The 144,179-nt window shown below is 35.8% G+C and overlaps 4 protein-coding genes and 1 pseudogene across 9 annotated transcripts in view; 1 reads left to right on the top strand and 4 right to left on the bottom strand.

Annotated features, from left to right (window-relative positions):
- Positions 1 to 23,503, bottom strand: part of LOC123525334 (cytochrome P450 2A6-like) — a 41,506-nt gene extending 18,003 nt beyond the window's left edge. The window contains exons 1-2 of the mRNA XM_045304300.2: positions 23,051 to 23,503; positions 6,765 to 6,934 (exon numbers count right to left, since the gene is read on the bottom strand). Coding sequence (XP_045160235.2) covers positions 6,765 to 6,934; positions 23,051 to 23,444 — 564 coding nt within the window. The 5' untranslated portion in view covers positions 23,445 to 23,503. The remainder of the gene's footprint in view (positions 1 to 6,764; positions 6,935 to 23,050) is intronic.
- A 20,107-nt stretch (positions 23,504 to 43,610) lies between these two features.
- On the bottom strand, positions 43,611 to 47,488 carry LOC123525335 (uncharacterized). Of its 2 annotated transcripts, none has more exons than XM_045304303.2 (2): positions 47,303 to 47,488; positions 43,611 to 45,306 (listed from the first exon to the last, which is right to left on the bottom strand). In XM_045304303.2, the coding sequence occupies exon 2, from the start codon at positions 45,266 to 45,268 to the stop codon at positions 44,312 to 44,314; it is 957 nt and encodes a 318-aa protein (XP_045160238.2). In that variant the 5' UTR covers positions 45,269 to 45,306; positions 47,303 to 47,488; the 3' UTR covers positions 43,611 to 44,311. The 2 variants fall into 2 exon arrangements, with proteins under 2 accessions (XP_045160238.2, XP_045160237.2); XM_045304302.2 differs by lacking the exon at positions 47,303 to 47,488 and adding an exon at positions 45,744 to 45,899.
- A 773-nt stretch (positions 47,489 to 48,261) lies between these two features.
- On the bottom strand, positions 48,262 to 52,187 carry LOC123561717 (beta,beta-carotene 15,15'-dioxygenase-like; annotated as a pseudogene).
- A 10,477-nt stretch (positions 52,188 to 62,664) lies between these two features.
- On the bottom strand, positions 62,665 to 97,103 carry LOC123525337 (DEP domain-containing protein 1B-like). Of its 4 annotated transcripts, none has more exons than XM_053537946.1 (13): positions 96,955 to 97,103; positions 92,106 to 92,263; positions 84,857 to 84,967; positions 83,875 to 84,132; positions 82,291 to 82,421; positions 81,916 to 81,963; positions 81,539 to 81,679; positions 77,559 to 78,623; positions 76,151 to 76,320; positions 73,898 to 74,074; positions 72,872 to 72,910; positions 66,546 to 66,719; positions 62,665 to 64,889 (listed from the first exon to the last, which is right to left on the bottom strand). In XM_053537946.1, the coding sequence occupies exons 1-13, from the start codon at positions 96,997 to 96,999 to the stop codon at positions 64,749 to 64,751; spliced, it is 2,658 nt and encodes an 885-aa protein (XP_053393921.1). In that variant the 5' UTR covers positions 97,000 to 97,103; the 3' UTR covers positions 62,665 to 64,748. The 4 variants fall into 4 exon arrangements, with proteins under 4 accessions (XP_053393921.1, XP_053393922.1, XP_053393924.1 ...); XM_053537947.1 differs by lacking the exon at positions 72,872 to 72,910 and adding an exon at positions 70,615 to 70,647; XM_053537949.1 differs by having other exon boundaries at positions 77,559 to 78,470.
- Positions 97,104 to 97,183: 80 nt separating this feature from the next.
- LOC123525338 (oxysterol-binding protein-related protein 9-like) lies at positions 97,184 to 136,869 on the top strand. 2 transcript variants are annotated; one of them, XM_045304305.2, is made up of 18 exons: positions 97,184 to 97,311; positions 101,761 to 101,811; positions 102,209 to 102,287; positions 103,189 to 103,271; positions 104,035 to 104,256; positions 107,544 to 107,643; positions 108,103 to 108,198; positions 109,077 to 109,200; positions 110,216 to 110,367; positions 112,562 to 112,591; positions 115,448 to 115,610; positions 120,281 to 120,449; positions 122,813 to 122,897; positions 125,779 to 125,953; positions 127,901 to 128,120; positions 128,856 to 128,947; positions 130,201 to 130,336; positions 135,606 to 136,869. In XM_045304305.2, the coding sequence occupies exons 1-18, from the start codon at positions 97,204 to 97,206 to the stop codon at positions 135,699 to 135,701; spliced, it is 2,181 nt and encodes a 726-aa protein (XP_045160240.2). In that variant the 5' UTR covers positions 97,184 to 97,203; the 3' UTR covers positions 135,702 to 136,869. The 2 variants fall into 2 exon arrangements, with proteins under 2 accessions (XP_045160240.2, XP_053393920.1); XM_053537945.1 differs by lacking the exon at positions 97,184 to 97,311 and adding an exon at positions 97,359 to 97,723.
- The last annotated feature ends 7,310 nt before the right edge of the window (positions 136,870 to 144,179 follow it).

Raw genomic sequence — 144,179 nt, 5'->3', positions numbered from 1 at the left:
CCTTCAATGTTTCGTTACTTCGTGTATTCGCCTCGAATGTCGAAAGGCGAACACACGACAAATAAGTAGTTTTCGACCTTTCGTGTTTTCGACATTTCGACCCGCCGACACGAACAAATATGCATTATTTCGACCTTTCGTGTTTTCGTTACTTCGAAATTTCGCCTCGCCGGCACGAACACACGAAATGGCAGAAATCAGCCACCATAATACATCTATTGAAACGTTTGCTGTACATAACGATAATCAAGTAGAATCAAGTAAACCGCCTCGGTAGCCTAGTAGTAGAGCGTCCGCTTCGAGTGCGGGAGGTCGTGGGTTCGATCCCCGGCCGCGTCATACCAAAGACGTAAAAAAATGGTACTAGTAGCTTCCTCGCTTGGCGCTCAGCATTAAGAGGGTAGTGCTAGGACTGGTCAGCCCGGTGTCAGTATAATGTGACTGGGTGGGGTATCATGTCACGTGTCTACGGCGTGATATTCCAGTGAGGCAGCACTATAAAGTTGGGCATTGTGCTCACTGCTACAAGTAGACACCGTCGTTTATATGACTGAAAAAGACGTTTTACCCGAACACACACACACACACACAGAATCAAGTAATTGTCGCTAGCAGTGTCACATCGCCGAAATCCGATGTTAAAGAACTTGCCTCTATGTCGCTACTCAACCTACTGAAATGTCGATTTATAAACCAATATCCGGCTTAGATTCCTATCTCTAGCTTTCGCTTACCTAACATAGTAACTGTACCGACTAAAGTATTTAATGAAAACGTAGAAAATGTGTAGTATTGTTATTCAAAGCGATATCATAAATATTTACTATGGTGGCTAATTTGTCCATTTTTCGTGTTGTTGTGTCGGCGGGGCGAAAACACGACACATTTTACGCGAAAACTCGACGTTTAGAGGGCACCGACACGATAAATTTATCTGTCGAGTTTTCATGTTGGCGGGTATAAAAATGTCGTGTTGACGCCCTTTATTTGTCGTGTTTTCGTGTTTTCGCCCCGCCGACACGAAAACATGACAAATACCTTATCTGTCGAGTTTCGTGTTTTCTCCCCGCCGACACGAAAACACGACAAATACATTACTTGTCGAGTTTTCGTGTTGTCGTGTTTCGCCCCGCTAACACGAAAACACGACAAATACTTTTCAGACATCTCTTATAAAACGCAGTGATTCTGAAACCAGTGGCAAAGGGTTTAAGAAGCATTTTTCTTTCTATTCGAACGAACCGTCAACTCAGAATTTATTTATATTCACTAAAGCTGCATTAGGAGATCTGAGATTATAAAACAATACAATAATATGTCAGATGTCAGTTATCGTTTTAAGAATACAAAGTGTATGTATAACAGACCCGGTTCTAGAAATATTTGATTGGAGTTGCGGTGAGCGGCAACAGTTAAAAAATGAAGGCGGCATCGGCGAGCCGGGTGGGGTTAGGTACGGAAGGGGGTAACCCCTCATGTGAAGTAGGTCAGGGCGTGTCCGCCTCAAAATGTTTCAAATATATGAATAAAATGGTGGCCCCTGTTGCATTTTTGAGTCCAAATTTTGAGGTACGGGGGTTAACCCCCACCTGACAGTGGAATCACAGGGTCTCTCCCTTGTCATTTTTTAAATATAGGTATGAAATGTTGGTCCCTGCTGCATTTTTGTCCAAAATTTGAGGTACTTGAGGGGGTCATGCCCTCCTATTTAGGGTGTCAGCTGGTATTCTCACGGACATTTTTGAAATATAGGAATGCAATGGTGGCCTCTGGTGCATTTTTACGTCTAAATTTTGAGAAAATGTTATTTTGATATTCGACCTTCGTCTTCCGATATTTTTTTATGTAAAAAAATGGTGTTCGGTCGAAATATACATGGAACATAAGTCAATTTTTATTATTCCTTCTCTTGAGAAGGAATATTATAGTTCAATAAGTCACACTTGACTGAGCTACTGATACCGAAAGCTGTTGTCATTACAAGCTGGCCAATAAAACTCCGTGACCTTAGAAATAACCTCTGACGTTAGACTATTCTTTCCTAATTGAGACGACTCTCTGACTGAACGCGTTCCGTGGATTACATATTACTAAACCCGAGGATGTTATTTCCTCCATTCTTGAGGAACATAACATACATTCAGTCGACCAGATAGACATATATCAGCAAATTTAAATGTAAACAACTAAATATTATCGTTACCTTGAAATGCATAGTTAATATATAATGAAAACAAACCCCATTGCGACCCTCTAATTATGCGCAACAAATTCACGCATCGAATCGTAATTGATTAACCGGGTCAATGTCTTATTGCCGTATTTACTCTACTGAAAGTGTTAACAGATTTAATTTGTTGTTGAATTTAACAATTTATGTTAAATAACTAGCATAAATACTTACTTGAAATTTTTTGGCAGTATAAAACAGACATTGCAACCAAAATTTTACAAGATGATCATTTTATATTTATATAGATATGCCCTAGAAGGAACTTTTGCTATGCTTTAACTTGTTCTTAAACCTATATTTTCTAGCACGCAGTTATGTTGTGTTCAGTTCAATAACTGTTGTGCGCATGTCTAACGGAAGATGCCAAAGCGAAAACACGAAAACCCGACAAATAAGATATTTGTCGTGTTTCCAGTTTTCGTGTTTTCGTGCCGGCGGGGCGAAAACACGAAAACACAAAACCTCGACATATAATGTATTTGTCGTGTTTTCGTGTCGTGTTTGACTTCTAACTTTTGCACTTTTCACTTCCAACTTATTGACTTCTTACGTCATACTTCTAACTTCCGCACTTCTCACTTCGAACTTCCGCACATCTCACTTCCAATTTCCTGACTTTCGACTTCTGATTTCCAACTTCCACACTTCTTATTTCCGACTTCTTGACTTCTTAATTCCTTCTTCCAACTTTCGCACTTCTGAGTTCTAACTTCCGCACTTCTGACTTCCAGCTTCCTGACTTTAGACTTCTTATTTCCAATTTCCACACTTCATACTTCCAGCTTCCAAAGAGGGAAAGTTGGAAGTCAGAAGTTTTGAAGTTGGAAGCAGGAAGTCAGAAGTGCAGAAGTTGGAAGTCAGAAGTGCGGAAGTCGAAAGTTAGAAGTTGGAAGTCAGAAGTGCAGAGGTTGGAAGCCCTGGAGGGACACTTGACTTCCGTTCTTCCCATTTTTGACTTCTAACTTTTGCACTTTTTACTTCATACTTCTAACTTCCGCACTTCTCACTTCTAACTTCCGCACTTCTCACTTCCAATTTCCTGACTTTCGACTTCTAATTTCCAACTTCCACACTTCTTACTCCCGACTTCTTGACTTCTTACTTCCTTCTTCTAACTTTCGCACTTCTGACTTCCAACTTCCGCACTTCAGACTTCCAGCTTCCTGACTTTAGACTTAATTCCAATTTCCACACTTCTTACCTCCAACTTCCAAAGAGGGAAAGTTGGAAGTCAGAAGTTTTGAAGTTGGAAGCAGGAAGTCAGAAGTGCAGAAGTTGGAAGTCAGAAGTGCGGAAGTCGAAAGTCAGACGTTGGAAGTCAGAAATAAGAAGTTTGAAAGTTAAAAGTTAGGAATCAGAAATCAGGAAATTAGAACTGAGAAGCTGGAAGTTTAAAGAGTGGAAGAGTGGAAGTCAGAACTGGGAAAGTTGAAGTAGGAAGTGTGGAAGATGGAAATCAGAAGTCAATAAGTTAGAAGTTTGGAAACTGTAAGTAAAAAATGAGAAGTTCGCAAATTATAAGTTAGAAGTTATGAAATTGGAAGTCTGTAGTCGGAAGCGAGGTAGAAGTGAGAAAGTTGGAAGTCAGAAGTTTGAAAGGTGGAAGTCGGAAATCAGAAGTCAGGAAGTTAGAAGTCAAATGTGCGAAAGTTAGAAGTTGGAAGTAAGAAGTCGAGAACTTGCAAGCAAGTAAGAAGTGTAGAAGTCAGAAATAAAAAATAGGAAGTACGGAAGTCAAATGTCCCTCCAGGGCTTCCATAATATACGCGTTATATGCTTCATAATGTACTCATTGGTAAGTTAGTTCTTGTTAAGTCATAAAAGTGATTGTATACCATTTTACTTTATTAAGAGCCTGGAAAAGCCATCAGAATGGTATATATTTAATTTGTTATATTCAACTGCTTTTAACAACAGTTTGTAATGCTTTGATTGTTTATCCTAGTGATTTCTCTATAGTTTGCGGACCGCAAAATGATCATTCTACTCTTGACAAGAATTAATGCTGGTAATAGAAAATTTAAGGAAAGCTTATTGTCAAATGGTATAAGGATAACTAACAGCTTATGTCTTTTGAAACAATAATGAAAATGAAAAATGGTAAAAATTGCTCACTATATAAACATGGTACAGATAACATATATATAAAATAACACTTTGTTTGATTTACTTCCAGCGCGTTCCTCAATCAAACAAATCACTATATAAGTAAATTTTGTGGCGGGCGTGTAATTTCGGTCTCACGTGCTCTCTGATGGAAAATTACTGGCGTGGTGTGTAAGTTTCCAGAGAAAACTCGAACAATATATAGCCAACGAAGTGCCGGGTTTCCAAAGATCACGTGCGTGATTGACATATCGCATTCTGTGTACTGAAGGCGGCGTTTCTTCGAAGTTTTAGGTTCCTGCAGTATATCGGACAACCAGTATAATACATTTATTTATGTTAGTCTACGGAATAGTTTAACTAGTGATGATGCTTACGATCATACAATCAGACGTCACCAAAATTAGATGCTTTTGCTCCCGAAGTAGATTTAAGTTTGAACGTTTTTTGTTCGTGTTGAGTTTCTATATACCGGCCTTCGTGAACCCATGTGTTGTTGTTCATAATATAGAATTATTTGTCTTGCAAAGAAACCGTGCATTATAATGTTTATTTTAACGATGAAAATGATGAAAACATATACTGGCCTTAATAGTATCTGTTCGTGAATAATGAATAAATGAAAGTCAAATCGTTTCAAAAGGTATTGACAATTGACAACATCATGTTAATAAATGATTTCATTAAAACAGGTCTGACCTAGCACAATAAAAATAGATTTATCTTCACTCCCATATAAGCATATAAATAAAATTATACATCAAACCTGGATAGCATTTAGGAGGTGTAGGTGTTTGGATATATTGGCCAAAAGTTCTTACAGTCACTTATTTCAGTTGTCTTATTTAGCTTATTTCGGTTGTCTTATTTAGACCGATGTAATATTTTAAAATAACAAATACATGTATATTAACTTTTTCAAGCATTGAAAAAAAATCATATTCAAAGCTTATTTTTATTGTAATTACATTTGTACAACTGAATAGCGACAACTGCGAGAGTGTATATATTAGAATTATGAATACACCTTCCAATTGTTATGCGATATATCCTTTCCATTCGATAATCGACTATGTTTGGAGTCCGATTTTGCAACCATGCCAGAAACAATTTTCCTGATGGGCTATTAGACTTTACTATTTACCTGCAAGCCAATTTACTACATTAGAGCAGACAAATTTTCCGAAGTTCTGACTTAAGCCAAGCACGCCTGTTTTAACTATAGACGACTCTGTACATGACTTATACATGTATATGGATATAATATAATTTATCACATGTTTGACGTCGTGGGAGTGGAATAAAGCCATTACATAAATTTGATAATACACTATTATTACATAGGGGATATTTGTTTGTATTGAGTGAATATGGAATATTATCTCACCGAGAAGTGAGAAAATTTCAAATATTTTCACGAGCGCGAGTGAAAATGTGAACATTTTCTCACTTCGAGGTGAGATATATTCCATATTCACGGAAAACAAGCAAATTTTCTTTTTATTGTATGCTCAATTACGTTGAGATTTGCATTTTGCAACTATTTTTAATTTCAGCGCGGGAAACAGACGGGCGTAAACAGACATGACGTCAGACGTGCTGTGACGTTATAAAGACGTATACAACATAAAGTTTCATGTTATTTTATTTTTTGCTGCATAACGTTATGAAATTCTCTTTAAGTAAAATGATTTGAGTCGAGAACTAAACTATAAAGAACAACGTGCGACTACAATTTTCATCATGTTTTAAGCCAATAATTTAAAATTCACACACACTGTAATGAGGGGGTGGAGCTATATCTCTGACAGTGTGAAAATATAGATTTCATATTTTCACAGTGTGAGTGATGAAATATGAAAATGTTTAACTGATAGAATACAGTATTTCATTAGTTAGCATAAAATAAATGACTGTATTCTATTGTTTCTCTGATTGGCCGAAAACTGAGTACATATCATATCAACTTATCTTGGCTTATAAATAGTACGATATAAAAATAGATTGAAGTAGGTGCTTGGAAAGCCAATATCAACCTAATTTGGTCTAAAAATAGGCGGTAATCTTTCCAATTTCAATCATCCAATATAATGAGAATACAATTGTAAATATGACTTTTTTTGGGCTGATAAATCTTGATATCAGCCTATGAAAAAGTCGATAATTGTATAGTAGTGTAATAAAGCTTTGACGTCGACGTCGTTTAACTCGTTTAATAAATTCAATATGAAAAGACACTCCTGTAATATCCACTATATATACACTGAATGGCTTGCCTGTAAAAAATTCAAACCTATTGCGCGAGGTCCGAGGTCCATTTAAATGTGCCATAGCTAAAAAAAAGATTGTTGGAAGAAGACGAATTAAAGTTTAAAATTAAACAACCACTATGTTAAAAGATAAAAAGCAAACAAAGTTGTTTTACCACCAGAGAAACGACATTAGTTAGCGACCGTTTCAAAAGTGCGACAGCATCAAAGTCGTGGTCACCAAATGACGCAATCTTTCTGCTGAGACGATCAAGCTCCTGTTTGATTTTCTCCTCAAATTCATTGAAGCCTTCTTGTCCGTAAACGTGCAGAGCTTTGATTACACCTAAAATATAACGAGAGAGTGGTCTAATATAGATGTGAACATTGTAAGAATGATATCTCAGAATTTATGCTTGTAAGCTGAAAGACAAGTTACATGATAAATCATAATAATAAATCGACACAAAGATGAAAAGGTAATCAAATCGAAGAACCTATATAGAACCTTGTATACCTATTATTATCGCGTTACATTAAAGCGACTAACCCACACATTGTGATTTTTAATTTTTAAAATAAGTTATCACCGAAAGGCAAAATGCCGCCACTGTTTCATATATTTACATGAAACATAATGATTGACCAGTTTATAGTTTCCAGAATTACGGCCAAATTCGACTTTTTGCAGTTTTTCTCATGAACTTTTATAAACCGTTACAACGCTTTATTTTGTAAACATTGATACGAATGTCATATCACATTGTCGCGCGTCGTATCGCATTGTCGTGTGTCGTATCGCATTGTCGCGCGTCGTATCGCATTGTCGCGATGTCGTATCGCAATGTCGTGCGTCGCCTTTGAGGGGCGGCGGACGACATTTCACATCGCACTAACAGGATTCCGTAACCTATAGTTCGGTTTTGAGGTGAGCGATGTTTGTGTACTTTTAATAATGGAACGGTCCGTTATTTCGGTAGTATTATTCAGTAGTACTAAATAAGGCAAGATAAATCATGCTGACTTCCCTAATCGGTAGACGAGTATATAAACTGAACCATCAAACTACATGCGAACTTTTAGTTTGCTGCCCACGTGATGATAGCGTCTAAAAATACTGGCGTCTCGTTCTATATTTATCAATGTCGCGATGTCGCTTTGCAATGTCGTGAGTCGAGTTGGCAATTATGCGGTAGGGTGCTGGCCAAGACTAAGCTGGTCCGACCCGGAGAGCCGTGAGAATTGCTGCAATGGTGTCCTTGAACTCAGTGAAGGTAGTGCTTGGGTTTTCAGGACTGTCTTGACTCCTCTGACAAGTTCATATTTTGAGAATTTTACCGGAATTTGACCTATGTCCTTGACCCCTAGCCGACCGGGTTCGAACCTGACGTGGCCTCTTTTCTCTAGGTTCTGGCTTGCCCTTTGCAACAAGGTATCATTTATTAAAATCGGACATCAGGTCAAGGACCATCCCTCTATTTAATATATGAAGAAGTATGCATATTTTCACGAAATATGATACATTTTGAGACGGTAAACCGTCGGCGGTAAAAGTATACAAGTTACATATACGTTTAGACGATGTTTAAATTTAATTTATAAAAGTTATTTCATTAAAATATCTTGTGTTTCGAACATTCTACAATTATTTGAAGTTAATGAAAAATACGGACATTTTCTGTACGGAAAAGTACGGAAATACAGCTTTTATCCTAAATTACGTACCGACGGACGAACAGATGTTGTCTTTTTGTCACAAACATTCAGATTTTGTCATTTTCTTTCAAAACAAGTTTTTATTTGCAGTTATTTACCCAAAATAAATATTTTATAAGCACTTTTTCCTTATTTTACTGCTAATATTTTAAGCCAAAAATGGCAAAGTTCAGCAAATGTTCCCAACGGCGTGCCCGTCGGGGAAGAACATTGTTTTCAATATTCGATTAGGCAATACTACTTATTAAAAGAAATTTCAGTTTGATACCTTACTTTTAACGCTTTTAATAATAAAATGAAATTGATGAATTGTTCGAAAAAATACGACCAAGATTAGCCGGTATTTATTTTTAAAAGTGAACACCGGTATTTATTCAAGTGAACACCGGTCGACGCACGACAATGCGATACGACATCGCGACAATGTCGTTTGAGAATGTTGTTTGTCGTATCGCATTGTCGCGCGTCGCATCGCATTATCGCGATGTCGTATTGCATTGTCGTGTGTCGTGTCGTTGGTGCATAGGCGACACGCGACACACGACAATGCGGCACGACATCACGATAATGTCGTTTGAGAATGTCGTGTGTCGTATCGCATTGTCGCGCGTCGCTAAAATGCAAAACACGACGCGCAACAATGCGATACGACATTGCGATACGACATCGCGACAATGCGACATGACGCACGACAATGCGATACGACGGACGACAATGCGACGCGACATAGCGACATATCGTGCCAAAATTGCCAACTCGATGCACGACACTGCGAAGCGACATCGCGACATTTTGACGAATGTCATATCGCATGTCGCACGTCATATCGTATTGTCGCGGTGTCGTATCGCAATTTCGTGCGTCGCCTTTGAGGGGCAACGGATGACATTTCACATGGCACTAACAGGATTCCGTAATAGGTAGCGCACAGTATTATGGCGTTTAGAAGTGAAAACAAAACAATACCATAAAATCAAGTCAATACACTAAGTTTACGATTTAGTCAGTGATTCTTCGTTGGCCGAGCGGTCACGGTACTCGTATTATACCTTTTCGTCGGGAGTTCGGTCCCCATTTTTTCTCAGTTTGCATTACATGCTTTGTGTAAGTTTGTTTTTCTCTGGTTTCTAATTTATTGTTTTGTTTCTTATTTTCGTATAAAATTGGTAGTATCTATAAAGAAATCAATCAATCCTAAAATTATGGCCAGGCAATGTGAGATTGTTATAAAACTTATAAAACTAACTCGTACAGGTTTAAAAATATCACAGGAAAGCTTAAAAAACATTAGCTCATATTAAAGGTGGAGTGTATTTAGACATAATTACGTCTCAATTGTGATATATAGAGAATATTAGGTTACTGTCGGATAAATTTAAATTTATTAGGCGAGTTGAAGAAAATATATTAGGCGAGGCTGCTGCCGAGCCTCATAGAGAATAATAGGTTAGTGCCGTAGATGAGAAAGTTTATCTGGCGAGGTGGAGGATAACGGCCGGAGCCGAGCCAGATAAACTTTCTCAATCTTAGGCACTAACCTATTATTCTATTTATCTTGTCATTACTTCATTTTCCGATATTTGGCAATTTATTTTACAAAAATAAGTGTGCGACAACCGTTTTAATGACGTCATATTTGTAATGACGTCACTTATATAATGACGTAATCACCGACACAGTAATGTGGTTACAATTAAAAATCGCAATAACTTCTTCGTTTTTGAATAAAAACTCATTATTTGACCACTCATTTTCTTAGTTCGGACATTTCCAACACAACGGTGATGGTTTCAATGCAAAATTTCTTATGACAACAATATCGATCATAAGGTCACATGATCAACTGACCAACAAGTAAATCACTGGTCACGTGTCAACTGACGGTATATCAAAAAAGATATACGGCACCCTGATATCGGGTCGAAAATACTGCAAGTGACAGGATAAATATATTTTCGTAGCCTAATAAATTAAAAATTTTCAGACAGTAGTCTAATATTCTATTTATCCTACGTGCTCAGAATATTGTGTGTGTGTGTGGGGGGGGGGGGGTCGTTGGAAAGAGCAACAGCGTGCAGACTTGACGTCATATATAACGTTTGCAAGTGTAATAAAATTTGCGGATAAAATTGAAAAATTGCAATAACTTTTTTGTTTCTTGATAAAAACTTTCGATATTACCACTTATTTTCTTAGTTAGAGCATTTCCAATACAATGATAACGGTTTCTATGAAAAATTCGGAAAAACTATGTTTTCAAGATTTCCGGCTGATTAGTGCCGTAAAAGTGAAAAATAGCAATAACTTTTTTGTTTCTGGATAAAAACTTATAATTTGACCACTCATTTTCTAAATTCAAACATTTCCAATACATTGGTATCGGTTTCAATTTAAACTTTTGATAAAATATGTGATTTCAAAATTTCCCGCAAAAGTGATAGATATCTATTTTGACATTGACTGAATAAAGCAAAGTTTATTAGGCAGGCCGATTTTGTGCTATATCTTGTATAAGGGTAGGATAAATAATTTTAGTGAACATGTTAGAACTAGATTTACTAACTTCTTTTGTCTTCATTGAATTGTATTGAAGAAAAATAAGTAATAGTTATAGTATGAGTGAGAGTGTGTTACGAGGATATATCAGAGCTAGGCGTACATCGTGGGTATTTTTCCCTGCACATATCTGTCTCGTCCGGTACAGATATGTGCAGAGAAATATACCCTCGATGTACCCCTAGCTCTGATATATCCTCGTAACACGCGAGCATTACATATTATAAGTGTTTTATCGCACAGTTTTATCATTAAAATTTATATATTATTTTCATTTAAATTTGTTTATTATTATTTTTACTCTTTTGATTCCCTTTTTGCGCTTCGCTGACTGAAACACTAAAACTTCTGTTTTAGAAAATGTGTTCCCCAGATAAAAGTATCCAACAGATTTCTGCACTGGTTTTAAATCTTTGCATTTCATTGGCCAAACATATTGTAAAACTTGTTGTTTTGTTTGTAAAAAAAATTCAAAGAAAAAGAAACATTTGAGAAATCTCAGAATTTCATATATTTCATGTATTTCTGAATTTGGCAATAACTATCGAGTTTTTGAAATATTCTAGTTTATTTATTCGTTTACTTTATAAATGTAAGTGTTTGTGATAATTCTTTCTTTGTGAACTGTAAATTGGAGCTAAAATCTTCTTTTCTTTGAAAGGAAAAAATTATACTCCCTCGATAGGACCTCAATAGAGAAAATGTGTTGCGATATATATCGGAACAGTTTTACTGTGCTGATATATATCGCAACAGTTTTTCTTTTTTCTAATGAAACTCTATAGAGATTTCTGTGTTGATATATATCGTAACAGTTTTGTAAAATATCAACACAGATTTTGTAGTATTAATGCGTGTTACCATGTTTAACATACTGCAAAGATCAAAGGAAAACTGCCGCACTATGCGATAAGACAAAATTTAACGGGTCTGGGAATCGAACTCACGACGAAAAAGTATAATACGAATACCGTAACCGCTCTAGGCCAACGAGAAATCACTGACTGCATCGTAAGCGTACTAAGTGTACAAGTTCGTTTTCGTAAACATCATGTTTGTAAACATTAAATATTGCGTTTTGTAACCTAAACTCAGGGTTCTATACTTTAGTGTGTCTTGTATAAGAAAAACGTAAGCTCAAGCTAAAACAAAACATAATCAAAAAGTAGAAAGGTCATTTTGTACGTAGAGACATTTTGGGTTGAAAACATGTAAACACGTATGACTCATAGGGATCCGTCACGTGCTATGATAGAGGGGAAAAAATTATGATAGAGGGGATTTTTTTTGTTTAAAATGTTTTTTAGATGAAAATTCAAGAACTTATATGTGAAAAAAAAAATCATCCATAAATAACATAAATATAAACAAGGGGTGGAACATGGCCAATTTCGATCTTGTCAACTATCTTCTTGTACCCCATTCTATCGCGCCACATATTTGTAATATCCGACTCATAACCACTGAATTACATGAGCAAAGGCTCACTCTAACTGAAAATGTATACTTTTCCCACCTTAAAATGTTCAACAAAGCCGTAATTTATAATTTTATATATGCCGACACAGCCGTGTTTTCATCTTGGACACACAGTCGTAAAATATAAACACGATCATGTCCAGGTGTAAAATGCAATAAATAGCCGTTGAACGTGGTGAAACAAGTTATGGTTCTTAAGAATGATAATAAATACACTAACTGCAAATATTTACACACCTCGGAAAGCTCTATCGGTGAAGAATTCGTGTATTTTTATCATTTCTAACAAACATTTCTTCTTTTCCGTCCATGACACTAGAAATGTCACATGATCATTTTTTGTATCAGTCATCCAATCAGAACACAGGTTTCATGAACTGTGTTTGACGATTGTCACGTGATATCAACATGCCGAGAAATGATAGAAAATAGAGCGAGAAAGACAAAATACACGAATTCTTCCACCCCTTGTTTATATTTATGTTATTTATGGATGACTTTTTTTTCACATATAAGTTCTTGAATTTTCATCTAAGAAACATTTTAAACAAAAAAAAATCCCCTCTATCATAATTTTTCCCCTCTATCATAGCACGTGACGGATCCCTATGGTATGACCTAGTAATCGAACTGTACTGACTTCATTTTATGTTATTGTTTTGCTTGTTTTTATTTCAAAACGTCACAATATTGTGCGATACCTATACGTCGGCGCTCTATTGATAATCACGTGATGTTTGCTGATGATTTTTTTTATAAACCGGGAGACCTTATTAGGAAAACAACGATTTTCAACAGAAATTGATGAAAAATACAGTGCTAGAACATCGAATACGAAGCATATAGGTGAATATAATGGTGGCTGATTTCTGCCATTTCGTGTTGGCGTGTTGGCGGGGCGAAACACGACCTAATTTGTCGAGTTTTTCTGTTTTCGTGTTGTTGCGTCGGCGGGGCGAAAACACGAAAAATGACACATTTTACGCGAAAACACAACGTTTAGAGGGTGCCGACACGACAAATTTATCTGTCGAGTTTTCGTATTGGCGGGTATAAATATGTCGTGTTGGTGCCCTTTATGTGTCGTGTTTTCGCCCCGCCGAAACGAAAACACGACAAATTAGGTATTTGTCAAGTTTTCGGGTTTTTTTTCGTGTTGTCGTGTTTTCGCCCCGCCGACACGACAACACGAAAACACGACAACTACTTTTCAGACACCTTAAAAACGTAGTTATTCAGTGGCAAAGGGTTTTATATTTTAGAAGCATTTTTCTTTCTATTCGAACGAACCGTCAATTCAGAATTTATTTATATTCACTAAAGCTGCATTAGGAGATCTGAGATTATAAAATAATAAATAATATGTCAGATGTCATGTCAGTTATCGTTTTAAGAATACAAAGTGTATGTATAACAGACCAGGTTCCAGAAATATTTGATTGGGGTGCGGTGAGCGGCAACGGCGAGTCGAGTGGGGTTAGATGTGGAAGGGGGTAACCACTCATGTAAGGTAGGTCAGGGCGTGTCCGCCTGGAAATGTTTGAAATATGTGAATACAATCGTGGCCCCTGCTGCATTTTTTAGCCAAAATTTTGAGGTACGGGGGTTAACCCCCTCCTGACAGTGGAATCACAGGGTCTCTCCCTTGTCATTTTTTAAATATAGGTATGAAATGGTGGTTCCTGCTGCATTTTTGTCAAAAATTTGAGGTGCGTGAGGGTGTCATGCCCTCCTATTTAGGGGTTCAGATGGTATTTCCACGGACATTTTTGAAATATAGGAATGCAATGGTAGTCCCTGGTGCATTTTTAGGTCTAAACTGTGAGAAAATATTATTTTGATATTCGACCTTCGTCTTTCGGTATCTTTTTATGTAACAAAATGGTATTCGGTCGAAATATACATGGAACATAAGTCAATTTTCATTCTTAAACTTATATTGTCTAGCATGCAGTCATGTTGTATTCAGTTCAGTAATTGTTGTGTGCATGTCTAACGATAGATGCCAAAGAAAAACATGAAAACTCGACAAATAGATATTTGTCGTGTTTTCGAGTTTTCGTGTTTTCGTGCCGGCGGGTTGAAAACACGAAAACTCGACAAATAAGGTAATTGTCGTGTTTTCGTGTCGGCGGGGCGAAAACACGAAAACTCGACAAATAAGGTATTTGTCGTGTTGGCGGGCTAAAACACAACCTAATTTGTTGAGTTTTCGTGTTTTCGTGTCGGCGGGGCAAAGACACGAAAACACGACAGCACGACAAATAAAGGGCGCCAATACGACATATTCATACCCGCCAACACGAAAACTCGACAAATAAATACGTCGTGTCGGCGCCCTCTAAACATCGTGTTTTCGTGCAAAATTTGTCGTGTTTTCGTGTTGTCGCCAACACGAAAACACGAAATGGCAGAAATCAGCCACCATAGAATATAGCAAAAGTTTAATTTTTTAAAATCTGACACCACGATGTGTGGTTAGTCGCTTTAAAATGTCAGTCGGTACCCGCGCCGGGCGAGTGCTTTACTGACCTGACCAATCAACTGCCCTGATATGATATTTCTCAAAAAATCCCTTTTCTTTGTAAAGTCTTTAGTTTTTACCAAGCGACGAGACACTTTTAGTCATGAAAAATCTGATCAGGTAATATTCTTTGAACTGTAATATGCAATTTGATTATTCAATGAGAAGTCATTAGTTCAATAATTCTTTTTGTGTCAAAGTGTCCATCAAATGTTAAACAGACATCTGTAGTACAAATCGCGACTGCTTTTGTTTGTTTGATTGTTTGTTTGTTGTCTTTTGAAAGCGGGCCTGCGGATTTAGCAGAAATAAATTTCGAAGTATCAAGTACAGCTATAGAAGAGACTACCCATCCGTCCCTTCCACTCAAGATCTGCTGTAGTCTTGGTAAATCAGTATGACATTTATGACTGAAGGTAGTCTGATGGAGCATTTCTGTGAAATTATTCAGAACTTGAGGCAGCAGATTCGGACTAAATTTCCACTATATACGACATGTCGAGAAAAGTGACCATGCCCTCTGGTAGCCATTTTTAGAATATTTAACTGAAATCAGATCGATTTTTTGTCGGTAGTTTCTGATTTTTTTCACACGTAACAGTGGTCACGCCACCTTGTCGCAACTTTAATGACGAATCTTAATGAATTCAGCAACACTAATTGCATGGCCGATCACGGCCGGGCATACTGATATGGGTTAAGAAATGTGCCACTGGCGGATATGATTTTCAATTTGCTGACCGTTGTAAATATATGCAAAACTTGAAAGAAGTGCTTCAGCAAACATTTCTAATACACAACAGCAAATATTTCCAAATCAAAAGGTAATCAAAACGTAAAATGCCAACTCAAAATAACGACGTTGCGCCACTTTAAAATACAATGTTTTATGAAGTTGCGCCACTTTGAAATACAATGTTTCGAATACAATATTCCTTTTGGAAAACATTCATATGTATGTGTTGCGTATATGACTCGTCCTCACTCCTTTTGATATGCTGTCGCAATATGGGTATAAAAAATAAATCATCTGCCGATAAAGAAAATCAGATTTGCCTTATTTAGCTTAATTGTAACTTCTCAAACATGTCTAGTGGTTGCGTGTTGTGCTGGGGTTCGATATTTCTTTATCAGTGAAATAATTTCGGAGGTTTAATTATATTCATTTCATTACTTTCAATGTAAATTGCAATTTTACATTTTCAATTTTATTTCATGCAGAAGAGTAGTTCATTTTATCCGTAATGATTTGTCAATGGTAATTTCCGCCAGTTGTATCAGTGGACACCTGGTGTCAGAGTCCAAAATACACATTTTCCTAGCCAAGCATTAGTTATTCAATTTGCACATTTACACAACACAGTGATTTCTATTCTATAATAATGTTATACCTGTTTGAAAAAGACTACAATAAGCACCAGACTTGCATACTATATCTCTCTCACGAAAATATATACACATGTACATGTTTCTACTCTTACGATCTTAACTTCACTATCTTGGTTTTTTAAAATAATGAAGCAAAACGTGTGTGCATCATATCTCTTATGTCGTTTTTTGATTTAAATTTCATGTAAATAAAAAAGTATGTATTAAACATGCAATATAAATCCATGAGCTTAAATTTGCTATTATTGTCAAATGTTACTGTTTTCATATCGCTTATGTTTGATTTGAATTTTATATAAAGTATATGTATTATACATGCAATATAAATCTATGAGCTTAAATTTGATATATTTGTCAAATGTTACTGATGTTACGAGTGAGTAAGAATCAATCGCCAGATATAACGTGATATTATCTAGACACTATCTATCACGAAACGAGTTGTCTATTGCCATAGACGACTATTGTCACAATGATGTTCTATTTTTTGACACCAGAATTTCTTTTTCCTGAGTAAGAATCAATCGCCAGCTAGCTATATATAGTGACTAACGTGATATTATCTAGACACTATGTATCATGAAACGAGTTGTTTATTTCCATAGACGACTATTGTTACAATGATGTTCTTTTTTTTTGACACTAGAATTTCTTGTGTGCGTTTCTTTTTCCTTAGCCTAGATTTAATTTGCAAATTATGAAAAAACATACCAAAAAAAAAAAAAAAAAATGCTGCTTTTGCCATATCTAATATTAGCTGAAACTATTTACATTGAAAATGTACTGACTCAATATTGATGAAACACGTGTGTAATACTGTTGCATTATCGTAAATTGAATTGATGTAAGCACCTTTTTTTGTTTGATATGCAGATCACGTGATATTGTTGTAACGTTATCATACAACTTGTTATACTCTTGTTTATATCACATGAAATTTATACATGTTCTTTGTAACATATCATACAGCACTTGCTGTTGGAATTCGTGCCTAAATTGCTGGTATAATATCACAAACTAAACTGCCAAAAACATTTTCTTTATGCTACATGCAAAATTGATGTTACATAATTATGATTGATAAGTAATATGCTTTTCCTATTTGTCATATTATATCTATGATCAGTGTTTGTGAAATTATCAAAGCTACGCAATTTCTTGTTAAATATAATTATGTTTAGTTATATGCTCATATCTTACAGCCCTTGCTGTTGAAATTTATGCCGAAATTGCAGGTATAACATAATATATTTAATTGCCAACAACAATTTCTTTACGCACAGTTTTTTGACATTATCATACAGTTTTTGCTTAATGCTACAGACACTCCATGCACTATTGAACATCAATCTGATGTATGTTTTACATGACATACAATTCTTGCATAACTAATTAGTACAATATTATACAGTAATTTGATATATGCTATTGTTTGTCCCGTGATATGTAAGTCATACAAGGAATTAATGCATAGTTCGCGTGATATTATTATAAAACTCTTGCATATGTGTCAGGCACTTAATGCATTATAGCACAGTAATTTGATATGTGTTTGTGTGTCATGTAATAATTATTTGTGTATAATTAGTGTTAAACTGTTGCAGTTCATGTTTCACTGCTGTTAAGTTCGCATACATTCATTTTGCATGTTTTTTGTTGTTACCTGGTATTACTGCTTACATAGTAAAGGTCCAAGATGCAAAACAAATTAACAGAAATTTATCTCAAATCAACATCATCAGAGTTAAATTGGACTTCCTACATCTTATGAACTTCTTAATAGCCATATATTAGATCATTCTAAGTTCGTATAGTTATTTTATGGATAATTTGTGTCTCTTTCAAGACTTGCACTTGTTTTCTCTTAACAATTTAATCACCAAGCTAAGTCCAGAAATTTATCTCAAATCAACACCTTAGAGTTATACTAGATTTCCTTCATCTTATGGATTTCTATATAGCCATATACCAGATCATTTTAAGTTCGTATATTTTTTTATAGATATTATTTGTTCACTTGTGTCTCTTTTGCTTCTGTATTTTGATCATACGTCCTGTCTTACAATTTTCACTTAATTTTCAAACAGACCAGCTATGTCTGGCTTTCAGTATTTCTTCATTACAACCTCCTTTCTTTATCTACTTTCTTCCATTGATGCGACTCTTGGGGAGCCTTGTCTCTCAATTCACTTGTCAACGTCATTGCTTGTATTGGAACTGTATCTCATGTTGGCCGTTGTTTCTCTTGCATTGTATGAACGAGGTATAACATGATGTATTTTGAGAGAAACAATTCGGCCATCATGAGATGCTTTCGTCTGCGGTGTTCACGGAATCTCACTGTATACGTAAATGTCGTATTTATCTTTCATTTTCATGTTTTATCAGCATTTTCTTTACTAAGGCTTTCACTTTCACATGCTCACGCAGTTCCTGTGCCTTACAAACATAAACATCATCCATTATCCGAAAGGCATACAGCTAATATCGTTTTCACACTCTTGCTTCAATTCGCTTTCTCTATTTGCTGCACACTCTTGGCATTTCTGATCCTACTTATTATTCTCTCTGGTGACGTGCATCCAAATTCTGGTCCTGAAACTTCTCGTTCAAATTCTTTTTCCTCTAATATTTCATCAGAATCTATCGATTTGTCTGATGCATTATAACGTTTAGCGTATAAAACGCAAGCTTGATACCCTTTATGCAGAATTCCGCGACTTTGATATTCTCACTTTTTCTGAAACTTGGCTGAGTGCTCAAACTCCAACATCTGATCTAATCTTTGTGCAGTTCCATGATCCAGAAAGGAACGATAGGGTTGGTGATAGGCATGGTGGCGTCCTCTTATATGTTAGAAATACTTTGCGATATAACAGAAGACATGACTTAGAAATTCCCGGAGTTGAATGCATTTGGATTGAGCTCAAAACTAAACGCATTCTCTTTGGTGTATTCTACAGGCCTCCAAATACAACAGCTAACCAATACTCATTGATTGAAGACTCAATACACCTGGCTGTAGACACTGGAATAAATGATATCATCATAACCGGAGACTTTAACATCAATATGCAAGACCCGACTTCAGCTAGAAAGATCAACACCACATGTCAACAGTTTTCTCTCTTTCAATACATTTCTGATCCAACACATTTCACAGAAAATTCTTCTTCTGTCATAGACCTCATCCTCTCATCAAACAAGAATCTCGTCTATATGATTGGAACTGGCGACCCATGCCTTGAACAAACAATACGCTACCACTGTCCAATCTTTGGTCTCCTCAATTAAAAAAAAATCAAACAACCTTCTTTCAAACGACACATCTGGCTCTTCGATAAAGGTAATTATCAGCTTTTACGTGACCAAATATCACACACTAATTGGGAACAAATTAAGGACAATGACATCATTACATACACAACCAATGTCACTAATCAGATACTCAGCATTTCAAAATCATGCATACCAAATAAAGAAGTCACCATTCGACCCTATAAACCCCCATGGATAACAACGAATATAAAAAAATCTATTAAACGACGCAAAAGGGCATACAGAAAAGCTAAACTATCAAAGATTGGTCAAGGTTTAGAAATCTTCGTAACCATACTATTACCCAAATTAGAGCTGCCAAGGAAAACCACATTCTTAAATTAGCCAGTAATCTAAAAACAACATCCACAAATTCGAAATCATGGTGGGCATGCCTCAAGTCATTCATAAAACCTTCTTCCAATTCTTCAACTATTCCTCCCCTAGAAGATAGGGCCGACATTTATGAGGATGAAATTTCTAAAGCAAATATCCTGAACAACTTCTTTAGTGACCAAACAATTTTGAACGAAAGAAATGCACCACAACTTGATGAAGCAGAAATAAACTCTGAACTTATCATGGAACCTTTTACTGTTACACCTGACGAAGTTGAAATGGTTTTGAAGTCTTTACCCCTTGGAAAGGCCTCTGGGCCTGACTCTGTCAACAACAAAATTCTCAAAGAACTTTCTACCGAATTATCTCTTCCTCTTGCCGATCTCTTTAACTACTCTTTGACTACATCCACATTTCCTGATGCTTGGAAAGAAGCTTATGTGTCACCCGTCTTTAAAAATGGTGATCGGTCTTAACCTGGAAACTATCGCCCAATTTCACTCCTAAGTACAATAGGTAAGGTATTTGAAAGAATAGTTTTCAAACATACATTTAACTATCTCAATAGAAATAACATTATCACATCGCTTCAGTCTGGCTTTGTCCCAGGTGATTCAACAGTTAATCAGCTCACTTACTTATATAACTTTTTCACAGAGGCAATAGACTCAGGCAAAGAGGTTCGAGCTGTATTCCGCGATATAAATAAAGCGTTTGATCGCGTGTGGCACAAAGGTCTTGTCCACAAACTGAGATGTATTGGTATAAGTGGTAGCCTTTTGCGTTGGTTTTCATCTTATCTCTCTCATAGAAAACAAAAGGTAGTTATACCGGGCGCACAATCCAACTGGAACTACATTCGAGATGGTGTGCCCCAAGGAGCGATCCTCGGTCCTCTTCTCTTCTTAATATTCATAAATGACATTGTCATCGATATAAATGCCAACATTCGCCTTTTTGCCGACGACACAAGTCTGTATTTGATTATTGACGATCCAGCGACAGCTGCAGAAATTATAAACTCTAACCTCATTAAAATATCAAATTGGGCAGCACGCTGGCTCGTTAATTTCAATCCAAGGAAACCCGAATCACTTATTTTTTTCTCGAAAAGTCAATTCAGGTCTTCATCCCAGTCTATATATGGCCAATGAAGAAATCAAAGAAGTGACTAACCACAAACACTTAGGGCTGACCTTCACGAAAGACCTAAAGTGGCATGCACATATAGACTATACCTTAACAAAGGCTTATAAACGTATTAATATCATGAGAAAACTTAAATTTATTCTCGACCGCAAATCGCTTGAAACTATAAACATCTCATTCATTCGTCCAATTCTAGAGTATGGTGACATTATTTTTGACAATTGTACGGTCCAAGAGAAGGACTTGCTTAAAAAGGTCCAATACGAGGCTGCGAGGATAGTAACAGGTGCTACCAAACTTGTTTCTTTGCATAAACTTATGAACGAGGTTTGATGGGAATCACTTGAAAGTAGGAGGCAGAAGCATAAGTTATTTTATATTTCAAGATGTTGCATGGCCTCACTCCATCCTACCTTACGGCACTGTGTCCACCCACCGTTTCGAATGATACGTATAATCTTCGTAACCAAGCTGACTCCCAGGTACCAAGAGCTAGAACGTCTCTCTATTTTGATTCTTTCCTTCCGTTAACTGTAAGAGCGTTTAACGCTCTGTCTCTGTCTATTAGAAATTCTCCTTCAGTTTCATCTTTCAAAAAACAACCTTTTCTAGCAAATAATCAAATTCCTGTTTATTTCTATAGCGGACGGCTAAAAAATCAGGTTCTTCACACTCGCCTTCGAACCAACTGCAGCTCACTCGCGGATGATCTGTTCTCCAAAAATATTACTGCATCACCCCTCTGCTCATGCGGACGGCCTGAAACAACTTACCATTATTTCTTCCAATGTACACATTACGACAACATACGTACAATACTTACAAATGAAATTAGCAGATATTGTCCTTTTACTCTAAAGACTATTCTCTTTGGAAATATGGCATTAAAGGATGAAGACAATGAAAGAATATTTCTTTCTGTTCATCACTACATTGAAAAATCCAAACGGTTTGATTGAGGCGAAAGAAAAGCGATCACGCATCCATCTCCAAGTCGCTCCCTACCGCTTTCCTCTACATGTCTGAACTATACCTTTATCTTCCGAACAATGAAAAATATTTCTTGGTTCACCATTACCTCTACATTGTAAAAATGAAACGGTTTGACTGAGGCGAAAGTAAGTATCCAAAAGTAACGATTAGACATCCATCCCCAAGTCACTCCCTACCGCTTTCTTCTACATGTACTAAACCTACATCTCCTGAACATTATTACTACATCAGTTCTTTAATCTCCATTTCCATTACTTTAAATTTAAAGTTATATAAAAGCAAACTAACTTCATCATACACTTCATCATACAGTCTTATTTTGTCCAGTTATCCTTCTAGATCGCCATATCTTGTACCAATACTAAGTATGCAGTGGAGAGAATTTCTATAAGCTTAAGCTTTCAATTCAATCCACTTGTCTATACTATGTGCAAAACTGTATAATTGTAATTACTATGAGATACAAAATAGATGAATAAATATGTTTAAACCAAAATACAAAATGTATATGGATTCTATAGAAAAAAATACTAAAAACATATTTTGCGCCTCTGACGGACATCGAAACCATATCAACAGAATACAAAGACTGTAATACTTATGCCTATCTGTACTATCACGGTTAACAAGGTGATATAGTTTAGTGTTGCTTCGATTCATCATTTTTCCACATGTATCGTGCTGAATCATATTGATTTGTAAACATTACCTAGATATCGTACAGTTCTATTATTAAAAGTACAAAAACACACGGCTTACCTCGAAACCGAACCATTGATTAATTTAGGAAAAATTTTGCTCTTGCGGCACCTATGGACAGAGGAGCATAATCTTTAGTACTAAAGGACTGATCATGGAGCATTCATTTACATGTACTTTCACTAGCTTCAAAACAAATGCATAGCGAGGAGGTGTCGCTAGAAAAAAAATGAATAGTCGCCGGACAGAAAGTGACCATGAGCATGTTATGCTTCGGCGAGAAAGTAAAAGACAATGTACCTTTTCGCATTCCATTGTAAACTTTGCTGTGTGCGTCTCCATAAAACACTACGCTCTGGCTTCCATTATACATTGCTTCAGCAAAGAAAAATTTTGACCTATCGTTCATGTACCGTTTATAAGGCTCGCCTGCTAACGCTTTGCGAATTATCCCTTCAGAATTCAGACAGATCAAAGTTTCATGCAGAAGTTTTATTTCAAATATATCCCCATATTCTTCCGCATACTCGAATAATTTGTCTAAGATGTTTTCTTCGTTAATTTCCAACGCATTTCCGAACACAGGAACACCTTTCGGACCCGGAGGTTTCTTTCCATTTTGTTTTTGCTTTCTTTTTAACTTAAAAAGAATAAAGATTGTTAACAAAACCAGAAAACAATATATAAGAAACATTTCAGCTTTGTAACGTAGTATGTAATATCGTTATCAAGTAGGATAATTCATATCATTGAAAACTAGAATACTTGTCACAGTTACTGGTGACCTAAGCATGTGATAAGAAGAATAAGGTAAAAAGGCCAAGGACTAGCTATGTTATTACTAAGTCGGTTAGTTAAAATGATAAACCGTTTGCAGTAAATCATAACACAACATGAACAGATAGCAAAACTTGTGTATTTGCAACCTCAAAAATCTTTTGGGAAGCACTATCCTCGACCTGGCACAACTCACATAACATATGGGGTATCCTTAACTTTGTTGTATGATTGATTATTGTTTGTTTGGGTTTAGCGCTTTTTTCAACCGTATTTCTTCTTATTGAACGGAGGGCATTTAACGTACATAACGACAGTTTAGTGTCCCATCCCCGCGTCGAAAATGATTAAACTCCTTTCTGATACTTATGTATTCAATAATAATTACAAATTTACTTGAACATCTGAGGGATAGACAGACAACCACTCTTTAGGAGGTCATGTTTTTTATCAAATCGGCAGCTACCACATTCAAGCGGAGTTCTGTCGTAGTATGTGCCCTAAATGAATTATATACTTCCTGCGTGCAATAGATTCGTTCACGAGGAATTTTTGGGGACATTCAGTACATCAAAACTGTCTTCTTACAGCTGTAAAGGGCTGATTTTGAATATTCTACTTGGGGACTCGGCGTATGACATACTTAGCTATTTTCAACTCCAACTCATAATGCAGCGACTATCTATATCTGTATCTCCTGCGGTATGATAATTGCGCGCGCTTTTAAATATTATGGAGTCTGTCACCTGTATTATAAAGGCAATATTTCATCTGTAATACGCAGGATAATACAGGCCGTTATTCTATTGTAAATTTAAAACTTTGCCGCTGAATATGAACTGAGATGGAAGAGGATAGTAAAATGACGGTATGCTTTAAATACGTTATCTTCAACATAAACTACCATCAGCAGCTGACGATGATGCGGACTTTTTCCACTAGATTCAAAGTATTAAGCTTTCCACATTTTTGACAATGAAAAATTAGTTCTAAAACTCACGAAATTATAATGAAATGAGCCGCGCCATGGGAAAATCAACACAGTGGCTTTGCGACCAGCTGCAGATGCATCCGCGCAGTCTGGTCAGGATCCATGTTGTTCGCTAACAGTTTCTCTAATTGCAATAGGCTTTGAAAGCGAACAGCATGGATCCTACCCAGACTGTGCGGATGCGCAGGCTGGTCTGGATCCATGCCGGTCGCAAGGTCACTCTGTTGGTTTTCTCATGGCGTGACTCAATTATTATTTTTACATATTAATCTTATGCCTCATTAGCTATTTCGAAATTTTCGCCGTTTGCTAACTTATATTTAAATAATTGATCACCTTCCTGGTGTACTAATAACACTGAACATTGTATTTAGTAAATAAAAACCTCGACACCGTCCAATTCTGGTGACGTTTAGTGACCCTGCTGACACTGACCGAATACTTGATAATGCCACACTGCTAAAGGGCTCCGATTTCTGTGTCTCTCGTGACTGTCCGAGGGAGATTCGTGAGGCACGCCAGGAACTATGGCCTGAATATAAGGCGGCCAGAAATAAGTATGGTGCTAGGAATGTCAAGTTGAAGTTCCCTGCAGCTCTGGAAATTAATGGTGATACCGTGCGCAACTTATTTCCTGGATGGTTTGATGTTCTCCGTGGATCGAGAAACTCGGACGTTAAAAGTCGAATCCAGGAGAAATTTCAGCGTGCTGCTGAGGCCTCTATTAAAGCCTCTGCTAACAAGTCCACCACCGTTGAGGACATCACCGACGATGACCCGGTGCACGGCGGAGACGACACACAACAGGTAGAGGAGCATCTCAGTGCCAAGGACCTAAGCGAGAGGAACGACAATGCTCCCTCACGTGATATTCCTCGCACTTCCACGGGCTATCTGCTAGAGGTTCATCGACCACTGCAACAGCCTGAGCTTGAGCCACCTATGCCAGATAGTGCTGATAGCAACACCGGTTGCGTGAACACTGGACAGTAGGAATTCATGGGGTCTGTGGCGTTCTGTGAACAGTGTCTGAATTTGCCTTGTTCCTCTAAGCAGAGGGTTTGTGTACATTTACAAAGTTCATATGTTGTATATGGGGATATATTGTTTGAAAAAGATAAACTTTATAAGTCTGAACCAGGCGATCATAGTTGTCCTGAACCTAACATTGTATCAAATGAAAATGTGTGTAACTCAACTGAACGAAACTTTTGTGAACAAAATTTGAAAATAGGTAGCCTAAATGTCTGTGGTTTAAAGACAAGGCTTAATTACACAGAATTTATAAAAATGATCGAACAGCTTTCCATATTTTGTGTAACTGAAACGAAACTCGACGAATTTGATATTATTGATATTCCGAACTATACATTTTTCTCAAAGCCGCGTTCAGAAAGATTTAAACGCAAATCAGGAGGAATTGGTTATTTTATTCACAATTCTATTCTTGATAAAGTCCATATTTTAGAATCTAATTGCGAGTACGTTTACTGGCTCAAAATTGATACTTTTTTTAAAGGTAAAAAGCAAGAATTTGTCATTGGTGCTATGTATGTTCCACCTGAGCAGTCACGATTTTTTAATGAGGATGAGTTTTTTGAATTTCAGACTGATATTGCATCGAAATGTAGTAACTATGATTTTCTTATGTTGACGGGAGATGCAAATGGTCATACATCTAATCTCCCAGATTATATTGAATTAGATGATTTTTTATCGAATTTCCTTGATTTTGATGAGGAAACAATATACTCTTTTAACCAAATTCATAAGCTAATGGATTTAAATATTTCTCGCGACAGGATATCACAGTGTAGTAAAGTTAACAATACTGGACGCAAGTTACTTGAAATATGTAAAAATAATAACCTTTTTATTTTGAATGGAAGGGTAGGTAAAGATAAATCTCGTGGCGTGTTAACATTTCGAGATCATTCTGTAATAGATTATTCTATCTCTTCAGCAAATTGTTTACAGTACATCAGTGATTTTGATGTAGTTGAGCTTGATACTTTATTCTCTGACGGCCACCGAATTTTAACCATGGACCTGACCATTACCACCCCGCCCAGAAAACCGCAAGTGTCTCAGGACCCCCCGTCACAGTCCCATACCCCTAAGAGACACCCAAAATGGATTGACAGTAAGCAAAGCGACTTTGTTCAAAACCTAAACCCCGCGTGTCTACAAGAGTTAAGTTGTTTACTTAACTCACCCGTAGAAAATTTCAATATTAAACAGCATGTTAACAAGGTTACCGAAAAAATGTCACAAATCTTTGCCCAATCTGCCGAATTGACATTTACACGCGGTAAATACTTTACCCCAACACAAAACAATGAGATAAACAACCTTTCCTCTAAACCCTGGTTTGGGCCTCAATGTCGGCGGGCAAGAAATAATTACAATAAAGCACGCAAAACTTACCAACTGCATAAAAACGACCTCAATAAATCCAAGTTAAAATCCGCCAGTAAGCACTATAAACAGACCATGAATGTTTTTATAAATAAACACAGGTATAATAATGAACGAAAATTGCGTGCAATGAGTTCGCATAAACCTAAGGATTATTGGAGATATTTAAATAGCCTGTCTCATAGGGAAGCGGAAAAAATGCCGAGCGTTTCTGAATTTTATGATTATTTTAAAGATGTTAATTCCTTCCAACCTGATGACGGTTGTAATTTAAATGAGCCACCATCGTTTATTGAAAACGATAATGCCTTAAATAGGAAAATTTCAGAGACGGAAATTTTAAAAGTTATTTCTAAGCTAAATAATGGTAAAGCTGCATCCCAAATTGATAATATAAATAATGAGTACTTGAAAAGTACACGAACGGTCATGGTCCCTTTTTATGTTTCTCTTTTTAATACTATTCTGGATTCGGGTGTCCTACCAGACTCTTGGTTAATTGGATGTATTAAGCCCATTTTTAAAAATAAAGGGTCCCCGCTAAACCCCACGAATTATAGGCCTATCACAATACTTAGTTGTCTCGGAAAAGTTTTTACAGCGGTCCTTAACAACCGTATAAATGAATTTCTTAATGATAACCATCTTTTAAATGAAAACCAGGCCGGATTTAGATCCGGGTACTCTACTAGTGACCATATATTCACCCTTTATTTCCTTATTGAAAAATTAAGGTCAGAGAAGAAAAAGTTGATGTGCTCCTTTATAGATTTTTCAGTTGCCTTCGATTCATTGTGGCGAGTTGGACTTTGGAATAAATTGTATGAAACTGGCATATCAGGCAAAATCCTTAACGCCATCCGTAATATGTATTCTGACATTAAATCATGCGTCAATATTAATGGTCAAACACCTGCCTTCTTCTCTAGCTTCACCGGGGTGAGACAGGGTGAGAATCTCTCGCCTGTTCTCTTTTCTCTATACCTTAATGACCTAGAATCTGTCCTCATTCGAGATGACAACGGCATCATAATTGATTTTCACGGGAATAACGCCCTTCACTTTTTGAAAATATTAGTACTACTCTATGCAGACGATACAATTATTATAGGTGAAAATGAGACTAATTTCCAGTCATGCCTAGATAACTTCTACAACTATTGTCATATGTGGAGGTTAAAAATTAATTTCTCTAAAACAAAAGTTGTCGTCTTTGGTACTAATAAACCCAGCAAGTACATTTTCAATATTAATGGTCAATCTATTGAAACTGTTAAAGAATATAAATATTTAGGTGTAATTTTCTCAAGCTCTGGATCTTTTCTATCTTGTAGAAAACACGTAGTTTCACAGGCAAATAAAGCCATGAACTTGTTATATATGAGGATCAATAACCTTGACCTTCCTATCGATTTACAATTGAAGTTATTCGACCACACAGTCCTCCCTATTCTAACGTACGGGAGTGATATATGGGGTTTTGAAAATTTGGATATGGTAGAGCAAGTCCACACCAATTTTCTACGTAAAATTACTAAGACCAGAAAAAGTACCCCTAGATATATGTTGTATGCTGAACTTGGACGCTACCCTATCGAAATAATCATTAAATCCCGAATGGTCAACTTCTGGAACAAGTTAATTCTGTCCCAAAACACTAAATACTTCTATAATTGTTATCTAGAAATGATACAGCCAACTCATACCTTTAAATGGGCTGCTTTCATTAAACAAATTCTTGACTCAACTGGAAATTCTCACTTATGGTTGAACCAGCACTCACTAAGTTGTAAAACTATACATAAACAGGTTAAACGTACTTTAACTGATCAATATATACAGGCCTGGTCTTCGAAACTTGAAACTTCAAATAAGGGAAAAATGTATAGTTGTTTTAAAGATAGCATATCCTTTGAGGAATATTTTACTTTACTTCCGAATTCCCTTAGACGCCCAATTATGCATTTCCGTACAGGCAACCATAGATTCCCAATAGAAACAGGCCGGTGGAGCCAGTCATTTATTCCACACGAGGAGCGTAAATGTGTTCTGTGCCCTTTAAATGACTTGGGAGACGAATTTCATTACTTACTTGTATGCCCATTCTTTAAAGAAAAGAGAACTAAACTTATCCCTAGAAAATTCTATACAAGACCTAATATCCCGAAATTCAAGGAACTACTTGCCACTAGAAATCCGAAACAGCTGACGAATCTTGCTAAATACGTTCGGTTTATCATGAATGCCTTTAGCCGTCCACAAGTTTGAATTTATCATGACAGTATTCATTTAATATGCCCGTTCACTAATTTACTTTATATATATATATTTTTTTTTCAAGCTGAAGTATTAACCTATGCCCGTTTTATAGTTACAGTATTTATCTATGTCTGTTCATACGTTTGCATTTATAATTACAGTATTCAACTATGTCCGTTCACATCTTTTTTCTTTGTTTCAGTATTTATCTTTGTCCTTCTTATTACAGTATTCATCTAGGTCTGTTCATAAGTCTAAATATATAGTTACAGTATTGATCTATGTCCGTTCACAGCTTTCTTTTCGTTTCTTTGTTTCAGTATTCATCTATGTTCGTTTTATACTTACAGTATTCATCTAGGTCCGTTCACAAGTATAAATTTACAGTTATAGTATTAATCTATGCCCTTTCACAATTTTAAACTTAGAGTTACAGTACAACTTTAATGTTTTTAATTTTAGAATTCATCTTTGTTCGGTTTATAGATACAGTACTCATCTATGTCCGTTCACGTGTTTTAATTTATAGCTCCAGTATTCAAGTATGCCCGTTTACAAGTTTAATTCTATATTTACAGACTATTCATCTACGCCTTCTCACAACTTTAATATTTTAGTTTTAGTATTCATCTATGGCCGTTTTATAGTTACAGTATTCATCAATGTCCGTTCACAAATTTAAAATTTAAAGTTACAGTATTCACCTAAGTCCATTTTAAAGGTACTGTAACAGTATATACTCGTCTATGTCCGTCCATAAGTTTAAACTTATAGTTACAGTATCTATCTATGTAAAATCCATTGTTATATCTTTTTGTAGTTGTTAATGTTGTTTTTATTAAGAAAAACAAACAAACATAAATGGCTGTGACAATCGGCGATTACTGCACCTGCCCGTATATACAAACTACAAGCACTCTTGTCGTCCGTTTTATGTATTTCTGCAATATATTAAATTTAGACAAAACAAAAGAAAAAGATTAACCACTTTCCCCACAAACATAAAATGTATATATCATCAATACCAATACCCGCTTGTGAATTTCTTGTATATATGTTTTGCGCACATGTTATTGCAAAATGTTAATTTGTAATCTGTGCTTCTTCAATAAAGTTCTGTTCTGTTCTGTTCTGTTCTGTTCAATAGCATACTTATTAATCTCTTTGCACTTTTATTTATTTTTATTTTTTTCACTTATTTTGTTCAATATATATTTAATTTCTCTTTATAATTGAATATCACTTCTGTTTCACATATACATTGTGTACATTTATATAGCCTTTATACGTATACATGCCTTAAGGACATTTCATAGATTTTTATATGGACAGATGTTTATCTACGGACAGATATTTTCTTTTTTTAAATACTCATATCTATTTCAATATTTATGCTCTGTCAATTTCAGCAACCATTATTGTGGGTCATCATCCTCGATTTCAAGGCGTAGACAGGATAAATGAATGACATATTAGAAATTGGTACTCAAATAAGAGAACAAAGAACAGATGGAAACTTTGTATTAAATTTCATGAAATTTTTAATTTACTGACAATTTTTCTTAAATTATTAATGTTTTACTTCATGATATTACATCATTGTTACAAATAATTCTATTTATTCCAGATTCATTTAAATCTTTTATTTCTCTTGCCATAGGCCTATACTAAAATGTAACAAAAATTGCATGGCTGTTTTTTGTTTTTTGTTTGTTTTTTTTTTTTTTTTGATAACTTCTTTTCCTACGGACAACTTCTTTTTAGAGTTAAATGAAACCCTGCAAGTTTAATACCATGCATTTAAATCCCTGAAAAATATTGTATTGAATTATTACCAATATCATAAGACGCATGCCGCATCTATATCTATACGATTACGGTTGTATCATTAAGTTCGTATAGCCTATTAACTCCTCCACCCCACATCACAATATTGCATTTTTTGATATTTGCTTTTTTTCTGGAAAAGTGTAGTCACGGGCCTGTGGTGCCTACAGGGCGCTACACCGATGGAATGTATCACTGTACTGATGACTCTTTTATTAATATATATATATATATATATATTATATATAATATATATAATGAAAAATATATAATTAAAGCTTATAAAATAAAAATATATATATATATACTATTTCTAAATAATATATATATATATATATATATATATATATCTATTTCTAAAGCTATATCAGTCGAAATGGACTATTCTACACAAAAGGGCTAAAAAACTCGTTTTAAATCTGTGAATGGAAAGTCGAAACGCCCTTACTAATTCATTTCAGCCGAGAGGAACTGAATACAGGCTTTTGTATTCAATACAGAAATACAGGCTGTATTTCAGACATACATTACGTAGGTATATTATAAAATAGATATTGTTATTAGGAAGTTAAGAATGGCCGAAATGTCTCTTTTGGTATAACAAGAAAAAATAATTAATGTTCTTCTAGAGCAGTTGAACTGAACTAGTTGTTTCTCCTATAACGGTAAAATAATTATATAGATATAGTGTTATTCATGTCAGCAACGAGGTCGTCAGTGAACATTGCAAAAAGCTTTGGCTATAATGTATGTCCCTGGACGAAGCCCGTTTCATAATCGAACTATTGTGTTAATCTTTTTTATCCTGTCACTTGCAGTATTTTCGACCCGATATCAGGGTGCCGTATATTTTTCTTGATATACCGTCAGTTGACACGTGACCATTTATAGTCGGACTACTTTTTAGCGCTCGTCGCCGCTACGGCTTATCCGGTTATTTTCATCATTTCATTGTAATCAATAAACCAATAAGAATGTGAATAATCTCAATTGTTTGTTTGTTAAATTTTTTTAACATGGCTTTGATCAAAAGTAATAAAATACACGCTCAAACGTGATAAAATACACTTTTGATCTGGGGCATCTAAACATACATGCACATGTATGTGGACAACATACATGTACATGTTTGTAAACAAGCGTCTACGCAACTTGTTTGTAAACAGTGTCGGCTGAATACTGTAAAGCACGAAAAATGAGCGAGGATTTAAGTCAAGGGACGTTCGACCTTATTTGGGAAGACTTACTTGTCCCACAAGAAGAAAATACTCAGTCCCAGGACACTGTTACAGCTGTAACTGAACTAACAAATACTGATTTCCTACAGGAGCAGGGTTTTGACATTGAAATATTGTTTGCTGAGATGCATGAGCCACCATATCCATCCCCACCGGAAAACCCGGCTACATGTCCTACTAACATGCAAGTAGAACCTGCACCTGTTATGGTTGATTCTCCATCCAACAATGACACCATTAAAGCATATGAACAGCCAGTCCTACCAAATACTGACACTTTCTGAACAAATGGAAATTTCAACCTTGACCACTACTGACCCAGAATTCATAGCAATAACAAATGAAGATGTGCATAAAATGACTGAAAATGAAGAAAATAAGAACACCCTTAAGAAAACACTATCTGATATAGCTAAATTCCAGCGTTTCCTTACCAACAAGCAAGAAACTAGAGCCATCCATGAGATAGAGCATGAACTGCTGGATGAATATATTGCCAACTTTATTCTTTCTGTAAGAAAGACCAATGGTGATGAGTATGAGCCCAGTAGTATTAAGAACATGATCTGCAGTATTGATAGAAAGCTTAGAAGACAGAAGTACCCACACAAGATATTTTCTGACCAATCTAATGTATTCCAGCTCAGTAGGTACGGTTATTACTGTAGATATTAGGCTCTTTTAAAACCGAATGTTTTATAGACAGTTTCAATGTTTTTGAAACTTAAACCCGAGATGTAAAATCATCATGACCATTGGAAAATCTTCATCAATATCGCATCTTTTCACAATTACTCTTACCTTGAATTATTTCTAGAAATTTCATTTTATTTTAAAGTCATATAAGTAAATTTGTGCAATTAAATCAGTTTCATGTGATCATTGGGCACTGAAAATATTCATTTATACTATTATCCTGAAAAAATGATGATTGATCTATTTTTCAATCAAACTAAACCACTGCGAATATTTATGATTTTACATTATTTGGTACGTTTCAGAGTTCAGGAATGGGAGTGTTGTAATATTAAATTTCCTTTCTTATTTAATCTTAGAGATGCTCTCACTGCAAAACAGAAGTCGCTTAGGAGACTGGGAAAAGGTAACAGGCCCAACAAATCTAGTCCAATTTCGGACCATGAGATAAATATGCTGTATGAAAAGGTGTCCTTGGTAGAGGAGATGCTAAATCGTTATTGAACACGATTTGGTTCAACAACTGCGTATTGTTTGGTCTACGAGGAACAAAAGAAAACTATGACTTGAGGTAAACAAATGAGAGATTAAACTTTAACAATAAAATTACTTGGGTTTTAAAATAATAAAAAATCCTTAAAATAATCAGTTATTCAGTGATTTTGATATAGTACAGAGTACACTTTTTTACTAAATATAAAACATAGTTAGTATTTCTACATTCCTTAAAAACATTCTACTTTCCTTAATTTTTTTTTTCAAATCATGGCTCAACAGGCTATTTGCCTCCCACTGATATCTGAACTCAGAACTCCCCTTTTACAAGAGGCATTTTTCCTTAAACTATAGGAGATCAGCATATAGCAAGAAGGCCATGATAATAGAAATTGTTAAAAAAAAATCAGAAAAAAATATTACAGTACAGTTATTTTAGACACAAATTTTCAGCTAAATTAATTTTTAAAAATCTTTGGCCATCTATGATTTTATGACTGTAATAAGGTAGTTCTGTATGTTTGATAAACCGAAAGTGATGGCGTTACGCCATTTATCTGGAAAATGTAGAATAAAGCCTTGATTCGGCGTACGGAAATGAAAATCATTTTATAATTTAATCACAACCTGTGGGTGAATTAATCAAAATGGCACTGTAACTATATTTCTAGAGTCAAACTGATATTGAAACATATCTCGCGTTAAATAATTCAAAATGTTGTGTTAAAATTAGCGTTAAATATTCGGTTCACTTTTATCATGGTCAAATTTCTCAAAAATAAGCACACAGATCTATACATTGATAGGTCCTATATTTTTATTTACAACTGTGAGGAGTTTCATCAAAATCGACAGAGTAGATAAATTTCTATTCGCGAAAATGTTTTGAAAGTTATAATTTTCCCATAGACTCCCAGTATGAAAAATTGCATGAGGTCTATATTTTTCATGACACTATTCTTTTTATTTGCTGAATTTACTAAATATAATCTGAAGTTTTGAAAAATCAGAGTTTAATCGAATTATACATTGTAGAATGTTTTTAGATCCAAACATGCAGAAGTACCTTAAGTGAATGCGACACACCAATTGATTTCTTGTTATATGGAATTCTGGAGAGAAAGCGAAAAAAAGTAGTATTTTATAAATTTTTGCATAGTTTGATACGGTCTGTTGAAATAAATCAAAATATCTTTTTAGACAAAATTTCACGGTACGATTGATGAAATTTCTTTTTATTTTGTAAAAAAAAACAAAAAAAAAAACCACAAAAAAACGATGAAACGACTTTGTTGAACAAGAAATAAATTGGAGTGGCCTCATCTAAACACTGCATTCTTTCGAAATTTAGTTGATATTTTTATGTTTTTCGAACTTTAGATGGGGCGATGTTCAACTTAAAACTGGATCTGATGGTATTCAGTATCTTGAATTACAAGAGCGACAGACCAAAACTAGGACCGGAACCAACATAAGTGATGTCCGAGAGGTCATGCCAAAGATGTATGCAACACCTGATGACCCAGAGAGATGTCCTGTGGAGATGTTTAAGCTATATGCGAGCAAAAGACCCAGTGACTTTTGTCAACCTGAACATCCATTTTATATTTCGCCTCGTACTAGTTCACAAAAATTTGATAGCAAAACATGGTTCATGAAAATAGAATTGGCGAAAAGAAATTAGGTGGTCTTCTTAAAGTAATGGCTAAGGAAGGTGGTTTAGATATGAACAAGCGATTGACAAACCATTCTACGCGCAAACATTTGGTACAGAAGCTTCGCGACTCGTGTTCAGTCCGTACTTAATTATTCGGCTATGTCTGAAGAAAAGCACAAGCAATGCTCCAAAATTCTATCGTCTGTCAGATCTAATAATTCTAATCTTCCACAGCCATCTGTCCTGCAGTGTCAAAATCAAACCATGTGCAATCAAATAGCACATGTACACAAGCAGCACCATATTCTAACAATACGGCGGCAGGCCGAGAGTGTGTGCCAGAGCCTCAAATCCCTGCAAATGGTGAACTGGTATGCCCCACCCACGCAATCTGATGCAGTGTAGTGCCTGTCCGGTCTGGTCCGGCATACGTGAGGACAGCCCTACCGGAAGCCGAAAGGGGGGATTTCCTGTGAAGCGTCCCAGCCGGTTAGACGTACGTCCATTTCAACCACTACAAACCAGAATCTGTCAGTATCACATCTTGATACAACGGTATCCATCATCTAAGGTTATTGGTAAGTGGTATTGGGCTACTTTGATTTATCACCAATTACAATATTGGTGGCAACGGTGATTTAGAGCCCAATTTCGTCGACCAATAAATCGCTACCTAGCAGATTTTGATTTTTAGACTTGGCCATTTTGCCAGTTTAAAAACTTTGTAATTTGAGTGAGACGATTACGTTCTTGGTCAGATACATTTAAAATTTTATTTTAAGTGTATTCAGTCGAATATTTGAAATAGCGGATAGCTGTCTGCGCATGCGCCATCGGAAATCCACAGAGTTGGCATAACAGTTTCCTTTGGTGAACTTTTTAGGATCCATAAAAGGTATATGTTTTGGATTATTGATGAATTGAAATAATAAAAACTATTATTGTTGTTATTCTTTTGATTTTTATCGAAGATGGCACAGAAAGAAGATTCAGAAGGTAAGCCTTTTGCTACAGAATTCAGTGCACAGGTGGTCCCAATTAATTTTGCGTCACTTGAGCAATTAAAAACGATACCGGGCATAAATGAAAAAATTGCCAAGACACTTTTGTCCGTTCGTGAGGCTAATGGGAATTTAACCCCAGAAATGCTGTCTGTAATTTGTCGTAAGACATTTACGGAGTCAGAGCTGGGCAAAATTGATTTTACCCGGAATAAATTGTGGGTACAGGAGGACAGTGATGAAAAGGCTAAGACTCCAAAGGAGCCTAGCATAGCATCACGTATAAAGGCCGAAGGTATTAGTTCTGCTCATGCTAGACCTGGGGTTTCGCCAGTAAGGGCCATCCCCAGACCTATTAGTATGTCTGCAATGGCTCCAAAGGAATTTCAAAGTAAATTTCAGCCATTGTTGAGAACTCCGGCCGAATTTGTATCTACAACACCGGCGGGCAGGAGTAAAGTACCGGTACCGAGGACGAAATTAAAGTTCGACCTTGGTGAAACTAGCACCCCTAATGAGGGTGATGGTAATGCGAAAGCAACCAGACCATCACCAGGGTTAGGGGTGAGTGCTGACTGTAGTATGACAAGGAAGTCAATAAGTTCCTTGCCAAAGCATCTAACATTTGACGGTAAGGGCAGCTGGGAGGCTTTTGATTTAAAGTTTACCAGATATGCAGAGGCCTGCGGATGGTCAGATGTAGAAAAAATTGATGGCTTGTGCTGGGCACTTATGGCAAAGCCATTGACTATTATGTATTAATACATGATAGTGGTGACGTGAACTCATACAGGAGTTTACGTAGTAAACTGGAAGCGCGTTTTGGTGAACAGGAGCTGCCGGCAGCAGCTCAAACACAATTTTAACAAGCTTGCCAGAAAGACGGTGAGTTGTTGGATGACTATGCAGGCTTTTGACTCTTGTGGCGAAAACATTTAAGAGTCTGCCAGATTCGTTGTGACCAGTCAGGTCATAAGTCGTTTCTGTCAGGGCCTATTGGACAACAGTATCCAACAGGCTAAACAAATGGTTCGAAAGTACCAGCAGGGACATTCGGCCATATATGATAAGCCAAAACACGAACCCAAGCGGCGTGAACCAGAACGGGTTTACGCTGTGGGTGAAAGATCCGGAAGTTCTGGAGGAGCACCGGATAATAGAACCGTCATGGAGGCAATTAAGCAATTGCAGCTTAAGTTTGAAAAAGCTATGGCGGTTAAACATAACAGAGATAGGCCAAAGCCGAAAGCTAAAAAAGGGCCTCTCCGGTGTTATGGGTGCGGCAAGGAGGGACATTTCTGCAGGGACTGTCCAATTTCAAGAACCGATTAGCAGGACCGGTTAAACTACAAAGGGTCGGACAAGGCAGTGGCACCCCGACCCTAGATAAATTTTCTGTTCCGGAAGAACATAAAGACCACTGCAATAGCACTTGTAATAACCAGGTTAATGTGGAGGTTGAATCTGATCTTGAGCATGTTGTTGTATGCCAGGTAAAGTCGGCTTCTCAATTTTCCATGGGAATTCAAGTGGGGGATCAACCGGTTAAAGCAATTGTGGACACTGCTGCCCAGGTTACAATTATTTCAGACAATGTCTATAATGGCTTATGACTGCTGGGAGGGAGTTATGAATAACCGGCTACATTGTCGGCCCCGTCCGGTTGAAAATAGGATCGAAATGGTATACTGAGAATGTATATGTTGCCCCAATTGAACAACAGATGTTGTTAGGTTTTGACATTTTCTGTGATAAAGGCCTATCGATTTTAGACATGGGTAGGGGTATAATAATCTTTGACGGCATGCACATAACTCTTGATGTTGATAGTATAAACGCTTTTCCTTCAGTGTCCAGGGTTACTGCGGCTAAACGCAAGGTTATTCCGCCTCATTCTGTGGCCCATGTAAAATGTAAGATGGACACAGAACTAACTGATTATGTCATTGAACCATTGGACCAGTCTAAGGTATGGAAGCCTAGGGTGGTCAGGGAAGGGTTCACTGATCCAGTTGTTTGTGTTGTTAACCCCCCTGATATGTATAAGTTAATTTCAAAGGGATCTGAGATAGGGAGAGCTTATCCAGTGTCCGAAATTATTGAAGTGGGGGAGGAGGATGAGGAGTATAATATAAATCAAATTTCTGATCTGGGTTGGCAACAAGACACTGTTCCTAGGCCGGAGAGTGATAGTGCTCTCCCGCCCCACCTTCAGCAAGTATACTCCGATTCCTGTGAACATTTGAAAGAGGAGCAACAGCAGCAGTTGGCTCAGTTGCTTATTGAGTACCAAGATGTGTTTGCTCAAGATGAGTTTGATCTTGGTAATTTTACTGCAATGGAACATGTTATTGAAACGGGTAATGCCAAACCAGTTAAGCAACGCATGAGGCGCACGCCTGTGTGTTTTGCTGGTGAGGAAGAGGCCCATCTCAATAAAATGTCAAAGGCAGGGGTCATCCAGGAGTCAATATCTGACTGGGCTTCCGCCCAAGTACTTATCCGGAAACTGGACGGGACAGTTCGTTGGTGTATTGACTATAGGGCCTTGAATGAAAAATCTAAGAAAGATGTCTTTCCATTGCCCTTAGTGGATGACTGTCTAGACACTCTGTCAGGGAGTGTATGGTTTTCGAAGCTTGATGCTAACTCTGCCTACTGGCAGGTTCCCATCAGGAAAGAAGACCGGAAAAAGACTACTTTCATAACGAAATACGGTCTTTTTGAGCATGTGCGAATGGGATTCGGTCTGTGTAGAGCACCAGCTACATATGCCCGAATTATGAATTTAGTCATCAGAGGCCTAACATGGAAAGCGGTGTTAGCCTTTCTGGACGATATAGTAGTGCTTAGCAAAAGTTTCAGAGATCATATGGTTAATCTGAGAGAGGCCTTGCAGAGGTTTCGCACATACGAGCTGAAACTGAAGCCTAAGAAATGTATCTTTTTTCAGAAAGATATAAAATTCTTAGGAAGGAATGTCAGTGGCAATAGCTTAGCTATGTCTAAGACTGACATTGAAGTGGTCCAGCAATGGCCGGTTCTGACATGTGCAAAGCATGTGGAACGGTTTATGTGCTTAGCATCAGTTTGTATGACGAGAAGAGCAGGCTAAAGCTTTTGAAGCTTTGAAAGAGGCTCTGACGCAGCCGCCTGTGTTGGCCTTGCCAACCGAAACTGATAAATTCATCCTGGACACGGATGCCTCTAATAATTCTATTGGAGCAGAATAACTTCAGGTCCAAAGTGGCAAGGAAAAGGTCGTTGCATATGGTAGTTATGCTCTTACGAAAGAGCAGAAAAATTATTGTGTCACCAGAAAGGAGCTGCTTGCTGTAGTTAGATTTACCAGGCAGTTCAGACACTATTTACTTGGCAGTTAATGGGGTTCTGAGAGCCTCAAGGTCAACTGGCGAGATGGCTAGAGGAGCTATCTCAGTGTAATATGGTGCTGCAGCACAGGGCAGGTTGTGAGCATGGTGATGCTGACGCTTTGTCTAGAATGCCGGCTGAGGAGGGGCATTGCGAAGAGTACCAGGCTGGGACACGACTGGAGCAGTTACCTTGTGGCGGGTGCAAATATTGTAAGAAGGCCCATGAAAGTTGGGAAAACTTTTATGAAGAAGTAGACGACGCAGTGCCGTTGGTAAATAAGGGTAACCCAGACAATACCTCTGTGGGTGGCCATCACGGAGCATCTGGGAAGCCTGGGACCAACAAGGGCATGGGTGTCCGAACTGTCAAAGAAATGTGAGGACTCAAAATTGATCATTTTTGGGTATGTTTTCAGAACATGGCTGAAGAATACAAAGACGGTCTGGGCAGGGTGATTCAGGTGCTAAAGATGGGCAACCTAGCAAACCCAAAAGAATTGGCAGCGAAAATCACCTCAGGTAGGTGACCGAACAGGTTTGAAATCCTGTTGGACCAGGTCCGTGAAGCCAAAAGCAGGCATAGGTATAGCTGGTTAAGAGATCTGGCCAGGGAGTTAGACGTTCTACAGTGTCACTCCCGTGAGTGGATTTCCCAGAATGTGAGCCGTTTGGGGCCCATTCGTAAATCCAAGTGGCAGGATGCCCCACGTGGACAGAGTAGGGACATCCGATTAGGGACAGATCCGGCTATTGAACGGACTGGTGAGAACCTCGAGTTGGTTCCTCCGGCAGAGCAACAGTTGCTTGTTGGGGGAGAGGCCGACAGCGAGTCAGAATCGGTTTCGTCTAGAACTGCCGAAAAGTTGTTGGGAGGTAACAGCCCAACAAAACCCTCAGGCAGTGGGAAGCCGGTTAGTCCGGTTAAGCCTCGTCCGCGTGAGCGAGACGAGAGTAAGACCCAGCACAGTGCTTCTGGAACAGGGCAGGTTCCACAAGGCTTCCAGAACGCTTAGTCCGGCAGAGAGGGCACCAAGACCTTCTGTTGGGCAAGGCAAGCCTCAGCTAGTCATTACTGTGCCGGGTAAGGGGAAGCAGCACAAGGGTCCCATGTTAAAGGCCGTTCTGTTCAGCATTCGCTGAGTGGAGAAACCCTTGCAAAGAAGAGCTGTCTTTGGGAGAAACAGGGCAACAAGGGCATGGCCCTAGGTGTCCGGTAGGAGGATGTGGGACAGGTGTTAGTCGCAAACATGCGCTTCTCTGTCATTTGCCCGGTGTGTTTAATCTTGCTCTTTCGGGTCATGGCTAACTCCCATGGTCTATGACTACCTCCTAGGACGGGGAGGACTGTAGTGCCTGTCCGGTCTGGTCCGGCATACGTGAGGATAGCCCTACCAGAAGCCGAAAGGGGTGATTTCCTGTGGAGCGTCCCAGCCGGTTAGACGTACGTCCATTACAACCACTACAAACCAGAGATCTGTCAGTATCACATCTTGATACAACAGTATCCATCTTCTAAGATTATTGGTAAGTGGTATTTTATTTTGATCTATCACCAATTACAATAGCAGGAACAGCCAATGTCTTCTCATTCTGGGGAAAATTCCATCTCTGTTTCAAATGACAACCTTACTCTTAACACTCAGATGAATTCCTTGTTGTCTGGGGCTGTTTTGAACATCCAGAATTTCAATGTTTGCATAAAATGAGTAAAATCCTTGTTTGAATCGCACATGTGGGACACTGACTGACATTTGAAAAAAAATATTGCGCAGTTACGTGCAAATAGTCTGTTGTCATTAAAATGTTATTCACATTTACATGTTATAAATACATATTTTAAGATATTTGTTCGTTTTCAATACCTAAAACCATATCCATTCGAACAGAATCACAACGGTATTTTGGAATTATTTTATTGTCGCGCATCATTAAGCTATGAAGTATCAATAAATGACGTCAGCAGACTGAGAGGATAGTTGTGTAACGAAAGGGTAGTTCTTCAATTTTAATCACAAAAAAATGTTAGTGACAGGATAAATAGAATAATAGGTTAGTGCCGTGGATGGAGAAAGTTTATCTGGCTCGGCGAACCCGATAAATTCCGTAGCCGAGCCAGATAAACTTTCTCCATCCACGGCACTAACCTATTATTCTCTATATAATGCTGATACAAAGCAGGAGTTTCTTCATACACCCATTTGACTTTGCATCTATTCCTGAATGCAAAAGTGTGTATAAAGGAGCAGTTATAACAGGAGGTGGTTCTGATCTATACAGTAGAGACTTACACTAAACCCTCCTTACGAGGAGCATTAGAAAAGTAGTTGAAACAGTCCAGTAATTTCACCACTTGCACGTGCACCCACAAGTGTTGCATATCATTGGAAAGAGTTTTGGTTTTTCTGTCCAACTGACCGGAAATGGCACTAAAATCACGTGAAAAATTACATTTAATTAACAGCTGAAATACATGTATTACACTATATCATACTTGTTGAAAAATGGCTGAATCTAGCTGCAATATTCGCGTGGAGCAGGGGGCGTATTAAAAGATACGCGGACTGCTTGGTATCGGCGCATCAGATGTTAAAGCCGACTTGGATAAAGTGTACGGAGACAGTGCGCTACCATAACGTACTATTGCCCGATGGGTATCTCTCTTTAAAGAGGGGAGAACCAGCACCGAATATGAGGCCCGTCCTGGTCGCCCTCTGACTGCTGTGTCTGACAAAGACATAGATGCTGTGAAAGTAATAATCGAGAAAGATGCAAGATGCACAGTGGAGCAGATAGGGGAAATGTCAGGCCTTAATTCGTCAGCGTTTTTTTTTCTGATTTTAAAAGAAATAGTAAACCTGCGTAAGATTTGTGCACGCTGGATAATGCATTTATTGACCCCTGAGCAAAAGTGGGAAAAGGTAGAAAAAGCTTCCGCCCTACTCGTAAAATATAAAAACAAGGAATCTATGCGTGTCAAAGAAATTGTTACAGGTGACGAGACGTGGCTGTACTTTTTTGAGCCTGACAATAACGAAAATAATTAAATGTGGCTAGGTATAAATAACGAGAGGCCCGTTATTGCTCGTTCATGTAATTTGGCGAATTATACATCCCTGCACCCTGCAACTCATGCCTTTGTTACAAAGGATCTGCTTGTTTTTTCATAACTAAGGTACTGACGAAACGGAGTTTGACTTTCTTGAACAAAAAAGCCATCTCCTAATCTATTCCTTGCACTATATTAGGGTTAGTACACTCATTTATTATTTTACGGTTATAATTATAGATGCCAACTGTTTGCCTAGTTTGTTCGAATCTCAGCAATGACTGTTAATTTTTATTTATTTATTTATTTATTTAGAGCCGATATTATAGATGAGAAAAGTTTATATAGTAATGAATCAAATATGATAGAATTAGTTAAATGCATATATTAAACGTATAGATAGGAAGTTAACAATGAAAATGTATGGAATAAAGACATAATATATCAAATACTAATCATTTAGCTTTGTTTGTTTTGGATTCAGCGCCATCTTTAGCAGTATTTCAGTTATGTAACGGCGGACAGTCCCTGGATTCTATACCAGCACTGACATGTTCTCCGCAATTAACTGCCAACTTCCCGCATGAATCAGAGGTGGCGGACGAATAATTTTCGACACAATGTCTCTTTTCAAATCGTCACGGAAAACATACACCTCGTCCGGGGCTCGAACTCAAGACCCTTCATTCCAGACTCCAGATCTGCGCTCTCCTTACTGAGCTGAGCGGGTGGGCACACCAATTTTCTAAAGGAAGAAATTAAGCAAATGGGAACAGAAAAGAAAACGGACAGGAAAAGGAAACAAAAAGACCTTCATGTGAACTCGAACTCAGGTTTGATGATATCATGTTGGTATTTGTATTTTACCCGCCACATACGTATTGTGTTGTTAACATAAAGAAATCCTGATAATAACTGTTTAATGCGCTTAATATCGTTGGCAGAAACTACTCATGATTTTTTCATTCGGTCAGCCTTAGTGAGGATCTTGTTATTTCAAATCTGACAAAGTCACAGGTTCCATACTATAATGGAGGTTTCATAAGTTCTCAAGTGTGTATGAATTAATACCGTGACAAACTTTCATTGATGATCAAATAATTTTATTTTTATCTGTAATGTGTAGAGCGTTAAAATTCAAACATGTGCTTGAACTAGTATATAAATGTATACTAAAAATGTTTACTGTAGAGAAATTCTGTTTGCAGATATATTTTCAAAATGTCATCGATATTATAAGAAATTGTCACATGTCATTAGAATGCAGGCTTCTTACACATGTTGCCATGTTTATATAAATTGTTGTATTTCTAAATGGGTCCCAAGCTTTCTGCATGAAAAAAAGCTTGAAACTTTCAGTATACTGCACTAAATGCCATTCAATATGGAACAAAGTATATGCTTAACATTCATTGTAATTGTGAAACATTAACACGATTTTCGTATAAACGTCAAACGTTAAATATAGTCATGGAATAGCGACATGTTTTCTTCATATACATGATACAAAAGTGAAATGCTTTGAACCGGAATTGTGACACACATTGTTTCATACAACACCATAAAATGGAAGTGGATAGATTTAAATCATCGCTTTTAACACAGTCATAAAGTGTTAAGAATTACCAAAGAAAGATGGTTGCGTTACCCAAAACTCTCATTCGGAGATGTACGCTTTTTTTCTTAATTGAGACAAATATATATAATATCGTTTGTTTCCGAACTTTTTCAACTTCACAAACTTCTTCAACGTGCATGGAGCTTTAGTTTTATGCTAACGGGCTATGTGTAACCGCTAAGTTTATTCATAGCGGTATCAAAGTTTGTGTCTGCTTCGAGCACTTTATGCTTCATATAGCCGTGTGTGTCTGTGTCATATAGTAGTGATTTTAACTCGGACGGACGGTTGAACTCTGGATTTAAGAAGTTGGTTGCGTAAGGTAAAGGTTGATAATTCATCCAAGTCTGCTTGTGAGACTGCTCGGCAAGTTTTTTTAGTCTTTTCTCTTCTGGTGTTGGTTCTTTCCTGTGCGCCTTCTGCCTCTGTATTTGTGCGTATAAAGAATTTGGATACATTGAAGTCTCTGCGCCAAGTTCCTCGTCCATTTTTACATGTTTTATAGAGGATTTTTGATCATATTTTGTTGGCGCCTCTGTCGCAACGTCTTTCGGAAAACCAAGCAGAGTTCGAACGTTTTGTCGATTTCTGTCCGTGCAACACGGACATGTTGTACTGCTAGTTCCTTCGTATACAGGAATCACGTGACCATATCTTGCGTAATGCAGATAATCTGCAACTAAGCCATCCACTAACGTATGATTAACGTCCTTCGGTGACAGATCGTGATGTCTAACAATTTCTTTTTTAGGTTCGTAAATGTATTTATCTAAAGGTGGTGGAGAAGTGGCTCTTTCTCGCGGTATTGGTTGAACAGGTAGAATAGGTTTTGATTTCACTTGAGAAGGACGTGCAAAAATGTCATCCTCATCTTCGAACACTTTTCTTGGCACCCGGCGAATAGAAACATTTTGACTATTTCGCGGTGTTGGTCGAGGAGTACCAGCACTCACCTCGTCAATTGGTGGAAGTTTCTTCACGCGTGCCATAGGTGCCTGGTACTTCTGCTTTTTTGTGGCCATGACGCCACGGGCTGGAGCAAACGATATAAAGTTTCCACCGTAGTTTTCCCGTGACCTAACATCTCTCGGTTCGTAGCCAAGTAAAGTTCTTAACGGCATGATTCTGACACGAGTGTGTAACGTTTATGCACGTCATTCTGAAGAAAGGAAAACATATACAGATATTTTGTGCAAAGTTATTTTAAACAGTATTGCCCGATTTAAGACACTTCGTTATGACGCACCAGGAAGACAAGATGACATGCTGCGTGCACGCCAACGCGACATAACAAAATGTCCTAAAATCAACCGCAAAAGAGGCCTAAAGTCTGTATAAAAACGATAAATTTATACGAAACACGTTGTGAAGATGTATATAACATGATACGTATGATTTGTTTCATTATTTTGTCATGTTTCCAAAACGTGAAGTAAAATGCATACGGTAAAAAGATTTGACACTAAAGAACTATGCATCTATTAAGATATTTTTCAATGTTTGTTTGAACACTCACAGTGGTGTAATCTATAGTTCTGTTTACTTGCGCTAAACTTATCAAAATTTCGTCTTAAGAACTTTAGTTTATATACTTACTTGTCTACTAAAGTGATGAAAAACCTTCCAAACTTATTTATTTCACTTGTTATATCTGGACTTAATTCAAAAATTTACATTTAAAACAAACTAGGTATGTTTATGTTTAAATAAATCCAAGTAGAGAGAAATCGATGAACTACATGAACATATCGATCGGGCTTGTATGGTCAATAATTTCTTCTCCTTCTTATAAGTCATGCAAACTAGCTTGTCGTGTTAGATTTATTTATGTGCAGCACACGCATAGGGGCAGGAACGTATATATACATTTGTCACTTCCCTTTGTAATTAGAATATCTAATTAACGTTTGATCCAGAATAGAAACTAATTGAAAAAAAAAAGGCATAAGGGAAAAGATGAAAAAATGTCATATATTTTAGTACTCTAGCATAATATTCATTATGAATCATTTCTTGCAACTATCATCGTTTTCAAAATTGCGTAAAATGGAACAGAAAAAAATGTAAATTTAGAATATTGTAATGATGTCTATTTTCAAATTTATAGTCACCGGTGAACCATAAACACCGATCAAAATAATAAAAATCAGACTACAATCACAAAAGATAATGCCATTCTAATAGTATTGGTATAATGAAAGGACAGTCATTGCATATGTAATGACGTCATCATTATTTCCCTATATGGTCATAACCAAATATGATTTAAAGGACAAAATCGCGTACAATGTAATTACAATTTCAACTCCACGTATAATGGGGTTAATATGACATAAACTTGAACCGGGAAATGTCGAACAATCCCCATGATCGTTGACAATATAAATAGACAATGCTTAACTCGCGATAGTAAACTTAACTCGGAGTTAACTCGCAATGTTAAATTTAATTCAAAGATTTTGAGCTATTATTCAATATGTAAGTTCACTGAAATGACGGAAAATTGTAAACTTGTGTAAAAAAAAATGAGATTTATTTTTGTTTCAAAAGAGACAGGTCAATGCGTTCGAACTATATATCTCATTTAACCCAACAACGAATGTAAACTGAATGAATATATAATAACGTGATCTTATTTTGTGCAAATGTTTTAATCGCACCGAATAAAACTATTAACATTTAATAGCACGTAGTATGCGTATGTCATAAATGAGAACTAATTCATTCCCGATATTACAAAATACCCCATTTCTTTACATTTATGGGCGTTCAGGTTTCAAAGCTCAAAATACGTTTGATTTGTATATATAGTATAACCAAAATAAATAAGACTTCGAAGTTCTTGCCCATTTAGCATGAAATTGCCAATTGTTTGACACAATAAGAAAAACTTCAATATTCACTTCTGATATTGTTGATGAATATATGAAACAGAACACGTCATAAACTTAGTAACCTGTAAATAAAACATGAGATTTTAGATAACTTTGCTGTCATATGCGGTAATTACAGACTGATAGAGACTATGGTGAAGCTGGATCGTGATCTTTACATTGTTTGCAAACCGCCTCTGTTTCGTGCGTAATAATTCAAATAAAGACAAATTTAAATACTTAAACAGAAACAGCGCACAAATCAGTTCTTTAAATACATACCAAACTAGATCTTAGTTTTAAATCAAATTTAATCCAAGCGGGTTTTTTTTCTCTCGTTTAAATCCGCTTTAAATCGAATTAAAAGATTAGCTGACAAGTATCATAACTGTTACTTTATCTCACGCTGTATACACATCTCTGTGAAACATTAAGACAATTTTGAATAACTATGCGATTGAATATCATTTTTAAATGGGTGAATTGCGTTGACATAAAGTATATAGAACTTTTTCGATTTGGTTGATAAAAGCTTTTGTAAGTTATATTTGAAATACACCGTCGCTTTTTGAATTCCTTATGCAAATAAACTAAAATGGCGTTAATAGTTTTCCAATAGTTCTTAAAGGTAAGGTACATTTCAATTTCAGTAATACATTATACAAATACCGTTCATGTACTTTCTCTGTACGTTATGCATTAGAGTTTACTTGTATATATTAATTAAACCAAAAGTCATGTTGGACCTGGTCATTTCCCCGCTGTGGCCCAGCAGATGAAATAGTCATTTTGAAATGATTAATAGAAGGAAAAGAGTATTATCAAGACTACTGTATTAAAGGCTCATAATACCTTAGTTTGAAATGTGGCTGCCACATTTTCAGTTATGAACACATTAATTTCTTGTAAAATGCTATTTCTGATAATTACTTTCATTAACATTTGTCAAAGGTTTGAATAATGTTGAATATACTATAATGTTTTAGTGAATCTATTGTTTTTAAGCTCTAACTAATACATTTCATGTGCAAAATTAAAAATAGTGCTTTTCTAACCATGTAAGTGAGCATAAAATCTTTTTGAAAAGCGGTTTCATCTGTTTTTAAGATAAAAAAAAATGCTCGCAAAGTTATAGCAGCTCCTCGTAAAGCTTATTCCTTCAATACATTCGAAGTCAAATCTTGTATACTGCACTTCCCAACAGTGTACTAAAGAGACATAAATAAAGAAGTAAGCAATGTAGAATTATGTAGAGTTATGTTTCTTGTACACTGCACTTCTTCTTTATGGCAGAATCCCTTTCATAAGGTCCTGCTCTGAACAAGTTTTAATAGATTTAGATAATCATTAGATAGTAAGTAAGCCAGTTAGAGTAATAGGCTTTTAACATTGCCCTTTCCTTCATTATTTTCCATCTTTGTGTGCAGTTTGAATAGAATTCCCTTCGATAAATTTCTATATCGGACAAATAGCTGCGGTTTTGAAGACCTATCAATAACCATGGAGTTAAGTTCTGGACAATTTTATTATATATAATTAAAAACAAAGTGTTTTGTATACTTCACACTCATACGGTTTTCTCTTGTGTGAAGTTTTGATATCCCAGTTTATAATATGCTCGAGACAAAAATGTTATTAGTAACTTGAAAAAGAGAAATAATAAAAAGGTAAGCATTATAGATATATAGTTTGTGTACACTGCAATTTCTGTTAATACATACTATCATTGTATAAAGTTTCCGAAATATCCATTCAATAGGATTAAAGTAATGTTTCAGACGAAAGTGTTATGGATAGATAAATCATAAAAAGAAGATAATTAAAAAGTATGCAAGGTAGTGTTATGGTTATTGTACAATGCACTTTCTCTCAATGACCTCTATCATTCCTTGAAGTCCCTTCAAGATTTTTGGAGATATGCTCTGAAATAAGTCATTGTATCTACCTTGTGACGCAATTTGCGTAGACACCGGAGACTCGCAACTAAAAATAAGTTAGTTTTCAAGACTAAACATTGTAAGTAAAAAAAAATGCTGTTGTTTCGCAATAAATACGCGGGATTGTCGCTTCATGGAACTTGCCATATATAAATTTCTTATGAATACATGTGCTAAAACAAACATTAACGAGTAAATTTTGTAAAATAATGAAAAGAACAAGAGTACGCAGGTGCGGCCGTGTACACGTAGATTTTTCCACATTTTTTTTCGGAATGAGTTACGTTTTCATCACGGAAATTGATGCCAATACCGTCTTCCTGCAATCTTGGTATACATGCTTACCTTGTAATATATTACCCATGTTGTCAACTCCAATGAAATGGGAAAGGCACCGGGGTCCTTTAAAACTATTGCACCGAAGTCCTGTAAGCGTACTTCTGTCTTGTACTCTTGAAATAGTCTGGATTACCTGCCCCTTCACTATTGTACTAAAATATATAATACGTCGGGAACCAGACTACTCTTGAAACTGCAACTTTTCTTAGCATGCGTACATACAGTACTTATGCTATACTGTGAGGTGTCCTCTACGAATAGACACCGTGTAAGTGCTATATAATCAAATAAAAAGGGAGATAATACAGAAAGTAAGAAAGGTAGATTTATGGTTCTTGCATATGTGAAGTTGTTTTTCTTGTACGCTATTCTTTCTCTTAATGATCATTGTCATTGTGCGAAGTTTTAAAAAAAATCTCTTCCAAAGGTTAAAAATTTAGAGTTATGCTCCGGGCAAAAAGGGTTATACGTAAATTATATGAAGAAAGAAAAGAAAAACAAAATAACATAGGTAGAGCTATGATTCTTGTACACTGCACTCTCCATCTCTCAGTTGTCTCTGTCATTGTATGAAGTTTTAGCAAAATCTCTTCAATAGTCTCCGGACAAAAATGTTACGGACGCACGCACGCTCGGTGCCGTTATAATATCTTTTGGGGATAATAGTATCAACGCTCTAATATTCGATGTTTTACTGAAAAATGGATCATCAATGGCTGAAGACGGTCAATCGGGGACCAGCTGAACTGTCAGATATATTCATGCAACAGAATGGAATAGCCTGAATAAGGCTTTATGGCAGCAGATAACGATCACAAGTCACCGGCGTAGTCACGACTTACACAGAGTATATTACATTAGTAGATAGTATAGTGTACATTCTCTCAAATTAAAAATATATCGGTCACTATCTACTTGTTTCCGTCAGTCTTTACGTCAATATACAAACAACTGAAGACTATCCAAAGAAAGGATGCTGCTGTAAAATAGTTCAGTAAATGTTGTCGAAGAAGTGGCCGTGTGTTCCAAATGGAATGTTAGTTAGAAGTGACGCAGATGTCATTACAGATAAATCTTTAGCGTCAAGTATGGTGAAGTTAGTAGCGTTTAGAAAGGGGTCGAAAACTGGCAACATTAGGATACCATCGTCTTCTTCTATACCATCTGGTGCGGGAACAAAGTACGCCTCGCTCAGGTATTTCCCAGGTGGCATCCATACACGTTCGTTTATACCTTGACACAAATCTTTCTTCACTATTGCGGTGTGCAGGAAATCTGTCTTGTCTACATTATATACTACACCGTACGTGTAACAGTGATGCTTAGATCTAAAGTTTTCATTAATGGTTGGGAAGTCAAAATTGTTTGCAAACGAAATATTTGATTTACTACTATGCGGCTGGACTTTGGCTTGACCTTCAAAAATATCCACTGTGATTCTTTTAAGAACTGGTTCGGAAAACTGTGCTCTGGCTGTCGCATTCTCTAGCACAGAAAAATCAAAGCTGTGCATGTTTCTTGTGTCTTTGTACGTGCACATATCAATAATTATCTGATTTTTGAAAATTTCAGACTCGTACGCATTTACTATATGTAAAAAGAACAAGTTTTCTGTTTCAAGTATTCTGGTTTTTCCTGTTTTAAGATTTATGACATACAAAGTAGTGTTATCATGTTCTTCCCATTTGAAAGCATCCAATGGTTTAAAGTTCTTTAGCACTCCTATTGGATCTACATAGAAAGGCATAGCTACCAGCACCGCATAATTTTCCGTCACCGCAAACGAATGCATATATGACGCCTTCGAAAGTTCTATTTTAGCTATTGTTTCTCGTTCGCTGGAAGATTTTATGCGCTCTTAAGCCATCACGTTTTTCTCAAAAGGTAAAATAGCGGGATGCGTCACGAATGAGATATGGTTGTCCGTCCCGTATTCAGGAAGTGGGTGCGCTGAGCTTAGAACGATTGCTGATCCTTTGTCTGGGCCGTCTGGAAGATCAGGGCGTACAGACTTTAGAGTATCCAGTGTATAAGGGTCTACCGTATATAAATTCCAGTAGTCGCTTACGACAACGAAATCATTATCCTCTCCTCCAAAGTTTTTAATATTAACGTTCATATTATCTGGTCCGTTTTTAAGCGATTCTAGTTTTTTAGCGATGCTCCACGGTGACTGGACTGAGACTAGCATCAAGTATGGAGCAATACTGTTCATAGCTACAGACTGATTGTAGCACGCAGAGTGTATAATCTTCGTGGAGAAGTAAGCCTGTCCATCACCCTTGAATTTCCAGCTAGCGAGCTTTCCGAAAGCATCTAGAGCGTTCAAAAACTTCTGATTGCCAACCTCAAAACGCCCCAGTCCATTTCGTATCTACAACGGAAGATATTTTTTATTAAATACGTGTCAAACAAAACATAAATCAATAATATGAAAAAATATAAGAACTGATTTTGATAGCCCTAAGTTTTTACTGCTCTTCAATACGTGAGAAAATGTTTTATTTGTTTCTTTTTCTTTTTACTTTCGGTTGATGTTTTTGTAATCTCCATTTCAATATGCCTTTGTACATGAAAATGCCTCGCTACACTACAGATTATACAAAAGACATTAATAGTAAGGATATCATTAAATGAGCTTACCAGAGTTCCTTTCAGCCATTGTGGGAGTGGTTTGTCAAACGATATGGGTATGTCCTCCATTTCGTCCAAGTTTGTTTGAAAAAATAGTTTCCAGTATTCCGTGCAGTATACCGTCTGTCCAAGCAGACTCAAAATAAAAACGTACACTAGCATTTTTAGTTTGAAGATGAAAAGTGGACGAGCTGTGATGTTCTGTTTTACAGTGCTACGTGCAAAACATTTATCTCACATCATATGTAGGTTATATTACTATCATGACAAGATTAGATATATAGTATTTCAAACTATTTTGTAAAAAATTAAAGCTATATAACTACGCCGCTGCATCAGATATAGCGCATCGTGTGGTACATCATGTGTTTTTGTCTGCAAGTTTTACAAAGTTGATTGATTTGGAATCCATTGTAAAACATAGGAAAGGAGTAACTGTAGCAAAAGAAGAAGTGTTATAAGAGAACTGTAGGAAGAGTAGAAAATAGCGAGAGTAAAACCTGTAGTTATAGTGAGTAGACCATAGAAAGAAAAGAACAATTGCACGAGTAGAAGTGCAGCAAGTGTAGCATTTATCATAGACAGAACTGTAGCAAAGGTCGAACAAGGAAGGACAAAATACCTAGCAAGAAATGAACTGCAGGAAGGGTAGAACATAGCAATAGAAGGTATGTAGCAAAAGTAGAATATAGCAAGAGAAGGTATGTTGCAAAAGTAGAATATAGCAAGAGAATGTATGTAGCAGAAGTAGAACATAGCAAGAGAAGGTATGGAAACGTAGATCATAGCAAGAAAAGGTATTTAGCAAAAGTAGAACATAGCAAGAGAAGGTATGTAGCAGAATAGAACATAGCAAGAGAAGGTATGTAGCAAAAGTAGAATATAGCAAGGGAATGTATAAACGTAGATCATAGCAAGAAAATGCAAGTAGCAAGAGTAGAACATAGCAAGAGAAGATATGCAGCAAAAGTAGAACATAGCAAGAAAAGGTATGTAGCAGAATAGAACATAGCAAGAGAAGGTATGCAGCAAAAGTAGATCATAGCAAGAAAATGCAAGTAGCAAGAGTAGAACATAGCAAGAGAAGGTATGTAGCAAAAGTAGAACATAACAAGAGAAGGTATGCAGCAAAAGTAGAACATAGCAAGAGAAGGTATGCAGCAAAAGTAGAACATAGCAAGAGGAGGTATGTAGCAAACGTAGACCATAGCAAGAAAAGGTATGTAGCAAGAGTAGAACATAGGAGGAAAAGATATGTCGCAAGAGTAGAACATAGCAAGTGAAGGTATGTAGCAAACGTAGATCATAGCAAGAAAAGGTATGTAGCAAGAGTAGAGCATATATAGCAAGAGTAGAACATAGCAAGAGGAGGTATGTAGCAAACGTAGACCATAGCAAGAAAAGGTATGTAGCAAGAGTAGAACATACAGGAGAAGATATGTAGCAAGAGTAAAACATAGCAAGAGCAGGTATGTAGCAAGAGTAGAACATAGCAGGAGAAAACATGTAGCAAGAGTAGAACATAGCAGGAGAAGATTTGTCGCAAGACTAGAACATAGCAAGTGAAGGTATGCAGCAAAAGTAAAATACAGCAAGAGAATGTATGTAGCAAAAGTAGAACATAGCAAGAGAAGGTATGTAGCAAACGTAGATCACAGCAAGAAAAGGTATGTAGCAAGAGTAGAACATACAGGAGAAGATATGTAGCAAGAGTAAAACATAGCAAGAGCAGGTATGTAGCAAGAGTAGAACATAGCAGGAGAAAACATGTAGCAAGAGTAGAACATAGCAGGAGAAAACATGTAGCAAGAGTAGAACATAGCAGGTGAAAACATGTAGCAAGATTAGAACATAGCAAGAGAAGTTATATAGCAAGAGTAGAACATAGCAAGAGAAGTTATGTAGCAAGAGTAGAACATAGCAAGAGACGATATGTAGCAAGAGCAGAACATAGCAAGAGACGATATGTAGCAAGAGCAGAACATAGCAAGAGAAGACATGTAGCAAGAGTAGAACATAGCAAGAGAAGTTATGTAGCAAGAGTAGAACATAGCAGGAGAAGGTATGTCGCAAAAGCAGAACATAGCAAGAGAAGGTATGTTTCAATAGTAGAACATAGCAGGAGATCTGTAGTAATAGAAAAATATATAGCAAAAGAAGAACTACACAAAAGAACACTTTAAAAGATGATGTGTAGCAAGAGTAGAACATAGCAGGATGAGATATGTAGCCAGAGAAGAACATAGTAAGATAAGATCTGTTGTTATAGAAGAATATAGCAAGAGAAGAGCGATACAAAAAAGGCCAAAGCAAGAGAAAATATGTAGCAAGAGAAGAATAAAACAAGAGGAGAACTGTAACAAGGACTGGAGAAGAGAAGAACTATATAAATTGAAAAACATATCAAGAGAATATATCTTGCAAGAGTAGAACATAGCAAGATAACTGTACACAGCAAGAGTGTAAAATAGCAAAAGAACATTAAATTAAAAGATAGAAATAGACGTAATAAAACACAGTTTAACATCAGAATTCAACATGATAACATGCATGTTTGACATAATGAGTCATTTTTGCGTAAGTTCACAGGCACATTTTGACATAAAAGACTACTTAACATAACTAGACACTAATTGAAGAAGTGAGCAGCGTATTTTGACATAATAACATATCGTTTTGACAGAACATCAGGCTATATGGACATTATAACTGACATGTTTGTTTATAAGGCAGCTGCGACGTTCCATACAAATGCGCTAGATATAGATACGTTAGTCAATCATCATATCAAAATGATAAATAAAAGTAGATAACCGATTTATTCAACCCTGTTGACTTGTTTATTTTTCAGTATTTGTAACATGGGTAAATGCCGAATTCTGAACCCGGGGATGGTAGCTTGCATTTCTACCATGAACAGGCCAATCAAACTCAGCCTGCAACATTTTCATTTATGTTGCGTTGTACCTGTGGCTTTCCACTTTTTCTTTTATGTAGGAGGCACGCGTTGAGGAGTTAATCTAGTCCAACAGCAACAGCGAGTACTAAAACTTGCTCCTCGATGAAGACGAATTGCAGTGAATATTGTTATGCGTATTTACACCCCATCCCCGCCCAAAGTTGTGAATTTAACTATTCGCTTCCGCCACGTACAAACTGCAAACCCCCATTTACTTCAAACTAAACCATTTTTGTTTAGATCATAGAAACTACAATCTACATCCTGGCGTGAAATGTGGTCTTTGTTTCATTTATTAGTTTATCAACACTTTGTCTGTCAATGTTAGATAAAATTCAAGGACACGTTTCAGAAAATGACACATCATTTTTATCGCGCACTTTGACGGTCCGTTTCAGCGATACTACCGACCTGTACGAAGTTTAGAAAAGCTAAAGTGGGGCGCTGTGTCCGATCATAGTTATTTAATACTGAAAATTGTAAATTATAGCTAATGTCTACGTACTTGTTCTATGCGTGCCTTTGTCATATTATTCGCGTTTTCCGGTAAGGTCGGGCTTATTGTCCCTACTTTTCGACGAGGGCTGGCAATATAGATTTGTCTTTGTCCGGCTATCTGTCAAAGAAAATGAGCGGTACACATATTTCCACAAGTATTTGACTTACCCGCATGAAACTTTACAGGAATTTTGTTGTGCACCGGAAGAGGCCCCAGTCATGAGCATCGACACCTTCTAGGGCTACAAGTTTGATTCTGAGGCTTGCACAACGTACCTAGGAGTGCACCTGATGCAGAACTTCTCCTGGAACATATACACAGTACTCTACGTTTCCTCTGCCGAAACCTCAGAATAACTAATGTGGATACCAAGACCACAGTCTACATATCGTTTGTGTTTCTAAGCCTAGAATACTTTTCAAACTGTTCCACTGTTCGTATGGAACCCTACACCAAAGATCAGACTAAAAAGTTGGAGATGGTACAGGGACGGTAGGCCCGTTATATAACAAATAGGCTCCACATCAGTAGCGTTGCCTCCATGCTGAACCATCTACAATGAGAAACGCTGGAGTCCCGAACATCTTGGGCTCAGTTAACCATGTTATTCAAAATCAACAACCCGCGATCAAATCATGTCATACATGAACACTCTCTCCCCCAAGAACGGTCGCCACTACCGACAAGTAGGGAAACCTTCAATAAATTTCTAAACAGAATCGGCTTAGCTACAAATACCTCCTGTTGACTGTGTGGCTGCTGCCACAATTTAACCGTGCAGACTTGGGTTAAAAGGGGGAAACGTTTCTGGATAACCTTTACTATCGCTCCTTTTTTAGCTATTCCTTTTTTAACATTCTATATAAAGGGAAGGGGTGGTCTAGTGGTTAAGGTGTCGGCCGCTTGACAGTTCTTGTTTTTTTTGTCAGGAAACGGACTCGAGAATGGTTCAAATAAGCTTGAAGTTTCCATCAGAATCGAGATAGAATAAATTAGAGCTAGTATAAATTAAAACAAGAAGGCCATGAAGGGCCTGTATCGCTCACCTGACCTATTGACCATCAAGATTAACATTCTGGCCAAGTTTGATAAAGATATGGTCATAAATGTGATCTCTAAATTGTTAACTAGCTTTTCCTTTGATTTGACCCGGTGACCTAGTTTTTGACCCCACATGACCCAGGTTCGAACTTGACCTAAAGATCATCAAGATAAACATTCTGACGTTTCATGAAGGTACAGTCATAAATGTGGCCTCTAGTGTTAACAAGCTTTTTCTTTGATTTGACCTAGTTTCTGACCCAACTGACCCAGATTTGAACTTGATCTATAGATCATAAAGATCAACATTCTGACCAAGTTTCATTAAGATATGGTCGTAAATGTGGCCTTTACAGTGTTAAAAAGCTTTTCTTTTGATTTGACCTGGTGACCTAGTTTTTATCCCCAGATAACCCAATATTGAACTGGTCCAAGATTTTATTGAGGATAACATTCTGACCAAGTTTCATTAAGACTGGGCCAGAATTGTGACCTCTTGAGTGTTAACAAGCTTTTCCTTTGATTTGACCTGATGACCTAGTTTTTGACCACAGATGACCCAATATCGAATTCGTCCAAGATTTTATTGAGAGTAATATTCTGACCAAGTTTCATTAAGATTGGGACAAAATTGTGACCTCTAGAGTGTTAACAAGCTTTTCCTTTGATTTGACCTGGTAACCTAGTTTTGACCCCAGATGACCCAATATCGAATTCGTCCAAGATTTTATTGAGAGTAATATTCTGACCAAGTTTCATTAAGATTGGGCCAAAATTGTGACCTCTAGAGTGTTAACAAGCTTTTCCTTTGATTTGACCTGGTGACCTAGTTTTTGACCCCAGATGACCCAATATCAAACTCATCCATGATTTTATTGAGAGTAACATTCTTACAAAGTTTCATTAAGATTGGGCCAAAATTGTGACCTCTAGTGTTAACAAGCTTTTCCTTTGATTTGACCTGGTGACCAAGTTTTTAACCCCAGATGGCCCAATATCGAACTCATCCAAGATTTTATTGAGGGTAACATTCTGACCAAGTTTAATTAAGATTGGTCCAAAATTGTGACCTCTAGTGTTAACAGTCAAATTGTTGACGACGGACACGATCACAAAAGCTCACCTTTGAGCACTTTGTGCTCAGGTGAGCTAAAAAAGAACTTAACTTTCTATATTTTCCCTATATTTCCTCTTGCCCTACCCCCATTGCGTAACAATCAAGTGTGACTGAGACAACTTATGACAAAGATGTAATGTAGATACATCTGAGGTTTTCAGTTAAGCTGACCTGAACACAAAATGCCCAATATGAGCTATTGTGATTGCTGTATCACCTTGACTGAGCCGTAAATAATTTCACTGTTTATACTCTAGGGGTCATGATTTTAACCCAACCTCACCCGCTTGAAAATTGGTCAAAGAGACCATATTTTTCTGCCTGATCTATATGAAACCTGGTCAAAGTATCTGCCTTCTACTGGATTATTTGGGGTCAAAATCTAGGACACAAGGCCAACTCACTGAAAACATTTTTAAAGGTGGATAATCAGATTTTGGCCATGTAACGGATTTGTTCGAAACTTTAGCATCTGATCATTTACACTCATTTATGTTCTCTTAACACTTAATACAAATTAGATTTTCACTGGAGGTATTTTTAAAATTTCATCTTCCTATCCTGGTTCCCAACCAAGATAGAGTTATTTTATCATAAGTATAAATTTGATTAACATACTTTGCCTAAGGAAATGTATAAATATTAGACATATTGTAATATATTTGCATTAAAAATTATGTATTTAGATGGAATTCATTAGAAACGCAAGTTTGAAAAATTATTATTACCTCCCTTTGCCTATCTTAGTTGCGCAACCAAGATAGATTGGAAATAAATGAATTCAAAAGCTACACACAGCTTTAAAACTTGCATTTTGGTTCAGATTGTTCAATAGTTGATATGTCTATCAAATGCAAATGTAAAACTAGACATTGTATCGAAATAAAAAGAAATACCCAGCTTTTTATATACTTTCATATTAAAGGGGAGTAATTACAAAATTTTATAAAAACAATAAAAAATACATTTCAAATAGGAATCTAACTCTATGTAATCGGTCTTTTTGTTCCTTAATTAATTCTCTACCAGAATATACAAAAAGTTAAAAATGTCATTAAATGTTGACTAAATGTGAGTGACCACCTTTAAGACTACTGCAACTATATTTTCTACCAGATCTGTAGGAAAACCTAGTTAGATTGTATGTCTTTATAAAATCTAGATCATTAACCAAGTTTTCAATTATTTGACCTAGTGACATAAATTTTGACCTCAGGTACCCCACTTTTGAACTAGACCTAGATCTTATACATATAAACATTCTGACAAAGATTTATGATGATCAAGATGAAAAGTGGCCTCTACAGTGTTGACAAAGTTTTAATATGATGTGACCTAATGACTTAGTTCTTCCCAAAGTAACGCAGTTACAAATTTATCCTAGATTTTTAAAAGACAAAACATTCTGATCAAGTCTCAAGAAGATCTGGAAGAACAAGAATTTAGTGTCCTTTTGAGTGTCAACAATGACTTTTTACAATTTGAACTAATTACCTAGCTTTTAACCTAGATAATCCAGTTTCAAACTCGGCATAGAATTCATACAGATATATTTTCTGATAAAATTGTATGAAGACAAAGTACAAAATATGGCCTACACAGTGTTTAACAAGATTTTTTCTATGATTTGACCTAGTGACCTACTTTAAGAATTCTGGTAACCTATTTTTGAACCTGACAAAGATTACAAAGGGAAAAACACTCTGACAGAATTTTATGACGATCTAGTGACCTAGTTTATGTCCTCAGGTAAAACACTTTTAAACTGACCTTGATTTTATAGAAACCAATATTCTGACAAAGCTGTACAACCCTATATACAAAATGAGGTCTCTAGGTTGCAAGCAAGTATTTTTCTATGATTTGACCAAGTGACCTAGTTTCTGTCCGAACGTAACCCAGATTTGAAATATTCACAGTTTTAATAAGGCATACATTCTGACAAGTTTTAAGACCAAGTAGAAAATGAAGCCTCTAGAGTGTTAACAAGATTTTTCTATGATTTGATCTAGTTTTTGAACTCAAATAATCCAATATGACATTTGATCTAGATTTTATAGAGACAAACGTTCTGACAAAGTTTCATAAAGACCAGTTAGAAAATGAAGCCTCTAGCATATAGGAAGGTTTATATATTAATTGACCTAGTTTTGGAACCCACATACAGTAACCCATAACCCAGAACTTATTGGAGAATTTATCAGGGTTTTATTTTTTACAAAGATTCATTAAGACTGGGCTAAAAATGTGACCTTTAGTGTTAACAGTCGAATTATTGACAACAGATGACAGACACTGGGTGATCACAATAGCTCACCTTAAGCACTATGTGCTAAGGGGGGCTAGAAATCTAACAATCAAGAGGCTCTTGGTAGGGCCTTCTGTATAAGATGTTAGTAAGGTTTAAAACAGGTTGATATGGGTTCATTAACAATTTCAGACCATATAAATAAAAGCACTTTTGAGGCCATATTTTCTACTTTATTAAATGAAACTTAGTGGGTTAATTTCTCTTTACACAAATTAAATCAAGTTTAATGGCGTATCTGGGGTCAAAAACCTGGTAAATAGGTCAAATCAGATTACTTCATTTTAAATTTGACCTAGATTTCATAAAGGCAATCATTCTAGCAAAGCTTTAATACCAGGTAACAAGAGTGCCAGAATGTCACAATATATGCCCGTCACAGCAAATTTCTTTACTCTAGCACCTGTATTTGCAAATGGAATTTTAATTTTGTGGTTGTTTAGTAATCATTGTAAGTCTTTTGTTTTTCAAAGTGCACCAAAAAACTCCTTACCAGGTAGAGATACCTTTAAAATACACCTAAAATGGAAAGTAACATCTATGTTTGTACCACAGAAAAAGTGGTCTTGGTTTTTCCCTATGGTCAATTACAAAAAAAGTTACAATATAAGTTATTTATAGTAACAACTAAGGGAAGTTAATCTTAAAAAAAAACAAGAGCACCGCCTTGCGGGTGCTGACGCTCATCTGATTTTTTTTGTGTAATAGAAATATTGTCCTACCCATGATTTCTAAGTCTAAAAAGGGCCATCATTCTTGCAAAAAGCAGGATAAGTTATGTTTCTTGATGTACAGGTCCACTTATGATGGTGAAAAACTGTTTGCAAGTTTTAAAGCAATAGCTTAATAGTTTATGAGAAAAGTTGACTTAAACATAATACTCAACCAAGAAAATGATTTTCTAAGTCCAAAAGGGGCAATATTATTGCAAAAAGCAGGATGGAGTTATGTTGCTTGCTGTACAGGGTCAGCTTATGATGGTGAACAAGTGTTGCAAGTTTCAAAGCAATAGCTTTGATAGTTAAGAGAAAAAACTTGACCTAAACATAAAACTTAACCAAGAAATCTGATATTTCTAAGTCCAAAAGGGCCATAAATCTTGCAAAAAGAGGACAGAGTATGTTTCTTGCTATAACAGGGTCAACTTATGATGGTGAACAAGTGTTGCAAGTTTTAAAGCAATAGCTTTGATAGTTTAGGAAAAAAGCTGACTTAAACATAAAACTAACCAAGAAAACTGATTTTCTAAGTCCAAAAGGGGCAATAAATCTTGCAAAAAGCAAGATGGAGTTATGTTCTTGATGTACAGGGTCTGCTTATGATGGTGAACAAGTATTCCAAGTTTCAAAGCAATAGCTTTGATAGTTTAGGAGAAAAGTTGACCTAAACATAAAACTTAACCAAGAAATCTGATATTTTCTAAGTACAAAAGGGGCCATAAATCTTGCAAAAAGCAAGATGGAGTTATGTTTCTTGCTATACAGGGTCAGCTTATGATGGTGAACAAGTATTCCAAGTTTCAAAGCAATAGCTTTGATAGTTTAGGAGAAAAGCTGACCTAAACATAAAACTTAACCAGGCAACGCCGACGCAGACGCAGACGCCGACGCCGACGCCGACAACCGCTCAAGTGATGACAATAACTCATCATTTTTTTTCAAAAAATCAGATGAGCTAAAAAGAAAAAAAAAAAATCCCCCCAAAAATTGTAAGTACACACAAAAATCTTTACCAGGTAGAGATTGGTCAAAATACACCTCAAAATTGGATGTAGCATGCATGTTGTCCTACAGAAAAGTGGTCTCGATTTTTCCCTATGACTAGTAATAAAAAAGTTACAATATAAGCTATTTATAGTAAAAACAAAGGGAAGTAATTCTAAAGAAGGGAACTGCGCATGACACTTCGTCTCATGATAGTGTATAATTGTGTGAAATTACATCAAAATCCCTCCATGCATGAAGAAATGCTTCGGACAGTCATTCTTGTATCTGACCTTTGGCCTCTAAGTGTGACCTTGACTTTAGACCTAGGGACCTGGTTCTTGCGCATGACACTCCGTCTCATGGTGTTGAACATTTGTGCCAAGTTATATCAAAATCCCTCTATGCATGAAGAAGAAATGCTCCGGAGAAAGTTTTCATTCTTGTATCCTTTGACCTCTAAGTGTGACCTTGACCTTAGATCTAGGGACCTGGTTCTTGCGCATGACACTCCATCTCGTGGTGGTGAACATTTGTGCCAAGTTATATCAAAATCCCTCCATGCATGAAGAAGATATGCTCCAGACAGTCATTCTTGAATTTGACCTTTGACCTCTAAGTGTGACCTTGACCTTAGACCTGGTTCTTGCGCATGACACTCCGTCTCATGATGGTGAACAACTGTGCCAAGTTTCATCAAAATCCCTCCATGCATGTAGAAGATATGCTCCAGACAAAGTCTGTGGACGCTGCCAGCCCGCCCACCCCCCCGCCAGGGGCATTCCCATAATACGTCCCGTTTTTCAAACGGGCGTATAAAAATACTGTTTATTTTTTCCTACTTTCTGACCCAGTTATAGGCTTCTATAAAAAAAACTGTACCAAGTTTTTAAACATGATAAAGATTTCAAGAAGATTAGTGTTTGTCCACAGCTCGACTTAGTGACCAAGTCACTACATCAATAACTACCGGTACCAAATTCAACTGTTCAAAAGATACGTTTGACAGATGCCTACCACCCAAGCTTTTATATACACAGAGATAATGCAAGTGTATGCATGTATCTTCAACTTCTCAAGTTTACATTATACATACATGAAATCAAATTAGCAGGTTTATAACTTTTATTGCAAAGACGTATTTCAAAATAGGTAATAGATTAATCATACAAATGTACATACATGATTGAAAAATAACAAATGTAAAAGTGAAATAGTAACAAGTGCATAACAGTTGAAAGAATATATGTTTGCCATAGTTTAAAAGGCTAAAGTCAATGTGTAACAAGAGCTGTCCGTAAGACAGCGCACTCGAGTCAACGACTTTTCTCAGTGCTTGACTCTGAATTAGAGCTTTGCCAATAAAAACTTTATAAAACTTAAACCAAAAAATCTAAGTTAAACAGGGACATATCTCTGTCAAAATTCAAATCAGAGTTATGGGGTTTGTTTCTACTGGTGTAGACTTGATAGTAAATAACTATTTTAAGTTTCAAGTCAATAGCTTTGATAGTAACAGAGATATTTGACTTTATAAAAAACTTTAACCGAAAATTCTAAGTTAAAAAGGGGCATAACTCTGTCAAAATTCAAATCAGAGTTATGGGGATTGTTTCTCCTGGTGTATACTTTGATAGTAAATAAATATTTTAAGTTTCAAGTCAATAGCTTTGATAATAACAGATATTTGACTTTATCAAAAATTTTAAGTTAAAAAGGAGCATAACTCTGTCAAATTCAAATCAGAGTTATGGGGATTGTTTCTCCTGGTGTAGACTTTGATAGTAAATAACTATTTTAAGTTTCAGATGAATAGCTTTGATAGTATCAGAGATATTTGACTTTATAAAAAACTTAAACCAAAAGTTCTAAGTCAACAAGGGGCATAACTCGAGCTAAAAAATAACTGAAAACATGACATAAGTAACATACATGTAACTGATACTGTTAATACATGTCTATTTAAACACACTGACCATCTCAAATAAACAAAATTGTAAGCTCTGTTTAATGGTCAAGCTCCGGATATGTTCTGAACCAAAAATGGCTCATCTGTCCTTTACCACAAAAATAAAAGCCATTTAAGTTCAATTAAGAATAAAAACTGATCAACTAATCTGATATGTCCTCAGCGCATCTTATAAGTTATAATTTTTTTCAGACCTATGTTTAAAATATGTAATGGTTTGGTCATAATTGAACAAATAAATTTTTTTGTAAGACAGAGCACTTGTTTTCCCTTAATAAGATGTACAGAAAATCACCTTCCAAAGATTAATTACAGAAAGAATGGGTGGAACAAATGAAGCTAAACTTGGAAGTTCCTAAAGATTTATTTGGGGGTTTTCATATTCTGACAGACCCCACTTTGTCCAAGAGTTTTCAGGCTTTGATAGCTTGTACTTTGTGTCATCCATTGTTGAAGGAAGACCCCCATCCCCATGCCCCTCGGAGCATTAATTCAGGCATGTACGCAAGACTGCAACAGAAGATTGACAAACATCCATCCAGTCATCCACTTAACTGGTCTTCTTCTTTTTACAGAAACAACTGAAAGTGCTCAAGTTGAAAGAACGCCCAGGTATGACTTTATGAAAACTGGTTGGTAAAAATGTATTATCTAAAATAACAAATGGGTCAATTTAAGAATATTACTGAGCAAAAAAAAATTTGTTTTCAGCCAGTAACTAATCAAGAAATCTGAAGGTTTTTAATAAAACATGACTTGTCTATCATGGGACTTTACTCAATAATCCAACATTGAAAAAGTATGAAGTTGTTCCTGCATACGAACCACCTCCTGTACTTTTCATATCTTTGCCATTTTAGTTTGGCTGCATATTTACTTAAATACATGAATATTCATCTTTATTTCAACAGGCATAAGGAAACTTGCAACCAAGGAAGAACTACAAAACAGTTTATAATTGAATGCAGAAAGCTTTCTCCAGTCTTGTATAATGTAAAAAAGATTGCTTCAAAATTCCAGATATTGTATCTTTCACAAAGAACACTACCCTGGTAAAACATTTAAAACTTCAATCAAATGCATAGTCAAATTTTAACATAAATCTTCCTACATATGCCTTTTTCTATTTTCAAGTAGCATATTAAAATCTGTTACTAAGATCAGTTAATGTATTTTTTCTGATATTAACAATGTTGATGCAGGTCAGGTAAATGTCTTGTCGCTACAACCTCAGCCCTTTTAGTTTGAGTAGTGGTTTAGACAGCAGGGGTTGTTTGATCTTAGGTCTCGGTGGAAACAGCTCAGCCTCACTCTGGCTACATGGAAATCTATGCATGTATATCTCTGGGTACATCTTCTGAAACTGTCAAAATATAAGATACAAATTAGATACACAAACACAACTTGGAAATAAGTATCCTCTTATTAACCTTCAGCCTGCTGGCGGCAAGTATTTTCACCTTTGCAACCAGTGCAGACCAAGATCAGCATGCACATCATGGTCTGCACTGTTAGCTATTCTGTCAGAAAATTTTCAATGAACACCCCTTCGAATAATAAAATTAATGGTACTGCAAAAATTGAATGACAGACCAGTCCATTTTAGAAATTTAGCAGGGTAAAGGTTAATAAAGACATGACTGCCAAATAAGGCAAGTAAGCTAAATAAAACCTAGGAAAAAATATGCACAGGTGAGCATTTAAAAAAAAAAGTTCATGTGGTAAGATTTCTACACTATTCTTTAAAGGTCCATTACTAAGGGAAAGTGAGCTGGCAATTTTTTTCATAGCCAGTGCATAGACTTCTGCAAGACACTGAATAATGAAGATTGGCAGGTCAAAATTTACAGAAGGTCTTTGGAACTCAAAGAAATGTATGTGTATTATGTTGAAATTTCAATGAATCGACAGAATGACCCCCCAGGTCTTTTTAACTTTCTTCATACTTCATAGAAAAATAATTGTACATATACTGTGATTTATTTCAAATTTCTACATACCAACTTTCATTTTCCAATAAAATGAAATAGTTTCTGTGCTTTTTAAAAGAAATTAAAATGTTCACTTTCCTTAGTATTGGACCTTTAAATGTGGCAACCGGAATACTAGAATTCAGTTCTAATAAAAAATACTTGTTTTTACTTTCCATTACAGTGGAACTGGAAACATCAATATTTTTCTATATCGACACCTGAATTTCATCTCTGGTGTGTGACGTCATTTTAATGTGTGTTGTTGTTGTTTTTTAATAAGTCAGTATTGTCAATTTTATTCAAGCTATTGAACAAATCTATAACAATCATGTAATATTAATATGTGTAGACACGTATGTTACAAGAGCACAGCCTACGGGTGCCATTGCTCATCTGCAAGTGCTGGACAGTATGTAAGAAATGAGATATAGTTCAGAATTTCTAAGTACAAAAGGGGCCATAATTCTGACAAAATGCAGGTTAGAGTTATGGTTCTTGGCCTACATAGTCATTAAATGATGATAGATAAGTGTGCAAAGTTTCAAAGCTGTAGCTCTTATAGTTTTTGAGAAAAGGTGGACCTAAACAAAAATTTTAACCAAGAAACCCAAATTTTCTAAGTACAAAAAGGGCCACAATTCTGACAAAATGCATATCAGGGTTATGGTTCTTGGCCTACACAGACATCTAATGATGATGAACAAGTGTGCAAAGTTTTAAAGGTGAACCTAAACAAACATTTTAACCAAGAAACCCAAATTTTCTAAAGTAAAAATGGGCCATAATTTTGATTAAATATATCTTTTAGACTTATTATTTTTGTGTGTGGACATTCTGTAATAGTTATTTAGCAGACAACATACAGGTTTGATAAAAAAAAAAACATTCTAAAGTCAAATCAACCACAAGTAATAATCTGATACTGACCAGACTCTGGTGCATTCTTTGATTAATGATTTGAAACAATCTGTGACTTTCTGATTTAAAAAAAAAGTTAGTCAGCAACTGACCTGCTTTAAAAATACTTTTTTCCTGATTTTTTTTACCTGTTTCAGCCTCTTTTTCTTGTCCTTGAGAGCCATGGATTTATCAGAGACAATTTCCTCAAGCAGCGTAGCCAGAGCTTGTTGGGATGACGTCAATTTTTGATTTTCGTACTCATCAAGGGACACTTGCTTGCAGAAATGGAGGGATGTAGCATCATCTGAGGAGTAGCGAATCTGCAAGGCAATTAGGTCCATTGGATATCACAACATTAGTAACCTGAAAATCTAATTTCATTCTGGCTTTATTCTAACAGGATATCTTTTCCTTGATTCTGTTATAAATAAGAAAGGCAGCAGAACCCTATATACATGTACCTTACTTGAGCAAGCCAAAACAAACATTGCAAGCTTTTTAAGCAGAAATATGTCACACAGAAACAGAATACACCATAAAATGGTCTCAACAGAAATGTACAGCTGTAGCTGTGGTGTGTGAAATAACTTTCTTTAAGTTTTCATGTGTTATTATTTCAAGATAAAATTCAACTGCCAGGTAAAGCATAGACATGCCTTGTCAGCAATGGATAAAAGCAACTGTTCATTTAGGCTTACAGGCATTTTTCAACAGTATTTCAGTTAATACATAACGGCAAGCAGTTTGGAGTTACCTCCTTACTGGTATTCCTGGATTCTGTACCAGTACTAAGCCATTCACCACAAGTAACTGTCAACTTCTGCACATTAATCAGGGAGAATGAAATGACTTTTGACACAATGTCTTTAATCAAATCATCTTGTAGAACATACACAGCACCTGGGGATCAAACACACAACTCACGATCAGTACATCTGTACTCAGTATACCTCAAAGAGATGGTTAACTTTGTATGACATACCTACACCTATAAATCATTAAAATTTGGACTTCCACTTGGTATAAAAGCACTTACATTTGTAGAAGAAAAAAAGGAAACTTATGGTTGTAATCACTTTTATTTCCAAACAATAAATAAACAGGATGCTGATTTTGTATTCAAAATAATTTAGAACTTATTCTTTTATTCTGCATGCAAGTTTATTGTAGTCTGATTCAGAATGATGACTACTGGGGCAAAGGTTATACATCCCCAACAGAAATTGACAGTTGTCAGAACAAACAAATATCTTAAACTCTATTTTCATCTTATATGTCCTTGCATTATCGGTAATATTTTTCAAAGTGTCTTGACATTATAAATTGTTATAAATACTTGCAATCATGGATAGTTTAAATGTCTGGTTCATCTCATTTACATATATAGTAGTTACAATATTGTATATTCATTACTGTGTATTTTTCCTTTGCCCAAAACATCTTTCTGAATCTTACTACATTGTCTATCTACATGATGTCCTGTAAGGAACAGAAGAAAGGGGGTACATAAAGCAGCTAACTAGCATTACAACATGCACATGTATGTATTTCAGCTCATCTGTCCAATATTAAGACTTGAGCTATAACTCTCAGTAATTTTTGCCACATACCAATCTAAAGAGAGCTTGTATCATAACATAGAATGACTATGCAGATGAATCATACATTTTGGGACAGATAGACTGAATACATTCAGATCATGCAACACACTGAACATACAAGTAAAACCTAAACATTCAATTCTTTTAATGTTATATTCATATATAAGCACCTGGAATTATTTTCAACAAGTGGGCTTTCATGGCTCTAGATAACAAACAAGATTTCACAGCTCATACTGGGATAAAGATAAATATCAAAAGTAACACTGCCTGCCCATAAGCAGCCATATTTTTTACTGCCCATAACAGCCATGTTTTTTTTACAAATCAATGTGAACAATCTTAATAACAAGGGTGCCATGGTGGCCTTGGATCATTCACCTGAGTTATACAGCTGAAACATGTTCCTTTGATCATGTTACCAAGTTTGAAGGTTCTGGTTATTCTCAAGTTATTGGGTTGAAATCATTTTCAAGTTTCAGATTTTAACCTTGACCTGTGGTCTACTGGTCCCAAAAAACTGTAAGGATCATCTATTTCATGAGCCCATTCATGCCACCAAGTTTGTGTTCTGAGTCAAGGGCTTCTGAAGTTATTGGGTGGAAAATGTTTGCTCTACCAACAGGTGCAAAGCAATATACCCCCACTTCTTTGAAGGGGGGAGGGCATAATGATAACAATAAAGTTCCCTAAGCAACTCTGGCAAGGTAAGTGTCACCTCCTTGAATTGGTAGAAATTATGGTATATTTTAGTTAGTTTGTTGGTAACTTACAGCAATAACATTTTGTACAACACCAAGAAAAATTAAGGCTCAACTTTAAGACAAAGAAGAGAAAAACAATCAAGAACAAGAGGGCCATGATGGCCCTATATCGCTCACCTGTTATCATTGCACTTAAGGACAAGAAGGTCCTCAGAAAAGATATCTCAGTCCAAAGGACAGGAACAACAAAGGGAAGAAATTTAACCAAATAGAAAAAAAAAATCTTACAAGGTATAGATATGTCAAAATACACCTAAAAATTGGAGGTATCATCCATGTTGTACCACAGAAAAGTGGTCTCGGTTTTTCCCTACGGCCAATAATAAAAAAGTTACTAAAAATAAGCTATTTATAGTAACGTAAAAGGGAAGTAATAAAAAAAATATATTGTAAGTGAACAAAAGAAGAATCTGCCAAATAAATCTGCTGACATAAATGAAATTTCAGATCAGTATCTTCATTAGTTACGGAGATATACTCATTTTAATTTGAAATAAAGGGAGGTAATTTGACATAAAATAAGTCCATAGTTATCTACCCTGATTGTCTCAGTCCAACTCATAACAATAATGAAATTTCAAATAAGTTCTATAAGTACTTACTGATATAAATCCATTTTGATTACAATCAGGGGAGGTAATCAGATATAAAATAACTCTGGAACCTACGATTGGATCTGATTTGTCATGGAATCCAAGATTTATTGTTGTTGAAGATATTTTGGAAGTTTGTATCAAACAAAACCATAAATGAAGTCTCTATATGGCTGCAAAAGCCAAAATAGCCAATTTTGGACCTTTAAGGGGCCATAACTCTGGAACCCATGATGGAATCAGGCCAGTTCAAGAAAGGAAGCAAGATCTTGTGGTGATACAAGTTGTGTGCAAGTTTGGTTAAAATCAAATCAAAAATGAAGCTGCTATTGTGCAGACAAGGTCAAAATAGCTTATTTTGGCCCTTTCAGGGGCCATAACTCTCGAACCCATTATGGGATCTGGCTGGTTCAAGAAAAGAACCAAGATCTTATGGTGACACAAGTTTTGTGCAAGTTTGATTAAATTCAAATCATAAATGAAGCTGCTATTGTGCAGACAATGTCAAAATAGCTAATTCTGGCCCTTTCAGGGGCCATAACTCTGGAACCCATAATGGAATCTGGCCAGTTCAAGAAGGGAACTAAGATCTTATGGTGATACAAGTTGTGTGCAAGTTTGGTTAAAATAAAATTATAAATGAAGCTGCTGTTGTGCAGACAAGGTCAAAATAGCTAATTTTGGCCCCTTCAGGGGCCATAACTCTAGAACCCATCATGGGATCTGGCCAGTTCAAGAAAGGAACCGTGATGTTATGGTGATACAAGTTGTGTGCAAGTTTGGTTAAAATAAAATCATAAATGAAACCACTATCGTGCAGACAAGAAATTGTTGACGCACGGACTGACAACGGGTGATCACAAAAGCTCACCTTGTCACTATGTGACAGGTGAGCAAAAAATACTGTAAACAATGAATAACTTTATACCTAGTGCACCTTATTCATTGTCTTTAACCTAATAAACTATATAAATACAGACTGAAATTGAAACTCTTTCACATGTATGTCTGTTTTTAGTATTGTTAAAACTTTCTACATACCCATTACAGTAAAATCACTAGTATTTGTGAGGGACAAATTTCTGAGGATTTCATGGTTTGGTCGAACAGAGTTCAAACAAATAAAGTTGGACTGTATGTGATATAAACCTGCAGAAACATATTAGTATCTAATATACAACATAAAAAGTCAAAAAGTTGAGCCTTATTAACTAAACAAGCTACAGGGCACACACAATAGAAAAGAACATCTTATACCTGTGCACCACAATCTAAACACTCCACTTTCACCTACAGTGTCATAAAAATATTGAATATATTTATAAAAATAATCAAGATAAAATAATAAGGGAAATAAGAATGATGAAAATGCTTGATAGAATTATATCTAAAGTCCAGTCTGGGCAAGTAATGATACACATATGCCCCAATAATGTATGCATGTTCACTTCATATTGATGGTGTATACCAACTTTCATTTCAACTGGATGGAAACTATAACAAAAGTTGAGTACATAATATTATAATGCAACTGTAATATTTCCAAGTTCAAAATAAGGACCATAACTCTAGGAAAGATGATCGGCCATAAGAGTCCTGATAATATGCACATGTCCACATTATGTTGATGATGTATACATGTTTCATTTCAACTAGATGGAAACTGTAGGAGGATTTGGGTATGTAATGTTCTGATGTAGTTGTAATATTTCAAAGTCCAAAACTAACAAGAGCTTCACAGGAGACAGCGTACTCGACTATTCTGATGTTGGATCATGAAATAGAACTGTCACATAGATGAGGAAGCTGGAGCTATAACTGGAGAATTTATTGACTCCAATGTGTATGATGGTACTGGACAATAGTTTACGTCCAAGTTAAATGTATCTAGTAATAACAGAGATAGAATGAAAGTGTGTCAAAACAGTAACTAAATATAAATGGGACATAATCTAAGAAATTGATGAAACATGTCTCATATCATGTGTGTAAAATGTGGAATGTCCATTTTACGTTTGCAACAAATCCAATTAGTAATTAAACTGAGATAGAGCAAAAGTGCAGCACAACTTTAACCTGAAATTTTAACTAAAAAGGGGGCGTATTTCATAAAATATTGCTGCTATAGTTATGGAACTATTGTCACCTTATGTGAGTGATGATGTCGAACAACCATTTTAAGTTTGAATCAAACCCATTTAGTAACAACAGACATGGTGTAAAAGTATCAAATTAAACTGAATTTTTAAGTTAAAAAGTGGGCATAATTCGTGAATATTTGTGCCAGAGTTATGAACACTGTGTCATAGGAAGGGGAGGATGTGAAAAAACTACTTTAAGTCTAAATCAAATCCATTAAGTAATAGCAAAGATAAAGTAAAAGTGCATCAAAATTGACCTGAAACTCTAAGTAAAAAGGGGGCATAATTCATGAACTATTGATCCAAGAGTTTTGACCCTTAGGTCATATGATTTAGGTGATAATTTAGAACAACTACTTTAAGTCGGAATCAAATCTACTTTGTTATCATAGAGACAGCTTAAGATGCATCAAAACTTGAACTTGAAATTTCATGTAAAAGGAGTATTCATGAATTATTGGAGAACGAGTTATAGCCCTTGTGGCACTTGATGTGGGTGTATTGATTTGGAACAACTACTTGAAGTCTGAATCAAATCACTTCTGTTATAACAAAAATAAAGTGAAAATGCATCAAAATTTGTTTTACCGAGTCTTTTTGTTAAGGGAAGATGTGGGGTAGTGGTATATAGGGGTATAGGGTCAGAAGTGGGGAGTATGATGACATTAGCATATCAAATTGGGAACAAGTTGATACATATAGCAAAATAGTGAAATCCTATAACAAAAGCAAGGAAAAACCAAAAACTGATTTCTTGAATGGAAGTTTGAATGGAAGAAACTGCAGTTGCACAATGTAAAATTACACAGCCTCCTTATTGCTCCCCAAGTTAACAAACACAGAATCTGAGCCGTGCCATGAGAAAACCAACATAGTGGATTTGCGACCAGCATGGATCCAGACCAGCCTGCACATCCGCACAGTCTGGTCAGGATCCATGCTGTTCGCTTTTAAAGCTTATTGGAATTGGAGAAACTGTAGCGAACAGCATGGATCCTGACCAGACTGTGCGGATGCGCAGGCTGGTCTGGATCCATGCTGGTCGCAAACCCACTATGTTGGTTTTCTCATGGCGCAGCTCAGATAACCTATTACATGATTATATTCTAAGAAGCTTGGTTATAATTCACATGCTTTCTAAGTCCTATACATACTAGTTAATGCCTTTATATATAAGACACACTCACAATCATATATTTTCAAACACAAGCACAAAAAACAGCATACACATAATGATATAATATAAAGAATCCTACAAGACTAAAGGTATAAAATGCTAAAAAGGTAATTTATAGTCACTATGCAGGAGAGTATATGTATGTCTACATGACCGCGATATATTGCAGAATGTCCGAGTAAATGTTTGAACCTACTCTTATGAAGAGGTTGCTATCTAAATTACAGTCTTCAACCTATGTGCACAAACAGATAATAGCTTTAAACTTTACTTAAGAAATGAGATATCAGAAACAGTGATTTGTTGTTGCATAAAGTCATTGTTTGGAGTTCAGCTGCAAAGGAATTACATCACAAGGGCCCAGTGACATAATAATAGGAATATTGACAACAAACTATGATTTTATTCAAGAGAAAATCTCTGTTTTGATATGAAATACATATACTATTTCGATTCTAACACGATATCACAGATTATTATCTATATCACTGACACTATCCACCAAATATCTTCCTGTTATGTTTTCTGTTCCAGCATGGTGCTATAATGTATCGATTTTGATCATGATGCATAAACTGATCTGGTTTCATAATAACACAGTTTCAATCTTGTGTTTTAATAGGAAAATACAAAAGGTCATGTTAGAATCTGTATAATGCATATTACTTAGAACTTCATAATACTAGAAGTCCATTAAAATGAGGAAGCTTAAAATTAAAACTATAAATTTTAAGATTTTAGAGAATAAAATTTCATATTAAAGCTTTATATGCAATCTTAAGAAAAAAAAAGAAATCAGGAAACTGTCAATAAAATGCCTCAGTATTGTTCTTTAAAATTTCAACACAAATTTAGCTGGTAACAAAGATATTTTAACAGAGTAGGAAAAAGTGAAAATATTATCAATGTATATTTATAGCAATACAACATAATGCTAGAAAATTTCACTTGTTTTCTTTTACAGCTCTAATAATCTAGTAATTATTGGCACTAACCAAGCTCGTTATTACAATTAAAGTTTATGATGATATATACTGTTAGAGCATAACAACATTGAACAATGGTAAGACTTGCATATCTTAAATATATCAAGTAAGTTTGTCAAAAACATGAGCATGAAGCTATTCTTCCCACCATAAAACCCTGTTAAAAATCACTTTATAAAACAAGTCTTAACCAAATGAATGCCCATGCAGCATCATGTATGTTTAAGCCCTTTTACCTTTGTCCTCTGTATTTTGGCTACACGCAGTTCTACATTAGTTTTCAGGTCTTCGGGTACAGAGAATATTTCCATGTAATGATCCATGAGGAAGGAGACAAGTTGTATAACTAACAGGTCATCCATCTCACTCTCGTCTTGGCAACACAACACAGCACGGTAAAATGTCTCCAGTAACTGAAAAATATACACTACAACAATCAGCCGAGATTATGTAGAATAACACAAGTTTCGTTGCATTTTTTAATCTTAGAAAACTCATTCAGATTCTGTATTAAATGGTGATATCTTTGAAGATGACTGAGTAATATGGAATGGCAAAATGACGAATAACATTGGTTGTTCAGATGCAACAGAAATTATCATACAAACATACCTATATAATGTTCAGATATAGGTATATATGTATAAACAACAAGAGCTGTCTGAAAGACAGCCAATGCTCAACTATTCGAATTATTGTCTCAGAAGCAGGAATATTACGCTAAATGTTAAAATATCTATAGGGTTTAAATCCAATATCTGCATTAGTTTTGGACACAGAAACTTGCATGCAAAACTTTAACCAGAAGTTTTAAGTTCAAAAGGGGATATAATTTGGCCAAAATGCATGTCAGAGTTATGGGAATTGATGCTTAGTATAATCACCTAATTCTATAACCCTGAAGGGTACATGTGAAGTTTCAATTCAATATCTGCATTTGTTTTGGAGATAGTAACTTGCATGCAAAACTTTAAGGACTTTCTAAGTCCAAAAGGGGGCATAATTTGTTCAAAATACATGTCAGAGTTATAGGACTTGACCAAGTGAGGTTGGAAGGTGACCTAGAAGGAAGAAAAAAGTTTCAAAGCTATATGCTTTTATGTAATAGTAAACCAGGATTTTCTAAGTCCAAAAGGGGGCATAATTTGGCCAAAATGCAAGTCAGAGTTATGGGACTTGATGCTTTTGCCTAGTTTTATAACCCCAAAGACACATGTGAAGATTCACTTCAAAATCTGCATTAGTTTTGGAGATAGTAACTTGCATGTAGAACTTTAACCAGGATTTTCTAAGTCCAAAAGAGGGCATTATGTGGTCAAAATACATGTCAGAGTTATGGGACTTGACCTAGTGAGGTTGGTTATTGACCTAGAAAAAGAAAAAACTTTAAGTTTTAAATGTACTTGCATGCAAAACTTTAACCATGGTGTGATGCAGACACCAGGGTGAGAAGAATAGCTAGACTATTCGAAATAAAAACAGTGACAAGGATTTGAATGAGACGGCCATGAAGGCCCGGCATCGCTTAACTGACCTATTTCTTACCCTAGATCACCTAGTATGGTTCACGCTGTCAACAGCCACTTGAGCCATTTGCAACAAAACATTAACATGGCTCTGAAAATTTCTCATTTGCACTTTAGGGATGTAATACATTTTCATTTTGACATAGAATTAGGTTTTAAATGCATGTGATGTCATTGTTAACACAAGATTACAGTTCTGTAATGATATTCTACATAAAATCTTTGTTTTGCTGGGTTTAACGTCGCACCGACACAGTTCAGGTTATATGGCGACATTCCAGCTTTGATGGTGGTGGAAGACCCCAGGTGCCCCTCCGTGCATTACTTCATCACGGGCGGGTACACGGGTACTTCAGTAAGCCAGCTGGATGGCTTTCCCACATGAAGAATTTAATGCCCCGAGAGAAGCTCGAACCCACATAGGTAAGGGGGCAAGTGATTTTAAGTCAGCGACCTTAACCACTCAGCCACGAAGGTCCCCCATAAAATCTTTAAATACATAAATGTAATTTTGTGTAATTTTTAGTTCATAAAGTTATCTATATTTTTTTCAAGTGTTTAAAAAAGTACGTCCTATCTGCATAACATTTTCATTCCAAAAAAAGAACAAACCTTTCAGTCAAACCAGGAAATTGGTTAGCTCAACTATTACATCATTCAAACCTTAAATTAGATGTGTGTGTCTGTGGGATGCTGGTGCCCCCATGCCTGTCACTGTATGCATATTTTTTACTAGTTCTAAGGCCACAACTCTGGTCTGGCTGTGTGAAATCCCAATGAAAACACTAGGTGCACAACTTCACATACTGAATAACTATCCTGTGAGGGCTGATGACCCTGGATCAAATACTTTTTGAGATATGCACAACACAAATTTGGACAGACTGACAAACATTGGCAGATCTAAATGCTCCCTAACAAAATTTGGAAGGCACAAAAACTAAAGCATATTTTCAAACTTACCAAGGTTCTTGATGGTTGTGTTTCATCTAATACTAGTTTTCTATTGGTTGACATTTTGTTCATAAGACGAAGTAACAAATGCAGTCTTCTACGATTGGCTGGTGGCAGGATCAAACAGACCAGCTGTAAAGCCTTGATTATTCTCTCTGTACAATCATCCATAAATACACCTAAAATATGCCAGTATAACATTTCTTACTATTTTTACAACTATTAATAATAGACACTTTTGAGTCTTGCCACAGATCTATAAAACGTCTTTTGTGAAACTGTAAAATATAAATTTAGATGAAAATTTATAGGAAAATAAATCCATTCATGAAGCAAACTTGCAGAAATGAAATGTAAAACTGAAAACGAAAAAGGTATTATATAACAAGCTTTACACATGCTAAATGCAAGTCCATGTTGAACCAGTGCAATCCAAATCACAATTAGTTACACTGACCAAAATGTCTGCTTGTGTAAGAATCAGAGAAATTGATTATGGTTACTAACAATATTCAAAATGTAATGTCATAAACCTGTTGTCTACTGTGCATTGTGCACAGAACATATATGCAAAGGTGATCCCATCTTAGCATGTTTCTGGTTCTTTATTTGAGCCGTGTCATGAGAAAACCAACATAGTGGCTTTGCGACCAGCATGGATCCAGACCAGCCTGCGCATCCGCGCAGTCTGGTCAGGATCCATGCTGTTCGCTAACGATTTCTCTAATTCCAATAGACAATGAAAGTGAACAGCATGGATCCTGACCAGACTGCGCGGATGCGCAGGCTGGTCTGGATCCATGCTGGTCACAAAGCCACTATGTTGGTTTTCCCATGGCACGGCTCATTTAGACTTTAAGCTGGTAACAATAAACATTTATTTTTTGAGAATCATTTTTAATATAAAAATTTAAAAGAAAAGAAAAAATACACATCCTGAAATAGCAGTAATAAAATTATTTTTGTTGGGTTAAGGATAAAACTGACACACTTAGTATATGTACTTTGGTGACTTTCCAGCTTTTGCTAATGTAGGAATGTCAGGCACCACTCTGTGTGCATTATTTCATCATTGGGCAGGCAACTGGGTAGAGCCACCAATCTTCTGCAAGGTAGCTGGATGGCTTCCTCACAGTCATATGAAAGAATACTACAAACCAAGCCAGGTTTCTGATCCCAAATACGTGACCATAACCTCTCGGCCACAGAGGTCCAATTTAATGCAGTACAGTAACATCAGCATCAAGTTCATATTCTACATGCACTTCATACACATTTATTGAATGTAATTCAAGCTGAAATAAAAACTGCATTGCCTATTTTCAAAATGGACCCTTCAGTGTGTAAACGAATGAGTGAAGACAGAGACCAGTGGCTCAATAAATATGTATGTATTTCATAACTAGTATTTACTTACTGTCTTCACTCTCTTGTATCCTGCCCATACACTGCTTCTGAAGTTCATTCTCCACTGGAGGTGCAGCAGCAGCTAAGTCTGACATACTTAAACTCCGCCCAACCAATACATCTGTATCACAGTTCCGGCTTCCATGTGCTTTGTCTGACAAGGAGGAAGTATTCCCTTTTCCACTGTCACTATTTTCTATAAATGATTTTCCTTGATTCAATGATGCGCTTGATATGGACTTTTTCCTTTTTAAAAACTTTCTAGAAGTGTCCGTAACTGGATGATTGGTTTTAGGGTATAAGGATTCAGGGTATAAGGCATCGTAGGAAGGTGGCATAGCATAGGCAGGGGGTTTACCATTTGCATATCTCCTGTTTACCTTGTCCCCGAGCCCTGCAGCACAAGACTCTGACCTGGTGACTGGTACCTGCCTGGAGACAGGTGTACAGTGGGAACCACTGTCTGACGTTGTCCTGCTATAAACACCTACAGTACAGCCATAGTTCTCCTCCTCATTCAAATTAAAGCCAGCACTACGTCTTCGTGAAACTGATTTCTCTCCTTTTACCTTCTTTCCCCTATTTGACGTTCCTCTATTAAATAAATTATGCATTGAATGCCGTAAACCATTTTTCCTAGAGAATGATCCTCCACTGTCTCCCCCTGGTGGTGAATCTTCAAAGTGAGTCTCTATTGGTGTAGCTTCTATATCTGTTTCTCCATCTATATGATTAAAATCTGTTGCTACACCATCCGCGTAGAATACACGTGTAACTGTCTTATTATCTGGTCCAAAAGCTGTCTCGTATCTTGTCACAGGATCACTTTGTTTGTTGTTATGACTAGAGTTGTGGACAGGCTGGATTGGAGACAAATCTAAAATATTCCCACTGGAATACCCTTCTGAAGCATCCTGACACTCTGCAGAAGTTTTGGAATTTCTAGTTAATTTCATGAGCAAATTTTCAACAGATTTATATGCATTAATGTATTTAGGAGTGGAGTTAGAGTATTCACAGTTACTAGGTAAGTTGACACAAGATTGCTGTCCTGTTTTCTGATTGGATGATTTCACTGTTGTGATGTCACATGCAAGGTGAAGGTTATGGTGATATCATGAAGTTCAAAGTCAAGTTAGATGTTACATCCAGGTACAGATGAAATAAAAACAGGAAAACAAAGCATTATGGTTAGATACAACTGCAACAAAACTGAAACATGGTTACACAATGTATACATGTATGATGTTAGTGTTAGTACAAACCATGTTATATGAACAGTTTTAGTAAAACGATTACAGGAGTATATGGAATTCTGTATAAACATATGTTCAGATGCTAATATAATATATTCTGTCTGTGTAAATCTATACCCAACTTAAAGCTCTTTAAAATATTTCCTTCATTTATCTCATCTTGAACTTTAATATAGCTGAATAGAAATCTAAAAAGTCTTTGTCTTATGTTTAAAAAAATATAAAACTGTACATCCTGTTTTCGTAAGGTGCTTTAATTTTGATGTTGCACACCAGTCTCTTTTAAAAAACACATTAAGTCAAAAAGGGTTTGGTATACTTTTCTTTACAAAGTAACATGGAAATAATGGAGAAAATACAATTCAAAGTTTTGACAGATGCATAATGGAATATTTTCTTTTTGATAGCCAGGTTGAATATGTAGAGTGGGCAATTTTAGAGATTTTGTATTACAAAATTTAATCATGTAAAAGAAATTGGCCATTCTAATTTAAGAAATTTGCATTAAAGGCCATTTTTTAAAGTAAATCATACAATACCCTTTAAACGTAAGACTTTTTAATGCTTAATTTTTGATTTTGCACTATTCCCATCTTCATAAAATTTTGCTTATACTAGTAATTAATTATTAAAATGATAAAAAATCCTGCAGTTTTAAGTTTTGATGTCACTTTACTTTTCTAACAACTGACTCAGGCTATCAGGTAAAACTGGACAGAAATGAGCCAGATGACATAAATGTAGGTAACAGTATCATGAGTATGTAATCTTTCTTTGCAATACAAATCAAGCACATGGAATACTAACTTTCAAGCTCAGTGTTTAAGTACCCACAACCTAGTTTACTATATTCAGTATTAAATCCACATATATCCGAGTCTGAAAAATAATGGGACATACTATAGTCATACATCTGTATTACACATATTTTGCCATTGAACATTCACTTACTCAGGTGACTTCATTAATGACAAACGAGTACATAACATTTTTGGGACCTAACAATTATACATTGAAGAGAATTCTCAAAGTGCCAGCTCACATCAAAACCACAACAAATGAAAGAGTCATACTTTTCAAAGTCAGGCTTGTTTCACATGGTATATCATTCTCTTGGATATAAATATTTTCATTTAAACTAGAAACAAGAGCTGTTAGAGAAGACAGCATGTTTGACTATTTCAAAGCTTGATAATGAGATTTGCATATTTGAGGATATTAGAGCTATCTCAATAGGCTGAGTTTGCCGAACAACTTTTCAAGTTTGAATCAAAATCCATACTGTAACAACAGAGATAGAGTAAAAGTGCATCAAACATTTTTTTACCTGAAATTAGAAGTACAAAGCTAACAAGAGCTGTTTGTAGGACACATAGGCCCCAATGATGGCCTGTCAGATGCAACTCTACATGTAATCTTGTAATGTTTCAGATAATGATCTGAAACTGTTTTCAGCTTCAAAGTCACTGTGACCTTGACCTACTGACCCCCGAAACATAAAGGGTAATTTGTTGGCCAGGGGCAACTATCTTATAAAGTTTGAACATTGTGAGACCAAGCATTCTCTTGTAACCAACAGTCAGACCAAAGGACTGAGTAAAACAATACAGCCACTCTTTATCAAAGAGGGCCACAATATCAGGGACAGCGTGCAGTGTATCAAAACTTTAACCAGATTTTTTACCAAAACAGGGTCATAGTAAAGGCATAAGGTACAAGTGATCTTTAGTTGCTTAGTGAAAACTGTGTTCATTCTTACAGGTAGGTCAAAACTTGACCTCTGATCTACTGAACCCCAAAACAAAAGGGGTCATCTACTGACCACAGGAAATCATCCTACGAAGTATGTTCAACTGCAGGTCAGTGTTCTTTAATTGCCTTACTGCATAGAAACTGTTTCAGTCTGTCACTATGACACTGACTTCTGACCTACTGATCACAAAATTTAAAAGGTGTCATAACCAAATGCAATAATCCTATTAAGTTTAATGATTGTAGGCTGAAGTGTTTTTTATTTTTTGCGCAGGAAAACTTATCAGTCTCAAGGTCAATGTGACCTTGACCTTCGAACCATGAAAACAATCGTAGTGGGCATGATGTTTAATGACTGTATGCCAAAGTGTTCTTTAGTTAATGAACAGAAACAATCTTCAGTCTCAAGGTTCATGTGAGTTTGACCTTTGACCTTGTGACCCAAATTGTTTTGGGTCATCTACTGACAACAGGCAATCATCTTAAGGCCAAAGTGCTCTTTAGTTACTGAGCAGTAACTATTTTCAGTCACAAAATCACTTTGATTTTGATCTCTGACAAACTGACACCTAAAACATCTGTCATCTACTGACCACAGGCAATCACCCTATAAAGTTTAAACATTGTGTGACAAAGCATTCATTAGTTATCGACTTGAAACCACATGGCAACCAAGTGGCGGACGTGGATGCCTACATTTGGGCAAGTAGAACATCTCTTCAAATATTTTGAAGTCAAGATAAAAAACTCATAGCAAATCATTTTTACTTGCCATGTAAATGGCTGCTGATTTATCAATTAAGCAGCTATAATATCTTAAACCTAATGATCCAAGTCTGTCATAATTTATTCAAGATTCATTAAAGGTAATGTGATGAATGGGTACATTAAGTGCTAAGTGTATAATGAAGATATGCATCATATTCATAATTCTGCTTGAGACATATTTCCTTGAGTTAAATATATATTTGTTCAGACTTACCAAACACATTAGTTATGACCTCATACATGTTGTATGTCATCAGAGGTTCAGGTAGCTCACAGAAATAATCCTTGACAACACGGAACACATCTTTCTCAAAACCGGGATAATTGGGTAAATTTTCATCAATCTTATCAGGCCCTAAACCAACAAAAAATACCAAGTGATAATGCTGATTAAAGACTTAAGAAATCTATTTTGAAAAGGATTGTAAAAATAAAACAAAACTTGTTAAAAATGAGATACAGTTGTACATTAATCTTTATATTAAATCTATTAACTACATCAGCTATTAAGGGTTAGGTCCTAAAAGAATGAGGCAATGGTATCTAATATGTAACTTATTTTCTACAAACTGACAGTACTCGTATACTTACAGTAGGCAAGGCATTTCATGGCAGAGAGTGCCCAGTGTGGTAACTGATCTGAAACACAAGAACATATAGAACTGAAGACAAAATATTAATAAATATGGTGGGTGATGTATGCATAGTAAGTACTAGAGATTTAGTACGAAACAAAATGGATTGGAAATTTTCCTCATGGGTTTGCCCCTTTGGAATTTGTTTACATCAATAAACTTGAATAACTATAGATGCTATTTCCTTCATGTTTAATTAAAATGTGAGAGGATAAAAAATCACATACAAACATGTACATTTAATCACATTCCATTTGCTACTTTGACCAGTACCTCTCCCACAAACGAAAGATAAGCATGAGTTGTATTCTACTACCAAACTGCTACAAACCTTTAGAATCAATATTTGTTACAACTCCACTTTTGTTGACATACAGACAGTTGTGCATGATGAACCTTCCTCTCACATATTCAGCATCAATAATATCACCAAGCGCATCAACACCAAGGATCTTCTGTAAGCTGAAAACACACACATTATATATATATAATATATACACACATACACAAACTTAATTTCTTACATCTTTAAAGACACAAAATATTTTTGCTTGTAACCTAGGATCACATAAACAATTATTAATTAATTATGTTCCTTAATGTCCAAAAAAAATGTTATCTCACATTTTGCAATGATCCTCGAGATCATGGATGTATGATTAATATTGTAGAAAGTATTATTGAATCCATCCATTTTAATTCCCTCCCTTCATAGCTCTGACAGTACAAGTTAAAATGCATGATTAAAAGATGTCCTTTTCTAACCATGTACTGTAATATTTTCCATTTTGACAGCTGTTTTTTTTTATTTAAAACATAAAATTAAAAGCACTGTGAAAGTTTAATGCCCGAGTAGAATTAAAATCTTGGTCTGCAAGAAATTTCAGTAGTGGTATTTAAAACTCTGTTCACATAATCACGTTTCATGGAAGCTCAAGCTTTTTTTAATATCCAATTTGAAAACAAAATCCCCACAAGAGAAATCGGCAAATCGCCAGAAAATGTGTGACACTGTCTTACACTGGTTTTTTTTTGTTTGTTACAAATGGCTAACTTCCTGGATAACAAGATCATGGTCAAAATAATAAGTCACAAATTACAATACCCAGAGTGCATTGTGTAACAATCGATAAGAGAAAAAGCCTGCATGTTTTCTGTTACAAATGAGCCTGTGGATACTTCTGATTGGATGGATATTTTATTTTTTATTGTTCAAATAATAACCTATTTCTTCATGCAGTTACTGATAAATTATAGGTTTAACTTGACTACTGACTTATCTAATTAAATTGCAAAGATTAACTTGCTTAACTCACAGTCTATTTAAAACTTTCAATTATCACTTCAGTGAGGGCAGCTCTAAAAAGCTCTGAATACCTTTACAATTATTTTGACAAAGATCAGTTCCGACTTAAAACATCAAGTCCCAGTCTACTATTCCATATCAAAAGGTCACCCCATGACCTGGGACTTGTAGTATATATTATTACATACTCGTTTCTGTTCCCTGTTAAGTTACACTGGTACCAGAAACGTCAATATTTTTCCGTACACTGCTGCCTGAATTTCATAGCGGGTGCATGACGTAATTCAGTATGTGTTGTTGCACTATTTTTTTTTTATTTAGTTCAGTAAATTGTCAATCCTATTCAGGCTATTGAACATATCTATGATATTTACATAATATTTATACGTATAGATGCGTATGTAATTAAAAGGTTATTATCTTTGCGCATCGGTCACTCGTTCTTCAGCGGAAGAATATTGCCCTCCTGAAGTTGCCGATATTTCCGCTGAAGAACTCGTGCATATTTCCCGATACAAAGCTAATAACCTATAAATATATAAATTAAATAACAAACTAATGGAACGTTGTTTGCTTCCGAATTTTTATGCAACAAAAAAACATTGCAACCTTTGTAATGTCATGTTTTTCCACTCATTCTCTATCTCCTGTGCTGACAGTGGTTTTGACATGAAGTGACATTCAGGAAGCGTACTTGTGTTGTCCGGTATGGAAGGCATAGATGCCATCTTGTCAAAGTCAAGTTTCACTGGCTGTGAGGGCGTCATTGGTTTTGTTAGCGGGGATCTCCTCAGGTTGGCAAGCTTAAGGTTGTTTCTGAGAGCTATTGGAGTCCTCACTGCCTTGGAAGGTGAACTAAGAGTAAGTCTGAAACAAAATCAGTCAGTAATATTAGCTAACAACATCACATTTATCTAGGGAAGCACAACAAAGCATCAACAGTCAGAAGACTCGTGATCTACACAACCAAACAGAAAAAAAACATCCACAGAGTATCAACAATGTAATGACTATAATTACAGTAATAATTTTATAAATTAATCTACAACACATTTTTGAAGACATTTTATCTTAAAGATGTAATAAATTAAACCTTATGTTAAGCAACACCAGATTATGACTCATTTTTAATTTTACCTACAGTGAAACAAAAGCACCTCTTCAGTTAAATATTTGATCATTATTTTCATAAAATTTTGTGGACTAACTTTACAGGTACACACTTTTGCAGTTACCTGACATCAATTTCAGGCATTTGTAATTTTTACAGGATGTAAGATGACAAAATGTAAGTATGTCCATCATAAAAATAAAATCTGTAAAAAGATCCTTTGGAAGCAAAGAATGCAACCAAGAAGAATAATAGCAGACTGCACGCTGACTCAGTTTGACTGAGTCTGTTCATGAGAAGTAATGAAATGTGCAACACCTCTCACACCCCCTAGCACCGACTTAAGCAGAACTCTATTACACATATGTATGTTGAATGGACTCTATGATCCCAAAGGACCAGAAAATATAACAGTGAAAAAACTTAAACTGAAAGGAATTTAGACAGGTCTCAGCTGGACCTCAGTACATGTATATTTACCTGAAAAGCCTAGCATTGTCTGTAAACTCGCCCCTGTTATGTTTCTGTCCTCTAACATCTTCAAATACTTTGGCTTTGTGTAACTTCTGTAACAACTGCACACTCTGCGCTCTGTAAGTTCAAAATCATAAATAAACAATAGCTGTTCGTTAAACACGTATGTCCCCCATGATAGCCTGCAGAAGGCTGGTGGGTATGTGAATTTATATGCTATGATCTTGAACTTTGACCAAATTTCAGAAACAACATGGGCTACAAACAATCATGCTATGAAGATTGTCAGTCAGTGTCCTTTATTGAGCAGAAACTGTTTTCAGACTAGGGGTCATCTATTGACAACAGGCAACCATCTTACAAAGTTTGAATTTACTTCTTGAGCAGAAACCCTTTTCAGTCTCAAGGTCACTATGAATTTAACCTATTAACCCCCACCCCGCAAAGGTCAACTACTGACTACAGGCCATAATTAACTTACTGAAAACCAAATGGTTTACCGACTGAAAAACTGACAATGAGCAAAACAATATATCCCTCTTCTTTGAAAGCACATGTGTGAATTCAATACTGAATGCCAAGCAAGGGAGCTCTACCATTACCTTTTTTCATGTTACTGGTATGATATAGCCGGGGATCGAACCCCAATATCTGGTTCTCACAGCAGATGATATCATTCAGATATTGAGGCAGCTTATGTTTTAAAGGTGGTTAATCAGAATTTGATCAAGGACAGTTTAACAGACTTAAGTCTTAAGTGCAAATCATTAATGTAAAACTAGAAATCATATTAAAATCAAAAGAAAAAGTCCACTTTTTGAATACTCTAATACCAAAGGGGAGTGATTACAAAATTTCATAAAAGTAATAAAACATACATTTTAATACTCTATATAATGGGTCTTTTTGTTCATTAGATAAATCTGTAATAGAATATACTAACAAGAGCTGCCACAGGAGACAGCGCGCTCGACTATTTCGATGTTAGATAGTGAAACTGGCACATCTGAGGAAGCTGGAGCTGTCACTAGAGTGTTTAATGACTCCAATAATAATGAAGATATTGGACAATAGCTCGAGTCTGTGTCAAAAGTATTAAGTAATAAGAGAGATAAAGAACATTAAATAAGTATAATTCTAAACAAAAAGGGGGATAATTCATGAAATATTGGTGCAAAAGTGATTTTTGCACCTGTGTCATATGATGTGGGTGATGATGCGGAATAACAACTTCAAGTTTGATTCAAATCCATTTAGTAATAACTGAGATATAGTGAAAATGCATCAAATTAAGCTGAAAGTCTAAGTAAAAGGGAGCATAATTCATGAAATATTAGTACCAGAGTTATGGACATTGTGTCATATAATGTGGGTGATAAGGTGGAACAACTATTTTAAGTCTGAATCAAATCCATTTAGCAATAACTGAGATAGAGTGACAGTACATAAAAATTTTAACCTGAAATTCTAAGTAAAAGGGGGGCATAATTCATGAAATATTAGTACCAGAGTTATGGACCTTGAGTCAAATGATGTGGTTGATAAGGTGGAACAACTATTTTAAGTTTGAATCAAATCCGTTCTGTAATAACTGAGATAAAAGTGAAAGTGCATCAAAACTTTATCCTGAAATTCTAAGTAAAAAGGGGGGATAATTCATGAAATATTGGCATGAGAGTTATGGCCCTTGTGCCATATGATGTGGGTTATGATGAGGAATAACTATCATGACTATTTTAAGTTTGAAACAAATCCATTAAGTAATTCCAGAGATAAAGTGAAAGTGCTTCAAAACTTTAATAAAAGTGCGGATTCGGAAGGATGCCGACACCGGGTCAAGTAGGGCAGCTTCCATACTTCGTATAGCCGAGCTAAAAATGAACAAGAGCTGTCCGTAAGACAGCCAGCTCGACTATTGGAAATATTGTCACAGAAGCAGGAAATTATTACCCAAAATGTTAAATATCAAAAGAGTTCGAAACGGGACATAATCTGACCAAAATGCATATCAGAGTTATGGGACTTGATGCTATCAACTAGTTTAATAACCCCGAAGAAACATGTTAAGTTTCAATTCCATATCTGCATTAGTTTTGGAGATAGCAACTTGCATGTAAAACTTTAACCAGAATTTTCTAAGTCCAAAAGGGGGCATAATTTGCTCAAAATACATGTTAAGAGTTATGGAACTTGACCCAGTGAGGTTGGTAACTGACCTAGAAAAAGAATAAATAAGTTTCAAAGCTATATGCCTTTTAGTAATAGCTGTATGTACTTGCACGCAAAACTTTAACCAGGATTTTCTAAGTCCAAAAGGGGGCATAATTTACCCAAAATACATGTCAGAGTTATGGGACTTGATTCTATCAACTAGTTTTATAACCCCGAAGACACATGTGAAGTTTCAATTTAATATCTGCATTAGTTTTGGAGATAGTAACTTGCATGTAAAACTTTAACCAGGATTTTCTAAGTCCAAAAAGGGGCATAATTTGCTCAAAATACATGTCAGAGTTATGGGACTTGGCCCAGGGAGGTAGGTAATTGATCTAGAAAAAGGAAAAATAAGTTTCAAATCAATATGCCTTTTGGTAATAGCTGTATGTACTTGCACGCAAAACTTTAACCAGAATTTTCTAAGTCCAAAAGGGGGCATAATTTGGCCAAAATACATGTCAGAGTTATGGGACTTGACCCAGTGAGGTAGGTAATTGATCTAGAAAAAGAAAAATAAGTTTCAAATCTATATGCCTTTTAGTAATAGCTGTATGTACTTGCACGCAAAACTTTAACCAAAATTTTCTAAGTACAAAAGGGGGCATAATTTGGCCAAAATGAAGGTCAGAGTTATGGGACTTGGTGGTATCAACTAGTTTTATAACCCCGAAGACACATGTGAAGTTTCAATTCAATATCTGCATTAGTTTTGGAGATAGTAACTTGCATGTAAAACTTTAACCAGAATTTTCTAAGTCTAAAAGGGGGCATAATTTGCTCAAAATACATGTTAGAGTTATGGAACTTGACCCAGTGAGGTTGGTAATTGACCTAGAAAAAGAATAAAAAAGTTTCAAAGCTATATGCCTTTAAATGATAGCTGTATGTACTTGCATGCAAAAACTTAACCAAGGTGTGACGCTGACGCCGACGCCGATGCCCACCCCAGGGTGAGTAGAATAGCTAGACTATTCTTCGAATAGTCGAGCTAAAAATGCCATTAAATGTTGCTCAAATGTGATGCTGTGACAGGAGTTTTGGGAAATTGTCCATCCTGGTCATAATGTTTGACCATTCAAATTGTATGAATACTGGTATACATAAAAGGTAATTACTGGCATAGTAATTAAATGATAATTCCAGGGAAGCCCAATTACAAATAATCTGTTAACTTAAATGTGAATAATTAATCAATCATTTTTTATGTTACTCCTTTAATTGCTATATCTATCAGAATATTTGTATAGTTTTATGTAAATAATTTAGGAGACCATTTTTAATTGATATAAACAGCTGTTGCTGTTCACGTAGTGTTAAATGACACTTTAAATGTAGAAAAAACACAATCTGTTCAACACCTTCAGCTTACAACATTAATGACTTGTGAGCCTTTAATCCTGGTTATTGAATTAAAGTCAACACATTTAACAGATGTTCTAATTTCAATTATACATATATGTCATAAAGTTTAAACTATAACCAGAGACAGAATGTCTGAATTTGACCATAATAAATACAGGCTATAACAGTAGCATTATACTGTTACATTGATAATTACCTACTTATGACAGATTAAACCTTTGATGTATCCTAACAGTTACAAAAAGGCATGAAAATCCTAATAATTGGTGCTAGACTTTACAACCACTCTTTAGATTTAAATAGATATAACAATGAACTTCAGAAAGAATTGTCAGATTTTGACATAATTATCCTGGTCAAAATGATGACATATTTGATGTGACATTTGATAAAATGTATAGAAACAAAAGAAAAGAAAAAGAGATCGAAATATTTACACACATTGTATATCTGCCCTACAGTCAAAACAATATATTTTCACAATCATTATCAGATTTCATTTCAAGAAAAAGATATATACTGATTAAAAACACATGCCATAACATAAAAATATAATGACAACATATTTTCAGTGAACTTCGAAAAAAGCTGTCCACCAACTTGCTTTTAAAATTGAACAAACAACTTAAAATAGTTTTATATTCATTGATTTACCTCGGACTGAGGGTGTGAGTCAGTCATGGGATGCTACAAAACATCATCAATAAACACAAGTTAAAAAATTTTAAGAGTATACATACACATTTATATAATATATATGCAGGTGGGGGCTGATGGGTATGTCCCTGTTACCTCAACCAGTAATTATTAGATTACTATTTTACAGTTACTTTTGAACAAAAACTTGTACCAGTCATATTCGTAAATCAGGTCAATCTGTCAACCTAGTTATAAATTTGGGATCATTAAAAGCTCATTTCCTGGATTGTCTTGGGTGTAGATCAATATAATCAAACGAAAATCATGAATCTGATCCAAACATAATGAAGTATAAACTAGAGCTATCACTAAAGGTGATGAATGAACCCCCCCCCCCCCCCCCCCCCCGCATGCACTGACACAGTACATTGCAATTTGACGCACACAAGATTGCATAATTATGCGGACTGTATGTATATAGACTGTATGTATACAGTATAGTAACAAAAAACAAAGTCCCATAACTATGCAGAATATTTATCTAAAAGAATGTAACATGCACCATGCACAACTAGGGTTGGTACTGATCACTTGTGTGAAGTTTCATTAAATTGTGTGTAAGGGTTTGGTAGATCAGGCACGCACAAGATTGCATATGCAGACTGTATGTATATAGTATAGTAACAAAAAAACAAAGTCCCATAACTCTGCCAATTTTTTTTCTAAAAGAACCTAACATGCCCCATGCACAACTACAATTGGTACTGATCACTTGTGTGAAGTTTCATAAAATTGTGTCAAGGGGATGAGGAGAGATGGTGCGCACAAGATTGTGTCTATGTATATAGTATAGTAACAAAAAAACAAAGTCCCATAACCCTGCAAATTTTTTTTCTAAAAGAACCTAACCTGCCCCAAGCACAACTACTGTTGGTACTGATCACTTGTGTGAAGTTTCATTAAATTGTGTCAAGGGGATGAGGAGAGATGGTGCGCACAAGATTGTGTCTATGTATATAGTATAGTAACAAAAAAACAAAGTCCCATAACTCTGCAAATTTTTTTTCTAAAAGAACCTAACATGCCCCATGCACAACTACTGTTGGTACTGATCATTTGTGTGAAGTTTCATTAAATTCTGTCAAGGGGATAAGGAGAGATGGTGCGCACAAGATTGCGTCTACGGACAGACGACCAGACAGACAGACGGACAGACAGACAGACAACCTGAAACCAGTATACCCCCCCTTACAACTTTGTTGTCGGGGGGTACAATAATTACACTAAGTAAAAGCCAGTAAATTCCAATTGTAAATGCTCATTCTGACAAAAATATTGGAAAACTTGAACCTCTTTTATTTTTTATTATCATTATATTATTCAGGGTTCCCGCTGTCGGTCGCCAATGGCGCCAAATGCGACAATATGTAAATTCTGTCGCTAAAAATCTTCAATTGGCGAATTTCATTGGCGCCTGCAAGATAATCGTCGATCTGATCTTTCTCAAGGACGCAATAACGGAGTATCCGATATTTAACACTACACGATGACAATACACAACGTGTCAATATCGATTTACACCTCGGGGCATAATTTAAAACTTCCCCGAGTCACTAGAGCGTTCCTCCACGCAAGAACGATTATCAGTCAATCTGATTCGCCAAATTTAGCCCCGCCTACTTACACGAAAGCAAATGAAACGAAATATTAGCTGCGTGCTTCGTCTAATGCACCACCTTTTTTATGATGCAAAAAACGCGAGATAAATTTGTAGGTTATTTTAATGACAATCCGATTCGCGGAAGTAATCGAGACCAAGAAAATGCCGAAATAATGACACGTCAAAGCGCGATCAAAAGATACACATATTCTCCGATCATAAATAGATAAATTTTGTACAAGCGTTGTTAAATAAATCTACGCGTTCGTAAATTTCAGTCGCGGTCATGTAATTTCAGTCAAGAATTTTTGAGATACAAATGAACTAAAGCAGTTTTTTTACTGTACCATGGTACACCTGATAGTTTTAAAAAAGCTCAACCCCAGAGTTTCAAAACAAAGTGCTAATAATACCTGTGGTATTTTCGCTATACATTAGTATGTGTAAAAGGAAATAGAAATTTAGTTATATATATAATGAAACTTAAGCATTTTAAAAAGCTTTTCAAGAGTTACAAAATAATATAAAACAACACTGTTTTTGATAAATGACCTAATTAAATTTTGAAATAAAAAGTTAAAAGAATAAAGAGATAAATATTCATGTTTTAAAAACATCTATTTAGTAATAATGACCATTAAAGGGAGATAATTAAAAATGAAAAACTATACAAAGGGATAATTTTATAGATTGAGCAATTACTTTTGTTTAGAAAATGTTCTTGAAAATGGTTGAGAAGATTAAAAACTATTTTTGATTCAATGTGATATTAGGATAAATAATCATGTTTTAAAAACATCTATTTAGTGAAAATGACCCTTTAAGGGAGATAATTAAAAATGGAAAAAGATATAAAGGGATAATTTTATAGACTGGGCAATTACTTTTGTTTAGAAAATGTTCTTGAAAATGGTTGAGAAGATTAAAAACTATTTTTGATTCAATGTGATATTAGAATAGACTGGTTCAAGAGCAAATTGCATGGTTACTGTAAAGAATCAAATGAAAAAGAGATTGAAAAAGAAAATGGTATGTCGCCCATCACAGACTATTGGCTCCAACTTGAGAGCCACTGGCGCAAACTTTACCTGATTGGCGAATTTGTTGGCGCAAAGTGAAATTGACCCAGAGGAAACCCTGATTATTACTATTATATTAGCATCAATAAATTTGCCACCATTAAATGTCATTGAAATTCATACTGTTTTCATTTCTATTTTTTTTTTTTAAATGTTTTTTGAACTAGTAATATTAGAAATTTTAAACTGAAACTCATTTTTGGCTATAATAAAAAAAGTTACCTGTCTTTAGAAGTTCTTGCATTTTTGAAAAAAAAAAAAAAAACAGTTTTTTTTTAAGCAGCACCCCTGAGCTTACCTTGACACATCTGTACCAAAGTTTGGATTCTTCTTTAAATATTGGTGCAACCATTCCACTGCATCCGAGGCCACAAAACAATCATCATAAGTTTTCATATAGCGGCGGTGTCTGCCAAGTGGAATATCTGAACGAAAGTTTCTTATCAACCCATTCCACTGAAAGATAAACAAGTAAGTTAAAGTATACTCGTATAATTATATATTATATCAGATTTATATTGCGCTCTTTTCACGATAAATACGATCAAAGGTGCTTTACATAGCGCAAAAGCAGCCATCAAGAGTGCCAGTCATCCTCTTCTAGTACAGACTCAGTGTGATCTGAATAGTGGGACAGAAAAAGCCCCCAAAACCCAGAGAGGACGAGAAATTCTTTTAGATAATTTAAGGCCTGTCTGGCTAACTAACAATCTGGTTCTTTAACGTGCATATTGTATAGCACCAATACACACAAATCAGCCTTTTCTGGGAAGAACCAGTACTAGCCTCTTAGTTAGCTGGGAAAAATTCAAGAGATTTTCAGAAATTTCCAGTGCCTGGACCTGTCCAGTGGACCAGGACTCCAACCCTGCACCTCTGGATTGACAGTCGAGCATGTCAGCACTAGACCACCGGGCCACTTATAAGTGTAAGTATTCATTCTAACTTTCAGTATTCAATCAAAATATTCAGTACATCTATTTTTCAACTGACAAGAAAACCAGCTTGTTGTTTTTTTTTTGACAAAAAAAAAAATCAAAGTGCTTAAGTACTGCAGAATTTTCATACAATTTTAATTATCATCATAAATAAGCAACTGAGTGTTTACTGAACATGATTTTGATGGTATCACCAATTAAAAACAGATAGCTACAATTATATCATGATCTCTCAATTTTTTCATAATGCCTCAAACCTCTCACAGGTATTATGGCCAGAGTGCAAGTTGAATGTGAAACTGAAAGTATCAGAAACAAGAGGGTCATGAAGGCCCTGTATCGCTCACCTGACCTATTGACCTAAAGATCATCAAGATTAACATTCTGACCTTGAGGATATGGTCATAAATGTGGCCTCTAGAGTGTTAACTAGCTTTTCCTTTGATCTGACCTGGTGACCTAGTTTTTGACCCCATATGAACCAGATTTGAACTTGAACTAAAGATTATCAAGGTTAACATTCTGACCAAGTTTCATGAAGAAACAGTCATAAATGTGGCCTCTAGAGTGTTAACTAGCTTTTCCTTTGATCTGACCTGGTGACCTATTTTTGGCAAATGTCCTACAATCGATTTGACCTAGTGACCTAGTTTTTGATCCCAGATGACCCAATATTGAAGTCGTCCAAGATTTTATTGAGGGTAACATTCTGACCAAGTTTCATTAAGATTGGGCCAAAATTGTGACCTCTAGAATGTTAACAAGCTTTTCCTTTGATTTGACCTGGTGACCTAGTTTTTGAACCCAGATGACCCAATATCGAACGTGTCCAAGATTTTATTGAGGGTAACATTCTGACCAAGTTTCATAAAGATTGGGCCAAAATTGTTACCTCTAGAGTGTTAACAGTCAAATTGTAGACGACAGACAAACTACATCTTTCTTTCGGTAGGTTAGGATATAAGTACTTTACTTGGGGAATTAGGTTCTTTTTGTCTCACACTTGTCACATTACCCGACTGTCAACTAATTTCTTATTTATGTCCATAGACTTGTATCTTTACTTGCATGTACCAATATAATATGCTTATCTTTTTTTTATGCTGTGCTTTAACCATGTGCTTTTCTTTTACAGCCTTTTTTAATTGTTATTATTTTTTACATATATGTTTGTCGGGAAATAGCTTAAAGCTAATGTTTTTGTTATATACAGTATCCGACGTTAAATAAATTTTCTTGTATCTTGTATATAGGGCAATCACAAAAGCTCACCTTGAGCACTTCACGCTCACCTGAGCTAAAAATCTGTTCACTGTAACCCTTCTTGGTTTTCATAAAGGCTTTATTATTTGTCACTAAGAGTAAACTTTGCTGGTTACTAAATGGGATCAGCTAATTTCAATTCTCCATGCATGTTTATTAGATCACGGGGCTAATGCATTTCACTTTTGAGGCGTATGCTGTTTTGCCTCTTGCAACCAGCTAGGCATTTGTTTGTCTTCCCAGCACTGCCCAGCGTACACAAATATGCTCCGGTCTTGAGTTTTGTGAGATAGGCTAAGCTGCAAATCACATTATTATTTTTGTGATAATATTATATTCAGATAAACATTTGGAGATTTTTGGTAAATACCAGTAAAGGAAGAAACATACCACAAGAAAAAATTGCTAACTTATCATTTGGAACAGGTCACAATAGAAAATCATAACAAATTAGATCTAAGTTTGTCAGTTTTAACTTGCAGCACATGTGGCTGGCGTACTCCTTAAAGCTGAGAGAATTATTTTCTTGCGCACACAGTGTATCCCTCGAGTGAAGTGAAATTAATTGGCTCATTGGAATGGAATGTAGATTCTATGTAAAAAAAAAAAAAAAATATAGAAATGGGCCAGTAACATTACGCCTAGCCTGTAGAGATTTTCTGCCCTCAGTCCTGAAAGCATTTTATTTACAGACTCTCGAATTGAAGACTGAAGTAATTTGTCCTGCTAAATGAATGCATAATAAAGCCTAACAGTGGTTCCTCCCTATTACACTGCACTCCCGGCGTCGTGCTGAAGCCTGAACAAAAATTATCAGATAATTTATACGGGAAAACCGAAGGTTTTTCCGTCTATAGATAATGTGTACGTGTATATATGTCAAAGTAAACCTATATACCGTTCAACTTGGGAATATGTTCTATACCTTCACCGGTTTTGTTGTTGTTGTTCTCCCATAATTTCTACCGGACCTGCTGCCGTGCTTGCGCAATAAATAATTTTCAGGACGACTTTTGATAAAATAAAATTTCTTATAAACGATCGGGCGCCGCATTATTAAAACAAATTATTCTATCCAGTTGAAAATTCGCGGTATCTATAGAAATCGGTGTTATTCGGGTTTTTTCATGAAACGAGTTTATGGATGATTCAAGCGGCCCGCTTTTTGTTTCCAATAATGAATTATGAATATGATGTAAGCTACATTACTGCACTGTTTGAATAACAAAACCATTGTTTATTTATTTCTTTGAATGTAGAAAAGCCAATAATTTCAAAAATGTCAATGTAAAACGAATATAGACACGCTGTCCTAACAAAATTTATTTATATACATAATTTTATCACACATTTATGTCATAAGTCATTGTGGTCCAGTGGTTAGCATGCATAATTTCCATGGGCGAGGTCTGAGTTCGAATCTCGTAAGGTGTTTGAATTTTTTTTTTTTTTTAAGCTTAGGCCCAATTTAAATTTTTTTCTTTATATTTATTACACTTTTTTCAGTTACTGGAACTACTTTCTAAAAGTCAATTCATTGACTAGAGTTTTAGTAAGATTACACTTGGAAAAAAATGTGGGCTATAAACTTGAGAGGCTCACTACGATCACTATCAAGCTATTAAAGAAATTAACCTTAATCATATTCAAAAAAAGGTCCCAGACTGTTAGCAGTTAGGTAAATTAAATTGAATTTCGACCAAGAGTGTTTGTGTTATATATAAAATTCTGGTCAAAAACTTTTTACAATGAATTTGAAATAAGAATTTCACAAGTAAATGGTTGTTTGTCACTCTCACATACACGAGTTTTACCATAGCTGTATTAGTGGAACACAATTTGTCCTAAAAGAGTGTCATTTGACAATAATGGAAATTTAAAAGAATTAAAATAGTCTGTGTTTAGGATAGCAGGATTATGTAAGTTCCGGTATCTATACTACAAAGAATATCAAAACAAGATGATATTGCATGTGATGTTACCAGCATAATGTGTAAATTGTTGTGTTTTATTTTTTGGATTGTTTGTCATTTTAGAAACTATTTGTTTGTAACAAATGAACTGAAAAGAATATGTGCATTTCCGGATTCAGAAATTTATATTAGAGAAACAAATTGATAGCAAAGGCATGATCGTTGTAAACAGAAGCAAAATTGGTAATATTATGTATAAATAAATGACTTGCATTTATCTGTATATAATAAAATATTTATCCAAAAATACTGAGGAATAGTGTGTTTTATGCATGCTCACTGACAACACATAAAGGCCTGATATTGGGTCACTTTTGAATGACTGTTGCACCATATATAATACTATGAGGAAAATTTTGTAAATGACAAAGTGTTCGAATTTATCAATGTTCGTACAGCCCCCATTTTACATACCCCTTTCCGGCGCTCACTTCGTGAGAGTTAAAATTTGCTTACTAGATATAAATTTGAATTATGTAAAGTTTTCAGCAAAAGCATTATTTTGATACCAATAAATGATAACAATTTGCAGAAATAAAAAAGTGACAGGTCAAAAATGCCCGTTATCTGTCCGGGTTTATGCAACAGTTTCGTTTTTGTCGTGTTGAGCGACATGTGAAGTTTCCACTTTTCTCTATTTTATCATCAGTACAACTATTGGTGCATTCTGGGACTAGATTCTGTGCACCAAAATATCACTTTTATCTTTAACTCATGAACACTATTTTCCATTGTCTGTCTAGAGTCTTGATACATTTAAACAAAACTGTTTAAAACATTTCCCCTTCTTATTTTTATAACAATAGCTAAACCATCAGGCTTACTGTCAAAACTGAAAGCCAAACAGAAAATATCAGAAAGAAAAATTTAATGCAGAAAAAAAGAAAGAATCCGTATCACTATCACTAGGTTTTCCCGTCAGATAGGCAGCGCCTAATTTCATATTTAAAAAAACTGGAAATTGAAATCTTACCAACAACGTAGCTCTGTAAGGCCCTGAAGTAAGTTGATCATCCATATTTATAAAACAAATTATAGCATTGTTTAAAACTTCTCACACATGATTTTGTTTTCACTCAAATTCTCTTTCAATTACGGACTGCTCGCACCTGCTAATCCAATGTTGACAATTTCAAAAACTGCGCTCCTATTTCATTGGACAAAGTTTGTAACGAGAAATTTGATTGGTGTTTTGACAAGAGGAGGTTTCACTTCCGCAAACATGGCAGCGATGGAAGGTCCGCTGAGTAAATGGACAAATGTAGTGAAGGGCTGGCAATACCGCTGGTTTGTCTTGGATGACAGTGCTGGTTTACTTTCATATTACACCGTATGCTCTTTAAAATGTCTACAATGTCATTGGAAAATTGAAAGCAGATAAGAAATATACTGACACTAATATCTTCACCCATGGGCACAGTATAAATTTTGACAATTCAGCTTCAGAGATGTTTATATACAGTTACGGATCTCTGAGCTGAAATGAATCCCCCAAGAATCATGGGCAATCTACTGGATTAGAGCCTGTGGGGACTATTTCTTTGGACTGAATGGCATTGTCACCTTCTGATGACAGTTTTAGTTACACACATTCATAAAAGGCAGTGGCTAGAGAACCGGTTCCCTAGACAGCAAACTTATTCATCCAGAAAGGCTTCTCTAGCCGAATTAATGTGTATAGGCTAGAGAACCAGAATTTTATTTCTATGCATAAAGCTGCCGGAATTCACTTTGTTTCTTTGGTAGGTATCATGCGTATTATTATCCTAATCAATTTTACCGTGCCCTTGCATTTATGGATAGCGTGGACGGATAGCTCAGTGGTTTGCACACTGGCCTTCCAATCCTGAGGTCGGGGGTTCGATCCCCGGCAGCTACTCGGGAATTTTCAGAAACGTTTTTCAGTGTTTCCCACCCGACTAGAGGTGTACTGGTCAGGAACCCAGGCAATCCTTGCGTGTATCAGTGCTATACACTGGGCACGTTAAAGAACCAGGCTGTCTATTCGCAACGAGCTAGGCTAAGTTAGCCGGACAAGCCTGTATCTGATTTCTGATCTCTCTGTCGTGGGGGCTTTGTCTCACTCTGTCACTCTGGCCAGATCGCTCTGTGTCTGTACTAGTAGAGGATGAATTATGCGCCCTGTGTGGCTGCATTTGAACTATGTAAAGCGCCTTTGAACGTGAAATTGATCATGAAAAGGGCGCTATATAAATCTGGTATAATAATAATGTGTGTTTACTGTGTCTCCAACTTGTACTCACGGCATATTGGAATGATGTAAACTAGTATGAATGAATGCGTAAAAACTACTTGTACTATGTTTAAATTAACTGTAAAATTGTATTGTTTTGTATATGCAGGGGTCAAATTTAACAATAATTTGTACTAGCTGAAACTAGCTAGTGCCCTTTTTGATCACTAGCTAAAATGAAAAGCTACTGGCTAAAGTTACCAATATTTAATTACTCTATTAATATTTTACTGGCCAAAACTTAATGATTGATCTCTGTTAGTAGCCAGTCACAAACAAACATGTTTTCTATTAGCTTAAAATAGCTTGTGCCATTTTTGTTGAACAATAAAATATCATAAACATAAATGATAACATTCCTTTCATGAAGAAAAATGTGTACCTTCAAAACAATTATAAAGTTTATTAAAGCTCTGAAGACATTTGCTTGTTATATTATTAACTAGCTGAAATTAGCTAGTACATTTCAAACCCACTAGCTATTTTAAAATTCCACTAGCATTTAGCTTGTATGCTTGTCTAAATTTGAACCCTGATATGCGTCATTTGATGTTTACAGATTTACAAATTAATTTAATTGCCATTAAATCTTCCAGCAGATTTTTGATCACATTAAATACTGGTTTGTAACACCTCGGCACTTTACATGCATCACTTTTTTATTGGATGAAACTTTGCTTGTGATAAGCAAATTAAAAAAAAAACATTAACAGAAATCACTTAGTTTATTTTAGTTGTTTCATTTATTGTATTGTAGCTTTTAAGTTTAAATTTCAAGTTTTTTTCAGCTTTCTCCGATGCCGAAAAACAACTTCTGAATTAATTCGTACTAGTTTATATCGTTCCAATATAGTGGACAATATGCCGCGAGTACACTTTTAGGAGACACAGTAAAACGCAGGTAAATGCAAGGGCATGGCTTGCTGAAATAGTAAAATAAATTAAGATAATAACATGCATGATACTTAGTGAATTTATGCAGCTTTATGCATAAAAATAAAATTCAGGTTCCCTAGCCGTTGCACTGTCACAGTACTTTGGTTAGAGAACCAGTTCCGGACGATTAAGTTCGCTGTCTAGGGAACCTGTTCCGGTTCTATAGCCACTGCCTCCATAAAAACAATTTTCGTTACTGAGAGCTGATATTGTGACGCCTAAATTATTTTGAAATTTTTTTCTTCTCAGTCACTTTTATATACTCCTGCTTTAGCCCCTGGGGGTAAACCAGGAGTATATATATGGCAGTGATGGTGATGCAACATTCTGTAGGTCCGTTCTTATAGACAAGTAGTCACTGTATCTTGAGTCACTTTTATATACTCCTGGTTTAGCCACCGGGGTATCAACTCTATGGAACAGATGTGTTCAATTTGTCAGGACGACAGTGTAGTTCATTCCATAGAGTTGATAACGTGATCACTCAACGATAAAGATGGACCTGAAGAATGTTGAAAAGTCCAGTTCAGGTTCCTGTGGTTGACCAACAGTTGGCTGTACGTAACGGTAGGGTGGGACAAAAATTGCCACTTGAAGGAGTTGATAAGTTCTATTGTAGATGAGGCAGTATGAGAGGGGGCATTGTAATGCAAAAGGACAGTTTTCTGGGCTAGTCTGGGAGGCAACTTTTTCATTTTTTCATTGAGTTTTTTTTCAAAATTACTTCTGAATATAATCTAGCAGTCACAGGTTGACCTTTTGGCATGAAATGAATTAGTAATATTCCATGTGAATCCCAGAAAGCAACAAGCATAACCTTGCCAGCAGAGAGAGACAGCTTAAACTTCCACTGCTTTGACTGAGCTTTTATTTCAGGTTCAGCATAATGGACCCCCATTTCATCCCCAGTGACAATACAGTTCAAAAGCTTATTTTCATCATGGTTAAAACACAAATGAGCTTTTTCTATGGTCACCCTGTATGCCTTTTGGTCTTCTGTCAACTGTTTCTGCACTAACCTAGCACTTACCTTGCTCATGCCTCCCTGTCCTAGGCTTGTCCCGCATGCTTGTCCTGCCCTACCTAAACCATGAAACCCAGCTTTAAAAGAAACTCCTTAAAAAAAACTGACCGATTTATAGGCGATAAAATGTAACTTTCATTCATGTATAATATGTGTAGGTAGCTGCACATGGCAAGACAGGAGCATGAAAAGTCTGGATATTTTCTGCCCCTCATATTTTACAAGGGGCCTTGTGGCCAAGTGGATTAGGTTGATGACTTCATATCACTTGCCTTTCATCAATGTGGGTTTGAGCGTTGCTTGGGGCATAGAATTCTTCATGTGGGATAGCCATCAAGCTGACTTATGGAAGGTCGGTGGTTCTACCCAGGCACCCACACATGATCAAATAATGCCTGGAAGGGCACCTTGGGTCTTTCTCCACTATCAAAAGCTGGAAAGTCACCATATGACCTACATGTATAAATGTCAGTGTGATGTTAAACCCAACAAAAACAAAACAAAACATATATTTTGCAAAATTGTAATTATTCTTATCATTGTCTAACAAACGTGATAAAAAAATAACTTATAAGAAAAAAATTGGAAGAGCTGAATTGGAGAATTAATGAAATAACCAACTTAAAATCATGAAGTTGACTGGGGGACACGTTGATTAGGGGACGAGTTAACTGTAATTCAAGACACCTACCATGTCAAGTATTTTTCATGGCAAGTGTCAAAATTGAGCATTTGTCATTATAATTAATATTTGTAGTAATTAATATAAAGGGTATGTTTGTAATTTCCCCCATGTGCAGTGGTTACTTGATAGACAACTTCTCCACAAGAGTGTTAGTTTTTTTGGAAACGATTGCCAGACATTTTACTGTGCACCAAAAACTTACCAAGCTATAGTAGATTATTACAAGTATTCATTCTTCTTTACCAGGAAGAACTGTTGTTGAGTGGAACATATTCCCATATTATGTTGACAGTACTGAATCAATCTCTTGATTTAGTTTAGACCCATAACACTGAACACACTTGCTTTTATCCTATTGTCAAACCAATTAATCCGACCCTTCTTCAAATAGTGTATACATGTAGATATTGCAGCTTAGAGATTGAAGGATTTTCACCTTTAGCTACAAACAGTCAGGAATTTCTTGGCAGAGGTCCTGTAGCTTTAGGTTCTGAGTCTTCATGCATGACAATAATGTATCTGTAAAAGAAGAAAATCAAAACTAGAACATAATATTTTAAGTTGGTTGAGTAGACTGAGACCTAACGTTTCAGGTTGTGGAGTTTAAATTATTGTTGAAAAATAATGTAGCAGTGTGTCTGGAAAAAGTAAAACTATTTGAATTTAAAATATAGAACATTTTTTATCTTTCAAGGAAGTGACTGACCATACTTATACTCTGGTTATAAAATTGTCTGCAGTTTAGGCAATACAATGGTCCAGTAGGAGCACTAAATGCAATGGTTAGGCTAGGAGATTACCCTTATTTTAGATACAGGATAATTGTATTAAAGGGAAAATGTTTACATCCCAAATTATCACTTAAATATTGCCATTTCAGTCTAAAGACAAGATGAAAAGAGGATCAAGAAGAGGATGTGTACGTTTGAAGGTAATTTTCTTTCAGTTTATATTTTTATTGTGGTAATAGCTGTTTTTTCAGGATTTTGTAATATCACTGCTGTTAATTTGAAAACCGTAGTGGGTTTAGCATTCTTTCATATGATGAAACGATCCAGCTTGTTTGCCGAAGGTTGGTGACTCTACAGTAGAGCCTCTACCTACCTATGTCCCTGAAATAATGTAAGAACGTGCACATCAGGTCTTCCTCTACAATTACAGCTGAATCTCAATATAGTCTCTCTAAATTTTGTCGCAGCAACATTCTTCATGACTAGTTAACTTGAAAATCTAGAGAACATGTTTACCATTGGTACGAATCTCCTCAGTGATGATTCAGTTTTTGTTTTATGTCAGATTTGTTATGAATATTTTGAGGATAATTTCAGGGTGCAGTAATTGGTATAGATGATGAAGATGACAGTACCTTCACAATCACTGTAGATCATAAAACATTTCACTTTCAAGGTAAGATCAATATCTGAAATTTCTTAGCAGTTTTTGGCAAAGTTTTACCGTAATTATAGCAAAGCTCACTCGAGAGTCTTTCATTTATACTTTTCAAATACAAAGAACTAGAATTGGGGCCTCTCCGGCTGAGTGGTTAAGGTTGCTGACTTTGAATCACTTACTCCTCACTTTAATTACAAAAGGTTGTTGGTTCTACCCATGTGCCTGCTTGTGCCTGAAGGAATGCCAGTAGAGGGGTACCTGGGCACTTCCTCCACCATCACAAGTTGGAAAAGTCTTCAGAATCAGTATGTCAGAGGTCAAGATCAGAGTGACCTTGAGACAGAAAACAGTTTCTGATCAACCAGAAAATGCTGGGGATTACAGCAATTAAATTTTATATTATGATGATGTGTTGTACCTACATGGCACCAAATACTTTAGGGATCAATGTGTTAGAGGTCATGGTCACAGTGACCTTGATTTGATCAGTAACTGGAGAATGCTTATGCCTAAGGTCATCAAACTTTATAACTTTATTGGTCAGGAGGTCATTAAGTCAAAGGTCAAAATCACAGTATAACGCGGGGTCTGAAAACAAAACGCCCAACTACCGTAACATGACATCATGGGGTCACGTGTTTATGTTGCCAGACTTTAAAGTAAACCTGTCATCACTTTCAAATAAATGTTTTTGCACAATGCTAAGTTGTTTTTGTTTAGAATTACATACCTCAAACGTAAGAAAAATATTTTTTCAGTTGAAATGTTCTCAGTTTGTTAACATTTGTCTTGTTTTTTTTATTATTATTAAAAGTTCACGATATTAGTAGATAATTTGTATACTTTCTCAGATATAACTTAGAAGATGTGAATATAAACATAAAGTTAAACTTGAATAAGTATTTTTTTATAACAGCTCGTGATGCAGAAGAAAGAGAACAATGGATTGAAGCTTTGGAAAACACCATAGTTAGACACACTAGACATTCCTCATTCAGGGTAATGCACTGTAGATATTGTGAAGTCATTATTTTCTATCGGGGACTCATTTTCATGTATTTCATGGTTGAGTCAATAAAAAAAATCAAGTTGTGTGAAGCAGTAAAATTCCTATTCATTTTATACTCAAATAAAATAAATTTGAATCCAACGAAATAGCTGTATTTGCCAAAACTATGGAATTTCATGCAAATGAAAAAAATTGACTGTAGTATAGTACTGTAATATTTATGCCTTATAAAGTATTTTTAATTTGAAGATCTAGCAAAATGAATGCCAAGCAATGCTGTCACTTTAGTATTAATTGGGCTGGTCTGTAATGATTAATGTAAAGAAACTTTTGTAAGAAGAAACAAGACTAAATTATTTCAAGAATTGAAACAGAAGGAACTTCACAGAGACCTGATGCATGTGCAATGTTTGCACCAACAAAATATTTTGTATGTTTCCTTTTTACACTGGTTACATTGCAACTACTCTATCCAGTAGAATGGAGTAAGTATAAGTTGGTACAAGTAAGGTACAAGTAAGAGCTACATACATAACTGTAACATGCATTTCATTGAAAGATAAATTGCTAAAAAACCTAAAGTTAAAGTAATCTTGTGCAAAGAATGATGACTGAAAGTCTTTTTTTTGTAGCAATTTTCAGTAGTTGTAATTTTTCTTTTCATCTGCTACTGGTATTAGAAATATTGCCGATATTTGGACAGCCTGTAATACATGTACCATGAATTTAAATAAGTAAATATTGTTCATTCAGAGTCAGCAGTCTGGTGTTCCTAGTGCGGCAGATTTTGACCATAAGCTAGCAGAAACAGATGCCTACCTACAACTTCTCATTAACCAGGTGGAAAGTCTAGAGAAACGTATAGAAGCATGTGAAGATCTTGCAGAGAAGGAGAAATATAATGTGATCAAAGTTACTGCTAATGCCATGATTGAGGCAATAAAACATTCCATTGTGATGCTGCAGATATCTAAAGTAAGTGTTTTTTATGTTATAATGCTGCAGTTTTGCATTTTATCTTTCTGTCTTGTTATTGTTTTGTCTAGCAACATTAATAGGGTATACTGGTCTGTTTAGGAGCTCTAGTATATTTATCCCTTCACAAAGTGGTGATTTTGTGCTGTCTGTCTGTATGCCACAAAATTTGTCTGTGAAACTCCTCTGAAACACGGATTTACACCAAACTTCACAAAAGTAATCATTGCCAAGCCTAGTTGTGCCTATCATAGACATGTTCCAGTTCATTGATTTTTAGTGGAGTTATGGCCCTTGATTTGTTGAATTCCATGAAATTATGGCTACTTCTCTTGTATCGTTTGGCGGACTTCCATCAATCCTTACAGGAGTGATAAGTGCCAAGCGTAATTGTGCATACTATCAGCATGTTATCGTTTACCGATTTTCAGTAGAGTTATGGCCCTTGATTTGTCGTATTTTACCATATCCGCGCAACTTCTCTTGTACCACCAGGAGGAATTACACCAGGCTTCATAATTTTTGAGAGATCATTGCTTAGCTTTAAGTTGTGCATTTCTTGGGCATATTCTGGTTCAGTGATTTTCAGCAGAGTTATGGCCATTTTTTTGGGTCAGATTTATGATATGGTGGCTACTTTTTATGCTCCCACATTTATGTGCGGGGCATATAGTGTTGCTGCTGTCTGTTCATACGTCTGTACTGAAATCTTGTGTGTCCAACTCCTCCCACACTGTTAGCCTGATTTGCTTCAAACTTTCACAGATGTACAGGCTTGATGTGCAGATGACCTTAAAGCAATGAACTTTTGCTGTGACTATTTTAACTGCAGTTATGTCCCTTTAATAGTTTTGCTACATAGAATATATAGAAAAATCATGTGTGTCCAACTCCACAAACACTATTGAAAGGATATGTTTGCAAGTTTTACAGATGAAGGACCTTGATGAGAATATGACCATAAATAAAGGACTTTTTCCTATAGCTATATTTTTAGCTCACCTGAGCACAAAGTTCTCAGGGTGAGGTATTGTGATTGCTCACCGTCCAGCGTCCGTCCGTCCATCCACACTTTCCTTTAAACAACATCTCCTCCTAAACCAACAGGCCAATTTTGATGAAACTTCACAGGGATGTTCCTTGGATGGCCCCCTTTCAAAATTGTTCAAAGAATTGAATTCCATGCAGAACACTGGTTGCCATGGCAACGAAAGGAAAAACTTTAAAAATCTTCTTCTCAAAAACCAGAAGCCCTAGAGCTTAGATATTTGGTGTGAAGCATTGCCTAGTGGACCTCTACCAAGTTTGTTCAAATCATGACCCTGGGGTCAAAATTGACCCCGCCCCAGGGGTCACTTGATTTTACATAAGAAAATCTTAAAAAATCTTCTTCTCAAAAACCAGAAGCCTTAGAGCTTAGATATTTGACATGTAGCATTGCCTAGTGGACCTCTACTAAAATTGTTCAAATCATGAGCCCTGGGTCTAAATTGACCCCGCCCCAGGGGTCACTTGATTTACATAGGAAAATCTTCAAAATTTTTTTAAAAATAAACCAGAAGGCCTAGAGCTTAGATATTTCACATGTAGCATTGCCTAGTGGACCTTTACAAAATTTGTTAAAATCATGGCCCCCGGGGTCAAAATTGACCCCGCCCCAGGGGTCACTTGATTTTACATAGGAAAATATTTAAAAAATCTTCTTCTCAAAAACCAGAAGTCCTAGAGCTTAGATATTTGACATGTAGCATTGCCTAGTGGACCTTTAGTAAAGTTGTTCAAATTATGACCCGGGGGTCAAAATTGACCCTGCCATAGGGGTCACTTGACTTTACATAGGAAAATCTTCAAAAGTTTTCTAAAAATAAACCAGAAGGCCTAGAGATTAGATATTTCACATGTAGCATTACCTAGTGGACCTCTACAAAATTTGTTCATATCATGACCCCCTGGGTCAAAATTGACCCCGCCCCAGGGGTCACTTGATTTTACATAGGAAAATCTTCAAAAATTTTTAAAAATAAACTAGAAGGCCTAGAGACTAGATATTTGACATGTGGCATTGCCTAGTAGACCTCTACAAAATTTGTTTAAACCTGGTCCCCCGGGGTCAAAATTGACTCCGCCCTATGGGTCACTTGATTTTACATAGGAAAATCTTTTTAAAAAATTCTAAAAATAAACCAGAAGGCCTAGATCTTAGATATTTGACATGTAGCATTGCCTATTAGACTTTTACAAAGTTTATTCAAATCATGACCCCTGGGGTCAAATTGACCCTGCCCGATGGGGTTACTTGATTGTACATAGAAAAATCTTCAAAATTTTCTAAAAATAAACCAGAAGAGCTTAGATATTTGACATGTAGCATTGCCTAGTGGACCTCTACAATAAGTTTTCAAATCTTGTTTTTAAAGTTACTTAAAGAAAATTTCAACTATATTTTCTCATAATTCTTTTGATTGATTTCTATTATGATCTTTTGACCTTGAAGACTTGTCCTTAAGTGCAGTGATAACAGGTGAGCGATATAGGGCCATCATGGCCCTTTTGTCTAGAATTATGGCCCTTTCTTAATAAAAAACTTTGCTATTTAGGGGATGGCGCAGTATGTTGGGGTATCCTTGACCAATGGACACAGTTGTAGTCTAACACCATTGGACAAGTTTCCTCCAGACATTACAGATGTTATCAGTACCCAGTGTAGTTTTGCGTGTCATCAACATGTTCTGGTTCATTGATTTTCAGAGTATACTTTCCATATGCCATCAGGCTGAATTTCAGCAAACCTCAAGAGTGATCAGTGTGAAGCGTAGTTTTGCATATTGTCATGAGTGATCATTGTCAAGCCTGGTTGTGTATATCATTGGAATGTTATAGTTCATTGATATTCCTTAGAGTTATGGCCCTTGGTTTGAAGTATTTTACAGTGTCTGTGTGTTTAGTGGTAGGAGACATGTTTACATTGCAGTTTACAGTTTCTTTTATCAAGCAGTACAACTATAAGATTACAGGTCTGTGTAGCAGCACTAGTATAGTTTACAGCTCCATTTAGCTTATTTAAAAATTATTTTTTAATGTAAATATTTTGACTGTTTTATACACTTTAATAGTCTCTTTAGTGAAAATGGATAAAATAATGTATATAATTTTTAAATTCCCATTATTACTTAAGTGTGTAAAGATAAGGAATTTATTCAGTTTTCAGGCATTTCTTAGTGCACTGGAAAGTCTGGTTGGCTTTAGTCTAGAGACTGAACTTGAATGGAGATCATGTTATGTTTCAGGAGACATTAAAGGAACCCTTGCTGAATGGTACCATGCATGAGCCAGTATTAACCCAGGGGGCAGATTTTGATTATTACAGCAGTGGTGCTCAACCTGTTGGTATGCTTTGTTGTGTATTACTTCCTGAAATCATTGATAAATTATTATGCAAGACTTTAAATTGAGCTTGCAGACAGTGACATCATTCTGTTGTACTGAAGGTGGACTCCAAAGAACACCACCTGCTAGATGTAAGTGCCTTACCAAGGTATTTTCTGAAGCTGGGGATTAAATCTAGTTTGCATTATAGCTGACATTGATAATTTTGTCTGCTTTTTGTTAAAACAACCCAGCATTTAGCATACTGAATGAAAACACAAACTAGACAGTAATTTAATTATAACCTGTGCAAGGGTAATTTTCAACTATGTAAAAAGGCAATGTACCATGACATGTGTTTAAAAACATGAGACTTAATTTTCTGTAGGATGTACTGGCAGGCTTTATGAAAGGGCCACTTCTTAGATCATATGAGAATTGTATAAGAGACTGTTTTTGTGTTTTATTTTGTGCGTTAAGGATCTACAAGTAGAAGTACAACACCAGATCTCAGTGAATCAGCAGTTCTCAATGGTGACATGAACCTTGTGTCAAGTGGTGGCATCACCCCACCGGGTATGTATCTTTCTCTCAATGGTGACATTAACCTTGTGTCAAGTGGTGGCATCTCCCCACCAGGTATGTATCTTACCCTCAATGTGACATCAACATTGTATCAAGTGGTGACATCACCCTACTAGGTGTATATCTTACTGTTAATGGTGAGGGGTCCTCCATGGCTGAATGGTTATAATCACTGACCAAGCATTACTTGCTCCTCATTGATGTGGTTTCGAAACTTACTTGGGATTTAGAATTCTTCCCTGTTAAAAAGCCATTCGGTTAGCATATGGAAGGTGGCTGATTCTGCTCTAGTACCTGCCCATGCCTGAAACAATGCCAGGAGGCTATCTGGGGTCTTCTTCCATCTTCAAAAGCTGGAAAAGTGGCTATATGACTTGAATTGTGTCAGTGTGACTCTACACCAATGAAAACAAAAACGCATTGGTGACATGAAACTTGTATCTAGGGATAATATCACTTAGTGATAGTAGAGTACCAAATAAAAATTATCTGGTATTTTGGAGAGTGAGTTTGATGAAAGATAATTCTTTTAGGACAGTTGATAGATTTGAATATGATTATAGAATTAAATGTCATCAGATCACCTTTCTTTAGCAAATCCACAAAAATGCTCCCTGACAGAAATTCTCTCATTACTGCATTTTGTTAAAGTCTTTCTTTGGTTAGATGAGTGATAGTGCATCTGGTTTGCTGTTGTTGTTAAAAATATGGTGTTGTTATAAACATGGTCTAAGGTACTACCTATTACTGAGAGCATATTATATTTATCAATGGGAATAGATTTCTAAGTAACACTATTATTACCTATGACTCACACAAGTATAGAGCTATTTTGATGTGTGAGAATTACACCTTACTTTGTATTGAAGAAAATGAGCTGGATTTACGGGAGCCAGAGCGTTCCGTACCTGCTACTTCCTACTCAAGTAGTGAAGATGAAGATTTCTTTGATGCAGAAGAGGAAGCACAGAGAACACCCAGAAATAGTCCTGAGTAAGTAGTCTTTCAACAGAGAAGAAAATTTATGCTTAAAACATTCAGAAATAGTCCTGAATAAGTAATCTTTTAACAGAGAAATAGTACTGAGTAAGTAATCTTTCAACAGAGAAATAGTCCTAAGTAAGTAATCACAACAGGGAGGAAATGCCTAAAACATCCAGAAATAGTCCTGAGTATTTAGTAATCTTTTAACAGGGAAGAAATGCTTAAAACATCCAGAATTTCAGAAATAGTCCTGAATAAGTAATCTTTCAACAGGGAGGAAATGCCTAAAACATCCAGAAGTAGTCCTGAGTATTTAGTAATCTTTTAACAGGGAAGAAATGCTTAAAACATCCAGAAATAGTCCTGAATAAGTAATCTTACAACAGGGAGAAAATACCTAAAACATCCAGAAATAGTCCTGAGTAAGTGAAAAAATGCTTAAAACATCCAGAAATAGTCCTGAGTAAGTAATCTTTCAACAGGGACGAAATGTTTAAAACATCCAGAAATAGTCCTGAGTAAGTGAAAAAATCCTTAAGATATCCAGAAATAGTTCTGAGTAAGTAATCTTTCAACAGGGACGAAATGTTTAAACATCCAGAAATAGTCGTGAATAAGTAATCTTTCAACAGGGAGGAAATACCTAAAACATCCAGAAATAGTCCTGAGTAAGTGAAAAAATGCTTAAAACATCCAGAAATAGTCCTGAGTATTTAGTAGTCTTTCAGCAGGGAAGAAAGGCCTAAAACATCCAGAAATAGTCCTGAGTAAGTGAAAAAATGCTTAAGATATCCAGAAATAGTTCTGAGTAAGTAATCTTTCAACAGGGACGAAATGTTTAAAACATCCAGAAATAGTCCTGAATAAGTAATCTTTCAAAAGAGAAATATATCACCATAATGAGATGATGTGTCTCACTATCCAGCATGAAAATAGTCAAGCATGCTGTCTCCTCTTGACAGATCTTATATTTATACCAGCATAATTTATGCTAAAATCAGTGTATTTTTTTTCGTGTTTTCAGTAAAAAAGCTAAGTTAAAACATTTGGAACAGCTACCAGAGGATACTGCAATAGAAGGTTCTGATAGAGTGGATGATGGCTCCCAGCCATCAGAGAGTGCAGATATAAAAACAGTACAACAGTTACCGGACCCTCAAGATGATTATGTTGATGGTACATTTTTATTATGCCCCTGAAGGGAGGCATATTAGTTTCCAACTGTCCATCCGTTCGTTCGTCACAACGTTAACTTTTTGCATGAAGGCATTTTACTCACGAACCACTGCACCCAGGACCTTCAATCTTCACATACTGATAGTACTTATTGAGTACACGACCCCTACTGACTTTGGGGCCACCAGGTCAAAGGTCAAGGTCACAGGGGCCAATGTTAAGTTTTTGCATCCGTTTGTTCATCACAATGTTAACTTTTTGCATGAAGGCACTTTACTCGCGAACCACTGCACCCAGGACCTTCAAACTTCACATGCTTATAGTACTTATTAAGTACACGACCCCTACTGACCTTGGGGTCACCAGGTCAAAGATCAAGGTCACAGGGGCCAATGTTAACTTTTTGCATGAAGGCACTTTACTTGCGAACCACTGCACCCAGGACCTTCAAACTTCACATGCTGATAGTACTTATTAAGTACACGACCCTACTGACTTTGGGGTCAAAGGTCAAGGTCACCAGGTCAAAGGGCAAGGCGCTGCGGGGGCATTTGTCACCATTAGTGACAGCTCTTGTAGTTCATATATTTCACCACGTATCATCATTCAGTTTTTCAAATAGATCAGTGACAACAACGTAAATAAGAGAGAAAACCTGTAAAAGTCATTAGACTGTTACTTAATTTAAATGCTATTTTAGGGGAATGGATAATAAGGATGGCAACGAATATTCGAGTATTTGTTCATCACATGAATATTTGAATACTATTTTGCTATTTGAATATTCAGGGGAAAAAAATCCTGACAAATAGATAAAATCTAACTGAAAGAACCAAAAGATAAAATCTAACTGAATGAACCAAAATATTTGTTTATTGATTTTGCCAAAACCTGCTTTCATTATAAATATGCGCGAAAATGGCTTCCGGCATTGTAGGATGTGTCATGTATATTAGCATTCCTAGATTGAACGTCCTCATGGTGATGACAGTGTACCATGTGCTTAATAACACTAATTGCTTTTGAAAACTTTTACTGGTTACAAATCGAAACAAATTGCCTTGTTTTCAGTAAGTGTGCTTAAGCCAAATGTTCATTCATATTGCCCTCATCAGACCCGCTCACAGTCTAAAACACCTTTAATATTTGATTGAAAATACTGTTCATGTTATTACGTTTATCTATTGTCAAAATGCTACATATGCCTTCTGCCATTTGAAAGTATTTCATGTGATCATACGATAAGAGAAGTCAGCGACATATAATTTTACATGGACAGAACCTTACTTACGTAGGGGTTACATTCCTGTAAGAAATACAATTCATAAATTAAATTTCACAAAAGATGAACAAGTGACGAAAAGGATAAGTCAGTGTTAATTCGTCAATGTCTGAATTATTTTCGGTGTAAACGAAAGTAGAATTTATGCAAGTCGCTGATATTATAAACATATCAGATTTTGAGTTGTTTTCTTGATCAGTTGATGACCAAATATTCGAATATTCGTTCGGAATGTTTACCGAATATTCAAATACCAAAAATGCTATTTGTTGCCATCCCTAGTAATAAATGACATTTTGTACAGGGTATGTATTACTCCCATAACCACAAAAGTAGTGAAAATAAATGATAATTCTGCCAAAACTACCAAAATTTAAAATTTAGTGTATAGCTTAGAGCCACAGTAATACTGGTTTTCAGTGCTTCTCCATTTGTAAACCTTTTGGTCCAGTTTTTGTGTTTTATAGAAAATGAGGATTATTGTTGTATATAATTATATGCTTCTGAAATATGATAAGTTAGATTTTCATCAGTATTGTGTCAAGTTACACTGAAAGGTTAGAAAAACTGAACTGTATTTTGTAAGTGATATTGACACACAAGTTAAATGTCAAATTCAGATTCACACCAAAAAACTTAGATTATGTCATATACATTATGTACCAAAAAACTTGGATTATGTCATATACATTATGTACCAAAAAACTTTGATTATGTCATATACATTATGTACCAAAAAACTTGGATTATGTCATATACATTATGTACCAAAAAACTTTGATTATGTCATATACATTATGTACCAAAAAACTTGGATTATGTCATATACATTATGTACCAAAAAACTTGGATTATGTAATATACATTATGACATTGTAGCTTTAGTTTGAAAGGGTTATTTCATTATTTCAGAACTGTATGATGTATCAGAAGAGGAAGGATGTAAGTGACTTAAGTTTCTATTGTGATTGCTCACCGTCCAGCATCCATCCATCTGTCCGTCATTCATCCGTCCTTCCATCCGCACTTTTCTTCAAACAACATCTCCTCTGAAACCATTAGGTGGGAGTTGATGAAACTTGGCCTGGATGTTCCTTGGGCGGTCCTCTTTCAAAGTTGTTCAAACTGTTCTGCTAGGTTGCACATAGGGGCTGCCAGAGCTAAAAATAAAAAATCTAGCAACATCTCCTTTTAAACTCTCTGTGAAGGTTATTCAAATTATTATTAAGTGGTGTGGTCACTTTTCCCTATATGTATATAGTGGAAACTTTAAAAATCTTCTTGTATGAAACTGCTAGCCCAATTTTGAAATAATTTTACACAAATGGCCCTTATATAACCCACTGCCAAGAATGTTCAAAATTATTACGATTTGTCAAAAACCATAGCCCCCAGGGGGCTTGATCTCTTTTCCCCATATGTATATACTGGAAACTTCAAAAATCTTCTTCTATGAAACTTCTGGTCTGTTTTTGAAATAAATTCACACAAATGATCTTTGTGTGATCATCTACCAAGATTGTTCAAATTATTCCGATTCCTCAAAAAACACAACTGCCAGAAGGTGTGGTCTATTTTCCCTATATGTATATAGTGGAAACTTTAAAAATCTTCTTGCATGAAACTGCTTGCCTGATTTTTAAATAATTTCACACAAATGGTCCTTATATGATCCATTACCAAGATTGGTCAAATAATTGTGATTCCTCAAAAAACATGGGAGCCAGAGAGCATGGTCACTTTTCCCTATATGAATATAGTGGAAACTTTATGAAACTGCTAGCCTGATTTTTAAATAGTTTCACACAAATTGTTCTTGCATCAAATGTGGTAGCATGGAATTGATGTTTCTTAAAATGTGGTGTCATTGAATTGATATTTCATCAAAACATTGAATCATTGACTCGATTGTTCATCACTAAGTGGTATCGTTGACTTGGATGTTTCATTAAAATCTGTTACCATTGACTTGATATTTCGAAAAAACACAGTATCATCAATTTCAGTGTTTCATCAATATTTGGTACTATAACAGGTACTAAAATCTCCAAACTATAAACCCGTCCATTTTATATAGCGTTTTTGAAAAAGCAGGACATATCATGCTATGGCATTGTCTGTCTGTCCATATATCAACATCTCACTTTCTGGACTCAGAGTCAGCAAGTTTGATAGGTACATCTTTCAAACTTTACTGTTGGCAAAGCACCATTCAAGAAGGATCCCTACCACAAACCCTGTCCCCAAAGAATAGTGAGAGCTATTCTGCTCACCCAGGTGTCTCTGCTGGCATCCTTGGTAAAAGTTTTTAGTGCAGATCAAACAAACCTCAGTAACCATTGCATGTTTTGGATTGAAACTTTACAAAAGTCTTCCTAGTCATCAAACCTACTGAAGTAACCAAGTTCGATAACTCTTGGTTGAATTTAATTCAAATTATGGCCCTTTCAACTTAGAAAATTCTGTCAAAGTTTAGCTTGCAACTGACTATCAAGCTGTATTTTGGTAACAACTACTGGTGTATGTATTGGATTGAAGCTTCACATGATGCTTTCCAGTCATAAAACTATTAAAATTAATCATGTTAAATAATGTTTTGTTGAATTTGATTTTAATTAGGACCCTTTTACGACTTAGAAACTTTGGTTAAAGTTTTCTTCCAACCACCAAACTGTGTCTCAGTAACAACTATATTGATTTGATCTAAACTTCTTACAATGCTTCCCATTCACTGTACTTACTGAAGTATTCAAGTTGGTTGAATTTAATTCAAATTGTGGCCCTTTTTTACTCAGAAAATTTGGTTGAAATTTTGTATGTAGCTATCAAGCAGTATCTCAGTATAGACTACATGTGTTACATTAAATCTTCATACAATGCTTTCCAGTCCTCAGACCTACAGAAATAACAAGGTTTGATAACTCTTGGCTGAATTTAATTCAAATTATGGCTTCTTTTTTGACTTAGAAAATTTGGTTAATGTTGTACATGCAGGTTGTTATAATTTGTTATAAATTGTAATAAAATAACTCAGTTACACAAGTCTTGCCAAGGTATGGCCCTTGTTTTACTTAGAACCTGTGGAATAGTCGAGCGCACTGTCTAATTGATAGATCTTGTTTAGTATATTTTGCACTTTTAAGGAAATTGCCTTTAGCTGTTTTCAGCAGCTTGCTTACTCTAGAAAGTAGAACAATACATTGTTCATTACAGTATGCACCATTATGTCAGCTTCAGTTATACATTTGAAATAGATTACAAGTATTTAACTATGGTAAAAATAGAGATATTGTTCTTTTTTGTACATTCGTCTGATTATATATTTTATCATTGCAAATAAAGGTGTGAAAAAAAGAATTATAAAACAAATCAATAATATGAACTGATTTTATCTCAAAAAGGTCTAAATTAAATGTATTGAAAAGTTTTCTCTGAAAACTATGCCTACGGTTGTATCATTTTTTTACAGCTTTACACCTGGATATATTTCCAGTATAATTTGTACAGCTGGTGTATGTTCAAATTCAAGCATTGCACATCATTGATTCGCTAAAAGAAGCTGATTTTCAGTCTCGAGCTAAAATTGTGGGGTGATAATGAAACAAAACTAACAGCAATTATACCCCAATATGTTGTCATGTCTGGAATTGGTTTCTAGTCTGTTTGTTTATAGTAAATTAATCAATGTTTCAGTCTAGTTTAATGATAAAGCATTGTTTTTGAAATGTAAGAAATTGTAAAAAAGTTTATAACTCTGTTTGGAACCCAGACTTAGTGTCAGTATTGTATTGATTTCAGTGGGCTCCTTAGAGAAACATGGTAGCATAATAACACACTTGTTGTCACAAGTACGTCTTGGTATGGACCTCACAAAAGTTGTTCTTCCTACTTTCATTTTGGAGAGGAAATCATTGCTGGAGATGTATGCTGAGTTTTTTGCACATGCTGACCTGTTCTTGAAGTAAGTAAGTTTATGTGCCAGTGAGGGTTGTTTCATGTAAGGAATGAATCCTGGTAATGGTTAGGGTTTTCATTGAAAAAATGGGGAAAAAAGTTAATCAGTTTAAAGTTTAAGGAGCCTGAAAACATAGAGTATTTCATGGGCTGAGGTTACATCAAAACTTAGTAAATAATCCATCCATTAACAAGCAATCTAGGCCTCTAAATTGACATTCAGTGTAGTGTATTTTGATTTCGTTAAGTACAAAAATGTTTGTCCTTGATCGACACATGCAACAGCCCATTAAAAGTCTTGTTGTAGTAGGCTGTAATGTTAAATTGCCTGATAAAACATGATGTCATGCAATCCAGATGTGAAGGTCTTCAATGCAACATGAATATATGCTGTGTAAAATGAAAGGATCAGTTCATATGCCATCTTATGCATATTGAAACTGCATTGTGTAATACCAAATTGTGTAAAAAACCTTGATGCAATGCTGTGCAGTGTGAAACCATTTGGCACACAATAAGTGTATGCAAGTCAGTAATAGATTAATATGGTAATGTATATTTTGTATGATGCATGAATAACATTTTGAGGAGAAATTAATTTTAAAGGGCTTCACATATCAAATATAATAAAAAATACTTATAATTGATGATTACAAGTTAAAATGGTTATAACGATAAACAGACAGGTTCCTCAGTGTTGTCATCATCATCACGGGGTGGAATGGGGCAGTAGTAATGATAATAAGAATTATAATAAATGTGATTAACATCATCATGATCATCAAAGTATGCCAGTTAAACTCACAGTGCTCTTGTCATGCCTTCATTTCCTCATTCTGCAAAATGACCCCGGTGAATGAGAATGGAGGACACATTTATGTTTATACACCCTTTTATATTTCTGACTAAGAGTGTTCTATCACAATATAGACCTAGAGTCTGTTCTACTGCAGTATATGAGGCTTAAAATAAAATTAAGTTTGTTTGACCTTTACCTACCGACCCGATAAAATTGCCCCGACTCAAATAATTTTATTGCATTCCAGAGAAAAAAATTATTTGTATTTTCTTATCAGAGGGAAAAACTGATTTTGGTGCTTGAAACTGGCGATTACTTTATTTAACAAATGCATGAATAATTATGGCAAATAAGAAAGTAACCCGCGGTTAGCTAGTAGAAAATCGATAAAGCGGACTGTTTATTATCTCGTGTATTCCGAAAACGTGTCAACTTTGCCGATAACGTTGCCTAAGGCCATAGGATGCAGACGAGAATCAAACCGCTTATAACTGGAAGGCAATCTGACAAAAGGACATAATTTTACAAATCTAGTCTCTAATTTACCCGCGAAACGTAAAGTATACCAAAACGTCATGCCTGTAATTTTCCATTCCACGAGCATGTGCGACCTATCGTAATATCTAATTTCCCTCACTCAACATTACTTTTGTTTACACATACACAAAAAACGCGCGTAGTGCATTCATTTTTTGTTATTATCCATCAATATTTTTAGCACCGCTTAAGAAGTAATATAGTTTGAATTCTATAACGATTTTGATAAGATATCGACAGGAATGTAGGCAAAATTCTATAAAAACGGTCAAACTTAAATTTAGTTCTTTGTAAAATTTCAAACAGTGTGATCTTAATTATTTATTTATTTATAAGGATAAATAAATGATAAATTCTATGGGCATAAAGTTCAGACTTTTGACCAGAAAGTACAAAAAAAAAACAGAATAAAAAAATCCTAAATAATGAAAAAGCGTCAGCAATTTAAATACATGGCGTAAAACGATTTTTGGCAAACAGATTTATGTTAGTTCGGCAGAATAGCTCACAGAGGTAGGATATCCACAATTATCGTTCGACACATTTACCTGTCAATTTATACAGGATATTGAATTCGCTTTAACAAATTAAAGAAGAAACTTTTTTATTGATTAATTTAAAGAACCGAGGCGGTACTATCAAACAGTGATGTGTCATATGGCGCGAAAACATGACGTAATTCCATGACAATCTCAGGCAACTATACCGCTTTGATCTCCACTTCAGATGCCATGATACCGACACACTTCTTTTAGCTCTTTGAAGGGGGTGTTAATTGATGATGAAAACAAGGACAATGACTAAGTTTATCAACAGAATAATTACTGATAATCGTTTACGCTTTTTATTTCGCTTTCAACATTGGGTGGATTATGATTATTGTGTCCATATTTTTGGGACACTTTACAAAATAATCATTTTTCGGGAAATAAGTCTTGAGAAAGTGAAAATAACTAGTCCTAACACTTTCGGAAAATACGGTAGGGGCTATACTTTGATTATTGATACTATCGATGCAGTCATTATGGAGAGCAACTAGATGGTGGAGATTACAAAAATACAGTGAAAAAAAATATGTCTGCTGTGAAAAGGAAATTTAAAAGAACAAATATGATTGATTACAAAGGAAACATAGTGTACATGAGAATATTAGTTAAATTATATTTGAAATTTGCTTGTACATAATACTCCTTTCATAACAGTGACAGTATTGCAACAATTGACAGGCGAGTGGTGGGAAATTTAATTATCTGTGAAAATATATTATAAACTGACTTAATTGTTGATTTCAGAATGTCTTTAATCAGATATCGTTTTGAAATGCATTTGTTCGAAGTGAGAAAATCTTAGTTTTCGAATTTTAAGAAATTGACAAGAGCGTAAATGTGTTGAAATATTACAGGCTAGATAGTTTAAATATTTTAATTTTGTTATGCCAGAACAAAGAGCTATAAAAATCTTATACTTCTTTTGCCAGGACAATGGCATAATAAATGTCTGATGTCGGAAAACCCAATCTTGTTTCTGTTCTTAGTAACATGACCAATACGTGCAAGTAGCTTGAAGCTAAAAAATCATTACTTTGCTTGCTTCTAAAACTCATAAAAAGTTATTATCTATTGAATTAAGCATCAAACACTTGTTGAAAATAAGCTGTAATTCAATAGTGTGTTTAGATGCCAAATATCGCATATTTTCGCGACTATATTGTTTTGTACTTTTAATTGATTTATTTATTTGGGTTTTACGCTGCACCAACACAGTATAGGTTATATGGTGCCAAACAGGACTACAAATTTTGGTTCCACATCTCATTTATATCGAAATAAAAAACATGAGGTATGGAATCAAATTTGCATACCTGCTGGAATCACAGAGTTACTGCAAAACCAAGTGTTAAGACCCTATTAGTCGCCTCTTACGATCATGCAAGGGTAAGGGAGTTGTTCCAATTTTTTCATACACAGATCGTCCAGAACCACATGGGGCTTGTACATTTAAGCGCAGATGTAGTGAAAACAGTCATGAAAACACTTTTGATATATATGTAAAGAAAAAGTGTAGACATGAAAGATACTCAAAGACTTGGTGAACTTTGCCTTATGTGCAAATTAAGTCTGTGCCCATATTGTGTGTGCATGAATAGGGCTAGGGGTTTATATATTGCAAGCATACATTTAACAGAGCATCTTCAGAGATTATCTACAAGCAATAGGTATTAATAAATAGACTTTATTACTGAGACAACAAACATTTAAAAAAACTGAAATATGATAAAATTATTTACCTACCTACCTACCTACCCACTGTAAAAATACTGGGTCGGTAAAGGTCAAACAAACTTAATTTTAATTTAGACCTGAGTATAGCTTCTGTTAACAACACCTCCAAGGAGAAAAAACTTCTCTACAATGATATATATTTTCTTTCCCATCACATATAATTCTTGATAAATTAACATTTCCAGTTCAACAAGCTGTGCACAACAAACATGTTTTAGTCCTCTCGACATTGTCACTCGGGACAGGTTGTGCTGTACATTTAATTTCTTGTACTGGCTACTCCAAAAAGCAAATTACTCCCTGCAAATGAAAACATAGTCATTCTTGACTAAAATAGTTCCATAGTAAGTTAATCTTTCAGAGCAGTAACCCCCCACCCCGCAGTGATCTTGCACTAGAAAAGATTAATCAGACAATAAAGAAGCTTTCATTACTACTGTGAGGGGATTAAATAATAAAATATATTTGATACTTTGTCACAGCATCGCCAGTAATCTGACTTTATATTGCATACTGAAGAGATTTAATTTACTTATCAAATGGTGTTATACAGTCATTTAGAAAGACACTATTTTATTAAAATAAAAAAAAAATCATGTTTTGAGGGGTGATTTCGATATCTGTTCGTAACACGTCATTGACAGGATGCACTTGAGTTGTTCACATGGTAGTTAGAATTCATTATGTCTCCCACACCACTGTGGTCGGAGACATTGATTTACTCCTGTGTGTGTGTGTGTCTGTCTGTCACAAATCTTGTCCACACTCTCGAACATTTCTCATCCGATCTTCACCAAACTTGAACAAAATGTGTTTGCCAATAAGTCCTTGGCCAAGTTCGATAACTAGCCATATCAGCCCAGGCACTTCAGAATTATGACCCTTGAATTACCGAAAATCGCTCTGTACACAGATGCCAGTGATACAGGTTTTGGTGCATGGTTGACTCAGATACATAACTATTCAGATGATTAGGCAGTCGTGGGAGACATGCGCTTTTCTCAAAAGCAGCTCTAGTTTTATTTTAAACTTACTTTAAACTGCATTTGTATATTGCAGGACTGTGGATTTACCAACTCCACAGGAGCGTATGGTACAGCTTGTCAGATGGTATATGTCAGCATTTCATGCCAGTAGAAACTCTGAGATAGCCAAAAAACCATATAATCCTATTCTAGGAGAAACATTCAGATGTTACTGGAATGTGCCGGGATATGAGAAAACAGAGGTTTGCTTTTAACAAACTTCTAACTGTGAGACATGATTGCCAATGTAAATAGACTGTACATTGGGATATTCATCATGTGTGTAGTAAATAGACTGTACATTGGGGTATGTTCATCATGTGTGTAGTAAATAGACAGTACATTGGGATATATTCATCATGTGTGTAGTAAATAGACTGTACATTGGGATATATTCATCGTGTGTGTAGTAAATAGACTGTACATTGGGATATATTCATCATGTGTGTAGTAAATAGACTGTACATTGGGATATATTCATCATGTGTGTAGTAAATAGACGGTACATTGGGATATATTCATCATGTGTGTAGTAAATAGACTGTACATTGGGATATATTTTACATTGGGATATATTCATCATGTGTGTAGTAAATAGACTGTACATTGGGATATATTCATCATGTGTGTAGTAAATAGACTGTACATTGGGATATATTCATCATGTGTGTAGTAAATAGACGGTACATTGGGATATATTTTTCATGTGTGTAGTAAATAGACTGTACATTGGGATATATTCTTCATGTGTGTGTAGTAAATAGACTGTGCATTGGGTTATTCATCGTGTGTGTAGTAAATAGACTGTACATTGGGATATTCATCATGTGTGTAGTTAATAGACTGTACATTGGGATATTCATCATGTTTGTAGTAAATAGACTGTACATTGGGATATTCATCATGTGTGTAGTAAATAGACTGTACATTGGGATATATTCATCATGTGTGTAGTAAATAGACTGTACATTAGGATATTCGTCATGTGTGTAGTAAATAGACTGTACATTGGGATATATTCATCATGTGTGTAGTAAATAGACTGTACATTAGGATATATTCATCATGTGTGTAGTAAATAGATGGTACATTGGGATATATTCATCGTGTGTGTAGTAAATAGACGGTACATTGGGATATTCATCGTGTGTGTAGTAAATAGACTGTACATTGGGATATATTCATCGTGTGTGTAGTAAATAGACAGTACATTGGGATATATTCATCGTGTGTGTAATAAATAGACTGTACATTAGGATATATTCATGGTGTGTGTAGTAAATAGACGGTACATTAGGATATTCATCATGTGTGTAGTAAATAGACTGTACATTAGGATATATTCATGGTGTGTGTAGTAAATAGACTGTACATTGGGATATATTTATCGTGTGTATAGTAAATAGACTGTACATTGGGATATATTCATCGTGTGTGTAGTAAATAGACGGTACATTGGGATATATTCATCATGTGTGTAGTAAATAGATGGTACATTGGGATATTCATCGTGTGTGTAGTAAATAGACTGTACATCGTGTGTGTAGTAAATAGACTGTACATTGGGATATTCATCATGTGTGTAGTAAATAGACTGTACATTGGGATATATTCATCATGTGTGTAGTAAATAGATGGTACATTGAGATATTCATTGTGTGTGTAGTAAATAGACGGTACATTGGGATATATTCATCGTGTGTGTAGTAAATAGACTGTACATTGGGATATATTCATCATGTGTGTAGTAAATAGATGGTACATTGGGATATTCATCATGTGTGTAGTAAATAGACTGTACATTGGGATATTCATCATGTGTGTAGTAAATAGACTGTACATTGGGATATATTCATCATGTGTGTAGTAAATAGATGGTACATTGAGATATTCATCGTGTGTGTAGTAAATAGACGGTACATTGGGATATATTCATCATGTGTGTAGTAAATAGACAGTACATTGGGATATATTCATCATGTGTGTAGTAAATAGACTGTACATTGGGATATTCATCGTGTATGTAGTAAATAGACAGTACATTGGGATATATTCATCATGTGTGTAGTAAATAGACTGTACATTGGGATATTCATCGTGTGTGTAGTAAATAGATGGTACATTGGGATATTCATCATGTATGTAGTAAATAGACGGTACATTGGGATATTCATCGCGTGTGTAGTAAATAGACTTTACATTGGGATATTCATCGTGTGTGTAGTAAATAGACTGTACATTGGGTATATACATAGAAGATATTCTCCACCCTTACTTACATTGTTAATGATTGGCAACTTACAGTTTCCTATGCCAATAACTGAAAACATGTATAATAAGTAGATACTTGCATGCTGCATGCTTTGTCAATAAGGAAAGCATCGCATGTATTTCCATTGCTCTAAGAATTAGAATTTTGGCATTTTCTGCTTTTACCTTTTTGAATTTAGAAATTTATTTTGTAAAGGATTACATTTCAGTATGATTATTAGATTAATGTTTGTGTGAAATCTTAAGATGAATAAACCCACTGTAACAGTGTAATACAGTAAATATTTTATTACAGGAGTTGGTTGAGGACGGACCAATACCTTGGGCAAGCAGCAATAACCTCAGCTTTATAGCAGAGCAAGTCTCACACCATCCTCCTAGTAAGTTTATTACATCCACCTTTTACACAATCATCCACATAGTAAGCCTGTGATCATCCACATCATGTTCCATCAACAGCAAAGTAACTCTGACACCATCCACCTAGTAAGCATGTCATCCATCTAGTAAATCTAAATTCTCTAAATGTAAGATTCTCATCTTCCAAGTAAGCTTGCCACCATCAATTTGTAAGTTTCTCATCCACCAGGTAAGATTAACAACATCCATTTTGTGACTCTATAGTCCTCCACCAAGTAAATCTGCCATTGTCCACCTAGTAAGTTTTATCATATACCTAGTATGTCTACCATAATCTGCTTAGTAAATCTTTAGACTGAAAGTGGTTTCCAGATTTTACATTATAATTTACAACTGTTTTTGCTTTTAAACTACACAGGGACAAAGGACCACTCAAGGAAGATCCCTATCGATTTTTGGGTCAGTAGTACACAGGTCAAAGGTCACCCTGATGGTTTTTAGCTCACCTGTCACAAAGTGACAAGGTGAGCTTTTGTGATCGCGCAGCGTCCGTCGTCCGTGCGTGCGTGCGTGCGTGCGTGCGTGCGTCCGTGCGTCCGTAAACTTTTGCTTGTGACCACTCTAGAGGTCACATTTTTCATGGGATCTTTATGAAAGTTGGTCAGAATGTTCATCTTGATGATATCTAGGTCAAGTTCGAAACTGGGTCACGTGCCGTCAAAAACTAGGTCAGTAGGTCTAAAAATAGAAAAACCTTGTGACCTCTCTAGAGGCCATATATTTCACAAGATCTTCATGAAAATTGGTCAGAATGTTCACCTTGATGATATCTAGGTCAAGTTGGAAACTGGGTCACGTGCCATCAAAAACTAGGTCAGTAGGTCTAAAAATAGAAAAACCTTGTGACCTCTCTAGAGGCCATATATTTCAAAGATCTTCATGAAAATTGGTCAGAATGTTCACCTTGATGATATCTAGGTCAAGTTCGAAACTGGGTCACGTGCCGTCAAAAACTAGGTCAGTAGGTCAAATAATAGAAAAACCTTGTGACCTCTCTAAAGGCCATATTTTTCATGGGATCTGTATTTAAAGTTGGTCTGAATGTTCATCTTGATGATATCTAGGTCAAGTTCGAAACTGGGGCACGTGCCTTCAAAACTAGGTCAGTAGGTCAAATAATAGAAAAACCTTGTGACCTCTCTAAAGGCCATATTTTTCATGGGATCTGTATGAAAGTTAGTCTGAATGTTCATCTTGATGATATCTAGGTCAAGTTCGAAACTGGGTCACGTGCGGTCAAAAACTAGGTCAGTAGGTCAAATAATAGAAAAACCTTGTGACCTCTCTAGAGGCCAAATATTTCATGAGATCTTCATGAAAATTGGTCAGAATGTTCACCTTGATGATATCTAGGTCAAGTTCGAAAGTGGGTCACGTGCCTTTAAAAACTAGGTCAGTAGGTCAAATAATAGAAAAACCTTGTGACCTCTCTAGAGGCCATATTTTTCATGGGATCTGTATGAAAGTTGGTCTGAATGCTTATCTTGATGATATCTAGGTCAAGTTCGAAACAGAGTCATGTGCGGTCAAAAACTAGGTCAGTAGGTCTAAAAATAGAAAAACCTTGTGACCTCTCTAGAGGCCATACCCTTGAATGGATCTTCATGAAAATTGGTAAGAATGTTCACCTTGATGATATCTAGGTCAAGTTTGAAACTGGGTCACGTGCCGTCAAAAACTAGGTCAGTAGGTCAAATAATAAAAAAACCTTGTGACCTCTCTAGAGGCCATACTTTTCATTGGATCTGTATGAAAGTTGGTCTGAATGTTCATCTTGATGATATCTAGGTCAAGTTTGAAACTGGGTCAACTGCGGTCAAAAACTAGGTCAGTAGGTCTAAAATTAGAAAAATCTTTTGACCTCTCTAGAGGCCATATTTTTCAATGGATCTTCATGAAAATTGATCTGAATGTTCATCTTGATGATATCTAGGTCAGTTTCGAAACTGGGTCATGTGCGGTCAAAAACTAGGCCAGTAGGTATAAAAATAAAAAAACCTTGTGACCTCTCTAGAGGCCATATTTTTCATGAGATCTTCATGAAAATTAGTGAGAATGTTCACCTTGATGATATCTAGTTAAAATTCAAAACAGGGTCACGTACCTTCGAAAACTAGGTCAATAGGTCAAATAATAGAAAAACCTTGTGACCTCTCTAGAGACCATATTTTTCAATGGATCTTCATGAAAATTGGTCAGAATTTTTATCTTGATAATATCTAGGTCAAGTTCAAAACTGGGTCACATGAGCTCAAAAACTAGGTCACTATGTCAAATAATAGAAAAAACGACGTCATACTCAAAACTTGGTCATGTGGGAAGAGGTGAGCGATTCAGGACCATCATGGTCCTCTTGTTGTTTGTTTACTTCCAGTTCAGTTCATGATATTGCATTTCAGTACCCCTCACCCATATCTTGCTTCCCAACCCACCTCCCCACTAACACACATATTTTTACCTGCTGCAGTTTCTGAATATTTTTTAGATGCCTCTTCTCTCCACTTCCCCATCTCCCCGCTTCCCAAACACACACACATCTCTATAGTAATTGCTGTTTTAATGCCCATTTTTACTGCCCTGTCCCATTCAGCTTGCAATTGGGAGTACTATGCCCCATTAGGCTGAGCCCTTGTTCAGTCTTGTTATATTGTCTGATTGCAATATTTGTCAGAACAGTATATACAAACATTGTACAGTATAAACAAACATAATGGTGTGTAAAAGTCAGCAGACAGTAATGATATAGTATATGGTAGATTATCTTGCGCAGGTTGTGTAGATGTACAGTATGCAGAAACCAATCAATAAATCAAGAAATGACTGTGTTTACATCTTTTACAGTATCAGCATTCTACGCAGAACATGCAAACAAACGTATAACACTAGATGGTTATATATGGACAAAGTCAAAGTTTCTGGGACTTTCTATAGGTGTACATATGATAGGTCAAGCTGTGATATCTTTATTAGATTGGGATGAAGAATATATCATTACATTTCCTAATGGATATGGAAGGTGAGTCAGTTACTGTTTTAAAGTGTAATAGTCAACTAACTTTAGTGTGTTCTATTTGTTTCATCCTGTCCTAACAACAGAAATATATAACTCATATTCATAAGAAATGCGTGTGATGGGATGCAAAATGTGTCACATAATTATTGTAAGAAATTAATGGTGGTTTTGTATTTGAGTATGAAATAAATATTCGTGTATATAGTGTGTGGAGGCTGCATGCACTGATGCATACTGTAAGTGAAATGAAACACAGTCATGTATAAAGTATATGGGGGATGAAGACCTTCATACACTTGTATTTTACTAAAGAATTAATTTATAGCAAAGTCGTGTTTTAACACTATTTTTGCAAGATGGGCTGTTATACGTTGTGCCCTTGTGAAATTATTACGCCCAACATATAATGGCCAGGGTGTATAAATAGTGTTAAAACACGGTTTTGCTATAAATTATTTCGATTCTAATATGTCTTTTGTTGTAAAATTTAGATCAGAATGATAGAACTGTTTCTTCGCGCATGCATGGCACCAAATGGTAGGTCATCAAGCTCCTTTTTTAGCTCATCTGATTTTTTGAAAAAAAATGATGAGTTATTGTCATCACTTGAGCGGTTGTCGGCGTCGGCGTCGGCGTCGGCGTCTGCGTCGGCGTTGCCTGGTTAAGTTTTATGTTTAGGTCAGCTTTTCTCCTAAACTATCAAAGCTATTGCTTTGAAACTTGGAATACTTGTTCACCATCATAAGCTGACCTGTATAGCAAGAAACATAACTCCATCTTGCTTTTTGCAAGATTTATGGCCCCTTTTGTACTTAGAAAAATATCAGATTTCTTGGTTAAGTTTTATGTTTAGGTCAACTTTTCTCCTAAACTATCAAAGCTTTTGCTTTGAAACTTGGAATACTTGTTCACCATCATAAGCAGACCCTGTACATCAAGAAACATAACTCCATCTTGCTTTTTGCAAGAATTATTGCCCCTTTTGGACTTAGAAAATCAGTTTTCTTGGTTAAGTTTTATGTTTAGGTCAGCTTTTATCCTAAACTATCAAAGCTATTCCTTTAAAACTTGCAACACTTGTTCACCATCATAAGCTGACCCTGTACAGCAAGAAACATAACTCCATCCTGCTTTTTGCAAGATTTATTTCCCCTTTTGGACTTAGAAAATATCAGATTTCTTGGTTAAGTTTTATGTTTAGGTCAACTTTTTCTCTTAAACTATCAAAGCTATTGCTTTAAAACTTGCAACTCTTGTTCACCATCATAAGCTGACCCTGTACAGCAAGCAACATAACTCCATCTTGCTTTTTGCAATAATTATTGCCCCTTTTGGACTTAGAAAAATCATTTTCTTGGTTGAATATTATGTTTAAGTCAACTTTTCTCATAAACTATCAAAGCTATTGCTTTAAAACTTGCAACAGTTTTTCACCATCATAAGTGGACACTGTACATCAAGAAACATAACTCTATCCTGCTTTTTGCAAGAGTGATGGCCCTTTTTAGACTTAGAAAATCATGGGTAGGACAATATTTCTATTATACAAAAAAAATCAGATGAGCGTCAGCACCCGCAAGGCGGTGCTCTTGTTTATAGACGCCAGGACCGGGAATGGTAATAAGTTTTGCAGAAGAGATCAATTTCAGCGAAAATGATGGTGAATTATTCTACAAAGTGAATAACCAACTTAGTATGTGCGTAAATTAATCAAGACAGTTGTGCAATGTGATGTTTCATTTTACAAATTGCTATTAAGTAAAATATTTGATCAAATTTGAAAGCATTATTTCTAGATGCAAACATGGTGCTAAATATCACATCAACATGATGTCAACATAATATTGTTGTGATGATTGAAGCATTGCTAGTCATATTAGAATATGTATTTCAGAACAGAAGAAAATTCATTGAATTGTAAATTAGTAGATTAAATTGTTATGTTTTCAGGTCAATTTTAACAGTGCCCTGGGTTGAGCTAGGTGGAAATATTACTGTCTCATGTGCCAAAACAGGATATAATGCTACAGTAGACTTTTTAACCAAGCCTTTTTATGGTGGTAAAAAACACCGAATTGCTGGTAATATATATGCCCCTAATGAGAAGAAACCATTTTGTGTTCTGGAAGGTGAATGGAATGGTACTGTTTGGGCCAAATATGCAACAGGGGTAGGTTCAACATAGATTATATTCAAATACATCAAATATATTCTAGAAAAGTTTCAATGGTTTTATAAAATGGCAGCCAGGGGTTGTTAGCCTTATACTGTATAATGTATGTTAGTATTCTATGCCTATTTTTCTCATTCAATCAGTGATTTGCATTAGTACCGTGTGACTTTCCAATATATATCCATATTGGATACATTATATTTGATATTGAGCAATTCGAATCTCGATGTGAGTTAAAGATAAAAGTAGTTGAATGGTTAAAGTGTCTGAATGAATATCAATATCAGTAGACATCTGACTTTATGTTTTAGTGTTTAAAAGATGGACTCTGTTTTATTTAGAAAAATAAGAATGTATATTTCTTGATGCAAAACTAGTAATCTTTTTATTACATACACTTCTACTCCTATTATTATCATTATATATCTTTAGTTTAAGTAAAATTGAAAATAACATTGTTTTTGAACGTCCTAGGTCCTATTGTAACTACATGCGCCATGAGAAAACCAACATAGTGGCTTCGTGACCAGCATCTGCGCAGTCTGGTCAGGATCCGTGCTGTTCACTTTTAAAGCCTATTGCAGTTAGAGAAACTGTTAGCGAACAGCATGGATCCTGACCAGACTGCGTGGATGCGTAGGCTGTTCTGGATCTATGCTGGTCGGAAAGCCACTATGTTGGTTTTCTCATGTCACAGCTCATATGTAATTTTTCTTTTTATTAATGTTATAGATGAATGAGGCATTTGTTGACACAAAGAAACTTCCAATTCTCAAGAAACAAGTTAAACCAAGGGATAGTCAGGATGAATTTGAATCAAGGAGGTAAAGTGTGTAATTTTATCTAAATGAAAGGGTTCAGGGTGAGTTATTATGTATAGGTGAATGCAACAGTAACTATTGTCAACATTTTAGTTTGACTATTGGAAGAATAAGGAGGACTGTTTCACTTGCCATGGCTTTGGCATTCATGTTGGTTGGTTGAAAATTCATTATGAAGACCAATATCTTCTTTTTACTTTAGATATTTAATCTAAGTTTGCTGTACTTGCTCATAGTGACAATATACCTTAGTGCGACAATATATGTAATTCTGTCTGAGTTTTTCCAGACTTACACCCCTTGTTAACTTATAATTTTTTGTAAAAGTTTTTTAAGGGCCAGTAAAGTCCTCAGTCTAATAAAGTCCTATTTCTTAAGATATTCAGTCGGAGCTTGCTGTACTTGCTTGTAGTGAAAATATATATTAGTGTGACAAGATTGGTAACTGTACTCATATTTTAAGTGTTATGCCGCCTTTTTAACTTACAAATTTTTGTCAAAGTTTTACATAGAGTACAATACACAATGTACAATGTATTGACTATTGCAGAGACTATGTTAGAACTTCACACTTAAGTAGTCAAACATGCTCTCTTGTGTGCTGTCTTGTGACAGCTCTTGTTATATTTATTACTACTTCATGTCATGAATCATTGGCAGATGTTAAGTAACTAAAAACAGCCTTGACCTTCAAACTTTCTGGCTGATTTCCCATGGTCAATAGAAACTTTTAGGCTGATTTCCCATGGTCAGTAGATGACTCCTTTTGTTTTATGGGTCAATAGGCATAAGGTCAAGGTCACAGTGACCTCTAGAATTGAAACAGTCCGCTCAGTAATTGAACAAGACTTTAATTGTCAGTATTTTAAGATTGTTGCCTGTAGTCAGTTGATGACCTCAGGTGTTATTAGGTTATATGATCAAAGGTCATTGCATGCAAAATTACATACCCACTTGCTTCAGGCTGTCATGGGAGGCATATGTGTTTGAAAAAAGGCTCTTGTTTTAATTTAGTAGTGGTGGCTGCTTGACACTCAATACGTGGAAGCCTGTGGGTCAGGCTGTGTAATGACTTTGTCACATGCAGATGTTTCAGATTCAAGTAATGAATGCCAATACATTACTCATACTTATACCTTATAATAATAATATCTCCGTATAAGTTTCTGAATAGTTGAGTATGCTGCTCTGATGGATGTTGTTTCATACTGTAGTATTGTAATTTTGAAAGTCAATTAATATATCAACTTTTACAGGTTATGGCAAGATGTCACTTCTAACCTCACATTGGGTAATGTGGAAAAAGCCACAGAATATAAACAAAAGCTTGAACAGCGTCAACGTGAGGAGGCTAAGGAACGTAAGGAAAAGGGTCTCAAAGTGGAAACTAAGGTATGTATGTAGTCTTCTTCCATCATAATGTCTGCCTGGATAGCTAAGTAAGAAGTGCAAAGGAATATGGAAGAAGAGGATATGAGTTTGAGTTACACCAAACTTGGTCTGCAGCACCCTGGCAAGGTCCTCTCTGATTGTTTCAAACATTTTTTCTTGATTCCTTTTATGGGCTGACAGAGCTAAACAAAAAAAAAAGAAAAATTAAACAACTGCTTCTCATGAACCATTTGATGGATCTTCACAAAAAAAAGATAACATGCTTGACTGCCCGTCCAGAGGTCCGAGGTTCTAATTCTTGTTTCAGGTACTGTGATGCTTTTGTGCGTCTCTCAACTAACTAAGAAGCCAGTACAGGTTCTTCTCAGGAAAGATGGCTATGTCTGTTTCGGTCCTACACACTGGGCATGTTAAAGGACAAGACTGTTTGCAAAGAGTTTGGCTAACTTAGCCAGACTTCCCCAAATCTGAAAGATTTCTCTATCTGTCTTCTCGGGGCTTACTGTATCTGTCCCTTCAGATCACACAGTGACTGTACTTGCAGAGGATGACTTTGGTGCCCTGTGTGACTGTATTTGTATGAAAAGTCCCTCTTAAAGTGTTTGGCATGAAAAAGACACTATATTAATCTGGTATAATAGAACTTGGTCTGTAGCATCCTTTTAGAGACTTCTTAGTTTTAAGCTCACCTGAACACAAAGTGCTCAAAGGTGAGATTTTGTGATCGCCCTGTGTCCGCCGTCCGTCATCCGTCCGTCGTCAACAATTTGACTGTTAACACTCTAGAGGTCACAATTTTGGCGCAGTCTTAATGAAACTTGGTCAGAATGTTACCCTCAATAAAATCTTGGACGAGTTTGATATTAGATCATCTGGGATCAAAAACTAGGTCACCAGGTCAAATCAAAGGAAAAGCTTGTTAACACTCTAGAGGTCACAATTTTGACCTAATCTTATTGAAACTTGGTCAGAATGTTATTCTCAATTAAATCTTGGAGGATTTTGATATTGGGTCATCTGGGGTCAAAAACTAGGTCACCAGGTCAAATCAAAGGAAAGGTTTGTTAACACTCTAGAGGTCACAATTTTAGCCCAATTTTAATGAAACTTGTTCAGAATGTTACTCACAATTAAATCTTGAACAAGTTCAATTTTGGGTCATCTGGGGTCAGAAACTAGGTCACCAGGTCAAATCAAAGGAAAAGCTTGTTGACACTCTAGAGGGCACAGTTTTGGCCTAATCAACACTGTAGAGGCCACATTTATGACTGTATCTTATGAATCTTGGTAAGAATGTTTATCTTGATGGTCTCAAGGTCCAGTTTGAATCTGTGTCATGTAGGATAAAAAACTAGGTCACCAGGTCAAATCAAAGGAAAAGCTAGTTAAAACTGTAGAGGCCACATGTATGACCATACCTTAATGAAACTTGGTCAGAATGTTAATCTTGATGATCTATAAGTCAAGTTTTAATCTGGGTCAGGTGAGGTCAAAAACTAGGTTACTAGGTCAAATCAAAGGAAAAGCTTGTTAACACTCTAGAGGCCACATTTATAACTTTATCTTCATGAAACTTAGTCAGAATGTTAAGCTTGATGATCTTTAGGTCAATTTCGAATCTGGGTCATGTGGGGTCAAAAACTAGGTCACCGGGTGAAATCAGAGGAAAAGCTAGTTAACACTTTAGAGAAACATTTATGACCATATCTTAATGAAACTTTGTCAGAATGTTAATTTTGATGATCTTTAGGTCAATAGGTCAGGTGAGCGATACAGGGCCTTCATGGCCCTCTTGTTTTGTAAATGGTTCTGTTTAGCTGCTTTTAGGGGCTACTAGAGTTAGAAATAGAAAAAAACAGTTGAACAATTTTTCTCAGGAACCATATTCACCATACTTATTCTGTAGTATCCTTGTATTGACCTCTAGAATGGTTTTGCATGGCCTCTTTTAGAGATAGTCCGGTCAAGGTCAGACTTAGAAGTCAAAGGTTAACAGGGTCTGTTTCGTGTCCAGTTCATAACTCTACCATACATCTAGGGATTTTTAAATAACTTGGCATAAATGTTCCCCATAATGAGACGACATGTCATGTGCAAGACCCAGACCCTTAGCTCTAAAGTCAAGTTCACACTTGGAGGTTAAAGGTTAACATGATCTGTTTCTTGTCCGGTCCATAACTCTGCCATCGATGAAGGGACATTTGTCACTATTAGTGACAGCTCTTGTAAGCCAGATAGTTTTTGTTGCTGTGGAGTTATTGCCCTTGAAATAGTCGAAATTGACAGTAAAGAAGAGTACCTTATTTGATAAACATTGCTTTTAGAATGAAGAATCAAGTTTAAAAAGTAAGACATAATAAAATGGAATTACTCTGCTATCATATCTTAAACAGAAAGCAATGTCAGATGAAATATATGACTTGGATGGTACCATATCCTGTGCATGCCAATAGCTTCTAATAGTTAGGTAAAATAATTTGGCTGGAAAGCCTGAATAAGCATATACTTCAACTATCTTATTGTCTTTTTCATCAGTTGTGTGTAGTATAATCTATGGCATAATACTTTTACTCTGAATGATTATAATAGTAGTAAAGATAAATAACGTACAAATCTAAATGTTTTTGCTTGTTCTTATTCTTTAACTGCTGAAGTATACTTATTATAAGGCAGAAACATGAATTATAATTACATTATCATAATACTGACTTGTGTATTAGTTTATTCTTGCTCTTTTTCACTTTTGATATAAGAAATCATAACACATACGTTACAAACCTTCAGCACATACATGCAAAAAATGTCAGTATTACTAATTCTCCTGATACAGCCGTCAGTGTTGCGGTCTATGCAAGACATTCAGAAAATTGGCGTAGGAGGGAGCATTTGAATACTTCATTTCTGGTCATAAAAATCAACAGGCAGGTTGCTTTGTTAATTGTTGGAGTGTTATTAACTGCTGCTGTACAGTTGTTGTTTTTTTTAATTAAAAACCTTCAAACAATAGCATTGGGACTTTAATGCATTCAGGCTGACATTGGTTGATTACTTGGCAGTTTTAATTGATTAATTGATAATTAGTCTGATTAAATTATATTACTGATTACAATATTTCACAAAGCTCTTAATTGAATTACTGACTACTTGACATCAGTAATCATGATCACATTAAATTTTGTGATTACTAATTTCATGAATGAATTTTGAATATTGACTTATAATTAATACATATGATGGCCGTGTCACCCAACTCTGTCAACAATCTGACTAAAGTACATCTCCTATTACGCTACGCATAGGATCTGAAAACGACCTATTCATTGCCTCGTTCTGACGGCCCTTTCACTAGCTAATCAGAGCCTAGCTTACAACATCTTGCAAATCTACCTGTAGCATTGACTTTTGATATTTACAATTCTTATGTCGTAATGTATCAAATAGCCGGTTAGCTCAGTCGGTAGGCCACTTGCTTTGTAAGTGAGGGGTCCCGGGTTCGAGTCCTGGAATAACTGCATATTTTTCTTACTCTTTGACAATCGAACAAGTCGTCTGATTGGGTAACATAAAAATAGCAATAATGGAAATCCAAAATATACAGAAGACGAATGTGAATGGGTCGTTCTCAGATCTTCGTTTAGAAGATCAAGCACTTTAGTCAGATTGCTCTGTCAAAACATTGTCAAAGAACATGGACAAACATTGAACTTCAATTGGTCATATACATTTAAAAAGCAGATTAATTTAAGTAAGTGTACGTTTTGCAATGATATATAGAAGTTAAGATGCATAATCACTGAAAAATCAGACAAGCTGTTCTAAGTAAATGTAATAATCCCATTCATAACAAGACAATTAACCTTTCTAAAATGGACTGGTCCATCATTCAATTTGGGCAGTACCATTTATTATTCAAAGGGGTGTTCAATGAAAATTTACTGACTGAAACAGTGCAGGCTGGTCTTGGTCTGCACTGGTCGCAGAGGCAGAATCACTTGCCGCCAGCAGGCTGGTCTTGGTCTGCACTGGTCGCAGAGGCAGAATCACTTGCCTCCAGCTGGCTAAAGGTTAAACTAAATTTTTTCTGGTAATTGGAAAAAACTAAACACAGAAGGCAGAGAGGCAAACACTATTATAGTAATGGAAATTGTCAAACTAGTGAAAGTGACCATACCTCATTTAGATACACCGCTTAAAGAAAATAGTTACTGATTTTATCATATCATAACAGGATAAAACCGGATGATTGTGTTTAGTCCTAGATTATTATATAAAAAATGTACAAAAAATTGCCAGTTTTTACAGAGATAATTAACATTTTACTAAAATGAATTATCATCAAGAATTTACCAGAACAAATTGAGAATTACACTAATTGGATGAGAAGAGTTGACTGAGTGATCCATTTAGCCTCGGGATGTGCTAAGCTGTCATATTGCACCTGTGCCTAATTAGAAAGAAAAACAAACCTGATATGATAATTGCTGTCGGTGAATTTTATATTATAATCAGATTTGTAATCAGACTGATTACTGCCAAATTTATCATTGATTAATCTAATTTGAGCCGTGCCATGAGAAAACCAACATAGTGGGTTTGCGACCAGCATGGATCCAGACCAGCCTGCGCATCCGCGCAGTCTGGTCAGGATCCATGCTGTTCGCTAACAGTTTCTCCAATTCCAATAGGCTTTAAAAGCGAACAGCATGGAGCCTGACCAGACTGCGCGGATGCGCAGGCTGGTCTGGATCCATGCTGGTCGCAAACGCACTATGTTGGTTTTCTCATGGCACGGCTCATTTAGATTACTTAAAAGAATCTGATTACTGATTACACCTGATGAGATGAAATATTGCTAATTGCTGATTTAATTAAATCAGTGATTATGATTACCCCATGTCTGCATTCGGGTGTTTAATTTGAGAGTACTGATTTATCTACTGAAAGAGATAAAGAGCAAGTACATATTGACTGTCAAATCTTTTAAAAACAAGATTGTTGAAAGGAAATTCAGTAGTTGCATGAAACAAACTACTGATATTTGATGAATTGGGTGTATTTTACTTGATGATGTTGCAATTAGGTACAAAGAGAAGGAATATGTAGTTAGCCGCCACTGTATAGTTTTGTTTACAAGATGCCACTGTCTTTTATTGACATCAACTTGTAATTAATTCTGACACTTAGGTATTATGACCAGTATATACATTTAGTCACACCTTGCCTCATCAGTATATGATATATATATATTACATATATATTTTTTTTTCAGCATTTCCATGAAGAAGGTGAGCATTGGGTATATGATAGACCTCTTGTGAAACGTGTTGGACGGACATTAGCTTCAAGTTCCGGTAGTGCTGTATAGTTGTACCTCAACAAGTTCATGAAGGAAGCAAGCTTATTGCTGTCAATCATTTGTGTTCTGCTTAAAAATGAAACCTCTTGCTATAATAATGAAATACAAACTACATTGTGATAGATGCAAAAATGTGCATACCAGTTTAATATTATGAAATTATAGAAGGCACTGAAACATGCCAAATGGCATAAAAATCTTGCAATTAGTAAATTTTAAAGCAGGAATTTAATATTTAAAGCAGAAAGTGAGTTTTGTACCAGAATATTCCTCATCCAGGGCTTGTGTGAGTGACAGGTCTTGTGAGTATCACAAAAATTGCATAACACAGACAATACCATATTATTTTTACACAGACAATACCATATTATTTCATTGTTGGAGGGATTGTTTATGCTTAGCTGGAATGATTGCTTTTGAACTCCAGGTTGAACACTACATGTACAGGGAGATTCATAGCTTGGCTTTCATGTGATCTATGATATGTACAAGGATACAGACTTCAGGTCTAATTATTATGCTTTCAAAAAGGGGAAGCATATTACATGTATGTTGCCACTTTGTCTGTTTGTTGTCCTGAGTATTTTTTAGCAACCATTCGCTGGAATTGAACGAAACTTCATAGGAATCTTCACTCCTAAGAGGAAATGCACATATTTTCTTCATGTTCCAGTTGGAAGATTTTTCACTATGTGTTTGCCCTTTCACCATTAGTTTAATATAGCACAATTTCTTGTCCAGAGTATTCCTCAACAACCATTGGCTGGAATTCAGGAAAACTTCATAGGAAGCTTCATTCCTAGGAGGAAATGTGCATATTCATGTTGTTGTCAATTGATTTTTAGCTCGACTATTCAAAGAATAGTCTAGCTATTCTACTCACCCTGGCGTCGGCGTCGGGGTCACACCTTGGTTAAGTTTTTGCATACAGCTATCATTTAAAGGCATAATATAGCTTTGAAACTTATTTATTCTTTTTCTAGGTCAATTACCAACCTCACTAGGTCAAGTTCCATAACTCTAACATGTATTTTGAGGAAATTATGCCCCCTTTTGGACTTAGAAAATTCTGGTTAAAGTTTTACATGCAAGTTACTATCTCCAAAACTAATGCAGATATTGAATTGAAACTTCACATGTGTCTTCGGGGTTATAAAACTAGTTGATAGCATCAAGTCCCATAACTCTGACCTACTATCTCCAAAACTAATGCAGATATGGAATTGAAACTTCACATGTGTCTTTGGGGTTATAAAACTATTTGATAGAATCAAGTGCCATAACTCTGACATGTATTTTGGGCAAATTATGCCCCTTTTGGACTTAGAAAATCCTGGTTAAAGTTTTGCATGCAAGAACATACAGCTATTACCAAAAGGCATATAGCTTTGAAACTTATTTATTCTTTTTCTAGGTCAATTACCAACCTCACTGGGTCAAGTTTCATAACTCTAACATGTATTTTGAGGAAATTATGCCCCCTTTTGGACTTAAAAAATTCTGGTTAAAGTTTTACATGCAAGTTACTATCTCCAAAACCAATGCAGATATGGAATTGAAACTTAACATGTTTCTTCGGGGTTATAAAACTAGTTGATAGCATCAAGTCCCATAACTCTGATATGCATTTTGGTCAAATTATGTCCCTTTTCGAATTGTCGAGCTTGGCTGTCTTACGGACAGCTGTTGTTCACTGAGTAATTGACCTCTGATTATTCAACACTGGTATGATATAGCACCATTTCTTCTCCAGGGTATTTCTCAGCAACCACTGACTGGAATTCAACAAAATTTCATAGGAAACTTCACTTCCAGGAGGAGTTGCGCATTTTTGTTGTTCATCCTCTTGTTGGCTGATTTTTACTGAGTTATTGCCCTTTCATTTTTAATATAAATTATACATTCCCATCCTTTTGCTTTTTTTAGCTCCCTGTCACATTGACAAGGTGGCTTTTGGATCATCTTGTTCGTCGTCCGTCCATGGTCCGTAAACAATTCTTGTCTGACGATAGGGGTTTCTTTTTTGTTTTTTTTTAACCCAAAACTGCACACCTTGAACCCCATAAGGTCCGGTTCCTTCTTGAAGGCCCAGACCTATTATGGGTTCCAGAGTTAGGCCCCTGAAAGGGGCCCAAAATTAGCTATTTTGACTTGTTGCACAATAGCAGCTTCATTTGATTTGATTTTTCCCAAACGGGCACAAACTTGTATCCCACGAGATCTTGGTTCCTTTTTTTAAAAACTGGCGAGTTTCCCTTTATGGGTTCCGGTTATGGCCCCTTAAAGGGCCAGAATTGCTTTTTGACTTGTCTTCACAATGCAGCTTATTATGTTTAAATTTTAAACCCAAACTTGCACACAACTTGTATCACCTTAAAGTCTTGGTCCTTTCTTAAAATGGGAGATTCCATTTGGGTTCCAGAGTGATGGCCCAAAAGGGCCATAATTAGCTTTTTTGATTTTTGTCTGACAAGAGCAGCTTCATTTTGATTTGAATTTAATCAAAATTGCACAAAATTGTGCCCACCATAAGATTTTGGGTTTCCTTCTTGATCTGGCCAGACCCCAAAATGGGTTCAGATTTTGGGCCCCTGAAAGGGCCAAAATTTTAGCTATTTGCCCTTGTTGCAAAATGAGCTTCATTTTGATTTGATTTTAAAAAAAACTTGCACACAATTAATCCCCACAAGATCTTGTTCCCTTTCTTCAATGCCAGTTCCCTTTCATGGGTTCAGAGTTATGGCCCTTAAAAAGCCAAAATTTGGCTTTTTTGGCTTTTGCAGCCATATGAGATTCTTTTAGGTTTTTTTTGTCAAATTCCCAAAAATATCTTCAACAAAAAAATTTTGGGGTTTCCCATAAAAAAAATCGTCCTCGTGGGTTTCCAGAGTTTTTTATTTTTGATTCCCTCCCCTGATTGAAATAAAAATGGATTTTATCAGAAGTCCTTTAGGATTTTTTGAAATTTCATTTTTGTTTTTAGTTGGCAGAGACAATAAGGTAAAAAAATTATGGAGGTTTTATGTAATTACCTCCTTTTTTTTTAAAATTAAAAAATGGGTATGTTCCTAACTAATAAAGATCTGATCAAAAATTTATTATGTCAACAGTTTTTTTGGCAATCCTCTTTTGTTCACTTACAATATTTATTTTTTTTATTATTTCCCCTTTTCGTTTATAAATAGCTTATTTTTTGTAACTTTTAGTCACCGTCACAAAGTGACGGTGGGTTTTGTGTCGCGCGGTTTTCCCTCGTCCGTCCGTGGTGGTGCGTCGTCCGTCCGTCCGTAAAATTTTGCTTTTGACCACTCAGGGTCACTTTTTTTTGGGGGTCTTTATGAAAGTTGGTCGAAGTTCATCTTGATGGTATCTAGGTTAAATTTGAAATGGGTACGGCCCTCAAAACTAGGTGTTGGGCTAAAATAGAAAAAAAATTGTGACCCCTCTAGAGGGCCCTTTTTTTACAAGTCTTTATGAAAATTGGTCAAAAAATTTCCTTGATGATACTGGTCGAGTTCGAAACTGGGTCCGTCCTTCAAAACTAGGTCATGGTCTAAAATAGAAAAAACTTGTGCCTCTCTAGAGGCCATTATTTCACAAAATCTTATGAAAATTGGTCAGAAGTTCACCTTGATGTTTCTGGCCAATTCGAAAATGGGTCAGTGCCCTCAAAAACTAGGCGTAGGTCAAATAATAGAAAAACCTTGTGACCTCTCTAAAGGGCCATATTTTTCAGGGATTGTATGAAAGTTGTCTGAATGTTCATCTTGATGATATCTGGTCAAGTTTTAAATGGGTCACGTTGCGGTCAAAAAATAGGTCAATAGGGTTAAAAAAAAGGGAAAAAACCTTGTGACCTCTCTAGAGGCCATTTTTTCCAAGATCTTCATGAAAAATTGGTCAGAATGTTCACCTTTATGATTCTAGGTCAAGTTGAAAGTGGGTCCGTGCCATCAAAAATGGTCGTAGGTCAAAAAATGAAAAACCCCTTTTGACCTCCTAGAGGCCTATTTTTCATGGGTCTGTTGAAAGTTTGGGCTGAATGTTTTATCTTTATGATTCTAGGTCAAATTCGAAACAGGGTCATGTGCGGTCAAAAACTAGGTCAGTAGGTCTAAAAATAGAAAAACCTTGTGACCTCTCTAGAGGCCATACTTGTGAATGGATCTCCATAAAAATTGGTCAGAATGTTCACCTTGATGATATCTAGGTCAAGTTTGAAACTGGGTCATGTGCCATAAAAAACTAGGTCAGTAGGTCAAATAATAAAAAACCTTGTGACCTCTCTAGAGGCCATACTTTTCATGGGATCTGTATGAAAGTTAGTCTGAATGTTCATCTTGATGATATCTAGGTCAAGTTTGAATCTGGGTCAACTGCGGTCAAAAACTAGGTCAGTAGGTCTAAAATTATTAAAATCTTTTGACCTCTCTAGAGGTCATATTTTTCAATGGATCTTCATGAAAATTGATCTGAATGTTCATCTTGATGATATCTATGTCAGTTTCGAAACTGGGTCACGTGCGGTCAAAAACTAGGCCAGTAGGTATAAAAATAGAAAAACCTTGTGACCTCTCTAGAGGCCATATTTTTCATGAGATCTTCATGAAAATTAGTGAGAATGTTCACCTTGATGATATCTAGATAAAGTTCAAAACAGGGTCACGTACCTTCGAAAACTAGGTCAATAGGTCACATAATAGAAAAACCTTGTGACCTCTCTTGAGACCATATTTTTCAATGGATCTTCATGAAAATTGGTCTGAATTTTTATCTTGATAATATCTAGGTCAAGTTCAAAACTGGGTCACATGAGCTCAAAAACTAGGTCACTATGTCAAATAATAGAAAAAACGACGTCATACTCAAAACTGGGTCATGTGGGAAGAGGTGAGCGATTCAGGACCATCATGGTCCTCTTGTTTATTATTGGCAGTAGGGAAAAACCGAGACCACTTTTCTGTGGTACAACATGGATGGTACCTCCAATTTTTAGGTGTATTTTGACATATCTATACCTTGTAAGAATATTTTTTTCTTTTTGGTTAAATTTCTTCTCTTTGTGGTTCCTGTCCTTTGGACTTTGATATTCTACTGAGGACCTTCTTGTCCTCAAGTGCAATTTTAACAGGTGAGCGATAAAGGGCCATTATGGCCCTCTTGTTCTCAACAACCTTTGGCTGATAGTTAGCGAAACTTCATACTTAGGAAGCTTCACTCCTAAGAGAATTTGCACATATCTTGTGCTTGTGTTTTCTGAACAACCTCTTCCTAGAGTATTAAGAAACATTTTGGGAAGCTTCACTACTAATACAATGTATGTACCCGGTTGATGAATTCTGCTTTTGTGCTCTTAAAGTTCAGTAATCATACTTTGGTAAGCAATCCATGGTTTAACTGATGATTTCTTGTTTTACTGGAGAAGTGTATAAGCTGTATAATACTGGCAAAAGGGTCAGTCCATGCCGGTACCCTATTTGGCCCTTTGGCAAATAATGTAGTCTTGCAGTCTTCTTTAGCAATTGGAATACTTGCTTTGAAGCCCATATATGACAAGCAAACAGACATTAGATGCAAAGAGCCATTTGATGAAGATATTAGGAAATCGAAGGTTTTCAATATCTTCATGTCCGGTCCATAACTCTGCCGTCCAACTAGGGAGTAAAGCAGTACATAGCACAAATATTCCCAATATTGAGTTTACATGCACAACACCTGATCTCTAGCTGAAATGTCAAGGTCAGACTTGTTCTGTTTTACATTGTCGACATGGAATTATGACGTAGAGCAACAGTAAGTTAGGGTACATGTGTCTTACTGACTCACATCTATACTAGTTCATTTATAAAGCTTAAATGTAATATGAATGTACGCTAAAATTGTTTATGTTTAATATATGAAGTCAGAACTTTTTATTTTGCATAATATGCATAAACATGATGCTTTATGTTACGTGTGTGTTTGTCTGTAAGGTCGTGGAAGTGTTCTTGAAATTGTATACACATTACATGTGTTAATGATGCAATTGATTATTAATGATAAAAAATATGTCACTTATGTCATATTCAGCTATGTCAGTTTATTTAAACAGTTATAATTTAAAGGAATATCCAATCACTGTTATGTTTGTTTCAGCTGACTAGTCTAGATTTTAACATATTAAAGATAACATACTTACAATTTCTGTTTACTTTATTTATTTCTAGGAAATACGCATTTGGATTGAACTAAGCTAATCTTATATTGCTCAGATATGAATAAGCATTTTTCAAGAAACTGTATGTAGTGTTTAAAAACACTTTTCGTGCCTTCTTCCCATTTAAGACTTTTCTTTTCGTGGTGGGTGTGTGAGAGGGGCACTTAGATTTATCCCGAATTTGTCATGCACATTGCAAAAAAAAGTATTTGACTCAGAGACATTAAACTTCATAGAATTGTTATTCAACCTGTGAAGTTTTTGTAATTTAACAAAGTAAGACAAGATTTATGGCCCTTTACAGTCAAAAATATTCAAAAAAAAAAAAGCCTGAAAGTTTGTGGGGATGTATCTCAGAAAGTAACTGACTTAGATTCATGAAACATCATAGGGTAATTGTTCAGTAGGTGAAGTTGTCCACCTGGGGGTTTGTTTGGGATTTCACTCAGCCAGAATTGAGTTACTGCCTTTGACTTACTCAAAAATATATATGTAAAGGATAAAACAAAAATTGTGTTCCATGTATCTCAAAAAGTATTTGACTTAAAATTATGAAACATTACATGAATATTACTCAGCATGTGGATTTGTGCACATGGAGGTTTATTTAGGATTTCACCTAGCCAGACCAGAGTTCTGGCCCTTGCCTTGGTCAAAAATATACATTATGGACCTAACAGGTTGTGTAGTAAGTATCTCAAAAAGAATTGCCTTAGAGACCAGACTTAAACTGTGTAGGAATGTTGTACAGCATGTGAAGTTGAGCATGTGGGATTTTATTTGGGATTTTCCCCCACCTCCACATCTCATTCAAAAATGAATTACTCTTTCAGTGTCTTTTTATCCTGTTTTAAGCTCACCTGTCACATAGTGACAAGATGAGCTTTTGTGATCACCCGTCGTCAGTCCACCCGTGCGTCAACAATTTCTTGTCTGCATGATATTGGTTTCATTTATGATTTTATTTTAACCAAACTTGCACACAACTTGTATCACCATAAGATCTTAGCTCCTTTCTTGAACTGGCCAGATTCCATTATGAGTTCCAGAGTTAGGCCCCTTAAAGGGCCAGAATTAGCTATTTTGACCTTGTCTGCACAATAGCAGCTTCATTTATGATTTGAATTTCATCAATCTTGCACAAAACTTGTGTCACCATAAGATCTTGGTTCTTTCTTGAACCGGCCAGATCCCTTAATGGATTCCAGAGTTATGGCCCCTGAAAGGGCCAAAATTAGCTATTTTGACCTTGCCTACACAATAGCAGCTTCATTTATGATTTGATTTTAACCAAACTTGCACACAACTTGTATCACCACAAGATCCTTTCTTGAACTGGCGAGATTCCATCATGGTGTTTCAGAGCTATGGCCCCTTAAAGGTCCAAAATTTGCTATTTTGGCTTTTGCAGCCATATAAAGACTTCATTTATGGTTTGATTTGATACAAACTTCCAAAATATTTTCAACAACAATAAATCTTGGATTCCATGACGATTCTGTCAGATCCAATCATAGGTTCCAGGGTTATTTTATATCTAATTTCCTCCCCTGATTGTAATCAAAATGGATTTATATCAGTAAGTACTTATAGGACTTATTTGAAATTTCATTATTGTCATAGTTGGACTGAGACAATCGGTAGATAGGTATGGACCGATTTTATATCAAATTACCTCCCTTTATTTCAAATTAAAATGGGTATATCTCCGTAACTAATGAAGATACTGATCTGAAATTTCATTTATGTCAACAGATGGACTTGGACAATCAGTGAAGAAACATATTGACAGAATTTATGAAAAATTACCTCCCTCTATTTTTTATCTAAATGAATACACCTTAGCAGCCTCTAATGAGATTGGTTTGAAACATTATTTATATCTTCCATGGTAAGAAATAGTCAAATTAGATAACTCTTGATTGAACATTTATCGATATGAATACTTTACTAATATATTGTTGTATAGGCTTGTACTCTGTATCTTCTACATGCATACACCAATGCATGATTACCTCCCCTGATTTTAATAAAAATGGATTTAACTTGGTAATTATTTACAGAACTCGTTTGAAATTTCATTATTGTCTTTAGATGGACTGAGGCAATCAGGGTAGATAGCTATGGACTGATTTTATGTCGGATTACCTCCCTTTGTTTCAAATTAAAATGGGTGTATCTCGGTAACCAATGAAGATACTGATTTGAAATGTCATTTGTGCCATCAGATGGACTCGGACAATCAGGGTAGATAACTTTTGACTGAATTTATGACAAATTACCTCCCTTTA

Source organism: Mercenaria mercenaria, chromosome 3 (genome assembly GCF_021730395.1).
Source record: "Mercenaria mercenaria strain notata chromosome 3, MADL_Memer_1, whole genome shotgun sequence".
NCBI classification, from domain to species: Eukaryota; Metazoa; Mollusca; class Bivalvia; order Venerida; family Veneridae; genus Mercenaria; species Mercenaria mercenaria.
Note: the sequence above shows the minus strand (reverse complement) of the source record. Positions and strands in the feature narration are given on the sequence as shown.

Excerpts from the sequence above, each read along its gene's own strand:
- LOC123525337 (XM_053537946.1), bottom strand. The coding sequence starts at position 96,999 with ATGGATGATCAACTTACTTCAGGGCCTTACAGAGCTACGTTGTTG. Across the intron at positions 76,321-77,558 it reads GATACAAGAGAGTGAAGACA|GTGTATTTATGGATGATTGT; the intron begins GTAAGTAAATAC and ends GGCATATTTTAG. Across the intron at positions 74,075-76,150 it reads CACAACCATCAAGAACCTTG|TTACTGGAGACATTTTACCG; the intron begins GTAAGTTTGAAA and ends TATATTTTTCAG.
- LOC123525338 (XM_045304305.2), top strand. The coding sequence starts at position 97,204 with ATGGCAGCGATGGAAGGTCCGCTGAGTAAATGGACAAATGTAGTGAAG. Across the intron at positions 110,368-112,561 it reads TCAAGATGATTATGTTGATG|AACTGTATGATGTATCAGAA; the intron begins GTACATTTTTAT and ends TCATTATTTCAG. Across the intron at positions 128,121-128,855 it reads GGGCCAAATATGCAACAGGG|ATGAATGAGGCATTTGTTGA; the intron begins GTAGGTTCAACA and ends TTAATGTTATAG.
- LOC123525335 (XM_045304303.2), bottom strand. The coding sequence starts at position 45,268 with ATGCCGTTAAGAACTTTACTTGGCTACGAACCGAGAGATGTTAGGTCA.